The following is a 144,179-nucleotide window of genomic DNA, read 5'->3' on the forward strand; positions in this document are numbered from 1 at the left end:
ACCACTCAGGCTCCCTTGCTGGAATCTGTGCTAAACCAGTGCTATCCTGATAACATGGAATGGGATCATCCTGTGAGGACATATCCTCCGCAGCATATGACACAGTGTCCCTGGACATAGCTAAAGTAGACCACTAAACACTCCACACACACACAGGTGAGTTTCCCCCCTAAGAATGGCAAGAGAGACACAGAGATTGGAACCAATCCACACACAGCACTTTTACCAAAGGGAGACCACTTGTCAGCGCTGACTGTGCACCTTAATAGGATACACAGACGTATTGCAGTCTCCTCCCCCTTCTACAACCCCCTGGTACTGTTTACAGATAGCTAGAGTTGCTGTGGAGGGACCTTCTTTCCTGGTCAGTGCTGTGCAGGTAGGAAAATGGTGCTGAAACGCTGCTGGGTCAGCTCTGAAGAGAAGCTCCGCACCAAAATGGCGCTGTCTTCCCGCTCTTCTTCTGGTTATACTGGCCTTAGGATTTAGTGCTGGCTGAGATCCTGGGACCCTGACAGGCTTCTGGACCAGTGTAGGGTGTAGCACTGGCTCAGGGCACCCCTCACAGCGCCGCACCATGTACCTCTGAGCCATCCCCAGAGCGCAGTTAATACTGCGCTCCTACCCTGTTGCCGCCATCTTCACACTGACCCCCTGCTTGCTAGGGGGGATCGGTGTCTCACTCACCCCCGATTCTTCAGCTCTGCAAGGAGGTGGCGGCATGCTGCTGGGGTGAGCAGTCCCCTGTGGCGGAAAACTATCAGACCCCTCTGGAGCTCAATCTCCAGTCAGCGGAGACAGTGGCTCAGACCCCGTATAGCGGACACTGCTCCCCCCTTATCCCCTAGCTACAGGGAGGCTGTTGCCAGCAGCCTCCCTGTAAAACAAAAAACTCTAAAACAACATTTTACTAGGAAAACTCAGGAGAGCTCCCCTAGCTGTGACCGGCTCCTCCGGGCACATTTTCTAAGCTGAGTCTGGTAGGAAGGGCATAGAGGGAGGAGCCAGCCCACACTCTCAAACTCTTAAAGTGCCAATGGCTCCTAGTGGACCCGTCTATACCCCATGGTACTAATGTGGACCCCAGCATTCTCTAGGACGTAAGAGAAATTCATTTATTCCATTTTGGAATAAGGCTGTAACATAACAAAATGTGGAATAAGTGAAGTTCTGCGAATACTTTCCAGATGCACTGTATGTAATAAGTAACATAAAGGACAGCTATCACTATAAGAGTTGTCCTTTGCAATGTCGGGACTTCCGGGTTTCTGCCCCGGGAGTCCCTCTGCACATGTGCAATGAGACGCAGCTGTCGTGGGAGGTGCAGGGAGAGATGTGTTCGGATCCCTCTAGGGGCAGAATGCAGAAAGAGCCCCATAGGTAATACTAGACTCTCTGCATCGAAGCCTGGTATTCCTGGGCATAATACATATAGGAAATGCAATCAAAGCCTGAAAATGGGAGTTTTCGGGGTTTTGGCTGCATTTCCCTTTAGTACATCCCGTCCTAGGACAGAGATGTGCAAAAATGCGTCAACTTGCATCTGTACATGTGCTTTACACTACACCTCGCTATTGGCATGTTTGCAAAGTGATCCATCTGACTCCGAATTAGCCCCTTTTACTAAACAGGTCTCACCTCTTGAAACGTATTCAATATCCTTGGTGATTCTGTTGGCCTACATATTGCCTTCATGCTTGAACTCCACTTCTACCTGTAGTTGCACATAAAAAACTGTGGGCTGCATATTATTGCTCAGCCTCAAAATATAATTCCTGGAAAATGTACTAGTCCATATCTCATTCCATGGTTACAGAAGTTTAGGGATCTGTTGAACAAGCTGGGATAACCTTTCCTCCTGCCATTTGTCCAGAAAGAGGTTTTCCTACCACTTCTTAATTTAACTAACAGTAGACACAATCTGACTGGTAATATGAACTGTAATCTCTGACTTTAGTTCTTGTGAAATGTCAAGACACAGAAACATAAATGAGCAGCACTGCACACCTAAGAAGTCTGCATGCTTACTTCCTTCACAAACTCATTATGGACTCAACAGAGGCCACTGGAGAGCCATGATCTTCAACGACTACAAGAGTGGTCTGCAATAGCAGGAGAGTTTTGACCGATGGCTAGCTGCTTTTGGGGAAGACGCACCATCCCAAACCACTGTGTTTGAATGGGTTGCAGAATTTCAGCACGGGTAACAGTCCCTAGAAGATAAGAAGAACTGCAGCTGACCTGTGTCTGCCATCACCAAAGACAATGTTGTTGTCATGAGGATGACTGTGACCCAGTTAGAGAAGGACATAGGCATCTCATTGTGATCAATCCACTTGATACTCCACAAAAAATGTGGCCTGGGAGATCATCAATGCTGATGAATCCTGGATCTTCAGTTTCGACCCCGAGACCGAACAACAGTTAGCCCAGATGACCCCAGCTTTAGGTTAGTCGCCATAGAAGTTCTGAAGTGAGCGTAGTGTGGCCAAGCAGATGATGGCTGTTTTTGTGGCCAAGACTGCTCATGTACTGTAGCTACTGTACCACTCATGCAGCAATGCACCATTACTGGGGATTGGTTTGCCAACCAATGCATGCTGCAAGTGCTGGAAGCCATTTCCAGATGCCATTCAAGAACTCTCGCTTCTCCATCACAACAATGCACCTGCCAACAAGTCCAGGAAAATGGTGAATTTTCTGAATGCACCAGGCAGCTTCGTCATCTGCAGTACAGTCCAGACCTGACCCCATGCGACTTCTGTCTTTCCACAAATCAAGTGCAAGATGCATGTAGAAGACATACCTTCTTCGGACTGGTCTAACTGCTTCAACAATAATGCTAACTTTGTAAATATAATACTTTTTGCATCCAGAAACTTATTGCACCCCCATTATACAGTATCTCTATTATCTATTTTTCCACTGTTTAATGCTGCCTTCATAGCCCACTATGTGAACAGCAAAGCCAATTAATTTATGAATCTCCGGTTAGCATTATGCTTAACTTTACGGTTTCAAAAATCTGTTTGTGGCTTCAGTTGTACTGTGAATACGTTCTTTCTGTGGCTTGGGCATGAGCACTGCCCATGCATGCACAGCTTTACTGTCTGCACAGTCTGAAAACCTGAATGTGGTACTGTGCATGCACAGCCGAACCAACTAGCGCATGTGCAGCCTTACCAACTAGCGCATGCACAGCCTTACCAACTAGGGTATGCGCAGCCTTACATACTAGTGCAAGCGCAGACTTACCAACTAGTGCATGCACAGCCTTATCAACTAGCGCATACACAGCCTTACCAACTAGCACATACACAGCCTTACCAACTAGCGCATACACAGCCTTACCAACTAGCGCATGCACAGCCTTACCAACTATTGCATATGCAGCCTTACCAACCTTACCAACTAGTGCATGCTCAGTCTTACTAACCCTACCAACTAGCGAATGCACAGCCTTACCAACTACCGCATGCATAACCTCACCAACTATTGCATGTGCAGCCTTACCAACCTTACCAACTAGCGCATGCACAGCCTTACCAACTAGCACATGCACAGCCCTACCAACTAACGCATGCACAGCCTTACCAACTAGCGCATGCACAGCCTTACTAACTAGCGCATGCACAGCCTTACCAACTATTGCATGTGCAGCCTTAGCAACCTTACCAACTAGCGCATGCACAGCCTTACCAACTAGGGTATGCGCAGCCTTACATACTAGTGCAAGCGCAGACTTACCAACTAGTGCATGCACAGCCTTATCAACTAGCGCATACACAGCCTTACCAACTAGCACATACACAGCCTTACCAACTAGCGCATACACAGCCTTACCAACTAGCGCATGCACAGCCTTACCAACTATTGCATGTGCAGCCTTAGCAACCTTACCAACTAGTGCATGCACAGCCTTACCAACTAGGGTATGCGCAGCCTTACATACTAGTGCAAGCGCAGACTTACCAACTAGTGCATGCACAGCCTTATCAACTAGCGCATACACAGCCTTACCAACTAGCACATACACAGCCTTACCAACTAGCGCATACACAGCCTTACCAACTAGCGCATGCACAGCCTTACCAACTATTGCATATGCAGCCTTACCAACCTTACCAACTAGTGCATGCTCAGTCTTACTAACCCTACCAACTAGCGAATGCACAGCCTCACCAACTAGCGCATGCATAACTTTACCAACTATTGCATGTGCAGCCTTACCAACCTTACCAACTAGCGCATGCACAGCCTTACCAACTAGCACATGCACAGCTCTACCACTAGCGCATGCACAGCCTTACCAACTAGCGCATGCACAGCCTTACTAACTAGCGCATGCACAGACTTACCAACTATTGCATGTGCAGCCTTAGCAACCTTACCAACTAGTGCATGCGCAGCCTTACTAACCTTACTATCTAGCACATGCGCAGCCTTACTAATACCAACTAGGATATGCACAGCCTTACCAACTAGCACATGCACAGTCTTACCAACTAGCGCATGCACAGCCTTACTAACTAGTGCATGCACAGTCTTACCAACTAGCGCATGCACAGCCTTACTAACCTTACCATCTAGCACATGCGCAGCCTTACCAACTAGGATATGCACAGCCTTACCAACTAGCACATGCACAGCCTTACCAACTAGCGCATGCACAGCCTTACTAACTAGCGCATGCACAGCTTTACCAACTATTGCATGTGTAGCCTTACCAACCTTATCAACAAGCGCATGCACAGCTTTACCAACTAGGGCATGTAATATGTATAGCCTTACCAACTAGCCCATGCGCAGCCTTACCAACTAGATCATGCACAGCCTTACCAACTATTGCATGCGCAGCCTTACCAACCTTACCAACTAGCGCATGCACAGCCTTAGCAACTATTGCATGCGCAGCCTTACTAACCTCACCAACTAGCACATGCGCAATCTAAAAATCTCAAAATTGTTGAGTGCACATGCAAATCTTTACTCACTCACACAATACGTAATGGGGAACCCAGAGCATTGATTCAGCATTACTTTGATGCCGGGGGGGCTGAACCTGCATTAGGGTATAGGTAGGTTTACACAGGACCATCCTAGCAGGTTATAGGGCCTAATTAAGACCTGATCGCAGCAGCAAATATGTTCTCTAATGGGCAAAACCATGGGGGTCATTCTGACCTGATCGCACGCTAGGATTTTTTGCAGCGCTGCGATCAGGTCACTAGTGCACATGCATATGCACCGCAATGCGCAGGCGCGTTGTACGGGTACAAAGCGGATCATTGCTGAGAGATGGATTTAATAAAGAATCCATTCGCACCGCCGATTGCAAGGAGATTGACAGGAAGAGGGCGTTTGTGGGTGTCAACTGACCGTTTTCTGGGAGTGGTTGGAAAAACGCAGGCATGTCCAAGCGTTTGCAGGGCGGGTGTCTGATGTCAATTCAGGCTTAAGTGATCGCAGCAGCTGACTAAGTTCTGAGCTACTCAGAAACTGCACAAAACTATTTTGTACCGCTCGGCTGCACATGTGTTCGCACCCTAGGAAAGCAAACATACAATCCCCTAAAGGCGGCGACTATCTGTTCGCATCGCTGCAAAAAATAGCTAGCGAGCGATCAACTCGGAATGACCCCCTATGTGCACTGCAGGGGAGGCAGATATAACGTGCAGAGAGAGTTAGATTTGGGTGGGTTATATTGTTTCTGTGTAGGGTAAATACTGGCTGATTTATTTTTACACTGCAATTTAGATTTCAGTTTGAACACACCCCGCCCAAATCTAACTCTCTCTGCACATGTTATATCTGCCCCCACTGCCGTGCACATGGTTTTGCCCATCTGCTAACAAAATTCCTGCTGCAATCAACTTGGAATTACCCTCCATGTGCACTGCAGGGGGGGGGGGGGGGGGCAGATTTAACATGTGCAGAGAGAGTTAGATTTGGGTGGGGTGTGTTCAAACTGAAATCTAAATTGCAGTGTAAAAATAAAGCAGCCAGTATTTACCCTGGACAGAAACAAAATAACCCACCCATATCTAACTCTCTCTGCACATGTTATATCTGTCCCCCCTGTAGTGCAACATGGTTTTGCCCAACTGCTAACAAAATTCCTGCTGCGATCAACTCTGAATTAGGCCCATGGTTTTGCCCATTAGAGAACAAATTTGCTGCTGCAATCAGGTCTGAATTAGGCCCATAATTTATAATACTGGCTCTATCACATTCTGCATCACTGCAAAAAACAGCGAAAGTGTTTTAGCGCAGAGAAAAAATTCTACTTTAAAAAATATACACCTTAGTTTCTTATGCTGGATTTTTTATTGAAACAGACACAGTTATTTAACTTAAGTTTATTCTGCATCAGCAGTACGATCTCAAAATAAGAAAAGTAGGATGTACAGATTACATGGTATGGAGTAGTTGGAGAAGTAGGACATAAGTAGAGGTCAGCAATTAAAGACCTCAGATTAAAACCCATAATCATGTAAACAGTGGGGAATCTCATTATTGTTTCTGAGATTTGATTGTTATTTTATGGGTGATTAATAATTAAGTCAATGACAAAAATCAATAAATAAGCAATAATAAGCAAAAACCAATAAATAAGAGTTATCATAGGCAGCATCTCGGTTGACAAAATAGATCTGAACAGATTTTATACAGCGCAATCATAAAACAAAGATAGCATTTAATTTAATTTAATAGTGTCTACTATATGTGCTAAAAAATATATCTTATTTACAATATGCTTTTATTTTGGGAATAAATAAAACACATTAATTCATCATTGTCTCACTTGTGAAATCGGTGCCTGATGAATCATTAGGCATATTAGGCTGCAGTCCAGGGCTCCAGGACTTCAGGGGTGACATGCAATTGGCAGCTGGGGACTAAAATGAAGACATAGGGGGTCAGTCAGACCTGATCGTACGCTAGAATTTTTTCGCTGCGCTGCGATCGGGTCAGAACTGCGTATGTGTATGCACAGCAATGCGCAGGCAGATTGTACGGGTACAAAGTGGATTGTTGCTGGACGATGGATTGTATGAAGAATCCATTCGCACAGCCGATTACAAGGAGATTGAAAGGAAGAAGGCGTTTGTGGGTGTCAGCTGACTGTTTTCTGGGAGTGTTTGGAAAAACGCAGGCGTATCCAAGCCTTTTGCAGGGCGGGTGTCTGACGTCATTTCTGGTCCCGGACAGGCTGAAGTGATCGCAGCGGCTGAGTAAGTCCTGGGCTACGAAGAAACTGCAAAAGATCTTTTTGTATCGCTCGGCTACACATGCGTTCGCACACTTGCACAGCTAAAATACACTCCCCTGTAGGCGGCGACTATCTGATCGCAGCGCTGCAAAAAACTGCTAGCTAGCAATCAGGTCTGAATTAGGCCCATTATTCATTTCATGCCAGCTGTGGGTGCACTGCTTTATTAAAGAAGCTTGTTAGTTATACAGTCATCCAGAGGTGGTGTTGCGATAAGTTCTTAATGGGACTACAATATAGCTGTGGCCAGAGCAGTAGAGAGCCTGGCCGGGCCCAGGTACTTTTCAGGGGATGTGGCCTAATCATCGGAGGCATGGCCCTGCACACTTAGAAACAAATACAGAAAAAATAGAACTTTTAGTGCTTCCCTGGCCACACAGTGTGTGCTGGACTGAGGAGAAGAGCTGCAAGTTCTGCTGCCAGGTAAGTAGGAGGTGGACTTGGGCCCCAACAGCTGGCTGGGTCCATGTAAATAGTACCTGCCCCCCCATCCCCTGTCGTCACCACTGGCTGTGGTGACATCACCATGTAACTTACTGCTAAAATATGTACCTTATGTACGTTATTGTGTTACAGTGCCATCTGGGTAGCCTGAAGAGCTGCATGTGATTATCTTTAGCGTCTTATGGGCCCTACACATTGGCCGATCCGCCGCCGAGCTGCCCGACGGCGGATACGGCCGACCCGGCGGCGGAGGGGGGGGGCAGTGACGGGGGGAGTGAAGTTACTTCACTCCCCCCGTCACACGGCTCCATAGAACTGCAGGCAAATATGGACGAGATCGTCCATATTGGCCTGCATGCACAGCCGACGGGACACCAGCGATGAACGAGCGCGGGGCCGCGCATTGTTCATCGCTGGTGCCTCCACACTGCACGATATGACGTTATCTCGTTCATTAATGAACGAGATCGTTCACATCGTGCAGTGATGTCGGCCAGTGTGTAGGGCCTATAACTCGTATTCCCCAGAAGTCAAACTCTACTTTGCACACTATAAACACCATTAGATCTTTAGATGTCAAGATCAAAATTTCAGTTGTATAACCTTCATTACCTGCACATATCCAATATGAATACTGATTTCCTGCACATGCAAATGTACTGCTCTCTGTTTTTATCATCATTACAGGGGGCGCTACAAGAGTACCCAGTATCCAGAACCCTTTGTCAAGCCCTGAATAAAATGCCACTTATTATGCTATGTTATAATGAAATAAATTGCAAGTTGTTTGTAGTGTGTGGCACATTAAGCACACTTAGCAAAGCTCCTTATTTCATTCAGTGGAGCACAAATGTTGCAAAGCTCTTACTGGACTTTGCTCACGAATGATTCTGCATCTATAGAGCATCTTTTGTTTTGTTCTCTTCCTGTTAGAATTTATATAAGGATTATACTTAAACTGCCTATAGCCATTATACAATGCAGGACTAATATAGTAATCATACCATGCCCTCATAAACAGTTACACAGTACTAGGGTATGTAAATCTGAAAAAGATTAAATGTATTTATTCCTTCACTTAAAAAAACTTCCCATCCATTGCTAAGGTATTATTATCACAGTTAGGTTCTGTCTTTGTGCAGGCATAGCAAATCCTCCATCCAAAGAAGATACAATGTATCTGATGTAGCCTGAGGTATATGAAGGTTTAAACTGTTTAACGTAACCAGATCTTACAAATGGATGTGAACCAATTACCGAGTCATTCTTTTACCTTCAGTGGTGCAGTTTTAATTCCATCATTGTGTCTTTTTTTATTTAATTTGGCATGCTATTTTATGTTGTTTGTGTTGTGAAACCAACAGGCTTGGGCAAACGTGTCCCCCAACTTCCACCAACCATCCCTGGATTTAATAATTCCTCTGGGCTGGCATTCTCAGCACCTTCCTCTGTTGCTGTTCTTCCTCCACGAGCAGTCTCCTCTTGAACCTGGGTGACCTCTGTGTGTCCAGCATAAAAGCCAGCTACTGTGTTTGCAGCCTGCACTGCATGAACTTTGTTGCGTGCCCGCTTCTGGGTAAGCATGCACGTGAAGACTTGCTTGAATCTCTTCCGAAAGTGTTTGGAGATGAGAGCGTAAACAATGGGATTGAGGCAAGAGTTAGCATAGGACATACAATGGGACACCAAGCGGAAAGCATATGTGGCTCTGTTGAAGGGAAAGTGGCCAAACCAGAAGCAGAGAATCACCAGATGGTGAGGAAGCCAACAAATGCAAAAGAGCACAGCTACTATGACTATCATTTTGGTCACTTTATGTTTAGCTTTTCGGGATTCAGACACAGTTTTTACAGGATCCACTGAGGTCCACAGAAAGCATATGGTCCTAGCGTAGGAAAGTCCCAGAATAAGCACGGGCAGAAGGTAACCAAAAACAAAGGTCGAGACATCCATAATTTTCCTCCTGCGATCCTCCCAATTGGGAATACAGATGGGAACTTGATTGTAAAGGATGATGTGATAGTAACTCAGGTAAGGGCCAGCAAACAGAATAGATAGAGCCCATATAACCGCAATAGCTGCCAAGGCATTTCTAGATGTACGGAGGTCTCTTGATTTAAGTGGGTAGCGGATGGCAAGATATCTGCAGACACATGGAAAGAAGGGGAAAAGTCAGAAAAAGTACATTTCATTAAAAATAAAAACAATATAAGGAACGCTGATGTAATTTATGATATGATATAGTCATTTCGTACCTACCAGTAACCCAGTCATTGGTGGATTAAGCACAGTATTTTCCTAAAAGTGTTGGCACAGACAAGCAACAAAAACAATTTTTTTTTTGTCTATTTAAAAAAAAGAAAAGAAAAAAGAAACCCACAGTTTCTATAGTGTGCTATATTTATTATTCCCTTGCTGAAAGATAATATACTTAAAACTGTCCAGGGAACATACATTCTAGTATTTGGATCATACTGTGGAATCAGGGAAAATAGATGTAGTGGTGCATAGAAGCCTTATGCTTTATATATAGCAGTTATTAGCTTAACATATTAATATTTTATTAACTTTATTGCCACCAAGTGTCACTAGCGCTGTAGAGGGAGAATTACAATAATTTAAACAAACAATACTATAAAAAGGTTCAATTAAAAATTATCAGGGTAAAACTCAAACAGTGAAATAATGATACAACAAAACAAGAGACAATTATTAACAGCAGCATTCAACAACACTGTGCCTCTGGAAAAATTTGGACAGAAAGGAGCCGCAGACTGTGAGTTGGAGGGCATTGGAGAAAAGTAATTGCAGGGTGAGATTCAAAAGGGTGGAGTGCCCTGATCATAAGATCTTACAGACTAAGGAGTTGCGAGATAAAAATGGAAGTTGAACTGGGAAGAGATGAGGAGGGAGCACCGAGGATGTGTTTTAAGAGTGTGAGGAATTCATAAGTTTTAAAGAATAGGCGTATTTTCAGGGAACATATACATCTCTGCAGACTGGTAGATAGTCCGACAAGATGGTGGAATGAGTCTTGAAGAGGGTAGCAACACTGAAGAAGTTTTGAATGTTGGTGTGAAGGGTAGAGTTATGTAGCCTTTACACCAACAATCAATCAGCACAATTCTGCATTGTGCCGATGATTGTGTTGAAATAAACTGCTAAATGCAAGTTGGAAATCCTCAATTCACCAATTCCGATCCACAAATGATCAGAATTGATGTTGTATTCTGCCGTTCACCAGACATTCATGATCATCGGCGTTTGCCAGATCGACTATTGGTAAATTGGCTTGGCCATCAGTGAATTGGGGATTTGCCCAATTGATGTAAGGGCCACATAAGATGGTAGGGAAAGGGACCCTGAAGGTTTGGAAGACAATAAGCTCAGTCTTCAGCTGGCCATACACCAGAACAAATTTCATCCAGCATGTATGTCCAACTAAAATGGTGCTCCATACACCTAAACAACCTTTTCACCAGACTATCCAACATGCCAACTTTTTCTGTAGACCGGCCAACTTCTTTCAAACTTGTGAAGCCACCAAAGTACGCAGACAGTATTTGCCTACTTCAGCATGCTTTAAACAAATAAATATTTGTTTGCAAAAATGTGAATGTCTGTATGTGTGGTTATTACTTTTTGACTGTGACTATCTACCTGCTAGTCTACCTCACTACAAGTCCTGATCAGTCCTACTGAAATCAGAATGGTTGGGAGTGATGATAGCGGATATATACACAAATATCCAACCGGGGAATTGAAAATATCCTAATACTCCTACTTTTCTCAATAAATTATGTGTTACTAGCTTGTATAAAAAAGATATTAGGCTAAGGCTACATCAGCAAATCTGTCCTGTAACCTCTTAAAAATGACTTTAGGTTAAAACTGCATATGATTATACAAATACAGAGCACTCATCTATGGAGCTGCTAAATGGTGTATTTTGCAACAATCTGGCCCTCCAACTAGAGATGAGCGCCTGAAATTTTTCGGGTTTTGTGTTTTGGTTTTGGGTTCGGTTCCGCGGCCGTGTTTTGGGTTCGACCGCGTTTTGGCAAAACCTCACCGAATTTTTTTTGTCGGATTCGGGTGTGTTTTGGATTCGGGTGTTTTTTTCAAAAAAACCCTAAAAAACAGCTTAAATCATAGAATTTGGGGGTCATTTTGATCCCATATTATTATTAACCTCAAAAACCATAATTTCCACTCATTTTCAGTCTATTCTGAATACCTCACACCTCACAATATTATTTTTAGTCCTAAAATTTGCACCGAGGTCGCTGGATGACTAAGCTAAGCGACCCTAGTGGCCGACACAAACACCTGGCCCATCTAGGAGTGGCACTGCAGTGTCACGCAGGATGTCCCTTCCAAAAAACCCTCCCCAAACAGCACATGACGCAAAGAAAAAAAGAGGCGCAATGAGGTAGCTGACTGTGTGAGTAAGATAAGCGACCCTAGTGGCCGACACAAACACCGGGCCCATTTAGGAGTGGCACTGCAGTGTCACGCAGGATGTCCCTTCCAAAAAACCCTCCCCAAACAGCACATGACGCAAAGAAAAAAAGAGGCGCAATGAGGTAGCTGACTGTGTGAGTAAGATAAGCGACCCTAGTGGCCGACACAAACACCGGGCCCATTTAGGAGTGGCACTGCAGTGTCACGCAGGATGTCCCTTCCAAAAAACCCTCCCCAAACAGCACATGACGCAAAGAAAAAAAGAGGCGCAATGAGGTAGCTGACTGTGTGAGTAAGATAAGCGACCCTAGTGGCCGACACAAACACCGGGCCCATTTAGGAGTGGCACTGCAGTGTCACGCAGGATGTCCCTTCCAAAAAACCCTCCCCAAACAGCACATGACGCAAAGAAAAAAAGAGGCGCAATGAGGTAGCTGACTGTGTGAGTAAGATAAGCGACCCTAGTGGCCGACACAAACACCGGGCCCATTTAGGAGTGGCACTGCAGTGTCACGCAGGATGTCCCTTCCAAAAAACCCTCCCCAATCAGCACATGACGCAAAGAAAAAAAGAGGCGCAATGAGGTAGCTGTGTGAGTAAGATTAGCGACCCTAGTGGCCGACACAAACACCGGGCCCATTTAGGAGTGGCACTGCAGTGTCACGCAGGATGTCCCTTCCAAAAAACCCTCCCCAATCAGCACATGACGCAAAGAAAAAAAGAGGCGCAATGAGGTAGCTGTGTGAGTAAGATTAGCGACCCTAGTGGCCGACACAAACACCGGGCCCATTTAGGAGTGGCACTGCAGTGTCACGCAGGATGTCCCTTCCAAAAAACCCTCCCCAATCAGCACATGACGCAAAGAAAAAAAGAGGCGCAATGAGGTAGCTGTGTGACTAAGCTCAGCGACCCAAGTGGCCGACACAAACAACTGGCCCATCTAGGAGTGGCACTGCAGTGTCAGGCAGGATGGCCCTTCCAAAAAATACTCCCCAAACAGCACATGACGCAAAGAAAAAAAGAGGCGCAATGAGGTAGCTGTGTGAGTAAGATTAGCGACCCTAGTGGCCGACACAAACACCGGGCCCATTTAGGAGTGGCACTGCAGTGTCACGCAGGATGTCCCTTCCAAAAAACCCTCCCCAATCAGCACATGACGCAAAGAAAAAAAGAGGCGCAATGAGGTAGCTGTGTGAGTAAGATTAGCGACCCTAGTGGCCGACACAAACACCGGGCCCATTTAGGAGTGGCACTGCAGTGTCACGCAGGATGTCCCTTCCAAAAAACCCTCCCCAATCAGCACATGACGCAAAGAAAAATAAAAGAAAAAAGAGGTGCAAGATGGAATTGTCCTTGGGCCCTCCCACCCACCCTTATGTTGTATAAACAAAACAGGACATGCACACTTTAACCAACCCATCATTTCAGTGACAGGGTCTGCCACACGACTGTGACTGATATGACGGGTTGGTTTGGACCCCCCCCCAAAAAGAAGCAATTAATCTCTCCTTGCACAAACTGGCTCTACAGAGGCAAGATGTCCACCTCATCATCATCCTCCGATATATCACCGTGTACATCCCCCTCCTCACAGATTATCAATTCGTCCCCACTGGAATCCACCATCTCAGCTCCCTGTGTACTTTGTGGAGGCAATTGCTGCTGGTCAATGTCTCCGCGGAGGAATTGATTATAATTCATTTTAATGAACATCATCTTCTCCACATTTTCTGGATGTAACCTCGTACGCCGATTGCTGACAAGGTGAGCGGCGGCACTAAACACTCTTTCGGAGTACACACTTGTGGGAGGGCAACTTAGGTAGAATAAAGCCAGTTTGTGCAATGGCCTCCAAATTGCCTCTTTTTCCTGCCAGTATAAGTATGGACTGTGTGACGTGCCTACTTGGATGCGGTCACTCATATAATCCTCCACCATTCTTTCAATGGTGAGAGAATCATATGCAGTGACAGTAGACGACATGTCCGTAATCGTTGTCAGGTCCTTCAGTCCGGACCAGATGTCAGCATCAGCAGTCGCTCCAGACTGCCCTGCATCACCGCCAGCGGGTGGGCTCGGAATTCTGAGCCTTTTCCTCGCACCCCCAGTTGCGGGAGAATGTGAAGGAGGAGATGTTGACAGGTCGCGTTCCGCTTGACTTGACAATTTTCTCACCAGCAGGTCTTTCAACCCCAGCAGACTTGTGTCTGCCGGAAAGAGAGATCCAAGGTAGGCTTTAAATCTAGGATCGAGCACAGTGGCCAAAATGTAGTGCTCTGATTTTAACAGATTGACCACCCGTGAATCCTTGTTAAGCGAATTAAGGGCTCCATCCACAAGTCCCACATGCCTAGCGGAATCGCTCCGTGTTAGCTCCTCCTTCAATGTCTCCAGCTTCTTCTGCAAAAGCCTGATGAGGGGAATGACCTGACTCAGGCTGGCAGTGTCTGAACTGACTTCACGTGTGGCAAGTTCAAAGGGCATCAGAACCTTGCACAACGTTGAAATCATTCTCCACTGCGCTTGAGACAGGTGCATTCCACCTCCTATATCGTGCTCAATTGTATAGGCTTGAATGGCCTTTTGCTGCTCCTCCAACCTCTGAAGCATATAGAGGGTTGAATTCCACCTCGTTACCACTTCTTGCTTCAGATGATGGCAGGGCAGGTTCAGTAGTTTTTGGTGGTGCTCCAGTCTTCTGTACGTGGTGCCTGTACGCCGAAAGTGTCCCGCAATTCTTCTGGCCACCGACAGCATCTCTTGCACGCCCCTGTCGTTTTTTAAATAATTCTGCACCACCAAATTCAAGGTATGTGCAAAACATGGGACGTGCTGGAATTTGCCCATATTTAATGCACACACAATATTGCTGGCGTTGTCCGATGCCACAAATCCACAGGAGAGTCCAATTGGGGTAAGCCATTCCGCGATGATCTTCCTCAGTTGCTGTAAGAGGTTTTCAGCTGTGTGCGTATTCTGGAAACCGGTGATACAAAGCGTAGCCTGCCTAGGAAAGAGTTGGCGTTTGCGAGATGCTGCTACTGGTGCCGCCGCTGCTGTTCTTGCGGCGGGAGTCCATACATCTACCCAGTGGGCTGTCACAGTCATATAGTCCTGACCCTGCCCTGCTCCACTTGTCCACATGTCCGTGGTTAAGTGGACATTGGGTACAGCTGCATTTTTTAGGACACTGGTGACTCTTTTTCTGAGGTCTGTGTAAATTTTCGGTATCGCCTGCCTAGAGAAATGGAACCTAGATGGTATTTGGTAAAGGGGACACAGTACCTCCAACAAGTCTCTAGTTGGCTCTGCAGTAATGATGGATACCGGAACCACGGTTCTCACCACCCAGGATGCCAAGGCCTCAGTTATCCGCTTTGCAGTAGGATGACTGCTGTGATATTTCATCTTCCTCGCAAAGGACTGTTGGACAGTCAATTGCTTGGTGGAAGTAGTAAAAGTGGGCTTACGACTTCCCCTCTGGGATGACCATCGACTCCCAGCAGCAACAACAGCAGCGCCAGCAGCAGTAGGCGTTACACGCAAGGATGCATCGGAGGAATCCCAGGCAGGAGAGGAATCGTCAGAATTGCCAGTGACATGGCCTGCAGGACTATTGGCATTCCTGGGGAAGGAGGAAATTGACACTGAGGGAGTTGGTGGGGTGGTTTGCGTGAGCTTGGTTACAAGAGGAAGGGATTTACTGGTCAGTGGACTGCTTCCGCTGTCACCCAAAGTTTTTGAACTTGTCACTGACTTATGATGAATGCGCTGCAGGTGACGTATAAGGGAGGATGTTCCGAGGTGGTTAACGTCCTTACCCCTACTTATTACAGCTTGACAAAGGGAACACACGGCTTGACACCTGTTGTCCGCATTTCTGTTGAAATACCTCCACACCGAAGAGCTGATTTTTTTGGTATTTTCACCAGGCATGTCAACGGCCATATTCCTCCCACGGACAACAGGTGTCTCCCCGGGTGCCTGACTTAAACAAACCACCTCACCATCAGAATCCTCCTGGTCAATTTCCTCCCCAGCGCCAGCAACACCCATATCCTCCTCATCCTGGTGTACTTCAACACTGACATCTTCAATCTGACTATCAGGAACTGGACTGCGGGTGCTCCTTCCAGCACTTGCAGGGGGCGTGCAAATGGTGGAAGGCGCATGCTCTTCACGTCCAGTGTTGGGAAGGTCAGGCATCGCAACCGACACAATTGGACTCTCCTTGTGGATTTGTGATTTCGAAGAACGCACAGTTCTTTGCTGTGCTTTTGCCAGCTTGAGTCTTTTCATTTTTCTAGCGAGAGGCTGATTGCTTCCATCCTCATGTGAAGCTGAACCACTAGCCATGAACATAGGCCAGGGCCTCAGCCGTTCCTTGCCACTCCGTGTGGTAAATGGCATATTGGCAAGTTTACGCTTCTCCTCCGACAATTTTATTTTAGGTTTTGGAGTCCTTTTTTTACTGATATTTGGTGTTTTGGATTTGACATGCTCTGTACTATGACATTGGGCATCGGCCTTGGCAGACGACGTTGCTGGCATTTCATCGTCTCGGCCATGACTAGTGGCAGCAGCTTCAGCACGAGGTGGAAGTGGATCTTGATCTTTCCCTAATTTTGGAACCTCAACATTTTTGTTCTCCATATTTTAATAGGCACAACTAAAAGGCACCTCAGGTAAACAATGGAGATGGATGGATACTAGTATACAATTATGGACGGACTGCCGAGTGCCGACACAGAGGTAGCCACAGCCGTGAACTACCGTACTGTACTGTGTCTGCTGCTAATATAGACTGGTTGATAAAGAGATGTCGTAGTATGTATGTATAAAGAAGAAAGAAAAAAAACCCACGGTTAGGTGGTATACAATTATGGACGGACTGCCGAGTGCCGACACAGAGGTAGCCACAGCCGTGAACTACCGTACTGTACTGTGTCTGCTGCTAATATAGACTGGTTGATAAAGAGATGTCGTAGTATGTATGTATAAAGAAGAAAGAAAAAAAACCACGGTTAGGTGGTATACAATTATGGACGGACTGCCGAGTGCCGACACAGAGGTAGCCACAGCCGTGAACTACCGTACTGTACTGTGTCTGCTGCTAATATAGACTGGTTGATAAAGAGATGTCGTAGTATGTACGTATAAAGAAGAAAGAAAAAAAAACCACGGTTAGGTGGTATACAATTATGGATGGACTGCCGAGTGCCGACACAGAGGTAGCCACAGCCGTGAACTACCGTACTGTACTGTGTCTGCTGCTAATATAGACTGGTTGATAAAGAGATGTCGTAGTATGTATGTATTAAGAAGAAAGAAAAAAAAACCACGGTTAGGTGGTATACAATTATGGACGGACTGCCGAGTGCCGACACAGAGGTAGCCACAGCCGTGAACTACCGTACTGTACTTTGTCTGCTGCTAATATAGACTGGTTGATAAAGAGATGTCGTAGTATGTACGTATAAAGAAGAAAGAAAAAAAAACCACGGTTAGGTGGTATACAATTATGGACGGACTGCCGAGTGCCGACACAGAGGTAGCCACAGCCGTGAACTACCGTACTGTACTGTGTCTGCTGCTAATATAGACTGGTTGATAAAGAGATGTCGTAGTATGTATGTATAAAGAAGAAAGAAAAAAAAACCACGGTTAGGTGGTATACAATTATGGACGGACTGCCGAGTGCCGACACAGAGGTAGCCACAGCCGTGAACTACCGTACTGTACTGTGTCTGCTGCTAATATAGACTGGTTGATAAAGAGATGTCGTAGTATGTATGTATAAAGAAGAAAGAAAAAAAAACCACGGTTAGGTGGTATACAATTATGGACAGACTGCCGAGTGCCGACACAGAGGTAGCCACAGCCGTGAACTACCGTACTGTACTGTGTCTGCTGCTAATATAGACTGGTTGATAAAGAGATGTCGTAGTATGTATGTATAAAGAAGAAAGAAAAAAAAAACCACGGGTAGGTGGTATACAATTATGGACGGACTGCCGAGTGCCGACACAGAGGTGGCCACAGCCGTGAACTACCGTACTGTACTGTGTCTGCTGCTAATATAGACTGGTTGATAAAGAGATGTCGTAGTATGTATGTATAAAGAAGAAAGAAAAAAAAACCACGGTTAGGTGGTATACAATTATGGACGGACTGCTGAGTGCCGACACAGAGGTAGCTACAGCCGTGAACTACCGTACTGTGTCTGCTGCGACTGGATGATAAATAATGATATAAAAAATATATATATATCACTACTGCAGCCGGACAGGTATATATATTATATAATGACGGACCTGCTGGACACTGTCTGTCAGCAGAATGAGTTTTTTATAGAATAAAAAAAAAAACACCACACAAGTGAAGTCACACGACGAGTGTTTAACTTTTTCAGGCAATCACAATATAGTATACTACTAACTATACTGGTGGTCAGTGTGGTCAGGTCACTTGTCAGTCACACTGGCAGTGGCACTCCTGCAGCAAAAGTGTGCACTGTTTAATTTTAATATAATATGTACTCCTGGCTCCTGCTATAACCTATAACTGGCACTGCAGTGCTCCCCAGTCTCCCCCACAATTATAAGCTGTGTGAGCTGAGCACAGTCAGATATATAATATATACATAGATGATGCAGCACACTGGGCTGAGCAGTGCACACAGATATGGTATGTGACTGTCTTGTACTCCTGGCTCCTGCTATAACCTATAACTGGCACTGCAGTGCTCCCCAGTCTCCCCCACAATTATAAGCTGTGTGAGCTGAGCACAGTCAGATATATAATATATACATAGATGATGCAGCACACTGGGCTGAGCAGTGCACACAGATATGGTATGTGACTGAGTCACTGTGTGTATCGTTTTTTTCAGGCAGAGAACGGATATATTAAATAAAACTGCACTGTCTGGTGGTCACTGTGGTCAGTCACTAGTAAACTCTGCACTCTCTTCTACAGTACTCCTAAGCTCCAGTAAATCAGGTCAATCTCTCTCTCTCTCTCTCTCTCTCTCTCTCTCTCCTAATCTAAATCACTGTACTCCCTAACAGCTGCTCCCCGTCCCCAATCCTCCCCACAATTATAACTAAGTCACTCAGTCTTTACTCTTTTCTACTATAACGGAGAGGACGCCAGCCACGTCCTCTCCCTATCAATCTCAATGCACGTGTGAAAATGGCGGCGACGCGCGGCTCCTTATATAGAATCCGAGTCTCGCGAGAATCCGACAGCGTCATGATGACGTTCGGGCGCGCTCGGGTTAACCGAGCAAGGCGGGAAGATCCGAGTCGCTCGGACCCGTGAAAAAAAACATGAAGTTCGTGCGGGTTCGGATTCAGAGAAACCGAACCCGCTCATCTCTACCTCCAACTAAAAGCTCATATACTGTACATACTTCTAACATCTTCATTTAATATAAGGAATTGAATGCACTAGTGTGTATGGTGATATTCTCACATAGCTAATGTAGTGAACCATTGCAGCTGAAATGTCTATTAGCATCGGAGTCAATATAACAAACATCTTTTCTGTGATACTCACAGCTGATTCATCTTTGCTGTTGCACTTCTCACTTTGCGTTGCATTTACATTCTTCAATTTACATTCAGATGCTTTGTGACCTATTTTATGACATACATCAGCTGTACTTAAATTTTCTGGGCTTCTCAATCTTAGGAGGGGTTTCAAATAACCACAGTAATTTACTGTAGGCTTAAAACTCGGGTCTATTCACTTTTATTATAATTATAATTTTTCTCACCTGGTAAATTACTGTTAATTTATGGTTAATGCGTATTAACCCATAGAATCCAGGTTACATTCCCAGACCTACAGGTTAATGCATGATCACGGCACCCACAAACAGGCTATTTAACAGGACTGCTCAGGCTCAAAAATTAATCTCCATTAGCCTGCTGGCTGCCTTCAGGACTAATTGAATAGCCCCTCTGCTTCAATTAGCCCATGGTCAATTACCATGCCTAATTGAATTCCCCCGTTAGTATGTAATGTAGTATTCTCAGCTTTTAGCTCAACCAGCATATGGTCTGTAAACTGTAGCAGTTTGCTCCTGACAAGTACCGTAGTTAGCTGGCTGTACTTGGTTTTAATGCAACTACCAGTAAGTCATACTTAAGTGTTAAGTTCAGTAGCATTTCAGTGGCTATTTCCTCATCATCTACTTGTACTCCTGCAGACGTTAACTGCTTGGATCTGGACAGATGGAAGCCACTCCTTAGTAAAAAGCACATGGCAGCCCACCAGGAGTTTGCCAAAATACACCTGAAGGACTCTCAGACCGTGAGAAACAAAATTCTCTGGTCGACAAAGATTGAACTCTTTGGCATGAATGCCAGGCAGGGGCGTATTTACCCCTTGGACAGGATGGCACTCGCCAGGGGTGCCGGACGATGGGGGGCGCCGCCCAGCGGTGTCACCAGTGGTCAGGGGGTAAAATAAAAGTTGTATTACCTACAGAACAATCAGCACAAGCGGATGCCTAGGACCCGGTCCTCTGACGGGAATTGGCACCTGCCTGCTGCCATTAGTGCTGGATTGTAAAGAACTCTCTACGGTCAGAACGAAGTCCTGTGCCTTCCACCGCCTGCCAAGAACAACCAGAGAAGGGCATACTCACTGGGTTGTCTTGTCCCCTTCTCTGGAAGGACCTCCTTCACATCAAGTGCTGTTGGGAGCCGGGGGTGGGGTCACATGCATCGGCGCGACAGAAGTCGGAGACAGTGACAGATAGTAGTAGTAGTGGTGAGTTACTCCACAGGATGGAGTCAAAGGTGCTCTGGCCGTCCATGCTTTGTGTCCGGAGGGCGGGTGGTCATGGGAGCCCAGAGGCGATGTTGCTAGCACCTGTTGGCTCCCTGGCTGGCTGTATCTCACGTTTCCAGTAAGGGAGGAGGATGGGGTGCCTTGTGTGTTGTGCAAAGGGAGCAAAGTGTGCCCAGTAAAGGAGGGGGGAGTGCTAAGTGTGCCAATTAAGGGAGGGGTGGTTACTAACTGTGCCCAGTAAGTGAAGAGGAGGGAATGGGGGTGTAAATTTACCTGCCAAGGGAGGATGCTAGGTGAGCCCAGTATGGGGATGCGCTAAGTGTGTCCAGTAAGGGTGGGGGGGTGTTTACAGGTACCAAATATGCCCATTTGGTGGGGGTGTGCCCATTAAGATGGGTAAAGTTGCTGATGTTGTGTGCCCACTAAGGGGTGGGGTTTGCTAGTGCTGTGTGCCCAGTACAGGGTTGAGTTTGTTGGTGCTGTGTGCCCAGTAATTGGTGGGGTTTGCTTGTGTTATATGCCCAGCAAGGGGGGGTTTGCTGGTGCAAAGTGTGCCCCTGTAAGTGGGAGGAGGGGGCTTATTGCTACTAACTGTGCCAGTATGGGGGGGTAGCTAAGTGTGCCCAGTAGGTTACATTTTAGTATGTGTATCCATTAGGCACATACTGTACATTGGTATAACTCGCGCAGTAGGGGAATGGGTATATGACCATACACAATGGATGGTGGCACATGTTTAAATGTTTTTATTTGCACATATCAAAGTTAGAAGTACAGAGTGTAATTATTAATGGAGGGGGCACCATCCCCTTACTTTGCCAGGGGCGCTCGGACCCCTAGATACACCCCTGATGCCAGGCATAATTTTTGGAGGAAACCAGGCACCGCTCATAACCAGGCCGATACCATCCCTACAGTGAAGCATGGTGATGGCAGCATCATGCAGTGGGGATGTTTTTCAGTGGCAGGAGCTGGGAAACTAGTCAGGATAGAGGGAAAGATGAATGCAGCAATGTACAGAGACATCCTGGATGAAAACCTGCTCCATAGCACTATTGACCTCAGACTGGGGTGACGATTCATCTTTCAGCAGGACAATGACCCTAAGCACACAGCCAAGATATCAAAGGAGTGCCTTCATTACAACTCAATGAATGTCCTTGAGTAGCCCAGCCAGAGCCCAGACTTGAATCTGATTGAACATCTTTGGAGAGATCTGAAAATGGCTGTGCACCGACGCTTCCCATCCAACCTGATGGAGCTTGAGAGGTGCTGCAAAGAGGAATGGGCGAAACTGCACAAAGATAGGTGTGCCAAGCTTGTGGCATCATATTCACAAAGATTTGAGGCTGTAATTGCTGCCAAAGGTGCATCAACAAAGTATTGAGCAAAGGCTGTGAATACTTACGTACATGTGATTTCTTAGTTTTTTTTCTTTTTAATAAATTAGCAAAAATCCCCAAAAAACTTTTTTCACGTTGTCATTATGGGGTATTGTGTGTAGAATTTTGAGGGGAAAATGAATTTATTCCATTTTGGAATAAGGCTGTAACATAACAAAATGTGGAAAAAGTGAAGCGCTGTGAATACTTTCTGGATGCACTGTATACAAGCAGTAGTGGTGTGCCTTTATGACAGCTGTGCTCAGGATATCGCAGAGTCTCTTGGAGCTTAGTGGAATATGTCCATATTCTGCTGTGGCACTCTAACAGTGAAAAGATGGCGCCATGCATGTTCAGAAGACCAAACGGTGGCCATTTTGTTAAATAACGGATGCCTCCCTAAAGCTGTAGCACACTCCATAATTCAACAACACTTTTAAGGGGATCGGTATGCTTGACCGACGGTCAGGATGCCGGCAGTCATAATACCAACGGCGGCATCCCGATGGTCATAATCCCGACTGGGGTGTGGTGACTATTCTAACCCCCCCCCCCAACACTCCCGTCCAGCAGCCTAACTCTAACATCCCCTCTTAATGCCTAACCATAACCTCCACCCTTAGTGCCTAAACCTAACCCCCCTTTCTGCAACCTATCCCCCCCTTAGTGCCTAAACCTAACCCCCCCGATGGTGCCTAACCCCCGCTCCCTGCAGCCTAACCCTTACCCCCCGCAGCCTAAACCTACCCCCGAGTTGCGCCTATACCTAACCCCCCATTGCAGTCAAACCCTAACCTTCCCACTTATACTTACCTTCAGGATTCTGGCTGTCGGGATTCCGGTGTTGGAATGTTGACCTGTTTGGGTTTCTGGCATCACTGTTCTGATAGGTGTCGGGATTCTGGTACTGGGATTACGAGTGTCGGGATCCCGACAGGTGGTATCTTGACAGTATACCATTTTAAGCCACATCTCTATTTAGTCATGGGGCATTAGTATATATACTTGTGTCCTTGATGTATGTCTGGAGGAAATACTACTGTTTTTGAGTTGTACCTTCGAGATGCATCCAATTCAGCACACCTGTCTTTCTCTTGAACCAATGGAATTTTGCTGCAGGTCAGGTACCTTCTGTAGGTTTTATTTGATTTTTTTTTAATTGGGATTGCAGTCAACCATTCGGGTAAAATTGAAAGCTATATTTTTTCATCTATGTATTAAACATTTTTAATGGCCAATTATTTTAAAAGCTTATTGCTATTTCTAGCACTCACAACCCCTTGCAGGTTCTGTAAGGTCAACCAGTACTAGATGTTCCATTCATGGCACATGCAGTACTTTAACAGAAGCCAAAATATTCTGATTGTATATAAATCCCCAATCTATCAAACCTGCTGCAGATTAGATTCTGAAAGCATAATCCACTCCTTGATCCTATAACCTGACACTGCCTGGGACTAAGCGGGTTAGATACAGAGCAAAGGTCATTTATCCATTGAGAATCAGAGTGTTAAAGGTCCATTGAACATAAAAGACATATAAAAGGATTTATAACAACATTCACAAGTATAGCTAAAAGGTTGCTTGAGATAAAAGGGTTGATGCATAGTTAAATGCAACTCGGAGCCTGATTCAGAGATGTATACTAATGCAATCACAGCTGTGAATCTGTATGCAGTAGCTGTGTGAAAATATGCAAATGTTGCAGCAGCCGATTGAGTATCAAGACATCCACTGGCGCCATCGCAAATCCAAGCATTCGCATATAAAGACGTAGACGAATATCCTTTGGTAATCGGAGCATTACGCTGGAGCCATGTTATCTGCGTAAGACAGAGGTTCTCAAACTCGGTCCTCGGGGGCACACACAGTGCATGTTTTGCAGGTCTCCTCACAGAATCGCAAGTGAAATAATTAGCTCCACCTGTGGACCTTTTAAAATGTGTCAGTGAGTAATTAATACACCTGTGCACCTGCTGGGTTACCTGCAAAACATGCACCGTGTGGGTTCCCGAGGACCAAGTTTGAGAACCTCTGGCGTAAGAGATCACAGATGCAGGCTGCGACTTGCCCTGAAAACAGGCTCACGCTTGCATTTTTGCTACCCTGTTACCTACCTCAAATACTCCCTGACCATTCATAACACTGCAAATAAATCCTCTCTGTGACTCTCATGGCAAGACCATTGCAGGTCCTGCGCAGTGCGACTCAGAAGCATGCGCAGATCATAATAATCACTCAACTGCGTAAACATCAAAATAGCGCACATCTCTGAAGCAGGACCTAAAAGGAGTACAAATAACAAGAATTTTAGCACTCTTATTTTCATAAGAATGTAAAAAGAAATAATAAAAAAAACTTTAAATCACTTTAATGACTACAGCTGTGTGAATGAACTGCAGTTATGTAAACAAACCAATAATTATTTAATTGTTAAACCGTCTGGTTGCCAAACACAGTGTTGTGAATTGTTTATGGAGTATACGTACATTGGGGGTTATACCGAGTTGTTCGCTCGTTGCCGATTTTCGCAACGGAGCTATTAAGGCAAAAATGCGCATGCGCATGGTACGCAGTGCGCATGCGCTAAGTATTTTAGCACAAAACTTAGTAGATTTACTCACGTCCGAACGAAGAATTTTCATTGTTGAAGTGATCGGAGTGTGATTGACAGGAAGTGGGTGTTTCTGGGTGGAAACTGACCATTTTCTGGGAGTGTGCGAAAAAACGCAGGCGTGCCAGGATAAAACGCGGGAGTGTCTGGAGAAACGGGGGAGTGGCTGGCCGAACGCAGGGCGTGTTTGTGACCTCAAACCAGGAACTAAATGGGCTGAGCTGATCGCAGTGTAGGAGTAAGTCTCGAGCTACTCAGAAACTGCTAAGAATTTTCTATTCGCAATTCTGCTAATCTTTCGTTCGCAATTCTGCTAAGCTAAGGTACACTCCCAGAGGGCGGCGGCCTAGTGTGTGCAATGCTGCTAAAATCTGCTAGCGAGCAAACAACTCGGAATGAGGGCCATTCTGCGTATCACTTAATTGATTCGCTAGACAGTTAAGGTTGCACAGCATGTAGTGGGTCTTTATCACAAATACAGCTGCATCCATCCAATAAAAAAATGATCAGTTTTTTTTTACATTTAAGTTTTATATGGATTGCACTAAAAAAAGCATATAGGGGGTAATTCAGACCTGATCGCTCGATAGCGTTTTTTTCAGCGCTGCGATCAGGCCAGAACTGCGCATGTGTATGCACCGCAATGCGCAGGCATGTCGCATGGGTACAAAGCGGATCATTGCTGTGCGATGGGTATTACGAAGAATCCATTCGCACTGCCGATCGCAAGGAGATTGACAGGAAGAAGGTGTTTGTGGGTGGCAACTGACCGTTTTCAGGGAGTGATTGGAAAAACGCATGCGTGTCCAAGCATTTGCAAGGCGGGTGTCTGACGTCAATTCCGGCCCCAGACAGGCTGAAGTGATCGCAGTGGCTGAGTAAGTCCTGGGCTACTCAGAAACTGCACAAAGTTTTTTTGTACCGCTCGGCTGCACATGCGATCGCACACCTGCACAGCTAAAATACACACCCCGGTGGGCGGCGACTATGCGAGCGCAGTACTGCAAAAAACAGCTAGCGAGCGATCAGGTCTGAAATACCCCCATAGTCTTTGATGAAATGCTAATCATTATAAGGCTAATTTATATAACTATACCTTTTGAATGATCTAATAATACAGACGGTTTGATGTAACATTAAAAAAGACTGGATAATTTCCTTCATATAGATTTTTCCATGCATTATTTGGAATTCCTATGTGCTGTTGGGCATTTTACTTCTGAAAGTATGGCAAATCCTTGATTCAGATCTACAGTAATTGGATTCACCTGAGACATACGAAATTGTAATTTCTTAAGGCCAGCAAGAAATGTATAAACTGTATTCCAGAATCTGCTATGAAGCACTTGTCTTATGCTGGATTCAGTAACCTCACAATAATTGAATCTTAGGGGTCTGAGTAATCGTGTTACACTTATCTCATATTTGACTATATCACAATTGCTGTAGATCTACACTCCCCATTAGTAAATAGAGATGAGCGGGTTCGGTTTCTCTGAATCCGAACCCGCCCGAACTTCATGTTTTTTTACAAGGGTCCGAGCGACTCGGATCTTCCCGCCTTGCTCGGTTAACCCGAGCGCGCCCGAACGTCATCATCACGCTGTCGGATTCTCGCGAGGCTCGGATTCTATCGCGAGACTCGGATTCTATATAAGGAGCCGCGCGTCGCGGCCATTTTCACACGTGCATTGAGATTGATAGGGAGAGGACGTGGCTGGCGTCCTCTCCGTTTAGAAATTAAAATAGATAGGAGAGTGAGAGTGAGACACTTCATTTACTTACTGGAGCTTAGGAGGAGTTATACTAGTGACTGATGACCAGTGACCTGACCACCAGTGCAGTTTTATAATTTATTATTATTTAATAATCCGTTCTGTTCTTGTTCTCTGCCTGAAAAAAACGATACACAGTGACTCAGTCACACTCACATACCATATCTGTGCTCAGCCCAGTGTGCTGCATCATCTATGTATAATATCTGACTGTGCTCACACAGCTTAATTGTGGGGGAGACTGGGGAGCAGTTATAGGTTATAGCAGGAGCCAGGAGTACATATTAAACAGTGCACACTTTTGCTGCCAGAGTGCCACTGCCAGTGTGACTGACCACTGACCACTGTGACCAGTGACCTGACCACACTGACCACCAGTATAGTATATTGTGATTGAATGTCTGCCTGAAAAAGTACACTCGTCGTGTGACTTGTGTGGTGTTTTTTTATTCTATAAAAATTAAAAAACTCATTCTGCTGACAGACAGTGTCCAGCAGGTCCGTCATTATATAATATATACCTGTCCGGCTGCAGTAGTGATATATATATATTTTTTATATCATTATTTATCATCCAGTCTATACTAGCAGCAGACACAGTACGGTAGTTCACGGCTGTAGCTACCTCTGTGTCGGCACTCGGCAGTCCATCCATAATTGTATACCACCTACCCGTGGTTTTTTTTTTCTTTCTTCTTTATACATACTACATCTCATTATCATCCAGTCTATATTAGCAGCAGACACAGTACAGTACGGTAGTCCACGGCTGTAGCTACCTCTGTGTCGGCACTCGGCAGTCCATCCATAATTGTATACCACCTACCCGTGGTTTTTTTTTTCTTTCTTCTTTATACATACTACATCTCATTATCATCCAGTCTATATTAGCAGCAGACACAGTACAGTACGGTAGTCCATGGCTGTAGCTATCTCTGTGTCGGCACTCGGCAGTCCATCCATAATTGTATACCACCTACCCGTGGTTTTTTTTTTCTTTCTTCTTTATACATACTACATCTCATTATCAACCAGTCTATATTAGCAGCAGACACAGTACAGTACGGTAGTCCACGGCTGTAGCTACCTCTGTGTCGGCACTCGGCAGTCCATCCATAATTGTATACCACCTACCCGTGTGTTTTTTTTTCTTTCTTCTTTATACATACTACATCTCATTATCAACCAGTCTATATTAGCAGCAGACACAGTACGGTAGTTCACGGCTGTAGCTACCTCTGTGTCGGCACTCGGCAGTCCATCCATAATTGTATACCACCTACCCGTGGTTTTTTTTTCTTTCTTCTTTATACATACATACTACATCTCATTATCATCCAGTCTATATTAGCAGCAGACACAGTACAGTACGGTAGTCCACGGCTGTGGCTACCTCTGTGTCGGCACTCAGCAGTCCATCCATAATTGTATACCACCTACCCGTGGTTTTTTTTTTCTTTCTTCTTTATACATACTACATCTCATTATCATCCAGTCTATATTAGCAGCAGACACAGTACAGTACGGTAGTCCACGGCTGTAGCTACCTCTGTGTCGGCACTCGGCAGTCCATCCATAATTGTATACACCTACCCGTGGTTTTTTTTTTCTTTCTTCTTTATACATACTACATCTCATTATCAACCAGTCTATATTAGCAGCAGACACAGTACAGTACGGTAGTCCACGGCTGTAGCTACCTCTGTGTCGGCACTCAGCAGTCCATCCATAATTGTATACCACCTACCCGTGGTTTTTTTTTTCTTTCTTCTTTATACATACTACATCTCATTATCATCCAGTCTATATTAGCAGCAGACACAGTACAGTACGGTAGTCCACGGCTGTAGCTACCTCTGTGTCGGCACTCGGCAGTCCATCCATAATTGTATACTAGTATCCATCCATCTCCATTGTTTACCTGAGGTGCCTTTTAGTTGTGCCTATTAAAATATGGAGAACAAAAATGTTGAGGTTCCAAAATTAGGGAAAGATCAAGATCCACTTCCACCTCGTGCTGAAGCTGCTGCCACTAGTCATGGCCGAGACGATGAAATGCCATCAACGTCATCTGCCAAGGCCGATGCCCAATGTCATAGTACAGAGCATGTCAAATCCAAAACACCAAATATCAGTAAAAAAAGGACTCCAAAACCTAAAATAAAATTGTCGGAGGAGAAGCGTAAACTTGCCAATATGCCATTTACCACACGGAGTGGCAAGGAACGGCTGAGGCCCTGGCCTATGTTCATGGCTAGTGGTTCAGCTTCACATGAGGATGGAAGCACTCAGCCTCTCGCTAGAAAACTGAAAAGACTCAAGCTGGCAAAAGCACCGCAAAGAACTGTGCGTTCTTCGAAATCCCAAATCCACAAGGAGAGTCCAATTGTGTCGGTTGCGATGCCTGACCTTCCCAACACTGGACGTGAAGAGCATGCGCCTTCCACCATTTGCACGCCCCCTGCAAGTGCTGGAAGGAGCACCCGCAGTCCAGTTCCTGATAGTCAGATTGAAGATGTCAGTGTTGAAGTACACCAGGATGAGGAGGATATGGGTGTTGCTGGCGCTGGGGAGGAAATTGACCAGGAGGATTCTGATGGTGAGGTGGTTTGTTTAAGTCAGGCACCCGGGGAGACACCTGTTGTCCGTGGGAGGAATATGGCCGTTGACATGCCTGGTGAAAATACCAAAAAAATCAGCTCTTCAGTGTGGAGGTATTTCAACAGAAAAGCGGACAACATTTGTCAAGCCGTGTGTTGCCTTTGTCAAGCTGTAATAAGTAGGGGTAAGGACGTTAACCACCTCGGAACATCCTCCCTTATACGTCACCTGCAGCGCATTCATAATAAGTCAGTGACAAGTTCAAAAACTTTGGGCGACAGCGGAAGCAGTCCACTGACCAGTAAATCCCTTCCTCTTGTAACCAAGCTCACGCAAACCACCCCACCAACTCCCTCAGTGTCAATTTCCTCCTTCCCCAGGAATGCCAATAGTCCTGCAGGCCATGTCACTGGCAATTCTGACGAGTCCTCTCCTGCCTGGGATTCCTCCGATGCATCCTTGCGTGTAACGCCTACTGCTGCTGGCGCTGCTGTTGTTGCTGCTGGGAGTCGATGGTCATCCCAGAGGGGAAGTCGTAAGCCCACTTGTACTACTTCCAGTAAGCAATTGACTGTTCAACAGTCCTTTGCGAGGAAGATGAAATATCACAGCAGTCATCCTGCTGCAAAGCGGATAACTGAGGCCTTGACAACTATGTTGGTGTTAGACGTGCGTCCGGTATCCGCCGTTAGTTCACAGGGAACTAGACAATTTATTGAGGCAGTGTGCCCCCGTTACCAAATACCATCTAGGTTCCACTTCTCTAGGCAGGCGATACCGAGAATGTACACGGACGTCAGAAAAAGACTCACCAGTGTCCTAAAAAATGCAGTTGTACCCAATGTCCACTTAACCACGGACATGTGGACAAGTGGAGCAGGGCAGGGTCAGGACTATATGACTGTGACAGCCCACTGGGTAGATATATGGACTCCCGCCGCAAGAACAGCAGCGGCGGCACCAGTAGCAGCATCTCGCAAACGCCAACTCTTTCCTAGGCAGGCTACGCTTTGTATCACGGCTTTCCAGAATACGCACACAGCTGAAAACCTCTTACGGCAACTGAGGAAGATCATCGCGGAATGGCTTACCCCAATTGGACTCTCCTGTGGATTTGTGGCATCGGACAACGCCAGCAATATTGTGTGTGCATTAAATATGGGCAAATTCCAGCATGTCCCATGTTTTGCACATACCTTGAATTTGGTGGTGCAGAATTTTTTTAAAAACGACAGGGGCGTGCAAGAGATGCTGTCGGTGGCCAGAAGAATTGCGGGACACTTTCGGCGTACAGGCACCACGTACAGAAAACTGGAGCACCACCAAAAACTACTGAACCTGCCCTGCCATCATCTGAAGCAAGAAGTGGTAACGAGGTGGAATTCAACCCTCTATATGCTTCAGAGGTTGGAGGAGCAGCAAAAGGCCATTCAAGCCTATACAATTGAGCACGATATAGGAGGTGGAATGCACCTGTCTCAAGCGCAGTGGAGAATGATTTCAACGTTGTGCAAGGTTCTGATGCCCTTTGAACTTGCCACACGTGAAGTCAGTTCAGACACTGCCAGCCTGAGTCAGGTCATTCCCCTCATCAGGCTTTTGCAGAAGAAGCTGGAGACATTGAAGGAGGAGCTAACACGGAGCGATTCCGCTAGGCATGTGGGACTTGTGGATGGAGCCCTTAATTCGCTTAACCAGGATTCACGGGTGGTCAATCTGTTGAAATCAGAGCACTACATTTCGGCCACCGTGCTCGATCCTAGATTTAAAGCCTACCTTGGATCTCTCTTTCCGGCAGACACAAGTCTGCTGGGGTTGAAAGACCTGCTGGTGAGAAAATTTCAAGTCAAGCGGAACGCGACCTGTCAACATCTCCTCCTTCACATTCTCCCGCAACTGGGGGTGCGAGGAAAAGGCTCAGAATTCCGAGCCCACCCGCTGGCGGTGATGCAGGGCAGTCTGGAGCGACTGCTGATGCTGACATCTGGTCCGGACTGAAGGACCTGACAACGATTACGGACATGTCGTCTACTGTCACTGCATATGATTCTCTCAACATTGAAAGAATGGTGGAGGATTATATGAGTGACCGCATCCAAGTAGGCACGTCACACAGTCCGTACTTATACTGGCAGGAAAAAGAGGCAATTTGGAGGCCCTTGCACAAACTGGCTTTATTCTACCTAAGTTGCCCTCCCACAAGTGTGTACTCCGAAAGAGTGTTTAGTGCCGCCGCTCACCTTGTCAGCAATCGGCGTACGAGGTTACATCCAGAAAATGTGGAGAAGATGATGTTCATTAAAATGAATTATAATCAATTCCTCCGCGGAGACATTGACCAGCAGCAATTGCCTCCACAAAGTACACAGGGAGCTGAGATGGTGGATTCCAGTGGGGACGAATTGATAATCTGTGAGGAGGGGGATGTACACGGTGATATATCGGAGGATGATGATGAGGTGGACATCTTGCCTCTGTAGAGCCAGTTTGTGCAAGGAGAGATTAATTGCTTCTTTTTTGGTGGGGGTCCAAACCAACCCGTCATATCAGTCACAGTCGTGTGGCAGACCCTGTCACTGAAATGATGGGTTGGTTAAAGTGTGCATGTCCTGTTTATACAACATAAGGGTGGGTGGGAGGGCCCAAGGACAATTCCATCTTGCACCTCTTTTTTCTTTAATTTTTCTTTGCGTCATGTGCTGTTTGGGGAGGGTTTTTTGGAAGGGACATCCTGCGTGACACTCTAGTGACACTCCTAGATGGGCCCGGTGTTTGTGTCGGCCACTAGGGTCGCTTATCTTACTCACACAGCTACCACATTGCGCCTCTTTTTTTCTTTGCGTCATGTGCTGTTTGGGGAGGGTTTTTTGGAAGGGACATCCTGCGTGACACTGCAGTGCCACTCCTAGATGGGCCAGGTGTTTGTGTCGGCCACTAGGGTCGCTTAGCTTAGTCATCCAGCGACCTCGGTGCAAATTTTAGGACTAAAAATAATATTGTGAGGTGTGAGGTATTCAGAATAGACTGAAAATGAGTGGAAATGATGGTTTTTGAGGTTAATAATACTTTGGGATCAAAATGACCCCCAAATTCTATGATTTAAGCTGTTTTTTAGGTTTTTTGGAAAAAAACACCCGATTCCAAAACACACCCGAATCCGACAAAAAAAATTCGGTTAGGTTTTGCCAAAACGCGGTCGAACCCAAAACACGGCCGCGGAACCGAACCCAAAACCAAAACACAAAACCCGAAAAATTTCCGGCGCTCATCTCTATTAGTAAATGCAGGGTAGTTTCCAGTTGCCTAGGAAACCCCCTTCCCCAGCCAGTGGCTCAACTTATGGCCACAATAGCAGTAGTACAATTAACATACTTGCCTACCTGACCCTCTCCATGAGGGAGAAAATGCTCTGTTACTGGACTTTCCTGGTAATCAGTAGCGGATCTTGCCACGGGCAAGCAGGACTGTTGCCCGGGGCGCTGCCTTCCGGAGGGCGCAGGGCGCCATCCGGAGGGCGCCGCACCAGGGCAAGATCCGCTGCTGCTGTGTGCCCCCCGCTGCCCCCCTGCTGCCGCTGGCCGCTGCCCCCCCCCCCCCCCCGCTGCCGCTGTGAAGGGAAACTAGACGCGTACGCGTCTAGTTTCCCTTCGTGGAGAGGTCCTTTACTGTGCGGTGCATGGTGACGTCATCGCGCACCGCACAGCAAAGGTCCTCTCTACGAAGGGAACTAGCCGCTACGCGTCTAGTTTCCCTTCGTGGAGAGGACCTTTGCTGTGCGGTGCGCGATGCACCGCACATCATTTCAGTCTGTACAGGGGGAGTAAATGACTACGCCCCCTGTACGAAGCCACGCCCTATTGTCGCCCGGGGCGCACAGAGCGCCAGAACCGGCCCTGCTGGTAATGCATGATTGCCATCACCTGTGGTGAGCTAGTTAATTGATAAGAAAGGTGTTTCACCACAGGTGATGGCAATCATACATTACCAGAAAAGTCCAGGAACAGAGAATTTTCTCCCTCATGGAGAGGGTCAGGTAGGCAAGCATGGTACAGTATACGTATGGCCAGATGCATCATCGCTTGGGAAGTGATAAAATGGAGAGTGAAAAAGTACCAGCCAATTAGCTCCTAACTGCCATTTTTCAAGCACAGCCTGTGACATGGCAGTTAGGACCTGATTGGCTGGTACTTTTTCACTCTCCATTTTCTCACTTTCCAAGCGATGATACACCTACCCATCTGTATCATACGTATACTGTACTACAGATGTGGCCACAACATGCTGTATAAGGGGTAGAAAAGAGCTGCTGTGCATACCCAGTGGCAGCATCTCTTACTACCAAGTCTGTGTTTGTGAAACTGAGTGCTCTTTAGGTGCACAGACCAGAGAGCAGAGGCAGAACTCTGGGAGGCAACGGAGTCATCTGCCGCCGGGCTCCTGCTCTGAAGGGGGCACCTCTCCTCCCATTCTGTGACACCATTGAATTAAGTTAATTGATAGCTGCCGCTGTCTTTTCAGTGGCAGACTTCCTCACTGGTCCCTGCACCTTACAAATCACACCCTCTTTATTATACACATTTTACAAGTGTCACACCCAGGATTAGAAACCACAACCTATTACACTGGAAGCAGACACCTTACTGATGAAGCTGTTTGCTCCTGTATAGGAAATATCAGAATTTTAACTATATGAAGATCAGTAGCGGATCTTGCCACGGGCAAGCAGGACTTTTGCCCGGGGCGCCGCCTTCCGGAGTGCACCGGCGCCATCCGGAGGGCGCCGCACCATGGCAAGATCCGCTGCTGCTGTGCCCCCCGTGCCGCTGCCCGCTGTCCGCTGTGAAGGGAAACTAGACGCTACGCATCTAGTTTCCCTTCGTCGGCTGCCCGTTGTGAAGGGAAACTAGACGCTACGCGTCTAGTTTCCCTTCGTGGAGAGGACCTTTACTGTAATGATGTGCAGTGCGCGTTGACGTCATCGCACACCGCACAGCAAAGGTCCTCTCCACGTAGGGAACAAGACGATTAGCGTCTAGTTTTCCTTCGTGGAGAGGACCTTTGCTGTGCGGTGCGCGATGACGTCATCGCGCACCGCACATCCTACTACAGTACAGGAGGCGTAACTGACCACGCCCCCTGTATGAAGCCACGCCCCCTAATGCCGCCCGGGGCGCAAGAAGCCCCGGAACCGGCCCTGATGAAGATACTTCTCTGACAATTACACGTAACTTCATATAGTTAGCATTCTCATGCTTCCTCTACAGGAGCAAATAGCGCCATCAGTAAAGTGTCTACTGTTAGTGTAACAGGTCATGGGTTCTAATACTGGGTATGACTGCTAAGAAATGTGTGATTTAAAATAAAAGACAATTAAATGTATAAATACAGTATATACATTTTTTTCAGAACACTCCATACACACACACACACACACACACACACACACACACACACACACACACACACACACACACACACACACACACACACACACACACACACACATTTATCTTAATATAGGAAATAGGGGGCACCAATGTTTTTCTTGCCTCCGGGCAACTGGGACGAACTTACGCCACTGCCAGAGAGTGACTGCCAGTTAGAAGAGACAAGAAGCTAATTTCTGTCTCCTACTGGTTATATTATGTATGTATGTATATTATTTATTCTGCAATATTTAACATTTTCCTTTATATGCTATTTACAGTAGACAAGTTTGTCTGGCTTTTAGACTCTTCTCCCTACATCCTGTACGTCCATCTATAGTGTTACAGTAACCAGTAATACTGTATTATGGGGTCAGTGACACTCAGTGTGCCGGAAAGATCCCTGTGCCTGAAAAGGAGACATAGCCCTGCAGCTCGACCCCCATAATCATCACTCCAGGAGTATGGCCAGTATTCCCACAGATGCTGGGCTGCCCCCTGAGACTTTCCTGGCTGCACAGCCAACTCCTACATTGTGAAAGGAGCCAAGTGTAATGTAATGCAGCACCCGGTTTACTCTTACTAAGGAGTCAGCAATTTGGTGTCACCCCCCCCCCCCCCCCCACGGCTCGCCCCACTAGTGACGCCACCAGATCTATAGATTGTAATCTTATGAGGAGGACATTTTTCCGTTTACGTCTGTGGATTATTACTCAGTCTTGTTTTATTACTATTTATTCCCAATTTTAAAGAGCAATAGCACAAAAAGGAAAAGAGAAATAAAAGAAAGGTAGAAATCCATGGTATTCCATTAGTGGTGATGTGAGAACTTTCTGACCATTTTTCTTAAACTTTGTTGCCACCAACATTGCAGATTTGTCCTCTCACTTCATTGAGGTGCACATGTTGTTGTATCATAATGAGTGCTGCTGTGCACAACCGCACATTACATGTGCAATGACATCATCTGACAATCTGGTACATGCTGTATAAACCATGGCTTAACACAGTAATATCAGCACAATGTATCCTAATACCAATGGAACTGCACACCATCTATTTCAATCCCCTGAAGTGGATCCGACGCTCACAATACCTGCGGTGGGATCCTATGGAGGCTAAGTTTAGGCTGCTGTAGGGGACAGTTAGTGTTAGGCTGGGGTTGGAGGTGGGGGGACACAGGGTTAAGCTGCAGGAAGGGTGGGTTAGGGTTAGCCGCAGGCCCGCAGAATACTTAACAAAGATTGCAGGGATGTACACCGTCAGGATTCCTTTGCCAGCATTCTGACAGGTTTCTGACCACTAGGATTCCATACCTAACCCCCATGAAGTACTCATTCTCAACAGTACCAATTCTATAAGACAAATCTAGATACTGTACTTTCAGGATCCTGAGGATGCAGTCCTAGAGGTTTTAATCCATTTATGAACACTGCAGAACCAAATATGCAAAAAAAACAAACAAACAAACAAACAAACAAACAAACAAACACAAATCAACAACCTATAATAAACATCTGTAGAGATTCAAAGCTTCCAGTTCTAGATGTACTGCACTCATACACCTACTAATCACGAAGGATGTTCCAGTTTATATACCACTAGTTATAAGCCCGTCAAAATGATGGACACCATGGCTGGATTATAGAGGGGGTGATTGCTACTCACACAGGAGCTGTGTATCTGTATATATAATGATGCTGCACCATATACACAAGTACTGGCACGTGTAAGCTCACCAGTCCCTGCACAGCTCCCGGACAGTCTGGGGATAGAGGACATCAGGAGGCACCAGCAGCTGGCTGGTGGGGTCTGGGCATGACCCACCCCTCTGCCGGTGAGCAGTATCTATAAAGCAGTTGAGCCGATTATCTGCTTCCTCCTCACCCACATCAACTGCAGCCCCAGTGCCGACCCCTCCTCTTCCCAGTCATTGCACTGCTCACCCCCCCACAGGGTCTCATCCCTTCCTGCCAGACTGATTCACCTTCAACCCCCACCAGTAAGTTGACAGACCTGTCCCTGATGCCTCCGCTCTGATCACTGTGGCACCGTTTGGTGGTTCCTTCCGTTTCCTGGTTACTGCTACTAACTGTTGCCAAGTCCCAGGATGGCAAGTAACCTGGGGTTGCAGCATAGTATATGGAGAAGGGGGTGTACGTTATATATGGTGGGAGCAGTATATGGAGGAGAGAGGTGCCATGTATATAGGGGGCACTATATGGAGGGGTGTGGGGGTACAGTGTGTATATAGGTGCAGATTATGGTGGGGGTTGCAGTGTACATAGGCATACATCCCAACATGACCCTTTCCAGGAGGGACAGAATGCTCTACTCCTGGACTTCCCTCTTAATTTATGATTGGCCTCACCTGTGCTGAAACACCGTTCTTATCAATTAACCTGTTCAACATAGGTGATGGCAATCATAAATTAAGAAGAAAGTCCAGAAGCAGAGCATTGTGTCTCTCCTGGAGAGGGTCATGTTGTGAGGTATGCATAGGGTTGATGTGTGTGTCCTATTCCCAAATGGCACTCTGTTGGATGCCCTCCAGTGACCGCCGGTGGTACCACAGAGGTGAGGAGCAGCGTTTAACCGTAAGTGGAAATCAAACAAAAGGATTGAAAATCCAGTCAATTTTGAATATGAAAGGTTGTTATAAATGGAACAGCCACACCAATGAACTACCCCGACCTCCACACTCTGTCTCTCTCCAGCACCCTCTCTCCATATTCATCAAGTGTGAAACAGTCAGATCAGTGTTTTTAAGAAATTATCATCAGGCTGTAAAATCTCCCTGCATGAACACTTTCATTTTCATTTAGTCTGTGTGGCGGCCTCTAGTGGCCACCGGCGCACATAGCAGAGGTGAGGAGCAGCTGGCCTTTTATTATATAGGATAGGTACCATACTAATAATCACATTACTGCAAGTGGCTGACAAGGTTGGGGTAATGATTTTCACTAATTGTTTATTATTACCAGTTATTTAGTTAGCTCATAATTTATATTACACAGTACTTTACATAGAATATTTGTCCCTTCTCATCAGTCCCTTTCCCAGATTACACTCTATATACCTTAGCACATATACATATAGACACACACACACACACATACACACTAGGGCTGGGTTTTGTTAGGAGCCAATTATCCGACCAGTGTATTTTTGGAGCGTGGGCAGGGCTGCCGAGAGGGGCAGGGGTGGGTACTAATTACCTAAGCCCGGGTTTGCTAGATTGGCCCAGCAGGAGCCCAGGTACACAGCTGCGCCCCCTTCTCCCCTATTACCTGTTAGCAGCAGTCTCTCAGTCCAGCCCAGCACACACTACTGTATACTGGGCTGCAGTGGGGCCAGGGAGTCTGCTGCCGCTGCCACTGAGAAGCAGCAGCAGCAGCCTCCTCTACCTGTGTGTGTGTGTGTGGTGGGGGGAGGAAGCAATCGTACTGATCCTCCCCCCCACAGGATATTTGACCCTTGATGAGGGGCACATGGTGCTCCCCTGCTGAAAGGTATTTTTGATCACTATTTATAAGGGGCGTGACCACACCTCCACAAGTAGGCCACGCCCCCACAAAGTACTCGAGCCCTGCTCTCTATGGCTGTGGGTGTGGGAAGAAACCAGAGCACCTGGAGGAAGCCCATGCAAGCTGGGGGAGAACATACCAACTCCAAACAGACCTCATGGGAATTTAACCCATGACTTCAGTACTGTGAGGCAGTAATGCTAACCATTGCTGTCCTACTTTCTTTTTCTCTGACGTCCTAGTGGATGCTGGGACTCCGTAAGGACCATGGGGAATAGCGGCTCCGCAGGAGACAGGGCACAAGAATAAAAGCTTTAGGATCAGGTGGTGTGCACTGGCTCCTCCCCCTATGACCCTCCTCCAAGCCTCAGTTAGATTTTTGTGCCCGAACGAGAAGGGTGCAGGCTAGGTGGCTCTCCTGAGCTGCTTAGAATAAAAGTTTAATTTAAATTTTTTATTTTCAGTGAGTCCTGCTGGCAACAGGCTCACTGCATCGTGGGACTAAGGGGAGAAGAAGCGAACTCACCTGCGTGCAGAGTGGATTGGGCTTCTTAGGCTACTGGACATTAGCTCCAGAGGGACGATCACAGGTACAGCCTGGATGGGTCACCGGAGCCGCGCCGCCGTCCCCCTTACAGAGCCAGAAGAGACGAAGAGGTCCGGTGAAATCGGCGGCAGAAGACAATCCTGTCTTCAGACTAAGGTAGCGCACAGCACCGCAGCTGTGCGCCATTGCTCTCAGCACACTTCACACTCCGGTCACTGAGGGTGCAGGGCGCTAGGGGGGGAGCGCCCTGAGACGCAATATAAATGATAATACCTTAGGTGGCAAAAGAATACATCACATATAGCTCCTGGGCTATATGGATGTATTTTAACCCCTGCCATTTTTACACAAAAGAGCGGGAGATAAGGACGTCGTGAAGGGGCGGAGCCTATCTCCTCAGCACACAAGCGCCATTTTCCCTCACAGTTCCGCTGGAAGGACGGCTCCCTGACTCTCCCCTGCAGTCCTGCTTCAGAATCAGGGTAAAAAAGAGAAGGGGGGGCACTATTGGCAGCAAATGACAATATAAACAGCAGCTATAAGGGAATAACACTTATATAAGGTTATCCCTATATATATATATAGCGCTGGGTGTGTGCTGGCAGACTCTCCCTCTGTCTCTCCAAAGGGCTCGTGGGGTCCTGTCCTCTATCAGAGCATTCCCGGTGTGTGTGCTGTGTGTCGGTACGTGTGTGTCGACATGTATGAGGAGGAAAATGATGTGGAGGCGGAGCAATTGCCTGCGTTAGTGATGTCACCCCCTAGGGAGTCGACACCTGACTGGATGATCGTGTTCAAACAATTAAGAAGAACGTTATGGACGCGTCAGTGGTCAGGGGATGCGGATTCCAAACGACATATGGAAGTATTGCCGTATAAAGGGGAGGAGTTATTTGGGGCTGGTCTTTCGGACCTGGTGGCCACGGCAACGGCTGGAAAGTCCACCTTCTTACCCCAGGTCACTTCACATCAGCAGAAAAAGACACCGTCTTTTCAAACTCAGTCCTTTCGTTCCCATAAATACAAGCGAGCAAAAGGCCATTCCTTTCTGCCCCGGGGCAGAGGAAGGGGAAAAAGACTGCACCATGCAGCCGCTTCCCAGGATCAGAAGCCTTCCCCTGCTTCTGCCAAGTCTTCAGCATGACGCTGGGGCTTTACAAGCAGACTCAGACTTGGTGGGGGCCCGTCTCAAGAATTTCAACGCGCAGTGGGCTCACTCGCAAGTGGATCCCTGGATTCTACAGGTAGTATCGCAGGGGTACAAACTGGAATTCGAGGCGTTTCCCCCTCGCCGGTTCCTGAAGTCTGCTCTGCCAAAGTCTCCCTCCGACAGGGAGGCAGTTCTGGAAGCCATTCACAAGCTGTATTCCCAGCAGGTGATAATCAAGGTACCCCTCCTACAACAAGGAAAGGGGTATTATTCCACGCTGTTTGTGGTACCGAAGCCGGACGGCTCGGTGAGACCAATTTTAAATCTGAAATCCTTGAACACTTACATAAAAAGGTTCAAATTCAAGATGGAATCACTCAGAGCGGTGATAGCGAACCTGGAAGAAGGGGACTATATGGTGTCTCTGGACATCAAAGATGCTTATCTCCACGTCCCAATCTACCCTTCTCACCAAGGGTATCTCAGGTTTGTAGTACAAGACTGTCATTATCAGTTTCAGATGCTGCCGTTTGGGTTGTCCACGGCACCTCGGGTCTTTACCAAGGTAATGGCCGAAATGATGATTCTTCTTCGAAGAAAAGGCATCTTAATTATCCCTTACTTGGACGATCTCCTGATAAGGGCAAGGTCCAGGGAACAGTTAGAAGTCGGAGTAGCACTATCTCAGATAGTGTTACGTCAGCACGGGTGGATCCTAAATATTCCAAAATCGCAGCTGATTCCAACGACACGTCTTCTGTTCCTAGGAATGATTCTGGACACAGTCCAGAAGAAGGTGTTTCTCCCGGAGGAGAAGGCCAAGGAGTTATCCGAGCTAGTCAGGAACCTCCTAAAACCAGGCCAGGTGTCAGTGCATCAGTGCACGAGGGTCCTGGGAAAAATGGTGGCTTCTTACGAAGCAATTCCATTCGGAAGATTCCATGCAAGAACGTTTCAGTGGGATCTACTGGACAAATGGTCCGGATCGCATCTTCAGATGCAGCAGCGGATAACCCTGTCACCAAAGACAAGGGTGTCCCTCCTGTGGTGGTTGCAGAGTGCTCATCTTCTAGAGGGCCGCAGATTCGGCATTCAGGATTGGATCCTGGTGACCACGGATGCAAGCCTGAGAGGCTGGGGAGCAGTCACACAGGGAAGAAACTTCCAGGGCTTGTGGTCAAGCATGGAAACATCTCTTCATATAAACATTCTGGAACTACGGGCCATTTACAATGCCCTAAGTCAAGCGAAACCCCTGCTTCAGGGTCAGGCGGTATTGATCCAATCGGACAACATCACGTCAGTCGCCCACGTAAACAGACAGGGCGGCACGAGAAGCAGGAGGGCAATGGCAGAAGCTGCAAGGATTCTTCGCTGGGCGGAAAATCATGTGATAGCACTGTCAGCAGTGTTCATTCCGGGAGTGGACAACTGGGAAGCAGACTTCCTCAGCAGACACGACCTTCACCCGGGGGAGTGGGGACTTCATCCAGAAGTCTTCCACATGATTGTGAACCGTTGGGAAAAACCAAAGGTGGACATGATGGCGTCCCGTCTAAACAAAAAACTAGACAGATATTGCGCCAGGTCAAGGGACCCTCAGGCAATAGCGGTGGACGCTCTGGTAACACCGTGGGTGTACCAGTCGGTGTATGTGTTCCCTCCTCTGCCTCTCATACCAAAAGTACTGAGAATCATAAGAAGGAGAGGAGTAAGAACTATACTCGTGGTTCCGGATTGGCCGAGAAGGACTTGGTATCCGGAACTTCAGGAGATGCTCACGGACGAACCATGGCCTCTACCTCTAAGAAAGGACCTGCTCCAGCAGGGGCCTTGTCTGTTCCAAGACTTACCGCGGCTGCGTTTGACGGCGTGGCGGTTGAACGCCGGATCCTGAAGGAAAAAGGCATTCCAGATGAAGTCATCCCTACCCTGGTCAAGGCCAGAAAGGATGTAACCGCAAAACATTATCACCGCATTTGGCAAAAATATGTTGCGTGGTGTGAGGCCAGGAAGGCCCCTACAGAGGAATTTCAACTGGGTCGTTTCCTCCATTTCCTGCAAACAGGACTGTCTATGGGCCTAAAATTAGGGTCCATTAAGGTTCAAATTTCGGCCCTGTCGATTTTCTTCCAAAAGGAACTGGCTTCAGTACCTGAAGTTCAGACATTTGTAAAAGGGGTACTGCATATACAGCCTCCTTTTGTGCCCCCAGTGGCACCTTGGGATCTCAATGTTGTGTTGAGTTTCCTAAAGTCACATTGGTTTGAACCACTCACCACTGTGGACTTAAAATATCTCACATGGAAGGTGACGATGCTGTTAGCCCTGGCTTCAGCCAGGCGTGTGTCAGAATTGGCGGCTTTATCGTATAAAAGCCCTTACTTAATATTTCATTCTCACAGGGCAGAATTGAGGACTCGTCCTCAATTTCTACCTAAGGTGGTTTCTGCATTTCACATGAACCAACCTATTGTGGTACCTGCGGCTACTAAGGACTTGGAGGACTCCAAGTTGCTTGACGTGGTCAGGGCCCTGAAAATATATGTTTCCAGGACGGCTGGAGTCAGAAAATCTGACTCGCTGTTTATCCTGTATGCACCAAACAAATTAGGTGCTCCTGCTTCTAAGCAGACGATTGCTCGTTGGATTTGTAGTACAATTCAGCTTGCACATTCGGTGGCAGGCCTGCCACAGCCAAAATCGGTAAAAGCCCATTCCACAAGGAAAGTGGGTTCATCTTGGGCGGCTGCCCGAGGGGTCTCGGCTTTACAACTTTGCCGAGCAGCTACTTGGTCAGGGGCAAACACGTTTGCAAAATTCTACAAATTCGATACCCTGGCTGAGGAGGACCTGGAGTTCTCTCATTCGGTGCTGCAGAGTCATCCGCACTCTCCCGCCCGTTTGGGAGCTTTGGTATAATCCCCATGGTCCTTACGGAGTCCCAGCATCCACTAGGACGTCAGAGAAAATAAGATTTTACTTACCGATAAATCTATTTCTCGTAGTCCGTAGTGGATGCTGGGCGCCCATCCCAAGTGCGGATTGTCTGCAATACTTGTATATAGTTATTGTTACAAAAATTCGGGTTATTATTTGTTGGGAGCCATCTTTCAGAGGCTCTTTTTCGTTCTATCATACTGTTAACTGGGTTCAGATCACGAGTTGTACGGTGTGATTGGTGTGGCTGGTATGAGTCTTACCCGGGATTCAATATCCTTCCTTATTATGTACGCTCGTCCGGGCACAGTATCCTAACTGAGGCTTGGAGGAGGGTCATAGGGGGAGGAGCCAGTGCACACCACCTGATCCTAAAGCTTTTATTCTTGTGCCCTGTCTCCTGCGGAGCCGCTATTCCCCATGGTCCTTACGGAGTCCCAGCATCCACTACGGACTACGAGAAATAGATTTATCGGTAAGTAAAATCTTATTTTCTTCATTAAATAATATTCTTTATCAATGTTTAGAAAACAACATTTGTGGTTATTTACATTTTTTTGTAAACCAAATGTACAGTTGATGCAATTATATGTATGTAAATATCAAACTAATGTAGGGAATTGATATGTACTGAATACACTGACATTCTTACAGTGTTTCTCATTAACAGACAGTGGGCAGAGGTGGACACAATTTTGATTTCGTCACATCTAGCCAATGGTTTCAGTTCTGCGCATGTGTCCAGTGATGGCGGTCACAGTGTGGCTTTGGATGTTTGGGGGAGGTAACAGGGAGTGTCCTTTAAAACACAGGTGTGTCATGTTTGTTTTAGGGGCATGTTGCAGATGGTGAATGCACCTTTCAACGGAGTGCTCTTGGCCCTGGAGTCTCAGTTGCCATGGACAGTCTGGGCAACCACAGGGTAGTTCTGAGGTCTGATGGTGCGACCAATATTCCCAATGTGCAATCAGTGCTGGGTCTTTGGATGCAAGCGGCAGAACCCACCAGTGAGTGTCTCTTTACAAAAGAAATAATTGCGCTGTCCATTCTCAGTGTATACAAATTTTAATATTTAATAAAATATAAACCAATCTTATAAAAAAACACTTTAAATTATTCTTACTTTCCAATAGCTTGTTGGTTTTATCACTTCAAAACAATTATATATACCAGTTGCACAAGAAACATGCTGAACCAGCTGTAATTGATGTGGGATTGCTATAATAGCAACACAAATACTTGCAGTCCATTTTCACAAATAGTCACTAAGCAACAAATGAAGCCGTATCTTCAAGCAGCACCATATGTTGCATTAATAGCCTTAATTGGTTAGTGTAGTCGGCTGTATGTAGTAAGTAGTTAATGTTAGTTTATACAGTATATACACTGCTCAAAAAAATAAAGGGAACACTAAAATAACACATCCTAGATCTGAATGAATGAATGAATGAATGAATGAATGAATGAATGAATGAAATATTCTTATTAAATACTTTGTTCTTTACATAGTTGAATGTGCTGACAACAAAATCACACAAAAATTATCAATGGAAATCAAATTTATTAACCCATGGAGGTCTGGATTTGGAGTCACACTCAAAATTAAAGTGGAAAAACACACTACAGGCTGATCCAACTTTGATGTAATGTCCTTAAAACAAGTCAAAATGAGGCTCAGTAGTGTGTGTGGCCTCCGCGTGCCTGTCTGACCTCCCTACAACGCCTGGGCATGCTCCTGATGAGGTGGCGGATAGTCTCCTGAGGGATCTCCTCCCAGACCTGGACTAAAGCATCTGCCAACTCCTGGACAGTCTGTGGTGCAACGTGGCGTTGGTGGATGGAGTGAGACATGATGTCCCAGATGTGCTCAATTGGATTCAGATCTGGGGAACGGACGGGCCAGTTCATAGCATCAATGTCTTCATCTTTCAGGAACTGCTGACACACTCCAGCCACATGAGGTCTAGCATTGTCTTGCATTAGGAGGAACCCAGGGCCAATCGCACCAGCATATGGTCTCACAAGGGGTCTGAGGATCTCATCTCAGTACCTAATGGCAGTCAGGCTACCTCTATCGAGCACATGGAGGGCTGTGCGGCCCCCCAAAGAAATTCCACCCCACACCATTACTGACCCACTGCCAAACCGGTCATGTTGGAGGATGTTGCAGGCAGCAGAACGTTCTCCTTGGCGTCTCCAGACTCTGTCACGTCTGTCACATGTGCTCAGTGAGAACCTGCTTTCATCTGTGAAGAGCACAGGGTGCCAGTGGCGAATTTGCCAATCTTGGTGTTCTCTGGCAAATGCCAAACGTCCTGCACAGTGTTGGGCTGTAAGCACAACCCCCACCTGTGGATGTCGGGCCCTCATAACACCCTCATGGAGTCTGCCAGTGCTCCTCCTGTTCCTCCTTGCACAAAGGCGGAGGTAGCGGTCCTGCTGCTGGGTTGCTGCCCTCCTACGGCCTCTTCCACGTCTCCTGATGTACTGGCCTGTCTCCTGGTAGCACCTCCATGTTCTGAACACTACGCTGACAGACACAGCAAACCTTCTTGCCACAGCTCGCATTGATGTGCCATCTTGGATGAGCTGCACTACCTGAGCTACTTGTGTGGGTTCAGGTTGTAGACTCCGTCTCATGCTACCACTAGAGTGAAAGCACCGCCAGCTTTCAAAAGTGACCAAAACATCAGCCAGAAAGCATAGGAGCTTAGAAGTGGTCTGTGGTCACCCCCTGCAGAACAACTCCTTAATTGAGGGTGTCTTGCTAATTGCCTATAATTTCCACCTGTTGTCTATTCCATTTGCACAACAGCATGTGAAATTGATTGTCAATCAGTGTTGCTTCCTAAGTGGACAGTTTGATTTCACAGATGTGTGATTGACTTGGAGTTACATTGTGTTGTTTAAGTGTTCCCTTTATTTTTTTGAGCAATGTATTTTGTAGCTGTCAGCAGTTGTTAACAGCAAGGGTCCGCCTTCATCTGTGACATCAGCGGCATTCACTGTGCTTGACACCAGCTGGGTGTACCAACTAAGCACCACGCCAGCCATGATACCCCTGTATCAATGTGTACTGCAGCTGGCCGGCAATAAGTAATCAGCAGGTACTCTCCATCGAGGAGATAAGCGGCATGGACTGAGAGAGCTGCTGGGAGGTCATCGGCACACAGCCAGGAGCCAGAACCGGATTAAGACTCCGGGGGGCCTGGGTCACTTAAGATAAGGGGGCCCCTATTGACTCAAATAAAGAATCTGTATATATAAAATGCAATTTGCAACGACAGCCACTCCATTCATATACAGCAGCTGCCTAGACCTTGTGGCACCCAGGGTGAACGTTTCCCCCCCCCCCCCATTGAAAATAGGGCCAGTGCGCTGGCATCGAGCGGTAAAAATATAGGGGTGTTGCTTCATGGGGGATGGGGCGTGGCCACAGAATAGTACCAATTCACATCACACCGTACAGTAGTGTCCATTAGTCACATTACACCGCACAGTAGTGTCTATCAGTCATATTACACCATGCAGTAGTACCCCTTATACACACTATGCCATGTTAGAGCATCTTACACGGATTACACCACAGTAGAGCAGAGCCCATTATACACGTTATGCCAGGTAGAGCCTCTTACACATGTTACGCCAGATAGAGCACCTTACACATGTTGCACCACCAGGTAGAGCCACTTAATATTTTTCAACAGAGGAACATTTGCAGTACTATTATATAACTGTCTACACAGCAACCAGAGACCCAGCAGTTCAGCTAGGTAGCATTTACATCACATATTGTAGCATACAGCATGCCATTGTACAGGATAACTATCAGGGTTTTTTTTTTATATATATATATATATATATATATATATACCTACATGTAGACATACATTGTAATTACTTTATTTCAGTTGCTTAAAAAAAAAATGTTCACTGCTGTACCTTACTTTTCCTGCTGAGAAATCCCTATGATGCTTGCAAACTGTGACAGAGAAGAGCTGCACTGCACTGACCGCAGCACGATCCTCTCCCTTCACTAGTTCATCCTCCATGTGCAGCTGCTGCATGTGCCCTCCTGTCCTCCCACCTCCTCTTTCACTGCAGCCTGCACGTCATCCAGTCACTGAGCCGCAGGCTGCAGATTCACTTTGCATTGGACAGCCGCCGGCAGCCTAGCACTGTTCTGCGGCTCTGGCTGCAGTCTGTCAGTGTGTGTGGGTGCTGTTGCAGGCTACTCCGCTGTGGATCACATCGGTAATAAAGATCCGATCCGCTGCGGGTGGCTTTGCTAGATATGGGGGTGGGGGCACGGATACTTGCCGTAACTAGGCATTTTAGCGCTGTGTGCAAGAAATGGCATTGGCGTTTTGACTCATTACATGCCGCTGGCAGTTGCACCCTCAGGGTAACTGCGCTGTGTGCAAGGCACACCTGGCACACACGTAATTACGGCCCTGCCCCTTAATCCGGCTCTGGCTGCTTGAAGATATGGCTTCATTTGTTGCTTATTGACTATTTGTTAAAAAAACTGTAAGTATTTGTGTTGATATTATAGCAATCCCAGCTGGTATAGCATGTTTCTTGTATAACTGGTATATATAATTGTTTTGAAGTTATACAACCAACAAGCTAATGTAAGAATATTTGAAAGTCTATTTTAGAAGATTGGTATATATTTTATTAAATATTAAACTTTTTATACACTAAGATTGGACAGCGCTTCCTTCCAACAATTATTTCTTTCTGAGTTTTCTTTTTTGAGGGTCACCTCCTCAATATTTAAGGAGCGGTACTCCTATATCAGAGTTTAGGGTATCATAAAAGATGATTATAGAAATACCAACAGCGCCAACAACTCTCTGGTGTTTCTCTTTACAAAAGACAGCTCTTCAGCATCAAACTGATTTGTGTCCATATCGGAATCAGGCCTCAGCAGTTATAATATGATTATATACAGTACATGGCAATATAACCATACACTGTATGTGCATAGTCACATTACCTGAGTCTGATTTGATTGCAGTGATCCAATATGATTGCAGTTCAATGACCATTACTGCTGTCTGGGTTGGTGGATGGTACACGTAAAAAGCCCACCCTATCATCTGCGTCAATCAATGATACAGGTGGCACTAGTGTTGCTGATGAGCTGCAGCCACCTACTCCTTCCTCAGGTCCTGGTGCCTCCATGGTCCTCTTCCAAGAGTTCCACCACCTCACCAGGACCACTTTAAGCCCTGGGCTTACCTGATGTTCAATCTTGCAGGTTCAAATCCAATACACAGTTGTTTGTTGCAGTAAGATTTTTTTTTGTTTATGTTAAAACAATTCTTGATAACCTCAGCATACAATCGTATATTTTTATTTTATTTTAAATGAGAAATTAAATATTAGGATGTTCTTGAATTTATCTCCTTTATCAAGCTGGAGCACCTCACTATTGGGTACATATCATGTTATTGCTGTAAAATCAATGATCCATATTGCCTCTATTCTTCTAGCCTGAAAGAAATTTGTCCCACATACAGTAATGTAGCTTGCCATGTTCGGTCTGTTTTATATGCATAAAAAGTAATGCTTTCAGGAATCAATAATGTGCAAAGTATACTTAAATACAATGTACAGCAAATATGGAAATATGGAAACATGCACGGTATAGCAACAACTATAATGTGTTTATCATATATAGCCCAATAACCAACATTTACAGTACATCTGCAAACTCAACTATAAAACGGTATAATACCACCATAAAGCTGTGTTATCATTGGATGTGAAAAGTTAGGGTGAAACCAATGACAAACCATCTTTGTAGGATCAGCACTTTGTGATCTTTTCCTGGATAATGACCTTGTGATTAAGATTCATCACCAGGTGACTGTGTGAATGACTGAGGTGCTCTTTTATTATTATTACATTTATAAATGGTTAAGTATTCTTCAGTGACAGTTTGAGAATTGGTTAGCTAAATAGAATTTCAATCTTATGCAGTTGCGCATACATAGGTAGAATATGGGGGGGGTCATTCAGATCTGATCGCTGGGCAGCGATTTTTGCAGTCCTGCGATAAGATAGTCCCCACCTACAGGAGGAGTGTTTTTTCGTTGTACAAGTGTGCGATCGCATGTGTAGCAGAGCTGCACAAACTGATTTTGTACAGTCTCCACTCAGCCCAGGACTTTCTCTTCCTGTGCGATAGATTCCTGCTGATCGGGACCAGAGCTGACGTCAGACATCCTCCCTGAAAATGCCTGAGCCCGCCTGCGTTTTCCAGACACTATCTGAAAACGGTCAGTTGCCACCCACAAACGGCCTCTTTCTGTCAATCTCCTTGCAAACGCCCGTGCGAATGGATTCTTTGCACCATCCCGTCGCAGGGCGCCGATGCCTGTTGCAGCCGTGTAACACGCCAGCACAGTGCGGTGCATATGCATGCGCAGTTCGGATCTGATCACCCGCTGTGCGAAAACGTACAGCAGCAATCAGATCTGAATGACCCCCATGGTTAGGTCTCAACAACTGCATGGATGGAAATTGGCATTTACAGAACCATAACTGTAAATTATGTTTACTATTATTAAAATTTGTTTCAAGAAAATCCACCGATCAGCTATAACATTAAAGTCTGTCAAATATTGTGTAGGTGCCCCTCGTGCTGCCAAAACAGTATGGACTTCACAAGACCTCTGAAGGTGTCCAATGGTATCTGATATCAAGAGATTAGCAGCAGATTCTTTAGATCCTGTAAGAAATGAGGTGAGGCCTCCATGGCTCTGACCTGTTTTTCCAAAACATCTCATAGAGGCTCGATTGGTTGAGAGCTGGGGAATTTGGGGGCCAATTGACACTTGTCATGCTCTTCAAACCATTCCTAAACAATTTTCAACAGGTGTAACACCTAACTGCGCTCAGCCACTGGGTGTTGTATGCTTCAAAATGATTTAGTTGAATGGTCTGATATGATTGGTACCTCTGTATATGCAGAAATGAAGTTTACTAGTATGATGACTTGACAATTTATTATGGTACGCAAATAAATTTTGGACAAATGGAATGATTGTCCGTAGATCAACAATTTCACAAACAATGCAGTGGGGACATATGGTTTTGTCCTTTGCTGTTATAAAACCATGTTCGGTTACCTATCCATTGCAAAAAACGTATCCTGGTTTGGTAATAAAATAACCTAATAGTCCTTCAGCTAGTAATTCTGTATTGATACTTCAGATGGAAGAGTCCTTGTCCCAACGGAATTAGTGTTGACGTTTCTGTGGTAGCTAACCTGGGCAGAGAACGGCGTCCCGTATCTCTGTACGTTGTTAGTCAATTGCAGACGTCCGTGCACTTAATGTTGTGGCTGTATACCTGAGAAGTACGGATTGGGCGTCAAGATCCTGCAGGGGCTCCGGACTGACTTATCACAAACGTTTGTGCCTGCTTCCTCGGTTCGTCCTGGTCCGGATCTCCCTGGGACCCTGCTCCATCTGCCGGGCTGGTCGTTGTCTGGGGAGAGGGTGTTCCGCCGCAGGGTCTGTAGAGAACCTGTGATAGCGCACACCGCTCCACTACGGAGACTCACCTGAGGTGTCCCTCTTCCTGCTCGTCCGTCTGTCTCACTGTGGGAGTGCTGGCGCAACCCACTCCACCCCCCACTGCCGTTCCGGAACCTTCATCCCCCACTGCTGCCCGCTGCAGTAGCAGGCGCGCCCACGTGCTGTGGCGCGTCATCACTGGGCGATACGGCAGGCCAATGAGGACCTGCCGCGTCACCCATCCCAGAGGTCCGTGCGGAGGGGCTTTTAAACGCCCGCACGCGGTGGGAAGGAGAGATAGTTGGACGGCGAGCGGACGGAGGACATCGGCACGCTGGACTGCGAGTGGACGGAGGACATTGGCGCGGTCAGCGGAGGCGGACCTGCGGAGGATTCGGGATCGGATGTCCGGACGTCGGTGGACCAGGTAAGCCCTCAGTGAGGCCCCTTTTTCTCCCATAGGCTCCACCGTGTCTTCTCCTACTGCACCACCAACGCCGGCGCTAGGCCCCATTGTCTTTGAGCAGCAGCGGGCACTAGGCCCCATTGTCCCTCACAGTTAGGCAGGCCAAGGCCTGAGCAGCCACGGGCGCTAAGCCCCATTGTCCCCCACAGTTAGGCAGGCCAAGGCCTGAGCAGCCACGGGCACTAGGCCCCATTGTCCCCCACAGTTAGGCAGCCCAAGGCCTGAGCAGCAGCGGGCGCTAGGCCCCATTGCCCCCCACAGTTAGGCAGGCCAAGGCCTGAGCAGCAGCGGGTGCTAGCCCCCCCATTGTGCACCCACCATTAGGCAGGCCAAGGCCTGAGCAGCAGCGGGCGCTAGGCCCCCCATTGTTTCCGTTAGGCAGGCCCTGAGTTGCAGAGGGCGCTAGGCCCACCAGTCTTTCCTGGGGTGTTCATCGCACCCATTGTAGCACACTGTTTGCTATTGTACCACCGTGTTTGTGATCGTTGTACACTGTTCACCTTTCCATACACTGTCCACATCATCTTGCTTACGCGCTAACATCGAACGCTGTCGCGTACTATTTACATTGCGAGGTGTATTACCCGTGACTGCTCGAGGGCCCTCCACCGGTAGGTCCCTATTGAAAGTATGGTACCATTTGCTGTTGTTGTTGTGGTTCGAAGTTTGTTCCAGGTGCCGAGACCAAGACATCTGACGATCAAGGGGACAAGCATATACCCGACGGAAGGGCAGCCGTCAGGGAGCGAGAGATCCGGGATCGTCACCGACCCGAAGGTAAGAGTCAACGGCGGGCATGAGGTGAGTAACTGTACTTGCGCAGCATCGTCAGCCCCAGCCCCCCACCCGCCAGGACTCTTACATTTGGCGTAACCGGCAGGATCTGGACATGATGGACCCAGCGCCAGTCCCAGCTCCGGGCCCAGTGCTGGACCCGGCGGCGGATTGGCCCAGTCTGCCCCTCGGGACGGCCATCCATTTTCTGTCTAGGTACGATGGTTGGAATATGCCCCTCGAGGAGTGGAAGCATCAGCTGGATTTGGCCATCCGGATCCAGCTGATGCACGTGGATCTGGCCCTACAGTTCCTCCAAGGAGAAGCCAGGGAGACCGTGAGGCTGAGGCCGGATGAGCAGAAAACGGACCTCGACTGGGTATACAAGATCCTCAAGGGCGTCTACCGGGAGAGGTCCACTGCTGATGGCCTTTGGAGGCGCCTCTTCATGTGATTCCAGACGGAGGATGAAACTATCTCCCAGTTTGCCAACGCCTTACAGAGATGCGCGCAGAAGATCAAGGGTCGTCCTGATGAGAAGTGGATGACCGGGACGCGGACTCCGGCCTCTGAGACCGTTTTGTGGCCGGGTTGAGGAATAAACAATTACGACACCACCTCCTGGACAAGATCGAGGCTCAGCCTACCATGACCTTCCCCAAAGTGCTGGAGAGGGCCTTGACCAAAAACCAGGATGCAGAATTTGGGTCCTGCGTCATAGCTCTCCAGCATGCCCAGCCGCTGGTGCCAACCCAGCCACCAGCGCCGTCCCCCAAGCCTGAGGTCAGTCCCCTGGAAGGTTGCGTCAAGGACCTGACCAATGCCCTCCTACTAGTCCAGGAAGAGATGTCCAAACTAAAGTGACGGGTGGAGCAATCGGAAAGCCGTAATGTAACTGCGGGAGGCAGTGCAGGGGACGCCGAGGAGGAGGTGGAAGACTCCTTTCAACGACTGCGCCGGCGGGAGGAGCCGCGTAGATGAGCGGAAGACCCCCGGCGGAGGGGACCCCGGGAGATAACGTATTGGGAGTGTGGACGCCCTGGACACTTTCCACGGGAGTGGCCAGAGGCCCGACGCCACCGAGGCGATCGCAGGAGGGCTTTAAACTAACATCCCTTGCAGTTGCGGGCAAAACTGCGAGGCACAGGGATGACTTTGTGGATATCGCCCATTCATCGGATCTAATTGGAGAATGCCCCACCGTGATAGCGCGGCTAGATGGTCAGAGCCAACGCTGGCTGCTGGACACCGGTTCTCCGGTATCCACCATGGGGGTCATTCCGAGTAGTTCGCTCAGTATTTTTTTCTCGCAACGGAGCGATTAGTCGCGAATGCGCATGCGCAATGTCCGCAGTGCGACTGCGCCAAGTAAATTTGCTATGCAGTTAGGAATTTTACTCACGGCATTACAAGGTTTTTTCTTCGTTCTGGTTATCGTAATGTGATTGACAGGAAGTGGGTGTTTCTGGGCGGAAACTGGACGTTTTATGGGAGTGTGTGAAAAAACGCTACCGTTTCTGGGAAAAACGCGGGAGTGGCTGGAGAAACGGAGGAGTGTCTGGGCGAACGCTGGGTGTGTTTGTGATGTCAAACCAGGAACGACAAGCACTGAACTGATCGCACTGGCAGAGTAAGTCTCGAGCTACTCAGAAACTGCACAGAGAAGTATTTTCGCAATATTGCGAATCTTTCGTTCGCAATTTTGATAAGCTAAGATTCACTCCCAGTAGGCGGCGGCTTAGCGTGTGCAAAGCTGCTAAAAGCAGCTTGCGAGCGAACAACTCGGAATGACCCCCCATGTCCGAGAGATGCTTCCAACAGGACTACAGCCACTTGAAAAGAACGGGCGTGGGAGACTGGATAACCCTCACAGCCGCCAACAACTTGCCCCTCCCAATCCTGGGCGTTGTGTGGCTCGAGGTAGAACTGTATGGCCAATCCATTGGAAAAAAAGGGATAATGGTAGTCGCCAGGGATGAGTTAAGACATGGGCCCATCATCCTGGGGACCAACATATTGCAAGACTTGGATCAAGCCCTTGCCCAGGACAAAGGCCCCCGATATTGGAAGTACCTGGGGATACAGAAGCCCGTACAACAGGCTCTACAGAGAGTGGTCCAGCTGGGCGACGGATTGCTGTCTGCCCAAGGCCTGGGCCCCTTGGGGCGGATCAAGACCCGCCACAATCAAAGGGTGAAGATACCAGCCCGACAGGAAGTAGTGTTGGACCTCCCCGTATGGACGCAGCACCGACTGGAAGGTAAGGCGGTACTGATCGAGCCATGCTGGTTCAGCCAGTCCGGTGCAGGGCTCGTGGTGGCCCGGGTCCTGGCGGTGGTCCGGAACGGCATGGTCCCCATCCGGATTTGTAACCTGGGGGACCCCCCCCCCCCAAATCCCCCCCCCCCCCCCGGACCATCCTCGCACAGGTGGACGCGATCCCAGCAGAAAGCGTGGAGACAGGATGAGGCCTAGTCCTGGATCTGGATGGGCGGAATCCTTGGACACTGGCCATGAGTCTGGAAGAATCGGAGGAACCCACTGCCAGCTGAAATGGCCCAACCATACTGGCCCAGATGGACGTCTCTCTGGAGCAGGCCACCCCCTCCGACATCAAAAGACTAGAACAGATGCTATGGAAAAGGCAAAAGGCGTTCTCGCGGCACGAGGAAAACTGTCTACACCCGGGAGTTGGAGCACGAGATCAACACGGGGGACAACGCCCCTATCCGGGAGCGATAAGGGCCGATCCCGCCCAAACTGTACCAGGAAGTAAAAAGCATGATCCGCCAGATGCTGGACAACCAGGTTATTTGGGAGAGCAAGAGCCCCTGGGCGGCCCCTATTGTACTGGTGAAGGAAAAGGATGGCGCACTATGCTTCTGCATGGACTACCGGAAGCTTAACCACTGCACTGTGCGGAACGCATACCCGCTGCCACGGATCGAGGAGTCTTTGGCAGCCCTAGGTAAATCCTATTTTTCAACATTGGATCTGGCCAGTGGGTACTGGCAGGTGCCAGTAGCCGAAAAGGACCAGGCCAAAACCGCCTTCATCACCCCCATGGGTCTGTTCCATTTTTGCCGAATGCCCTTCGGACTCTCCAACGCCCCCGCCACGTTCCAACGCCTCATGGAACGTTGCCTGGGGGACTTGAACTTCGACGCGATTCTGATCTACCTCGACGACATCATCTTGTTCGCCCCAACGTTGGAGGAACACTTGCGGAGACTGGACTTGGTCCTGCAAAGTAGGCGCACGGTACCAGTGATGTTGATAAAAACACAATTTATTAACATAAAACCAATAACAAACTGATTAAAAGACACAACACTACACAGAGCATATAACTGAGGTATTATACCTTATAGTTCACACATAAAGTGTATAAATAAGTGAAAGGGACACTAATATGCAGGAGAACCCGTCTCTGTAAAATAGGGTTAATCTCTCACATTAATTCCATATCAGACAGTTTAAATGAAAAGGAAGTCCTGTAAACTGATGTAATTAGCGTTTGTGACCATAAAGGTGTCCAGATTTAAATAGTGTTTCCTTGGAGCAAAATAAACCAGCCGATTAATGTTACTCACTGAGACGTAATGATCTCTTGCTGTACGGGATAAATGGTTAAGAAACCGCTTGTTATCACCCTGTGCATGGGTGAGACATCCGTCAGCGGTATATTCAGATGAAAGCCACTTCTTTCTGTGCAGCACCAGTTGCCTGTATTAGATCACCATACAGATCCTCCAGCTTGCTGAGCGACGCCCGGCCGGGCAGGAGGTAACAATGTTCCAAATGCAAGGAGAGTTAGAGTGGAGTGATTGAATCACAGGCTGGATCATTCACCGGTAACTTGTAACAAACGGCTGAAAGTGATGGATGTCGTGCTCCGTGGGACACTTAATGGTCAAGTGTGGCCCTTACTTCTGTACCCTCAACGCGTTTCTCTGCACCTCAGGCGGCTTCACTCTGCCTCTTGAAGAAGCCGCCTGAGGTGCGGAGAAACGCGTTGAGGGTACAGAAGTAAGGGCCACACTTGACCATTAAGTGTCCCACGGAGCACGACATCCATCACTTTCAGCCGTTTGTTACAAGTTACCGGTGAATGATCCAGCCTGTGATTCAATCACGCCACTCTAACTCTCCTTGCATTTGGAACATTGTTACCTCCTGCCCGGCCGGGCGTCGCTCAGCAAGCTGGAGGATCTGTATGGTGATCTAATACAGGCAACTGGTGCTGCACAGAAAGAAGTGGCTTTCATCTGAATATACCGCTGACGGATGTCTCACCCATGTACAGGGTGATAACAAGCGGTTTCTTAACCATTTATCCCGTACAGCAAGAGATCATTACGTCTCAGTGAGTAACATTAATCGGCTGGTTTATTTTGCTCCAAGGAAACACTATTTAAATCTGGACACCTTTATGGTCACAAACGCTAATTACATCAGTTTACAGGACTTCCTTTTCATTTAAACTGTCTGATATGGAATTAATGTGAGAGATTAACCCTATCTTACAGAGACGGGTTCTCCTGCATATTAGTGTCCCTTTCACTTATTTATACACTTTATGTGTGAACTATAAGGTATAATACCTCAGTTATATGCTCTGTGTAGTGTTGTGTCTTTTAATCAGTTTGTTATTGGTTTTATGTTAATAAATTGTGTTTTTATCAACATCACTGGTACCGTGCGCCTACTTGGTGATTTTGTTTTAGTTGTTTCACTTTCAGGAGGCCGGCTACCTCCTTACCAAGTGGCTGCCATTACCAGTGCTATATTTGCACGACCCTGTTCAGCGCCTAAAAACCTTTTTTCTGTTTGGTCCTGCAAAGGCTGGAGTGGTTTGGACTCAAACTAAAGCCAAGAAAATGCCATCTCCTCAAGCCCAGCTTTGAACATTTGGGGCATGTGGTCTCCCAGCAGGGAGTACAGCCAACCCCCGACAAACTCGCAGCAATCCGCGGATGGAAATTCCCAACCACCATGACAGAGGTGAGGGCCTTCTTGGGACTGGTGGGGTACTACCGACGATTCATCAAGGGCTTTGCCAAGATTGCCGGTCCCTTACATGAACTACTTCGAGGGGAGTTCAAGACGACGCGTTCAACCAGCTGGAAGACGCCCTCATGCGGGCCCCGGTCTTGGCCTATGCGGATTTTGACAAACCATTCTTAGTCTATACCGACGGGAGCCACCATGGGTTGGGGGCAGTGCTCTCCCAAGTACAGGACGGCCAGGAGAGGGTGATCGCCTATGGAAGCCGGAGTTTATGGGACTCCGAACGGAACCTTGATAACTACAGCTCGTTCAAGCTTGAGTTGCTGGCGCTGGTGTGGGCGGTGACAGAAAGGTTTGCAGAGTACTTGACGGGCGTGGACTTCGAGGTCGTAACCGACAACAATCCCCTGGCCCATCTCGGCACGGCCAAACTAGGGGCATTGGAGCAATGCTGGGTTGCCCGACTGGCGAAGTTCCCCTACAAGATCAAGTATCGTCCAGGGAAGGACAATGCCAACGCAGACAACCTGTCTTGGTTTCCAGTAGAAGGCCCCACTGGCCCCACGGACGAAGAGCAAGAGGGACTAGATATCCCAGACCTCACCAGAGTCGGACCAACCCCCCAGTACAGGCAGGCAACCAGCTGCGGCCTCCTCCTGCAAAAGACCCCAAGGATTGGGCCATGCAACAGCAACAGGACCTGGACCTGAGAGTCATATGCGTCTCGAAGGGGGAAGGGCACTGGCCCTCCAACCGAGAGAGGGAACAGCTTAGAGCTTCCGGGCAGAAAATGCTACACCAGTGGGATCGGCTGGCGGTCCATGAGGGTGTATTATGTCTGCGCACCTACCTGGAGCAGGAACTTCGCTACGTGTTGCAGATCGTCCTCCCCGAAGCTACAGCCCGGGCCTTGGTGGCCAAGGCCCATGAGGAAGGGGCCCATTTCGGGGTGGCCAAGACACTCCAGTGGATCCGCCGACAGTACTTCCTGCTGGGACTCAAGGGGGTGGTGGAGGACGTATGCCGAACGTGCGAGAGGTGTGGGGTCACCAAGCCCAGTGAACAACAGGCCCCCGTCCAAACCATAAAGACGAGTAGGCCCCTGGAGCTACTGATGGTGGACTATGTCTCGCTAGGTGAATCGGCGGCCGGATACCAGTATGCCTTGGTGATGACGGATCACTTCACCAAGTTCACCGTGGTGGCCCCCACCCGGGATCAGACAGCAGAGGGGGCTGCCAAAGCCATCGTGGAGCAGTTCATCCGGAAGTATGGTTGCCCCGAGCGCATCCACTCGGACCAGGGGGCATGTTTCCAAGGCCGAGTGATGGAGCGACTCTGCCAGACCTATGGCATGCAAAAATCCCGGACCACCCCCTATCACCCTCAGGGGAATGGGGCCTGCGATAGATTTAATCGGACCCTCTTACAAATGCTGCGAACGCTAGCACCCGAGAAGAGAAGGCGTTGGCCCGACTTCGTACAGGAGTGCGTATGGGCATACAACAACAGAGTACACAGGACCACAGACATTTCCCCCTACTTCATGTTGTTTGGCCGGCCGGGGCGGGAGCTGCAGGACCTTGATTTGATGTTACCAATGGGGGAGGACCAATGGACCGAAGGCGGATGGGTTGAGGAGCAGAGACGTCGCCTAAGGACTGTGGCGGAGATGGCAGAGTCCCACAGCAGCCCTGGCGAACACCCCAACCTCCCCAGGCTCAGAGGGAACCCCTCGAGGTGGGTCAATGGGTCAGAGTCCGAGAGAAACGGCCCAAGAACAAACTGAGCGAAAGGTGGGAAGTAGTGCCCTATGTGGTGCAGCGGCAGGTAACTCCCGGCAGTCCAGTCTACCAGGTGCGAGCCGTGGATGACAGCGGTTGTACCCACACCCTACATTGAGACATGCTGCGCCCTTGCGAACCACAGGCCACAAGGGGCAAAGCAGAGGAGCCAGTGCTATGTGACCCCCCAGTAGCCAGGGTGGCCCCAGGGGGACCAGCCGCCACCCTGGGGCCAATACTCTTCGACTTATGGGTACCCCCCCAACTCCAGCGCCACCGGTCGGCCTGCCCGCAGGGGGGACAACCACGGAAACCAGCCCCACATCTACAGAGGAGCCGACAACTGACTCGTCCCCAGCAAGGCAGGGAGGGGCGCCAAGGGAAAACACACCACCCCCCCTGCCCCCAGCCGCACCGGTCCGGAGATCGGCCCGTTCCACCATGGGAGAACCCCCACCACGCTTCGCAGACCCCGACTTCGAGTGGTCGCACAACCCAGTCTTTGTGGGGACCACAAAGGAAAAGGAGGGGGGAAGTGTGGGAATGCTGGCGCAACCCACTCCACCCCCCACTGCCATTCGGGAGCCTTCACCCCCCACTGCCACCCGCTGCAGTAGCAGGCGCGCCCACGTGCTGTGGCGCGTCATCACTGGGCGACGCTGCGGGCCAATGAGGACCTGCCGCGTCACCCATCCCAGAGGGCTGCGCGGCGGGGCTTTTAAATGCCCGCCTGCGGTGGGAAGGAGAGAGAGTTTGACGGCGAGCGGATGGAGGAAATCAGCGCGCTGGACGGCGAGCAGACGGAGGACATCGGCGCGGTCAGCGGAGGCGGCAATGCGGAGGATTCTGGATCGGATGTCCGGACGTCGGTGGACCAGGTAAGCCCTCAGTGAGGCCCCTTTTTCTCCCATAGGCTCCACCGTGTCTTCTCCTACTGCACCACCAACGCCGGCGCTAGGCCCCATTGTCTTTGAGCAGCAGCAGGCGCTAGGCCCCATTGTCCTCCACAGTTAGGCAGGCCAAGGCCTGTGCAGCCACGGGCGCTAAGCCCCATTGTCCCCCACAGTTAGGCAGGCCAAGGCCTGAGCAGCCGCGGGCGCTAGGCCCCATTGTCCCCCACAGATAGGCAGGCCAAGGCCTGAGCAGCCGCGGGCGCTAGGCCCTATTGTCCCCCACAGTTAGGCAGGCCAAGGCCTGAGCAGCAGCGGGCGCTAGGCCCCATTGCCCCCCACAGTTAGGCAGGCCAAGACCTGAGCAGCAGCAGGCGCTAGCCCCCCCCCATTGTGCACCCACCGTTAGGCAGGCCAAGGCCTGAGCAGCAGCGGGCGCTAGGCCCCCCATCGTTCCCATTAGGCAGGCCCTGTGCCTGAGTTGCAGAGGGCGCTAGGCCCACCATTCTTTCCTGGGGTGTGCGTCGCACCCGTTGTAGCACACTATTTACTATTGTACCTCCGTGTTTGTTATCGTTGTACACTGTTCACCTTTCCATACACTGTCCACATCGTCTTGCTTACGCGCTAACATCGAGTGCTGTCGCGTACTATTTACATTGCGAGGTGTATTACCCGTGACTGCTCGCGGGCCCTCCACTGGTAGGTCCCTATTGAAAGTAAGGTACCATTTGTTGTTGTTGTTGTTGTTGTGGTTCGAAGTTTGTTCCAGGTGCCGAGACCAAGACATCTGACGATCAAGGGGACAAGCATATACCCGACGGAAGGGCAGCCGTCAGGGAGTGAGAGATCCGGGATCGTCACAGACCCGAAGGTAAGAGTCAACGGCGGGCGCGAGGTGAGTAACTGTACTTGCGCAGCATCGTCAGCCCCAGCCCCCCACCCGTCAGGTCTCTTACATCACTTCCCGATGTTGTTATGCTGCTGTGCAACTAGCGCCAGAGCTCCGAAGTTGTTTTTTACCCCATTTTCTGCTGTCCACTTGTGGCAGGTGTGTGTCTCCTTGTAAACCTCCAACGCGTTTCAACCAGTTTTGGTTTTCCTCTGCATTGTTTGTGAAATTGTTGATCTACGGACAATCATTCCATTTGTCCAAAATTCATTTGCATACCATAATAAATTGTCAAGTCGTTATACTAGTAAACTTCATTTCTGTATATACAGAGGCGCCAATCATATCAGACCATTCAACTAAATCCCTTTGAAGCATACAACACCCAGGGGTTGAGCGCAGCTAGATGTTACACCTGTTTAATATTTGTTCATCTAGCAAGGGGGATTGGAAACCCCTGTAACTAGCAGCACACCCCTAATACTCACACTTTTACACCACAGTGCGCAGATTATCCATCCTGTATGGACATTCCTAAACAATATTTGCAGTGTGGCAGGGTAAATTATTCTGCTGAAAGAGGCCACTGTCATCATTGAATACTGTTGTCATGAAGAGGAATAATTGGTTGGCAACAATGTTTAAGAGGGGTGTGCAATAAGTTTCTTTATGTGCAGTGAATAGGTTGAGTAGACACAATCTGATTGGATATGAACTGTAACCTCTGACTAAAGTTCTTGTGAAATGTCTAGGCACAGAACAGTATATAAGCAGCTGTCGAAGTCGAAAAATATTGCAGTACACACATCACGTACAAACTACACACAGATGGCCTCCGTGCGCGTACTTGTTGTACCGTGCATGCGCATATTCGCAATTTGCGTATGGTCGCTCCCGTGGTCCTGCACATTAGCGCGTGGTATGAGTATTTACGGTGGTGTTTGTAGTCGTATGGAAAAGCCATAAAAACACATTATATATTTAATCCAAACAGTGCACAATGTACACATAGTTTCCCTGCATCACACCAGCAAGTTACAACAGTTTAAATGGTATCAGAACAAAGGGATTCACCTTTACAGGATAGGAGGGGACAGAACAAGGTTAAAAGGTGGTGTTTGGTATCCAGCTGTAGGGTATTTCAAGGGCAATGGGGGTCATTCCGAGTTGTTCGCTCGTTGCCGATTTTCGCAACGGAGCGATTAAGGCAAAAATGCGCATGCGCATGGTTCGCAGTGCGCATGCGGTTAGTATTTTAACACAAAACTTAGTAGATTTACTCACGCCCGAACGAAGATTTTTCATCGTTGAAGTGATCGTAGTGTGATTGACAGGAAGTAGGTATTTCTGGGCGGAAACTGGCCGTGTTCTGGGAGTGTGCGGAAAAACGCAGGCGTGCCAGGGAAAAACGCGGGAGTGTCTGGAGAAACGGGGGAGTGGCTGGCCGAACGCTGGGCGTGTGTGTGATGTCAAACCAGGAACGAAACTGACTGAACTGATTGCTATTTGTGAGTAAGTCTTAAGCTACTCAGAAACTGCTAAGAATTATTTATTCGCAATTCTGCTAATCTTTCGTTCGCAATTCTGCTAAGCTAAGATACACTCCCAGAGGGTGGCGGCTTAGCATGTGCAATGCTGCTAAAAGCAGCTAGCGAGCGAACAACTTGGAATCACCCCCAATATTCCGGTGTTGGTTTGCAGAAGATCGCACGCTCCTGCGAATAGTTGTGCGCAGGAGCAGAATATAAATTTAAACTGTATTTACTGTACATTTGTTATGCGGCGGGAACCCAGAGGAGACCACCTGCAAGTGCACCTGGAACAGACATCGCCAACCTATTCAAACCATCCTATGACCTCTCCTGTACTGTAAATGACCATCCCTGTGTCCAATGGACAAAGAGATTACAGTATCCATTGTGTTAGGTTTTGGAAGATTGAATAAAAGAGCCAGCTGCATGCCTGGTCACACACAGACTCTTAAGGTCATCTACCCTGATGACTGAGGACCAGACTGGGAAGCGCAGGCGAAACTAAACAAGTATGTACCATTGACTGTAGCCATTATTCTATTGTATTGTATTGTTTATATTGTTACCCCCTGCAAGTAAAGAACCGTTGGTTGGTTAGACTCCAACCTAGTTTTGAATTACAATTGGTGTCGTGTTCCATTTCCTTGCTAAGGTTTAAAGTGTATTTACAGCCACTCGGGCTGCTGCATTGTGCTAACAGCATATAGGCCTGTGTACGCAAACTGTATAGTCCCTACGCCTTTCGGCGTACATACGCAGAGTGCGTACACTGTGCGACCTTGTGTACGTAAGGTTTGCAAATAATATAAAGGTGAAAGGTTAATTACTGCAGCCGCAGCGGCTCAATAGTGAAGTGTATCAAGTGTGTTTAAGGTATATGCTTTTTAGTCCTGTAAGTAAATCAGCGTTTACAATTGGGGGCATCGTCCGGTTTTCACATGCTCACAGCCTAACAGGTCATAGCAGACTTAATCTATCAGCACAGGGCGGAAAGTTATCCTACGTAACCTTTTCCTGGTCGATGGATGTGCTGAAAACCCTATTTGTGTGCTGTTAGATTGCGTCTGCTCTGTCTGGTCTGCAGAGGTGCTGATAGAACCCGTAAAACAGAAAAAAAAGCTATTTAAAAATCTGTGAATTTTTTTTTGCCGCCAAAAGCGTACACAAAGGGCACCGATACTTTGCCTACCCTCTCACATTGTTGCAGCAAGATTCATATTGCTAGAGTCATTTAGATCTGTGTGAAATCGGATACATTTTGTTGCTATATAGTTACAAATTGAAATAACAGTGTTTAAGGAAATAAATCTAAAGCACAACACGCAGGTCTGGCCTTGTCGTTAAAGGTTACACAGAACAAGCGGTTGTGCTTGTGAGCGATTATAGTTCGTATTGCTCACATTTATAGAGTTGTGTGATTTGTTTTATTGCGGACGCACGGTTTTGTACACGTGTCTCAGACAAAGTACAGGACTGCGCACGCAGCGTAAAAGACACGCACGGTCGCATGTTTACGCAAAGTGCGTAAGAGTGCGGATGATAAGTACAAATTACACAATAGTTTTTGTTCAGTTAAAAGGTGGGACAGTAGCCATGCTACAATAGCACATAACTATCCGGTTTCTAAAGCAGATTAGTATAAAACTTTTGTTTAAACTGTATTGCCTCTGGGGGTAAAGCTGCCAATCAGAACGCGTGAAAATTTTTATGTACAGAAAAACAAAGCATATTTGAGTGAGTGAAAGTAAGAGTGAACGTATTGAACCCCAGGAATTTGGGATCCCGTCGTGTGGTACACCAAGTAAGTGGAGGCTTGGCGGCGTGAGGCGGCTGACTCATGTTAGTGTAGATTGGAATACGTAAGTCGTGAGGAGACTTACACAGTAGCTTGGTAGGGAATTGTGAACTTTGTGACCCATATAGTTTTTTGATACGCTCCGGCTGAGGTTTCGCAGCTTGAGATTCGATTCCAGTGGTGGTAGGGCGGATAGGTAACAAGTACCTATACGCTGTGCGATTGGACCGCGCATTTGTGGGTGCGATATATAGCGCAACTTGATACCACTTTTACGATCTTTTGCGTAAAATCGCGGTATCATTAGCGCCGTGTAGAGCATACGCAAGCGTGATTTGTGTATAAAAAGTGCATAGGAAGTTTTCACTGGTCTCTCTCAGGAAAATCTCCAATGACAGATATTTACTGGAAAGGGTAAGTTACTCCTAAAAACTTCCAGTACATATTGGTCAATTAGGGGCCCTAAATTGGATACATCGCCTTCGCTATCGACAGTGTATGGTAGTAGCGGCCAACGTGGGCGAGAGTGGATGGAAGCGCTCGGAGAACTTTCACCGTCGCCTTATATTGAGTATTTTGGTATTTGTGGGAATAGCCGAGAAGGCAAGACCCACAAATTATGGGAGCCAGTTGCTCAACTAAGGGACGTATGGTAGCCAGGGTTCAGGCAGAAGAGTTGGGACTGAGAAGGTCAGAATTGCGGCCGAGAGGGTCAGCAAGGTTTATTATGTGTGGAAAATATGGTCCACAAGCTGAAGTTTACTGTGACGAATGGGTACATATGACTGACAACGATAGAGTATAATTCCCTAAGGTGGGCAGCTTTGAGCCAGAGGTATTACAGAACCTAAGGATAAGGATATGTCTGATAAAATCCAGAAAACAAAGGATTAGACATACAGATTGTTTAAATTTATGGCAGCAAGAGGGGGATGTGCAAAGGGAATTAGCTCGCGAAGCAGGTTCCAAACCTAGCAGAAATGAGGACACAAACACACCATTTTCGACACAGGTCGAGAGGGAAGAGATGGCTACAGTCAATGGTATATCTAGGAATGATAGTAGAATGCAAGAGCAATGTATTAACCCTAATTTTTGCAAGATGTATCCTGTTTTGAAGTCTTTTCAAGGTTATAGGTCACAGGAAGATGAAGGACCCAGCCAAATCGCAGCTCTCATTCAGGCAGTCGCCTTGCAGGAAACTCAGGTGGGGCCTATCCATCCAGTTAGAGCAGTAACAGTATTCCCCACTGAAAGAACTGGTGAGGTCACAGCTACCGGTAAGTGTGAGATGGGTCATTGCACAGAGACAACAACACCTTACAGCAAACAGATTAGGAATGGAATGGTAGGATTACATCCTGTCTTGGAAATAGTAACTGCCAATGGGGAAACCGATAGTCAGGGAGTAATCCTCACCAGGAATAATGCAATGTATTGCCCGTGGTCCAGAGCTGAGCTGCGGTCAATCATTTCAGAATTCCCCGATCCCCAGAAGCATTTAGCCAGATGTCAGAAGTTTATCAGAGATCTGGGTAATGCTCATGAACCAGCTAACAAAGAATGGCGGATATTTTTGAAAGCGTGCCTACCCTCTAATATTGACACCCAAAAATGTATCACTGATTGCAGATTCTGAATATTTCCTTCGGGCCCTGCAAATAATGGATAGATACATTGGGATATCAGATACAGGGAACGATGCGAATTACAGGGAGGTGGCTGTCTCTGTGCTAATGGACGGACTCAATAAGACAGTAAGGGACCAGGTACAAACATCTTTGCCTAATTGGAGAGGGGCCACAGTAGCTTGTCTTAGAGAGTGCGCAATTGAACACCACAAGAATATTGCTATGTGCAGAAAACAACAGGAGAAGCTGATGACAATAAGTCTACAGGCTCTTGCAGAAAAGCCTCATCAGCCTAAACCCCAAAACCCTGGTAGTTGGAAAAGACCGAGAATATGTTACATTTGTAAAAATGAAGGGCATTTTGCCAGAGATTGTAGGTATAGTAGAACACATAGTCAATATAGACCCCTAGACAGAGAAAACAAGCCACATTATTAAACACATAGACGGGATCAAGGGACATATAGTAAGGAATCACGAGCCAAATAGAAAACACAGATTCGGTTAATGGGGAGAACGGAATAAATGCAACTTTACCCTTTTGACAAAACTTGCTGGGGTTAAGATGAGGCCTCTAAACTTTTGCTTCTTTCTCTAGCAGAAATGGCCCCTGATTAACTTAACAGGAGTTTTGTTAGAGATGGTATACATATAGCGTGCTCCCGCCCAGGAAGCACAAAGTATGTTGGATACCCATGAAGACTAATGTTGCATTTCACGGTTCTAGATTCATGTCCATCACAGGTAGAGGAAATTATCTCACAGATACCGGGTTCCGTACGAGCTTAGGATGGACAGGGCACAGGATTGATGGCTGGGATAGTCCCAGTAGAGATATGACACATAGATTTTTTTGGGGGGTATAGACAGTAGAGAATCACTTCCCCATAGTGCCCAATCCAGTTGTCAAATTTTATAAAATCCTCCTTGCCTCGACAAACTTATCTGTTACTAACCTCTATGTGATTTTTCTTCAAAGTTTCCTCCTCATCTCTTACGTTCACCAACAGGAGGGTACAATGCATGGACCCGATTACAGTTCAAACGCCACACGCCTACTCGGTCCTTCAGAGTTCTGCCCAAATCCAGTATATCTCACCAGCATAAGGACACCAGTATTTATGCAGTGTGCCTGGTCAGGCACAAAGGGTGGAGAATAAGAATACTGGTGAAGGGAGACTGTGCACAGACACTGATATGCATGATGGTGTGACAGCCTGTTGGTGAATGCCAAACCTGACATTTTCTTTTTTTTAATTTTACTATTTCTCCCCTCTCTTCTCTCATCCAGAGATGGTTTACTTCACACAACTGATAACACACGATAGTAAATTAAAATGCAAAACTTGTGTTCCCTAAGGGAAAAGGCAGTCTGGAGGGCAAAGGGGTATGACCATTAGTCATCAGGACTTTGGACAGGTGTACACGGTAAGCCAGTGGCCCCCAGAGCATATCTTCCAAGTCTAGCTGAGGCAGCACACGGTCTGACTCATCTGGGCAAAGAGGGTATGTGCAAGTTGGTAAGAGCCTACTGGTGTGCGCCAGGATTCTCTTCTCATGCAGGTAAGAGAGCAATTACATGTTTTACTTGCTTGAGGAAGAATATTGGAAAGACAATACCAACAGAGCCATCCCATATCCCTCCGACAGACGGACCTTTTCAGGTAATACAAATCGACTTCATACAGTTACCACCCTGTAGGAATTTGAAATATGTGTTAGTTTGTATTGATGTATTTTCCAATTGGGTAGAAGCGTTCATTGCTGCCACAAATACTGCTACGTTCACTGCAAAGAAAATTGTGCAGGAATTTGTGTGTAGATATGGTATCCCTAGAGTAATTGAAAGTGATAGGGGTACCCATTTTACAGGTGAAGTCTTTCAGGTCATGTACAAACTGATGGGAACAAGCTGAGCAAATTAATGGCTGAAACTGGATTGTTGTGGCCAGAAGCTTTGCCACTAGTGTTGTACAGCATCAGAACCACTCCCAGGTCTCCACTTAACTTATCACCCTTTGAAATTCTTTTTGGTCGACAACCTCATGTAATGATAGACCCCCAGGATGATTTGAAATGTAATAATGAAGTGACTGTGAAATATTTGGTTGGGATGAGCCAGCAGCTGAGATATCAACAAAGAAATCTAAAGCTGGTGATTCCTGACCAACCGAACAGTAATTGTCATGACATTGAGCCTGGGGATTATGTGATGATTCGAAATTTCTTACGCTCAGGTTGCCTCATAGACAGGTGGGAAGGACCATATCAAGTCTTGTTAACCAGCACGACAGCATTGAAGGTCGCCGAAAGAGAGACTTGGGTCCACTCGTTCCACTGCAAGAAGGTCGCTGACCTGGAAAGAACTTGTGACAAAGAGCAGAGTGTAGAGAACCTCGTATCACTGGAGTGTTTGTTCCAGGAAAGTTGAGAGGCAGGACTGTTGAAAGGCACCTGAGCACGGAGAGCAACAAGATCTAGGACGGTTGTCGCAACATTTTCTTTTTTCACCTCCCCCTGCATTTTCCTTTCTTTTCTCCTTCTTATTTTCCTTCTTTCCCCTTACGAAATGGATCTATCACAAGAGACTGCGTTTCGAGTTCTACTAGTAATTCTGTTTTTGATCAGGACAATTTGTATTGGTGAGGGTCCCAGAGAGGTCGAGCAGGGATCTGGAATGGGTTCTGATGGCGAGTACGAATTTGTAGGATCTCAGGAGCAGCACATCACTCGAGTAAAGGCTGGTATCAGTAAGCGCTCTGGTAGTCATGGAGCTCGGAGGCACTGTGAAGGGTTATTGTCTGATGAATATTGTATTTGTAGGAATTGTGAGAATATAGTAGAGGATGGGTGCATCCAGAGATGTCAGTCCAACCTTAATATCGACATGGACCACCATCCGTTGAGTGATTACCACTCACTAGTGGATAAGGTCTTAAACCAGACAGAATGCTGGGTGTGCTCACAGGTACCTCAAGGCCAGAGTAAGTCAGGATTAGTACCATACCCTTTAGCAATAGATGAGGTACTCGAATTACGGGGTGGGAGACCAGTGGACAAGAAATTCAATATCTCTAGGCCCCCTAGTTTGAAGCTCCACCAGTATCATGTAGACAGGTCCTTATTGTGTTTTAATATTTCCAATTACCGAAAACCAGGAAATTGGGAAGTGACGTGGAATAACCAGACAATGACCTTTTCACACAGAGCTGATAGGATACTCATAGACTCTGAACTTGAACGGCAAATAGCCAACAGTGGGAGGTATTTTCGGTATAGGTATACCCGTGGAAGCAAGACCATGTGGGTTGGAAAAGTATCCTCAGGGTATTGTGCTCATATCATCCAGCCCGATACTTGTACTGAGCAGATGAGAGAACTAGGGATTGGTTTCTTTACTTGGAAAGTTTGCAATATGGTGATGTTACATTTTGTCCCCTATGTTCTCCCAGATGATGCCTATTTCATATGTGGGAGGAAGGCGTACAAGTGGCTTGCCCCGAGCTCAGAGGGATTGTGTTATATTGGGAGAGTACTACCGGAGGTCATGACCATAACCCATGATAAAATGAAAGATGTTCACCGCAGTGCTCAGGCTCCTTATACTCATACTCACTATGAACACATCATCAAGAGACACCTCATAGGGCAGAGCACGCAGCCTCTGATTTGATCCACGAATCCACCGGGATTCAGTTCCTTTTCGCATTAGACATCACCCGTACTGCCAGAGGAACTATAAATTATATCCATGCGCTAGCGAACTTGATAGATAATATCACTGAGATGTATGATGACACCTTCAGGTATACGGGAAGGGAGTTACAAGCCTACAAGAAGGAACTGATCCAGCACAGGATGGTCCTTAAATATGTCACAGCCGTGACAGGTGGGTACTGTGTTACTCTGGCAACTCAATATGGTGTGAAGTGCTGTACATATATTACGAACAGCACTGACGACCCAACGGAGATCATCGATCAGAAGATGGACGAGATCTTGCAGTTGAAGTGGGAGTTCAGGAGGAAGCACAACCTTACCTTAGCGACTGTGAGTAATTAACTGACCGGCTGGGTCTCATGGTTGAACCCACGCAAATGGTTCTCAGGTTTAGGAGCGTGGGCTAAAAATTTCATTATGAGTGTGGGGAAGTTTCTCCTTTGTATCCTGGGAGTCATCATAATTATTGGTTTGATATTTAGGTGTGTTCAAATTCTAACGCAGCGCAAGCACGGCACAAATTTGATGAGTCTGAGGAGCGAGGGCGCTGTTACAGCAGCAGATTTAATTTATGATCCATCCATAGAGACAGCGTTATGATAAGGATTGCAAATGAATTTCATGGCCTGTTTCTTTCACCTGTTTTTCTTTGTCTCCCCCTCTGCCCAGATACATCCAACCGGAAAAGACGTCTGCCCTACCCAAAATGTTTATGTGAATGTATTTTTATATATGTGTCTTATCTTCATCTCTTCAACCTCCAGTTAATGGCACACATAGTCGACAGGTGATATCCACATATACTAGCACTCACATATGTTACCCCTCCATGTGTCATCAACTGAATGTGCACCCCATTTGTTAAAACAAGAAGCTGAAAAGAGCTCAGTAGTGTTTGTTGGCCCATTTACAGACCCTTAATACGGGATGAGAAGGATTTTATGTATACTTCGCAATACCTCGAAGCTTATTTAGAAAATATAAGTCACGATGATACATGCCCCTCAGACATGGCTTCATACATACATGCTTTTTACTATCCCACTAAGTCATACATTTCCCACCTACAACTCTCCCCCGACCATCCAAGCTTCTGTATATATTGTATAGATATTTTTCTGTTTATTGATTAGGTAGTGGCAGTTATTGGTGACTGCCAAAGGGTGGACTATCGAAGTCGAAAAATACTGCAGTACACACATCACGTACAAACTGCACACAGATGGCCTCCATGCGCGTACTTGTTCTACCGTGCGTGCGCATATTCGCAATTTGCGTATGGTCGCTCCCGCGGTCCTGCGCATTAGCGCGTGGTATGAGTATTTACGGTTGTGTTTGTAGTCACATGGAAAAGCCATAAAAACACATTACATATTTAATCCAAATAGTGCACATTGTACACATAGTCTCCCTGCATCACACCAGCAAGTTACAACAGTTTAAATGGTATCAGAACAAAGGGATTCACCTTTACAGGATAGGAGGGGACAGAACAAGGTTATAAGGTGGTATCCAGCTGTAGGGTATTTTAAGGGCAATATTCCGGTGTTGGTTTGCAGAAGATCGCACGCTCCTGCGAATAGTTATGCGCATGAGCAGAATATAAATATAAACTGTATTTACTGTACATTTGTTATGCAGCGGGAACCCAGAGGAGACCACCTGCAAGTGGACCTGGAACAGACATCGCCCACCTATTCAAACCAACCTATGACCTTTCCTGTACTGTAAATGACCATCCCTGTGTCCAATGGACAAAGAGATTACAGTATCCATTGTGTTAGGTTTTGGAAGATTGAATAAAAGAGCCAGCTGCATGCCTGGTCACACACAGACTCTTAAGGTCATCTACCCTGATTACTGAGGACCAGACTGGGAAGCGCAGGCGAAACTAAACAAGTATGTACCATTGACTGTAGCCATTATTCTATTGTATTGTATTGTTTATATTGTTACCCCCTGCAAGTAAAGAACCGTTGGTGGGTTAGACCCCAACCTAGTTTTGAATTACAATTGGTGTCGTGTTCCATTTCCTTGCTAAGGTTTAAAGTGTATTTACAGCCACTCGGGCTGCTGCATTGTGCTAACAGCATATAGGCCTGTGTACGCAAACTGTGTAGTCCCTGCGCCCTTTCGGCATACATATGCAGAGTGCATACACTGTGTGACCTTGTGTACATAAGGTTTGCAAATAATATAAAGGTGAAAGGTTAATTACTGCGGCCGCAGCGGCTCAATAGTAAAGTGTATCAAGTGTGTTTAAGGTATATGCTTTTTAGTCCTGTAAGTAAATCAGCGTTTACACAGCACTGCACACCGAATTCAGTATGTTCATTTCCTTCACAGACTCTTTATGGATCTCAACAGAGGGGACTGGAGAGCATGATCTTATAGGACTATAAGGGGGAGATTCAAATGTTTGAAAAGTCGGTTGGGTGTCTGTTTTTTCCTGTCTATTAGATGGTCTGCGACATCGGGAAGGTTTTGACCACTAATGGGCAGGAAGCACCATCCTGAACTACTGTGTGGTTTCCAGAATTTCAGCATGGGAAAAGGTCACTTAAAGACGAGGCTTGCTGCAGCTGCCATCACAGAGGTCAACATTATTGCCATGCAGGACATAGTTGAGGTGGACGCCAGGTTGACCATGGGCCATGAAGAAGGAGATAGGCACCTCATCGGTATCCATCCACCATGACAAACTGGGCCTGGGAAAGGTTTCTGCATGCTGGGTGCCCCATCAACTGACTCAAGAGTAGAAGGAGGATGACTTGTTGCCACAACATGCAATGAATACTGGATCTACAGTTTCAACCCCAAAATAAAACAACAGTTGGCCCAATGGAGCCCAGTTGTAGATGCGCCAGCACAAATGTTCTGACGTGAGTGCATCGTAGCCAAGCAGATGGTAGCTTTTTTGTGGTAAAGACTGGTTATGTAGCTACTTACCGGCGCGCTGGTGTGCAGGCATCTGGAGGTCACAGCCCCAGTTTGTGGGTGCGTGAATGCTCTGTCCATGGGTGCGGTGCCCATTGTCATTGTGTACCCCTGAAGTCCATCTAGTGTGTACCCACCATCTGTGCGGCATGGGCGCTGCCATGACACTTGCGGTCAGCTGACCTGTAACACCCAATCCAGCGCTGTTTCTGCACACATGATTCAAGCATCCAATGCCTGCTGACCAGGGGGTATAAATCCAGAACATCGGCTCAGTCTCATTGCCTTGAACAACATGTCACATCCAGTGTACAGCGTCTCCTGGCTCCAGTCTTCTGTCTCCAGTGATTTCCTTGCTCCAGTGTCTCCTTGGAACTACAGGCTCCAGCCATCCAGCTCTGCTACAACTCCTTCCACAGTCAGCTTCCACCTCTGCATGCAGTAAGAGACTCTCTCCAGGTGCTACTTACCATTCTCACCTGTGTGTTGTTATCTGCGTTCAGCACTGTGCTATTTCATCTGGCACTTAAAACAACCAGCTTGCAATTACAAACTGTCTCCTGCTTTGGCCTTACTTGTTTTTGTGGACTGGTGCATATATACAGTGTTATGAACCACAGGTAGTGGTTCATTCCTATTTTATGTTTATAGTTCTCTTGCAGGCCAGGATTTCCCTTTGCTCTGGTTTAGAGGGTTCTTGTTTGCTGCCGGTGGTGAGTCTGTGTAATTGCAGCCTGTTTCCATGTGTTTGGCCTCACCTGTCTGCTAATTGCATCTTGTCAGTTTGGAGTCGTGCAACAGGGCAGCTGCACGACATAATTAATTAGGGCTCTCTGTTATATTCTGGCTCAGTGCAATACACAGACACTGGTGATAGTTCTTGAGTTCTGAGCTAGTTCCTGCCATTTCCTGAGTGTCGGTTTCAGTGTCGGTTCCAGTGTCGGTTCCAGTGTCGGTTCCAAGTGTCGGTTCCAGTGTCGGTTCCAAGTGGCTGATCCAGTGTCTGTTCCAAGTGTCTGATCCCATGTCCTGCCGTGAAGCGTTCCTGTCCAGAAGTCCTGTGGCTTTGTCTGTTCCTGGTCGAGTATCTGGCTTCTTGGTGTCCACCGGTCTGTCGTTTGGGATTCTGCCTGTCCTCCGGTTCTGAGAGCCTGTGTCGGCTACATTGGGGGTTCCAGTCCATTTGCCAGTATTTGTACCGGTTCCGTGAGTAGCTGCTTTGCCGCGTCCGTCGGCCTAGGCCGCTGAATTCCTTGGTTATATCTGTTACTGGTGTTTTGCAGAGGGTTCTGCATATGCTGTACACAACAGTATAGTGTCGGCGTGTGGACAGCATTTCCTTTGTTGTTCTTTTCCTTTGGCGGCGTGCCGCACATGTATTTAGTTTTAGGGTTGTTAGTAGCCCCTAGCCTTCTGTTTGCTTTAGTTAGAGGTCCCCTTGTTATTATCCTGTCTCGGTTCACGCCTTGTCTCACTCTAAGACCTGGGGGCATCGGAGTTGGGCAGACCTAATCCGACCTTCAAACGCGGCTGCCGTGGGCCCAAGAAACCATAGTCACGCAGGCGTGAACTGACCACACGGGTGAAACAATGGAGGTAGGCTGCTAGTGGCTATTTCCTTACAACACCTTATTTCAGCGTCACGTTCTGGTGCTCTGGACTCACTACGCAACATCTCTCTTGTTCTGAGCACCAGGAACCTAACATACAGACTGTGTGAACCTAATGCTGTTGGTTTCCAGACCAATCTCGGGCGATATTTTTGCCTGTGTTCACTGTCATCAGTTGCATTAATATCATCTGCATATTTGATCCTGTTGCCATCGGCTTCCAGGCCGGTCATCAATTTTATTATTTTCACTGGTTTACAGATCATCACCTGTGAATGTTGTTATATCTCCATCAGCTTCTTTGCTCATACCATCAGTATTGTATTGTGCTTCAGTGACTGTTCATATCCCTGTGTGCTAAATAAATATCATTGCGCACATGCGCAGGAGTCTTCTACAGCCTCCTCATTTCCTCCACCGCACCACCACTGACCCACTAGTGCCCCCTCTGGGAACAGACACAATTACAGACCTGACAGAACTGGTATGCCAACCAATGCCGCAATTACTGGAAGCCATTTCTAGGTGCTGTCCAAGAACTCATGCTCATGGTGCCCTTCTCCATCACGACAATGCACCTGCCCACAAGTCCAGGAAAGTGGTGGATTTTCTGGCCTGTGAATGCATCTAGGAACTTAGTACAGTTCCAGGCCCCTTGCGACTTCTTCGTGTTTCCACAAATCAATTGCAAGATGCATGAGATTAGTTTTGAGTCACCAGAAGCTGCACTGAAGACCTTCATCCAGCATGTAGAAGACATACCTGCTTCAAAATGGTCCGGCTGCTTCACCAAGTGGTTTGCACGCACGCAAATTTGCATAGACTCCTCTGGTGAATACTTTGAAAAAATGTAATGTTCACTTTGTAAATGTAATACTTTTTGTGCATCCAGAAACTTGCCCACCCCTAATGGGGTAGATGGTATGGCTCAAAGTTCCATCCACATGGGCCCAAGGTTTATCATTAGTAATCTGTCCAGAACATCACAATGACTCTCCTGGCTTGCCTTCTTCCCTTCTTCTTAGTGAATCCTGGTGCACTGACAAATGAAAGGCCCGGAGCGGAAATTTATGAAGGACCTACAGTATAGTGTGTCAACGCAGGGTATTCATGTAACCAGTGCTGTGGAGGTGTGACTAGTGATGTGGAAGTGTAGCTCTTTCACTGCCACCTTCCTCCTTATCTCCCCGATTCTTACTGCTCATCCCACAGCTAAATCAGCATCACAGGCAGCTTTCACTACCTCATCATACCTCACTTCTCATCACAGAGCTCACTCCCACCACACCTCATGCTGCTCACCTCACACCATTCCCTTCACACTGCTCCCCCACCCCTTAAACTGTTCCCATTACACCTCAATCTGCTTCCTTCATGCCTGCTCTCTCTATTATCTTGACTTTACCCAGTACCCCAATTCATGTCTCCCACTACCCTAAATTCTCCCAGCACCTCAATTCCATCACCCATTTACACAATTACCCTAATTCTACCCCAGCAATCACACACAGAGGCTTACATGCAAGTCAGACACACACACACACACACACACACACACACACACACACACACACACACACACACTCACATGGCAGCAGCACTGCTTAGTCCTGTAGTCTAGCCACCATGATCAGGCTTCACCCTCCTCCCTCCTGATCCTCTGGATCATTTGCTTTTAGTAATGGCCATTGACGGCTAACTGATAATTGTAATCTAGCCCAGTCCTGGTCTCTTTCTTAAATAAACGGCGCATATGCATTATGTAGTTAATTCACATGATGTAAATGAAAACGTGATTAATTCATGAGACCAGGCCGCCTTCTTCCATTGCTCCATGGTCCAGTTTAGATGCTCAGGTGCTCATTGTAGGCACTTACTGTAATGGACAGGGGTCAGCATGGGCACTCTGTGCGGTCTGCGGCTATGCAGCCCAAGACGTGGTAAGCTGTGATGCACTTGCCTTCGCTCCTCAAGTGGATCAATGAATCTTGGGCACCCTTGACCCTGTCACTGGTTCACCGGTTGTCCTTTCTTGGACCGCTTTTGGTAGGTACTAATCACAGAAATACTGGGAACACACCACAAGTGCTTGATTCAGAAGTGGCCGCAAGTGGTTTCAGTGCTGTATCTTCAGCAGCAGTGGAGCAGAGAAGTTTTGGTAAAGCTGAAGGTGGCACCTTGTGTAATGAGATGCCCACCTCTGGCTTCTCTGATCTGCTGTTTGTGTCCGGAGATGCAGCATTGGCTCACCATTGGGAACAATGCTGCAAACATCGGACATCTGAACAATCAATAGATTTTAGATGTAGGTGCAGCCTGTCAATCAGGCTATGGCTGCCCCACACTTCAAAAAGGGCAGCAGCAGTATCATGCCACATGCCCACTGTGACTAGTTTGGGTTTTCCTGCTATCAAACACATCAACTTCAAGAACTGAGTGTTCACTAGCTGCTGAAAATACCACCATCTCCCCCATCCCCCTTGACAGGTGCCATTGTAAAGAGATACTCGTGGTTATTCATTTCACCTGTCAGTGGGTTTAATGTTATGGCTGATGATGTATGTGATTAAAAAAATAAGTAATTCTTCTGTCACAGATGATTGGAATGCTAACTACTATATGAAGATAAAAGTTTGTCTATTGGAAATGTACTTTTCAGTGTGATGGGAATGTGATGAGACTGACGGCGCCTGGACTATTCTGACAAGTGAACAGATTAATTTACAAAAGTGAATTTAAAGAGAAAAAATGATTTGGTAAAATGCTGCTATTACACAGTTAGAAATGATATGAATATGATATTTTAGAAGCAAGAAATAAACTAATTCATGTACTCAATCTGGAAAGAGGGATATCCAGGGCCAGCGATACCACTAGGCAGCTTTAGGCAGCTGCCTATTGGTGGAGGCCATTGGAGGGCGGTACCTCATGCTGCCGAAAAATGCTTGCCTTAGCTGCTGAGCTCCTCTTCCTTTACCAGGAGAGCAGGGATGCCGCGGCCGCCCGGAAGCACTGAAGGTGCTCGCGTAAAGTAAGTTTTGTGAAGTACAAATATACATCCCGCCCTGGCACTGCTCCCACCGCGACAACATCCGACCTTCCCGCACCGCACCACACCACAGCAACAGAGTGCCGTAATGTCTCCCTGCATGATACATTCCCACTGTTAGCATGTTATCCTCTCTGAACACCCCCCCCCCCCCCCCCCCCCCCGTGATTACAACCCGCACACACAGTATCCTCTAGCCCCACCCGTGATTGCATCCCGCACATATAGTATTACATTCTCTCCCCCCCCCTCCCCCCCGCGATCGCATCCCGCACATATAGTATTACTTCCTCTCCCCCCTCCCCCCCCGCGATTGCATCACGCACATATAGTATTACATCCTCTCCCCCCCCCCCCGCGATTGCATCCCGCACATATAGTATTACATCCTCTCCCCCCCCCCGCGATTGCATATCACAACACCACCCCCACCCCCGACACTCCGCGACCCCCCTCCAAATCCCCCCCCCCCATCCCACGCACAATACTTCCCGCCCACCCTGTGATCGCATGCCCCGCAGGAAGGGGGAAAGAGTGTACTGTAATATATATATATATATATATATATATATATGAAATATATATATATATCTTGCTGCTGTGCCCTCCTAGGACTTGTAGAGGTCCAATATATGTTGAAAGAAAATCAGGCAGCACTCCACTGACTTACAATGTATAATATTTATATATATATATATATATATATATATATATATATATAATATATGTGTGTATATATATATATACACATACACACACACACACACACACACACACACACACACACACACACACACACACACACACAGTATGTATGTGTGTGTGTGTGTGTGTGTGTGTGTGTGTATATATATATATATTATGCACTGTAAGAATGAAGGATGCTGATTACTTTGTAAGTCTGTGGAGTGCTGCCAGATTTTTTTTTTTTTTTACATATATTGGACCTCTACAAGTCCTAGGGGGGCACACCAGCTCCGTTGCCTTCCAGGAGTTAAAAACCCTTGACATGTGAACAAGTTGGCGGCACTCAGAGACTTTAATTTTAAAGTGCGGCCTTGTTGGCTGGACATTCTGTGATGACATCATGGCAGGGACGGAGCAGCGTTCCCGCTGCACGGACTGGTTGATGCCAGCGCCAGGGGGAGGAAGCCCAGCTGTGGCCGATCAGGTAATCATCTGTATGTATGTGCGGGTATATATATATATACAGTGGTCGAAGTGGGGCGATATACGGCGGTATGGTATACCGCCACTTCTTCCACTGACCCGGAAACGAGGAATTGAAAGTGCAGCAGGAGGCGAGGGAAGTGGCCATCCTGCTGCACATGTTGCTCCCCGTCCCTGCGCGGCTGCCGGCGACTGTGTAGAGCACTGCACTAGCTCACAGCCGCTCGCCAGCCACCCGCCGCCAGCCACCCACCCACCGTACGCCGCTCACCACCAGCCACCGCTCACCGCCGCCAGCAGCCCACCGCTCACCGCCGCCAGCAGCCCACCGCTCACCGCCGCCAGCAACAAATGAGGTAATGTTCCACTGCTGTCTACTCTCTCCCTGTCATTACCGTCCCTACTGTCACTCTTTCTCTCCCTGCTGTCACTGTCGTCACTCTCTCTCTCCCTGCTGTCACTGTTGTCACTCTCTCTCCCTGTCGTTACCGTCCCTACTGTCACTCTCTCTCTCCCTGCTGTCACTGTCGTCACTCTCTCTCTCCCTGCTGTCACTCTCTCTCCCTGTCGTCACTCTCTCTCCCTGTCATCACTCTCTCTCCCTGTCGTCACTGTCATCACTCTCTCTCCCTGTCGTCACTGTCATCACTCTCTCTCCCTGTCGTCACTCTCTCTCCCTGTCGTCACTCTCTCTCCCTGTCGCACTCTTTTTCCCTGTCGTCACTGTCGTCACTCTCTCTCCCTGTCATCACTCTCTCTCCCTGTTGTTACTGTCGTCTCTCCCTGTCATTACTGTCGTCTCTCCCTGTCGTTACTGTCGTCACTCTCTCTCCCTGTCGTCACTCTCTCTCCCTGTCGTCACTGTCGTCACTCTCTCTCTCTGTCGTCACTCTCTCTCCCTGTCGTTACTGTCATCTCTCCCTGTCGTCACTCTCTCTCCCTGTCATCACTCTCTCTCTCTCCCTGTCATCACTCTCTCTCTCTCCCTGTCGTCACTCTCTCTCCCTGTCGTCACTCTCTCTCTCTCCCTGTCGTCACTCTCTCTCTCTCCCTGTCGTCACTCTGGCTGTCCCTGCTGTCACAATTTAAGCTCATTCAGTGTGCTACAATGTGAATTTTGGCTCATTCAGTGTGCTACAATGTGAATTTTGGCTCATTCAGTGTGCTACAATGTGAACTTTGGATCATTCAGTGTGCTATAATGTGAATTTCTGCTCATTCAGTGTGCTACAATGTGAATTTCGGCTCATTCAGTGTGCTACAATGTGAATTTCAGCTCATTCAGTGTGCTATAATGTGAATTTTGGATCATTCAGTGTGCTATAATGTGAATTTCGGCTCATTCAGTGTGCTACAATGTGAATTTTGGCTCATTCAGTGTGCTACAATGTGAATTTCGGCTCATTCAGTGTGCTACAATGTGAATTTCGGCTCATTCAGTGTGCTACAATGTGAATTTCGGCTCATTCAGTGTGCTACAATGTGAATTTTGGCTCATTCAGTGTGCTACAATGTGAATTTTGGCTCATTCAGTGTGCTACAATGTGAATTTCGGCTCATTCAGTGTGCTACGATGTGAATTTTGGATCATTCAGTGTGCTACAATGTGAATTTCGGCTCATTCAGTGTGCTACAATGTGAATTTCGGCTCATTTCAGCTCATTCAGTGTGCTATAATGTGAATTTTGGATCATTCAGTGTGCTATAATGTGAATTTCGGCTCATTCAGTGTGCTACAATGTGAATTTCGGCTCATTCAGTGTGCTACAATGTGAATTTCGGCTCATTCAGTGTGCTACAATGTGAATTTCGGCTCATTTAGTGTGCTACAATGTGAATTTCGGCTCATTCAGTGTGCTACAATGTGAATTTCGGCTCATTCAGTGTGCTACAATGTGAATTTCGGCTCATTCAGTGTGCTACAATGTGAATTTCGGCTCATTCAGTGTGCTACAATGTGAATTTCGGCTCATTCAGTGTGCTACAATGTGAATTTCGGCTCATTCAGTGTGCTACAATGTGAATTTTGGATCATTCAGTGTGCAACAATGTGAATTTCGGCTCATTCAGTGTGCTACAATGTGAATTTCGGCTCATACCGTGTGCTATAAGGTGAAAGGGGCACCAGTACTAGATAGTATAAGGGGTTCTACTACACTGGTCATGCCCCCTTTTTGGGTGACCACACCCCATTTTTGGGTGACGACGCTTCCTTTTCTGGAGCGCATAATTACGTCCTTGACTTTTGCATTCCCCCACTTCAAAATTTCCATTTCAACCACCGTGTGTGTATATATATATAAATATATATATATATATATATATATATATATATATAGCCGTTTGTGGTGCCACCGCTAGACAGCTGTAGTAGAGGCCAGCTACTTGTCAGAGTTGTATGGCGTGGTATACGGGCTGCGCTGCAACTTCCTGTCTGTACGCTCCGCCCCTCTCGGCATGCAAAAGTAGGCAGACACTACACTGTCCGCCTACTTCTGTGACAATGCAAGTTGTTATTATTATTATTATTATTAACAACAACAACAACAGTTTCTTATATTCTGTTGCACTTTACAAACAGTGATAGAACAAAGCTGGGTAATTACAGACAAAGCAGTAGGAACAGGGTCGGCTCTATCATTAGGCAGCTGCCTAGGACGCTATGATCTGGGGGGTCTGCTTATCATAAAATTAAGGATAACTGTGAGAGATGTATCCTTGTTTAACTTAATGCAGACTATGGCGTTTGAACTTCTAAGATGTCACCTCCAGACTTTCACCCGAGGGGCTGGATAGTAGGTACTGGTGTGTGATTTGGGAATGAAGGAGGGGGCAGCATGCTGAAGTTTTGCCTAGGGCGTCGAGAAACCTTGCACCGGCCGTGGGGATATCAGTTAAACAATAGGACGAATTGATTATCCGCCAAGTACTAGCTACATTAGAATAACATGTATGTTCTGTATATTGCTATTTTAATTTAGATTGTAAGCTTGTTTGGGCAAGGCGATCCTTCCTCCTTCATGTCTTTGCATGTCATTTTTTTGTATATGTTAGTACTTTATACAGTATATATTTTTGTAATACTTCATTGTTTTTCAGGTGTGCTACCATTCTTCATAACGACAGACATTAAGTATTACATTATCACAACAAAAGCATAGTTATATAAGCATCAATACATATAATGCCAGGCAGACAGCAGGGAGAGGTGAGTGATTTCATTATCTGTGAGGAGAGATTGGGGGATAGAGCTCTACACAGAATATATTCCCCAAAAAATTCAGCTGGATCTCAACAAGCACAATAGTACGTGATTACTTAATGTATTCATGGTAATACATCACCTCTGGGAGCGAGCGCAGGAGAATAAAGAACAGAAAAAAGAGAATGAACTATTTAAGGAAAAAGACAAGCAGTGGCAAAAGAATGGATAGTGAAGCGGGGAGAAAAGGAGAGGGGGGGTTAGTGCACTGTTCATTTACTGTATGTGTCCAGGAGGACAGGCATGATTAATTGATCGATCAAGCCATTGAGCCACCTTTAACAGACATGCATAACCAACAAGATATTCTTAACATGCACAAGACTGGAGAGGTGTCTGCAGATGATAAAATATTGCAGAAAGATGGAAATAAAGGAGAACAAAATCAGATGCTGAGGCCAGTGATGCAGTTGAACAGATGCTGAAACCAGTGATGCAGTTAGAAAGATCCTGGAAACAGAATATTAGACAGATGCTGACAAGGCTGAGACAGTCCACATGAGACTTACAGAATGATCCGGTTGCAGGGAAATGTTGGTCGTGAAATAACATGGACAACTGGAGAAACATTAAAAGTAAATTATCAATTTACCTGTCAACTGAGACTGCAGCCAACGTGAAACTGCTGGCATACATGGACAGGTAGATAGAGAAGTGCACAGCTTTGCAGAGGAAAGCTCCAAATAGCCAGCCATCCAGAGTGTAAATGGTTGCCTGGAAGGGGACACATAGTAGTATGAAGCACAGGTCAGCCACCCCCAGGTTGAGAATAAATAGATTGGTAGTGTTGTATTTGGTTTGCCCGTTCCTGAGAAGCACAACCAAGACTAGACCATTGCCCACTGTGCCCAGAGCAAATATCAAGGAGAAGACCACAGGCACTATAATTCCTCCGGGTGGCAGCTCTGATGAGACTGAGCCATTCCATGCCTGAGACATTTCTCTGCCACATTCACCAGCCCTGCAGAGAAAAGAAGAGCATGGAACAGAATATTAGTTGTTTTTTTTTTTAACATAAATATTTCCTTATCTTTAAGCAGTACATTTAAAGTTGCCTACAATGTCTACAGATCCTTCTGTGATTCTTAAATATCAGTATGTCTAAAAGCTGTGTAATGCACTCTAACTACACATTATGATGCAAAGAACTGGACAGCAGCATGACATACCTGGCTCAATAGTTCCTGCCAGGACTGGATGCGATTGGCTCACATCTTACCCTAGGATGGCAAGGCCTGCTGTTGCCCTCCAGTTCCCATACCACAGACATCAATTCATATATCTAGCAGGGTAGGTGACCCTGTTGGTGGATTGACACACACCTTACACAGACTTCATGAACGGAAAAAAAAAAGAATTCTAAAAAACGAATTATACATCAGGCACAAAACAAGATCTTATACAAGAGGAAACTCATTTCAAGATAATACATAAACTTTTAAAACAAATTTGTCAATTTGTCAATTAATTCAAAACTGTATTTCAGTCACGCCAATTAATTAAAAAACAAATAGAAAATGAGTCAACCAATCATCTGTATGCAAACAAATATAGATCTACTGTATTTAAATAACAAATAATCAACAAACCTCTTGAATATTTATTACTGCAGTAAAGTCCTGCAGTTGATCATTCCTAGCTATTGTGCATGTATAAATATATAGTCATAAAAACATACACATCTAAGCACCCATAGTTACAATGTCTGTCATCTATAATAAACTATACATGTACATGTTATACTGTAAATGAACATATTCAGACACATAAAATAAATGTATGCCTTCAGTATACAACAGGTAATTATTGCAACACATGCACAATTTGCCATTTGGGTCATATCAAAGTACAATTTTTTTAAAAATACCAATACAAAAGACCCCAATGTAACTATGCAGTGGAACCCAACACAACTGTATTGCACATACCTTTACATCACTATTCAGTTGCACACATTTTCTGTTTGTAGCAACAGCAAATAAGCAAACTACACAATTATCACCACAACATTATGACTTCAAACTCAACAAAACATACATTCTTATATACAAACAGGAATCTTTACAATGTAATCCTACACATGCCCTGTATACAAAATATTTGTACTGTATATGAATATGAATCACAACAGGTGCAGATTCAGTGTCCATGAAGGTCTGGTACTTTGAATAATGTAGGTTATATCTCTCAGAGTTTGCTCTTCTGTTTCTCACACTCAGTTATATGTCTTCCGAAAATGTCAATAGTAGGCGGCTATTGATACTGTACAGTGTTACTGAGTCTCAGCTTGATGCACAGATGTGTGCCCCTAGATTTCTCCCTAGTTATAGATTTCTGGCTACGCACATGACTGCAGGCACAGTATACAGTGTGTATGGAAGTATTATTGTACGTAAAGGTATGGGGTGTGCAGGTGATGTGTCTATATAGTGTTTTATTGACTACAATGCATATATAAAGGATATTTTCTCCTTACCTCCTGCCTAAGCTGCTGTACTTGTTTCATCTCCCCTCTCTTTATTCAGCTCTCTCTCTTCTGATTCCTCCTCCTCTCACACTCACTCTATCCCTCCCTTTTTCACAGTCCCTTTCCCCCCTTTCTTCATTTTTAAAAGAGCTGGCTTGGTGCATTTAGACACATCATACGATTTGTGTCTTGTTCCTGTCACACTAGATTTTTGTATCTTTATTTTTGTGCGTATTAACAGTTTTTTTTATGTTCACATTTTCTTTTGCATAATCTGTTTTAGCAACACCTAAAGGAATCTGAGAAATGTAAGAGGCAGTTGTATTCCATTTTTTCATCACATTTTACTCTGTCGTATAGCTCGCTTGGCGTCTCTCAAACTGTCTTCTTTAGCTATAGCATGTGATATTTTTTTTATTGTTAAAGTCTAATACATATGTATCCTCATACACTATTGTTGCAGTGGTGCCAGACATACCTTCTTGGTGCGTCAGCTCCCGTGTGACCCAACTTTTGCTGAGTGTCTTTTATGCGCAAATACTGTAAGCATCTTAATTGCAATGCAATACAACAAAACCACTTCACGAGACTGCACTGATTCATTTTATATGCAACATTTGTATATCTGTGTGCGACTGAGTCAGAAACTGTATACAAAGTGCTGCGATGCAGTGCCTGCTGCTTCTTTTCACGCCAAGTTCCGTTGCCAAGTTCCGTTGTGTTCACACTAATTCACACACAAATATATGTGTCGCATATCAAATGAATCAATGCAGTCTCGTGAAGCTGTTTTGTCACGTCACATTGCCAATAAGATGCACATATAGAACCTACACTGGTCCGAGCAGGTTTTCTCAGGTCACCTCTCGATTTAATCCACCTGGGAATCTTGCACTAGATTTGTGTATTGTTTCCCATTTTACCTATATCAGTTCAATAGATTTAATATGTGGAGAGAAGTTTTTAAATGGTGTATATGACAAAACAGAACATTGGGATGTGCCCATGCTACTCTGTGAGTTCTCAACAGTATTTCTCTGGGGACAGAACACCCTCTCTGAGGAAGTATGTACAGGGGTTAAAGTGAGCCGGAACGGGGCGGGACTGCGTTCCGTCAGTTCCACTTGGAGACGGAACGCAGTTCCGCCTCCTCTGGCTCACCTCACCCCATGTGTCCCCGGCGCCGCAGGGAGATGCCGGGCACCTGCTGAGATTGTGTTACCGGTGGGCGCCCGTCTCCCTGCACAGAGCAGCCGGAGGCAGAAGCTCAGTACTGAGCTTCGGCTTCCAGCTCTGTCAGTGCGCGCTATGGGAGAGACGTCATGACGTCTCTCCCATAGTGCCGAGGAGTGGGCGCTCAGATGACTGCAGCGCCCGGACATGGAGCGGGACTTGGTAAGTATGGTGTGTTGTGTTTGGTTTTTTACATTTGTGTAGCGGCACATCTACTGGGGGCAAACTACTGGGGGGGCATTACTACTGGGGGGCATCTACTGGGGGCAAACTACTGGGGGGCATCTGCTGGGGGCAAACTACTGGGGGGCATCTACTGGGGGCAAACTACTGGGGGCAAACTACTGGGGGGCATCTGCTGGGGGCAAACTACTGGGGGCATCTACTGGGGGCAAACTACAAGGGGGCAAACTACTGGGGGACATCTACTGGGTGCAAACTACTGGGGGCATCTACTGGGGTCAAACAACTGGGGGCAATCTACTGGGGGCAAACTACAAGGGGGCTAACTACTGGGGGCAAACTACAGGAGGGCATTACTACTGGGGGAATAACTACAGGGGCATTACTACTGGGGGCGTAACTACAGGGGCATTACTACTGGGGGCATAACTACAGGGGCTAAACTACTTGGGGGCATTACTACTTGGGGGCATTACTACTTGGAGGCATTACTACTGGGGACATTACTACTGGGGGGCATTACTACTTGAGGCATTACTACTGGGGCTAAACTACAAGGGGCATAACTACAGGGGCTAAATGACTGGGGGCATTACTACAGGCAACATTACTACTGGGGGCAATATTAAACAGGGGCATTACCATTAAGGGCATTACTACTGGGGGCACTACTAATGAGGGCAAGTGGGCACTTCATAAGGGGCATCACTCCTGGGGACATAAGGGGCACATAAGGGGCACTACTATTGCGGGCACTGCATAAGGGGCACCACTACTATGGGCTCTATATAAGGGGCACTACCATTGTGGGCACTACCACTACAGTGGACATTGCATAAGGAGCACTACTACTGTGGGCATTGTATAAGAGGCGCTACTGCTGTGGGCATTTTGTGAATTATGGGGTGCTACTACTGTGGGCATTATTACTATTGTGTAACACGCCCCTTTCTTTTGAGACCATGCCCCTTTTTGATGTGCGCGCAATACCTTTGTTACATTGGCGCCATGGGGAGGGGGGTGAGCTCCACCACCTCTCTAGGACCACTTTAAGCACTGTGTATGTATTAAGCAGGCTTTGAACTGTGAAAGTAATACAGAGAAAATACTGTAGTTATCTGACATCAAAAGCAAAGATGAAGATTGACACAATGAAAAAAAACTAATTTTCTCTTTGGAAAAAAGATTACATTGGTTTGTTGTCAACGAAAACACAAAGATGCAGCAGGCATATAGCTGTCATCTTTGCCTCCCAAGCCAGTTTTGCTGAATTCTTCTCCACAAATCTCCCCTCATGCTATACAATATACTCAGACCAGATCAATAGATCAATCAGCTGTGATATATATATATATATATATATATATATATATAAACACACACACAATCACACATAATTAGAGGCCTAATTATTGGACTAAAAATTGTGTTCAATAATGGTTGTCTCTGGGGGCTGCAAAAAAAGCCCTAAAATCAATCAAGCTCTGAAATTCTTAGCTGTTCAGAGCTTGGTTCTTTAGTTAATCCCATGTTTAAATAGCAAAAAAAATTTTTTTACAGAAAAGGATCTGAAGGATCCTTCTTTGGTAATCCCCAGTGGTGCAGGTGCAATAGCTGAGTTGGGTACGAACCCAGAAGTAAGGTGATCATGGTATCCGGTCTATAGATCTACACAAAAAAGGTCTACAATCAATAGGTAGACCACTAATGTTCAACATGCATTAGGTCCACGGGGTCAAAAGGTCAACATGTAAAAGGTAGACAGTTCAAAGCCTGACAGGTTTAAAAGGTTGACATGACAATGGGCAACACACATATGGTCGACACAAGTTTTTTCACAATAATTTTTTCAACTTTTTCATACTTTACCATCCACATGAACTATGATTGGGAATAGTAACCTGTGCAGAGTACAGTGGTAGCGAAGTGAGGCACCTTGCCCTGAAGCATGGTGAGTTAAGCGAGCCACGCAAGGAAACGTGGTACACTACTGGTACTTTTCTTGTGGCAGAAAAGTGACAAAACACCCCCCAAAAAGAATTGTGTTGACCTTTTTTGTGTCGACCATTTCCATGTTGACCTTTTGACCATGTCGACCTTTACTACTGTCTACCTATTCCATGTGGACCTTTTGAACATGTTGAACCATTAGTGGTCAACCTGTTGACTGTAGACCTTTTTAGTGTAGATCTAATGATCCACACACGGTGATCATGTAAGTCTTCGTTGGAACGGGCTCTTTTTAGAGCCTGTGCCCCGCATGTCAGCAATGGGCAGCCGTATGGCATAGTGGTTAGAATATTGATGCCTCCCTGTTTGTAGCAGGGGCAGAACTATCAGCAATGCAGCCTGTGCATTGTGACAAGGCCCGCTTTAATGAAGGGCCCCTCAGCCAGTGCTGTTTCTTGGGCTGGATGAGCCGCGTGATTGCACGGGGCGCCACGGCATCTGCATGTTACAGTATTCCGTCTGGAATGCTATTAAAAATGTCCCTCCCAAAATGGCTGCTAGAGGAGGTGATGACCATTTTGAGAAGGTCATTTTAAATACTTTGAACTGGGGCAGGCGTGAACAGTGTTCCCCACTGAGACTGCAGACAGTGGCGGCAGGGGCTGGGGGGGATCTCCTGACAATGAGTAGAACCCCTTGACAATGAGCAGGCACTGTGAGTATGGTATTACAGTTGGGGCATAATATGCTGACAGGGGCATGTGGGGGCATAATAAGGTGTCAGCGGCATTACAGTGGGAGTTTAATATGGTGACAGGCATGTGGGGGCATAATATGGTGTCGGGCATTACAGTGGGAGCATAATATGCTGACAGGGGCATAACTGTGGATGCTTAATATGATGACAGGGGCATTACAGTGGGGTCATAATATGGAGAGAGGGACATAACTGTGGGTGCTTAATATGGTGACGGGGCATTACTGTGGTGGCTTAATATGGTACAATGGGCATTACTGTGTGGGGCATACTATAGTGTAAGGGACACTATGTTAGTAAAAAGTAGCCTTTTCCTGCAAGGCCATATCCATTTCATAAAAGCCACATATTTATATTTGGGGATGACGACGGACGGGACACATTTTTTTTTAGAGTTCTCACTGGGAGCCAAATTGTCTAGAAATTACCCTGACCTCAGCATTATAATAATAATAATAATAATAATCATAAATAGGATTTTAATACCTACCGGTAAATCCTTTTCTCTTAGTCGGTAGAGGATGCTGGGGATGCTTCAAGAACCATGGGGTATAGACGGGATCCGCAGGAGAAATGGGCACTTTAAGACTTTAAAACGGGTGTGAACTGGCTCCTCCCTCTATGCCCCTTCCTCCAGACTCCAGTTATAGGAACTGTGCCCAGGGAGACGGACATTTTGAGGAAAAGGATTTATTTAATTATTTTAGAACTAAGGTGAGATACATACCAGCTCACACCTCAAACACGCCGTACAACAGGGCATTCAACAACAACGCATGCAACGGCATGACCAACATCAGTCACAGCCTGACTGAACTCACATGAGAGTAACTATAACCAAACTGCAGATACAGCCTGCACTGGGACGGGCGCCCAGCATCCTCTACGGACTAAGAGAAAAGGATTTACCGGTAGGTATTAAAATCCTATTTTCTCATACGTCCTAGAGGATGCTGGGGATGCTTCAAGAACAATGGGGTTTATACCAAAGCTCTAGAACGGGTGGGAGAGTGCTGGTGACTCTGCAGCACCGATTGACCAAACAAGAGGTCCTCCTCAGCCAAGGTATCAAACTTGTCAAACTTCGCAAAGGTGTTTGATCCCGACCAAGTAGCGACTTGACATAGCTGTAATGCCGAGACCCCTCGGGCAGCCGCCCAGGATGAGCCCACCTTTCTGGTAGAATGGGCCTTCACCGATTTTGGTAACGGCAATCCTGCCGTAGAATGAGCCTGCTGAATTGTATTACAGATCCAGCACGCAATAGTCTGCTTAGAAGCAGGAGCCCCAATCTTGTTGGGAGCCCACAGGACAAACAGAGCCTCTGTTTTCCTAATCTGAGCCGTTCTGGCGACATATATTTTCAAAGCTCTGACCACATCGAGAGACTTCGATTCCGCCAAGGCGTCTGTAGCCACTGGCACCACAATAGGCTGGTTCACGTAAAATTATGAAACCACTTTTGGCAGAAATTGCTGACGAGTTCTCAACTCTGCTCTATCAGCATGAAAGATTAAATAGGGGCTTTTGTGAGACCAAGCCGCCAATTCAGATACGCGCCTTGCAGATGCCAAGGCCAACAACATGACTACTTTCCAAGTAAGGAATTTTAACTCAACCTTATGCAAAGGTTCAAACCAATGAGATTGCAGGAACTGCAATACCACATTAAGGTCCCACGGTGCCACAGGGGGCACAAATGGAGGTTGGATGTGCAGCACGCCTTTCATGAAGGTTTGAACTTCTGGAAGGGAGGCCAATTCTTTCTGAAAGAAGATTGATAAGGCAGAAATTTGTACTTTAATGGAACCCAACTTTAGGCCCGCATCCACATCTGTTTGCAAAAAATGGAGCAAACGCCCCAGCTGAAAATCCTCCGTAGGAGCCTTCTTGGATTCACACCAAGAGACATATTTCCTCCAAATACAGTGGTAATGCTTTTCCATTACTTCTTTTCTAGCCTGAAGACGTGTGGTAATGACTTCACTGGGAATACCCTTTCGGGCTAGGATTTGGCGTTCAACCGCCATGCCGTCAAACGCAGCCGCGGTAAGTCTTGAAACACGCACGGTCCTTGTCGCAACAGGTCCTTCCATAGAGGAAGAAGCCAGGGATCTTCTATGAGCAACTCCTGAAGATCTGGATACCAGGCCCTCTTTGGCCAGTCTGGAACAATGAGTATCGCCTGAACCCTTGTTCTTCTTATAATCTTTATCACCTTTGGAATGAGTGGAAGTGGAGGGAACACATAGACCGACGGAAACACCCACGGTGTCACTAGGGCGTCCACCGCTATTGCTCGAGGGTACCTCGACCTGGAACAATATCTCAGAAGCTTCTTGTTGAGGCGAGACGCCATCATGTCTATTTGAGGAATTCCCCAACGACTTGTCACTTCAGCAAAGACCTCTTCATGAAGACCCCACTCTCCTGGATGGAGATAGTGTCTGCTGAGGAAGTCTACTTCCCAGTTGTCCACTCCTGGAATGAAGACTGCTGACAGAGCGCTTGCATTTCTCTCCGCCCAACGAAGAACTTTCGTGGCCTCTGCCATCGCCGGTCTGCTCTTTGTTCCGCCCTGGCGGTTTATGTATGCCACTGCTGTCATGTTTTCTGACTGAATCAAGATGGGCAGACCGCGAAGAAGATGTTCCGCTTGCAGAATGCCGTTGTAAATGGCCCTTAATTCCAGAATGTTTATGTGCAGATAAGCTTCCTGGCTTGACCATTTTCCCTGAAAATTTCTCCCCTGTGTGACTACTCCCCAGCCTCGGAGACTTGCATCCGTGGTCACTAGGATCCAATCCTGAATTCCGAACCTGCGTCCCTCCAGGAGGTGAGAACCGTGCAGCCACCACAGAAGGGAGATTCTGGTCCTGGAAGATAGGATAGGATAGGATTTCCAGTGCATGTCCAGATGAGACCCGGACCACTTGTCCAACAGGTCCCAGTGAAATACTCTGGCATGGAACCTGCCGAACTGTATGGCCTCGTAGGCCGCCACCATCATCCCTAACAACCGAGTGCATTGAAGAATCGACACTTGCCGGTTTCAGAATTTGTTTTACCATGTTCTGTATTTCCAGAGCTTTTTCCTCTGGAAGAAAAACTCTTTGCAATTTTGTATCCAGAATCATACCCAGGAACGACAACCGTGTTATCGGAACCAGCTGTGATTTTGGCAAGTTTAGGAGCCAACCATGTTGTTGCAGAATCTTCAGTGAGAGCGCAACATTTTTCAGCAATTGCTCCTTGGATCTCGCCTTTATGAGGAGATCGTCCAAGTACGGGATAATTGTGAGACCCTGCTTGCGTAGGAGAACCATCATTTCTGCCATAACCTTGGTGAAAATTCTCGGAGCCGTGGACAGACCAAACGGCAACGTCTGAAATTGGTAATGACAATCCTGAACCGCAAACCTCAGGTAAGCCTGATGTGGAGGATATATGGGGACGTGTAAGTAGGCATCCTTTATGTCGACCGACACCATAAAATCCCCCTCCTCCAGACTGGAGATCGGAGAGATTCCATCTTGAATTTGAATTTTTTTAGATAGAAATTGAGGGATTTTAGGTTCAGAATCGGTCTGACTGAGCCATCCGGCTTCGGGACCACGAACAGGCTCGAATAAAAGCCTTCCCCCTGTTGTGACGGGGGCACCATGACAATGATTTGATTTTGACACAACTTTAGTATTGCAGCGCATACTACCTCCCTTTCTGGAAGAGAAACTGGCAAGGCCGATTTGAAAAATCGGTGAGGGGGCATGTCTTGAAACTCTAACTTGTACCCTTGGGTTACTATTTCTAATATCCAAGGATCCAGGGCCGAGTGAGCCCAGACCTGACTGAATAGTTTGAGACGTGCCCCCACCAGTGTGGACTCCCTCAGAGAAGCCCCAGCGTCATGCGGTGGATTTGGTAGAAGCCAGACAGGACTTCTGTTCTTGGGAACTTGCCACAGCCTGTGACCTTTTTCCCCTTCCTCTTCCTCTCGTAGCAAGGAAGGAGGACCCACGTCCTTTTTTGTGTTTATTGGGTCAAAAGGACTGCATCTGATAGTGGGGCGTTTTCTTTTGTTGTGCAGGAACATAAGGTAAAAATGAAGACTTACCCGCGGTAGCCGTAGATACCAGGTCAATGAGGCCGTCACCAAACAAGACACTACCGTTAAACGGTAGAGACTCCATAGTCTTCTTAGAGTCAGCATCAGTATTCCATTGATGAATCCACAATGCCTTCCTAGCCGAGACTGCCATGGCAGTGGCCCTTGAACCCAAAAGCCCAATATCCCTTGCAGCTTCTTTTAAATAAGCTGCAGCATCCCTGATATGACCCAGAGTCAAAAGCGCGCTATCCCTGTCCACGTTTCAATAGCGCTACTCACCCATGCCGAAGCAACGGCAGGCCTGAGTAGCGAACCTGTAGGGACATAAATGGATTTTACTGTATTTTCCTGCCTACGATCTGCAGGATCTTTTAGGGCTGCCGTGTCAGGAGACGGAAGCGCTACCTTTTTGGACAGACATGAGAGAGCTTTGTCCACCATGGGTGTCGACTCCCACTTTTCCCTGTCCCCAGAGGGGAACGGATATGCCACCGGAATTCTTTTGGGAACCTGTACCTTCTTGTCAGGATTTTCTCAAGCCTTTTCACAAAGAGCGTTCAGTTCACGAGAGGGAGGAAACGTTACCTCAGGTTTCTTTCCTTTAAACATACAGACCCTTGTATCAGGAACAGCAGGGACCTCCGTGATATGTAATACGTCTTTTATCACCACAATCATGTACCGAATGCTCTTAGCCAGTTTAGGATTCAATCTGGCATCACTATAGTCGACACTGGAATCAGAGTCCGTGTCGGTATCTGTATCTACTATCTGGGTAAATGCACATTTCTGAGACCCCGAAGGGGTCTGAGTTTGTGACAATGCATCCTCCATGAATTTTTTCCATGTCTGGTTCCTAGACTCAGATTTATCTACTCTCTTAGTCAACCGAGCCACATTTGCATTCAAAACACTCAACATATTTAACCAATCAGCCGTCGGCAGTGCCGATACAGTCACTCCCACAGTCTTTTCTGTCCCCACTCCAGGCTCCTCCTGGGAAGAGCACTCAGCCTCAGACATGTCGACAAACGCGTACCGACACCCACAACCACACTGGGGCTATAGGAGACAGACCCACAGCAATGTCTGTTAGAGAAACACAGAGGGAGTTCTGCCAGCTCACAACCCAGCGCCTGTTCCGGTTCTGAAGCAAGTAATATACTGCCCAGACCTGTTAGCGCTTTTAATATCAACAAAATAGCACCAAATCTCTTGTGCCCCCCTGTTTTGCACCCTGTTACTTGTACAGTAGTGTGGGAGGCCAGGCTCAGCGTCTCTGCAGCTTCTGTGAAGAGAAAATGGCGCTGGTCAGAGCTGTGAGGGCTAAGCCACACCCCCTTAATGGCGCGCTTAAGTCCCGCTTAATTTTACATATTTATACTGGCGGGGGTCTGCAATTAGTGCCCAGGCACTGTATACACTCTTGAAAGTTGCTATTTGAAGATTTATGCTGCCCAGGGTGCCCACCCTGCACCCTGCAGTGCCGTTCTGTTTGTGGGAGCATGGCGCGCAGTGCAGCCGCTGCGCGGTACCTCAAAAGCCGTCTTCTGACGTCACTGAAGTCTTCTGATCTTCTGTTACTCACCCGGCTTCTGACTTCTGGCTCTGTAAGGGGGTTGACGGCACGGCTTCGGGAACGACCATCTAGGCGTACCTAGTGATCTGACCCCTTGGAGCTAATGGTGTCCAGTAGCCTAAGAAGCAGAGCCTTGCAACTCACAGAAGTAGGTCTGCTTCTTTCCCCTCAGTCCCATGATGCAGGGAGCCTGTTGCCAGCAGGTCTCCCTGAAAATAATAAACCTAACATAAGTCTTTTTCTGAGAAACTCTGAAGAGACTCTCAGTGTGCATCTAACTGGAGTCTGGAGGAGGGGCATAGAGGGAGGAGCCAGTTCACACCCTTTTAAAGTCTTAAAGTGCCCATGTCTCCTGCGGATCCCGTCTATACCCCATGGTTCTTGAAGCATCCCCAGCATCCTCTAGGACGTATGAGAAATAATAATAATAATAATAATAATAATAATAAGAAGTAGACTCATTATATTACATCGCCACTGCCAGCGCAGGGGACATGACACTATGGGGGTCATTCTGAGTTGTTCGCTCGCTAGCTGCTTTTAGCAGCATTGCACACGCTAGGCCGCCGCCCTCTGGGAGTGTATCTTAGCTTAGCAGAATAGCGAACGAAAAATTTGCAAAACTGCTACTAAATAATTCTTAGCAGTTTCTGAGTAGCTCTTGACCTACTCACAGATTGCGATCAGCTCAGTCCGTTTAGTTCCTGGTTTGATGTCACAAACACACCCTGCGTTTGGCCAGCCACTCCCCCATTTCTACAGACACTCCCGCGTTTTTCCCTGACACGCCTGCGTTTTTTTGCAAACGCCGAGAAAACGCTGAGTTGACGCCCAGAAACGCCCCTTTCCTGTCAATCATTTACCGAACAGCAGTGCGACTGAAAAGCGCTGCAGAAGCCACAGCAAAACTGCTACATTTTGTGTTAAATAACGAAGTGCATGCGCCCTGCTTGCCTTGCGCATGTGCAATTTGCAACAAATCGCAGCATAGCAAAAATCGGCACTGAGCGAACAACTCGGAATGACCCCCAATGTTCTTGTGACCATTCTCAGCATGAATTCCCAAAGAGGAGAGAAGGAGCTGCCATCCACATGTTGCAGTTACAGTTCTACTGTGGGCCCTGGTAAATAAAATATAATGTGTGTAATATATTTGACACTCTCAGCCTCTACCCATCACTAACAGCATCTCCCCACCCTCTGCCTCTCCATTTCACCCACTCTCCATCATCCTCTCCCTGTCTCTCCATTACCCACAGCTTCTCCCTGTCACCCTCTGACTCTCCCTGCCACCCTCTGTCTCTCCCTGTCACCCTTTGCCTCTCTCCATCACCCACAGCTTTTTCCTGGGTTGAACGTTCATTGCCAGTTGCCGGGATCCCAGTGGTCAGCATACCGACCCCAGGATCCTGGCAGCAGAATGCTGGTGGGGTGGGGATGGAGGGGAAGTGAGCACAACAAAGCCTCTTGCCGTCTCACTGCACTTGCCACACAGCGTGCTCGGTGGTTCGCTACACTTGCCACAAGTTCTATTCCCACTCTATGTGTGTCGTAGACACCCACGAGTGGGAATAGACCCTGTGGGTAGGCATTCTGACTGCTGGCATTTTGAACGCTTTGGATTCCGGCGTTGGCATGGTGACTGGCGGGATCCCAAGCACCAGTCACATGACCACATGCCCTTTTGCCTATCTATGTAACCGTCTTTCTGTCACCCTCTTCCTCTTCATGTCACCCACTGCCTCTCCATCACCCTCCTCTTCTCCCTGTCACCCTCTGTCTCTCCTTGTTACCCTCTCACTGTCACTCAATGCCTCTCCCTGTCACCCACTACTTTTCCTTGTCAATCTATCCATGTCTCCCACTGTCTTTCACTGTCACCCCCTGCCTATACCCATCAATCACTGACATTTCCTAGCATCCTCTACTTTTCCCTGCAACCTACTGCCATGTAGCATATTCTGAACTTGGAATGGGGCACAGGAGGGGGCCCAAAGCATGTTTTTGCACATGAGGCCTCCACTCAAATTTCTGCCACTGGCACATACTGTAGATAATAGGTACAGTTCTCAACCATCTGTGTGGAGTGCTCCGGTTTCCTCCCACACTCCAAAAACATACTTTTAATTTGCTTCTGACAAAAATAGTAACTCTATTGCATAGGTATAAGGGATGAATTAAGAGAGGACGGGGCCCATGTGTAGGCTCCTTGCGGGCCCTGTCCTCTCTGTCAGCGGCTGAAATGCTATAGATTCTAGTTTTGTGCCACTACTGCACATGCGCAGGTGTCTGGGAAAAAGGCACCCAAGTTATATTCCAAGGGAGATTTCACCGCATGCATAAATCACTGTGAATATGGCAGCAGTGCCATTTTCCCGTTAATTTACAGTATATCACCAGTGCCAGCTGTGATGTTAGTGTATTAGAATGCTTAATATTTGTAGACACTCCCATACTAATATGTGTAAGCCTGAATCTTCAGTGATGGTCCCTAGGACCAGGGGGATGCTGGGAAGTGGGTGGTCCAGTGTGCAGTGTGTCTGGAGTTGGTGATGGAATAAAACAGTACAACAGTGAACTCACATGGCTCTGTGTCCTTATGACTGGATTTCCAAACATATGAACAAAACATGGTGTCAGAAGAAGTTTAACTTGGACTGCTAGTGCTCTCAGAGTGTGAAAGATTCCTGCAGCAGTCTGTAAGGCTGTGATACTCGGTGTCTGCAAAGCCTGCAGTGTGCTCCTATCTTCAAACAGTGAGTAACCATGGATAAACTAGCTCCTCCAACCGGCATGCTGATGTATGGTAACTTGTCTAAAAATGGAAAAGATTTAAGCAAAGGTTTAATATATATCTTGCTGCATGTGGAGCTGATACAGAGGCTGACAAAACTAGGGCATCCATTTTCCTCCATGTGATAGGAGAGGATGTGCTGGACATTTATAATAGTTTTCAGTTTGATGAGGGGCAGAATATGGTGCTATCTTCTATAATGCAAAAGTTTGAAGATTACTTTGTGCCAAGGAAAAATGTGACATATGAAAGATATAAGTTTTTCACATGTGATCAGAACTCTGGAGATGGATTTGATCAGTGTGTTACAGAGCTGCAATCACTCAGTAAAACCTGTGAGTTTGGTGATTTAAAGGATTCACTGATTAGAGGTCGTATTGTCTGTGGAATACCTGATAATGGACTCTGAGAGAGATTGCTGAGAGAGCAAGACCTAACACTAGATAAGGCAGTGACTATGTGCAGATCTGCAGAAATAACTAGATTTCAACCCAAAACGTTACACAAGGAAGTTGATGCTGCTGTACACGTAGTGCAGAAAACAGAGCCAAGCAAACCTCCATTCTCAAGAATGAAGCAGTCTAAGCCACAGTCTAATAAGGAAATTTGTAGTAGATGTGGAAATGCTCACAATCCTAAAATGTGCCCTGCTTATGGTAAAACCTGCATGAAATGTGGTAGACTTAATCACTTTGCCAAATGCTGTAAAATGAAAAGTGAAACAACCAATGTGCATGCTGTCAAACAAACAGAGTAGTTCTTTGTGGATTGCATTGAACTTTGCAGTGCAGATAAGAAAGAATGGATTGTCCCTTTAACTGTGAACAAGATTGTCATTCCCTTTAAGCTTGATACTGGTGCGCAGGTGAATTTAATATAGTTTCAAGACTATAAGACTTTTAGGGTAAAACCTAAAATTCATCCAGCCAAAGTGAAAGTTACAGGGTACACTGGGGAGGAAATTTCTGTGAAAGGTACATGCTTAGTGACACTGAAATATAATGGACAACAGTTTAAAACATCTCTACTGATTGTGGATAAAAATGTGCAACCGATTCTAGGATTAAGTTCCTGTGAGAAACTAAGCTTGCTAAAGAAAGTTTTTATGGTGACATCACAAGTAGAAGATGACTGCAAATCGATGTTTACAGAATACAGAGACTTGTTTGAAGATCTAGGTTGCTTGCCTGGAGAGCATAAAATAAATATAGACACGCAAGTTTCTTCAGTGATACACCCCTGTAGAAAAGTACCGTTTGCGCTGAGAGAAAAACTGAAACAAGAGTTAAATTGCATGGAAGCCTTGGGTGTGATACAGAAAGTTGATGAGCCTACTGAATGGGTAAGCTCCTTAGTAATTGTTGAAAAGAAAAATGGACAACTCAGAATATGTCTAGACCCCAGAGATTTAAATAAAGCTATTAAACGAGAACATTTCAAACTACCAACTAGAGATGAAATCATGTCGCAATTTGCGGGAGCAAAATGGTTCTTTAAATTGGATGCATCTTCAGGATTCTGGCAAATGAAGTTAGATGAGGCCAGCTCAAAGCTTTGTACATTTAATACACCAGAAGGTCGATACAGATTTCTTCAACTACCATATGGAATTTTGTCTGCTCCAGAAGTATATCACAAAAAGATACACATGATTTTTGAACAAATTCCAGGTGTTGAAACAATGATTGATGACATTATTGTCTGGGGATCTACAAAGGATGAACATGATTCTAGATTGAGACAAGTAATGGAACTTGTCAAGAAAGTGAATCTAAAGCTAAACAAGGACAAATGTGAATTTGACGTGAAAACACTTACCTTTATGGGCGACGTGGTCTCGGATCAAGGTGTAAAACCAGACCCAAGGAAAATATCAGCCATAGTGAACATGGAACATTCTAACAACAAAGACGACATCAGAAGACTCCTAGGATTGATTACTTACTTAGGAAAGTTTATTTCTCAACTCTCTGAACGAACAGCCTCTCTTAGATGGTTGTTGGACAAAGATAACGAGTGGATGTGGTCACATGAACAAGAAGAAAGTTGTCAAAACTTGAAACAGATCATTACAGAGCAACCAGTGCTAAAATTCTTTGATCCTGCGAAAAGAATAAGAATTTCAGCAGATGCTTCGCAATTTGGCCTAGGGTCAGTGTTACAAGAACATGAGGATACATGGCAACCAGTAATCTATGCATCAAGAGCACTGACAAGTGCTGAAACAAGGTATGCTCAGATAGAAAAATAACTTCTAGCGATCACATATGCATGTGAGCGATTTCATCAATTTGTGTATGGTCAAACATTTACAGTGGAAACTGACCACAAGCCATTGGTAGCTATCATGACTAAATCATTACATGACTGTCCCATGAGAATTCAACGAATGCTTATCAGACTACAGAAATATGATGTACACTTGCTGTACTGTCCTGGTAAATACATGTACATTGCTGATACACTTTCTCATGCTGTGGACAAAAGTGAAGGTTCCAAAAGGCTGATGGATGAAGAGATAGAAGCCTATGTTAATTTGATCGTAGCTTCTCTACCAGTGTCTCTTGCAAGACAAGAACAGATCAGGAAAGAAACTGAGACAGATGACACAATGAAAGTGTTGAAAGATATCATTCTGAAAGGTTTGCCAGCAGAAAAAAAATGCGTAACCGCTGTCTATTCATGATTATTGGATGTACCACAGTGACCTTACAGTTGTCGATTGTATTATTTACAAAGGCAATAGGTTTGTATACCTGCACGACTAAGAAAAACTATGCTGTGCAAGATACATGAAGGCCACTTAGGAGAAGAAAAATGTAAGCGGAGAGCGCGTGAAGTTATGTATTGGCCAAGAATGAACCAAGACATAGCACAGACTACAGCTACATGTGAATTATGTCTTATGTATAGACCGAAACAACAAGTCGAGCCACTGAGTCCTCATGCAGTGCCAGAGAGACCGTACTAGAAAGTTGGCGCAGATTTGTTTGATTGTAATGGGAAAATGTACATTGTCGTGACTGATTATTACTCTAACTACCCTAAGGTGAAGACAATACATACAACTACTAGTAAAGCCATAATCAATTGCATGAAGTCAATCTTTGCAAGGCATGGTGTTCCTATGGAAGTGTTCACTGACAATGGTCCTCAGTTTTCCAGTGCTGAATTTAGACAATTTGCTGATGAGTGGGAATTTGTCCATACTACGTCAAGTGCCCACTATCCACGCTCAAATGGGTTGGTGGAAAGTTCAGTAAAAACTGTAAAGAGTCTCATGAAAAAAGCTCAAGAAGGTAAAGAAGATTTCTACAAAAGTCTTTTAATCTACCGCAGTACACCTTTACAGAATGGACTTTCTCCTGCACAAATGCTGATGGGAAGGAGGATTAAAGCAAATCTCCCGATACATGATGAACTGCTTAATACACATAACGCATCGTTGGTCAGACTGAGTAAGGAACGTCAACAGGCGAAACAGAAACTGTTCCATGACAGGCAAACAAAAAGCTTATCTGATCTAAAATCGGGTGACCAAGTCCGTCTCAGAGATCACGAGAAAGGTATTTGGGTGCAGAAAAGTATTGTGCAAGCACAAGTAGCATGCGTGGAACGGAAGTAAGAAGAAATCGGGTGGATTTAAGATCTCAACCTAACCATAATGAAGACAACATGACTGAAGAATACCCTTCATCTGACATGTATGATGATCCTGATAATGGTGAACCAACCACGATTCTAGAAAGGTCCAACATGGTCGATGAAACACAGACTGTGTATGAAAGACTCAAAAGGGAAATACGCAGACCTCAGAGACTCATTGAAACGTATTAGATGATGTTCTTAATATGACGTTGTTAATTGTTGCTTTGAAGAGTACAGGTGTTATCTTTAAAGAAAAGAGGATGTGAAGTTAGTGTATTAGAATGCTTAATATTTGTAGACACTCCCTTACTAATATGTGTAAGCCTGAATCTTCAGTGATGGTCCCTAGGACCAGGGGGATGTTGGGAAGTGGGTGGTCCAGTGTGCAGTGTGTCTGGAGTTGGTGATGGAATAAAACAGCATAGCAGTGAACTCACATGTCTCTGTGTCCTGATGACTGGATTTCCAAACATATGAACAAAACACCAGCCAACGTGGAACTTTGGAGGGGAATGTATAATTATTAGAGATGTGCGGCGAGCACTTTTCGGGTTTTGTGTTTTAGTTTTGGATCTGGATCCCCGCTCGTGTTTTGGATCTGGATTGATTTTTCCAAAACCACCCTTTCGGGTTTTGGTTTAGGATCTGGATGATTTTTGAAAAAACATAAAGACAGCTAAAATCACAGAATTTGGGGGTAATTTTTATTGTATGGTATTACTAACCTCAATAACATTCATTTCCACTCATTTCCAGTCTTTTCTGAACACCTCACAATATTGTTTTTAGGTCAAAAGGTTGCACCGAGGTTGCTGGATGTCTAAGCTAAGTGACGCAAGTGGGCGACACAAACACCTGGCCCATCTAGGAGTGGCACTGCAGTGTCAGACAGGATGGCACTTTTAAAAATTAGGCCTCAAAGAGCACATAATGCAAAGTAAAAAAAGAGGTGCAATATGGAATTGTCCTTGGGCCCTCCAACCCACCCTTATGTTGTATAAACAGGACATGCACAGTTTAACAAACCAATAATTTCAGCGACAGGGTCTGCCACATGACTGTGGCTGAAATGATTGGTTTGTTTGGGCCCCAACCAAAAAAGTAGCAATCAATCTCTCCTTGCACAAACTGGCTCTACAGTGACAAGATGTTCTCATTTTCACAGAGAAATAATATTCAAACAAACAAAACCATATCATTTAGGTGTCAGTGGACTGCTTACGCTATTACCCAAAGTTTCTGAACTTGACAATGACATGATGAATGCGCTGCAGGTGACGTAATAGGGAGGATGTTCCAAGGTGGTTAACGTCCTGGCGTGACACCTGTTGTCCGGATTTGTGTCGAAATAATTCTACACCGAAGAGGTGGCTTTTTTTTGGTATTTTGCCCAGGCATGATGTGGCACCCCACTATCCTGTGGTGTCCCACTGCAGCACAGGCCTGTGCATACTGATGCCTTGCAATGCAGCACTGCATAGGTTAACTATTCCCTAAACTTTAGTGATGTCAGCAGGAGCTGACATGGAGGGCACTAGGACCCAGGGGAGTGAAGCCTAGAATCAGAGGAGCCCACCTGTCACAGCCAGAGAGCAGGGAGAAAAGTACCCTGCGATTGGCTGCCCACTTGACATTTAAAGAGCAGGAAGGAACAGGCCTTTGGATGGCCGTATGGAGAGCGGGAAGCTTAGGAGGTGGGGTGACTGCTCTGAGGAGAGTGTGTGAGGCTGCAGCGTGGAGAGTCGTCGTCCAGAGAGCCCTGAAGGGGTGGCCAATGGTGAAGGGTGAGCGGTCGCATGTGAAGCCGCCTGCGCACGACAGTGGAGTGAGACGCCAGGGATGAAAGTGTTGCAGCCACTGAGAGAGAAGCGCTGACAGGAATCAGGTTAGCGTGCAAGCCACAAGTGAAGCAGCAGGGTGTCCCTGTCATCACAGCTGGGAAGCACTGAAGAGGCTACCCGACAGTGAGAGGGTGGAGTTCAGCTGCGGGGAACAGTGAGTAACCTTGCGCCTTCACATTGTATCCGTGACAGTGCCTCAGCACAACCAGCCATAACCCAGTGACAGCCAGGACCCCTTTTTGTGTCATCCTCCAGTCAGCCCTGTTTAAGTCTATCAGCACAGCCTCAGACCCCTGTCACCCATCACCTGAGACTGCCAGGGTCAGACAGACACTTGGAGGTGATGTCAGTCAGTGAGGCCACTTCAGCAGCAGCTCAGCTTGGCAGCCAGCCAACCCATGCCAACTCAGCCAGGTGCTGCCCTCATGCAGTAATAACTCCCCCTTGTTAATACAGACAGAGAGGGGAAGAGACTTTCTCCACTGTGAGCCCTGAGTTATATGACACCTGTAAGCCAGCCAGTACAGCAGCAGCACAGCCTTGCCCGACAGGCAGAGCCCAGGGAGAGGATTTGATGCTTTTAGTCTGTGCAAGGTCACCCGGGGATAGTGACAGTGTTGCGTTCAAGGAACAAGGAAAAGATGTTACTGCCTATTAGGAGTTACCTAAAAGAGGGTGATATTAGTCAGCACTAGTACCGACAGAACTAGCCCATGTGAAAAGTACTGATCCCCCCTTACCCTTGATAGTGGCTATCTGACAGAATTGCATCCAGCTATCTCAGTCCCTATTTACCTCAGGATTTGTACTGAAAGCCTTCCTATAGGATATCTGAGACAATACACAAAATCCAGTTACTAGTCACTGCCAGATTGTACTCCTGCACCCTCTAGTGGACACTTGAGATACTGTAAGGAACACTATGGTTAATAGTAATTCTACAGCCATTGGGGGTAATTCCAAGTTGATCGCAGCAGGAATTTTTTTTAGCAATTGGGCAAAACCATGTGCACTGCAGGGGGGGGGGGGGGGCAGATATAACATTTGCAGAGAGAGTTAGATTTAGGTGGGTTATTTTGTTTCTGTGCAGGGTAAATACTGGCTGCTTTATTTTTACACTGCAATTTAGATTGCAGATTGAACACACCCCACCCAAATCTAACTCTCTCTGCACATGTTAAATCTGCCCCCCCCTGCACTGCACATGGTTTTGCCCAACTGCTAAAAAATGTCCTGCTGCGATCAACTTGGAATTACCCTCATCGTGTGGACATTTGGGACATTAGTTTGAACACCGTTCCTGGTTACTTGATGCCAGTCAATTGGTAGACATTAAAGATTATGGTCAATAAGTGACATAATAGTACACGATAAATAATTTGTGAGAAGTTCGTTTACAACGAGTGTATTGAAGAAATACTTGTAATTGTGAGTTCTCCTAAAAGCCGTGAACTTGTTATACAGTATGTAACTAAAATGTTTAATGCTTGACTATATTGCCTGTGATACCATATGATCTCGAACTGCTGATCTTCTGCATATTGATCTATTCTTATATATGGTGGCATGGCTTAATTTCAATCCTACCCTATTAACCCGACGGCAGTGACACCTTATTGGTGATAATAAAATACCAGTCACTGTCCAAACGTGTTGTGACTTGTTTGTCTGGGGGTCTGTTCGGGTGTCCTCATCCTTCTGTCGGGTGTCCAGAGGTGACAAGAAAGCAGAGTCCAAGATGACTGGGACCGACATCATCAAGGGAAATTAAGGTACGAAACACCGCCACTTCACCACCCGGTGGCTTGTGACAATGACAATGGGCTTTTTCTTCCCATGGACAACAACTGTCTCCACGATGCCATATTCAAACAAACCACATCACCATCAGAATCCTCATTGTCAACTTCCTCCGCAGCGCCAGCTACACCCATATCCTCCTCATCTTGGTGTACTTCTACAGTGACATCCTCAATCTCAATATCAGCAACTGGACTGGCAGTGCTCCTCCCAGCACTTGTAGGGGGCATGTAAATGGTGGTAGGAGCCTCCTCTTCCCATACAGTTTTGTGAAGGTCAGGCCTAGACATCGCAACTACAGACAGTGCCAGCATCCCTGTATTTTCACAACACCCCTGTAATTTCACAGCATACAAGACAGTGCCAGTGTACATTGATTTTCACTGCACCCTAGAATAATTACAGCATACAAGACAGGGACAGTGTACATTGATTTTCACTGCACCCTAGAATAATTACAACATACAAGACAGGGCCAGTGTACATTGATTTTCACTGCACCCCTGAACTTTTACAACATACAGGGCCAGTGTAATGTTATTTGAACAGCAACATTGCTGTATTTTACAGCATACTGCAGTGTGCTTTTAACAACTGCACCTCTGAATTTCTCATACGTCCCAGAGGATGCTGGGGTCCACTTCAGTACCATGGGGTATAGACGGTACCGCAGGAGCCATGGGCACTTTAAGACTTCTTCAGTGTGAACTGGCTCCTCCCTCTATGCCCCTCCTCCAGACCTCAGTTTAGAAAATGTGCCCAGGCAGACTGGTTGCACTCTAGTGGAGCTCTACTGAGTTTCACTAAAAGACTTTATGTTAGGTTTTTGTCAGAGACTGGGTGAATGTCAGAGACTTGGTCCAGAATCTGGAACGTGGGGTCAGGTACCAAGTAGTTGACATTACCCAGAACAGAGGCGTGGAGTCTAACACGCCGGGAGGTTTTCACCAGGGAACCCCGCAAGGGGATATGGGCTTTGCGGCTCCCGAAGTGCAGGTCGCGGTCCCCTGTCTGGGTCACTTGATACCTGAACTGGACTAGAATTAAGGGGGTCATTCCGAGTTGTTCGCTCGTTATTTTTTTCTCGCAACGGAGCGATTAGTCGCTAATGCGCATGCGCAATGTCCGCAGTGCGACTGCGCCAAGTAAATTTGCTATGCAGTTAGGTATTTTACTCACGGCATTACGAGGTTTTTTCTTCCTTCTGGTGATCGGAGTGTGATTGACAGGAAGTGGGTGTTTCTGGGCGGAAACTGGCCGTTTTATGGGTGTGTGCGAAAAAAACGCTACCGTTTCTGGGAAAAACACGGGAGTGGCTGGAGAAACGGAGGAGTGTCTGGGCGAACGCTGGGTGTGTTTGTGACGTCAAACCAGGAACGAAACTGACTGAACTGATCGCAGATGCCGAGTAAGTCTGGAGCTACTCAGAAACTGCTAAGAAGTGTCTATTCGCAATTCTGCTAATCTTTCGTTCGCAATTTTGATAAGCTAAGATTCACTCCCAGTAGGCGGCGGCTTAGCGTGTGCAAAGCTGCTAAAAGCAGCTTGTGAGCGAACAACTCGGAATGACCCCCTATGTCAGAGTTGTTGTATGATAGTCCAGATGTATGTGACAAACCGCAGGGGTACGCAGGAACAAGCAGGAACTGGACAAGGTGGCAGGGTGCACACAGCCAGATGGTATACTGGGGTCGTGGAGATGGGACAACAGCAGGAACTCTAGGAGAGACACAGGAGGTAGCGGTACATGAACGGACTGGGATGCAGACCCTTGGAGACAGGGTAACGGTAGTCAGCAGACTAAGTTCGTCAGCAAGATGGTGAAGCTGGAATTCAATGCAGGAACAAGGCAAAACCCATTGGACAGATATCTGGAACCAGAGACATGAACCATGGAGCTGAACGCAGGAAGCATGAGCTATAACTGGCAATTCATCTTAGGATTTAGAGGCTTAAAAGAACAAGCTGGACCAATTAGCTGAGAGCACCAGACAGGCCCCCCAGTAATTGATATATTATGCAGCTGCAGTGCACACTGAGCAGGCTGACAGACTGAATAGTAGGATTCAGGTACCCAGCTGTAATTACAGAATGCAGACACCTGTGGAGTCAGTTGCTGAATGCAGGAGGCAGTGGGAGAGAACTATGCAGGACCTAGCTGTGACCTGTAGTTCCAAAAACTGAAGCAGAGGTAAACTCCTAAGAATAACCAGCAAAACATGAGTAATACTAGTTAATGAGTTACTCCACATAAGCTGTGCAGCTAGTATCCTAATTACCAGGAGCAACCTGAAATACAAAGAAGAGAGAGCAGCAGCTGCATCCAGGTGCTTGTTCAATGCTGAAAGCTGAACTGACAGATTTGCTGATGCTGCACATGACAGTACCCCCCTCCCCCTTCAGGGGTGTACTCCGGACACCCTACCTTGACCAAGGGGAACTGAAAACAACAAGAACATGGATAGCAAGACAACCTAATGTCTCAGACGAGATTTCTTCTTCTTCTTTTTCCCAGGTTGGTTAGGTCTGAATACAGTAATTCCAAATATGTTATCCGAATTTAAGGTACCTTCAACCAGAGGGATTTCATCTGTTTCAGAATCATAATCTGACTTAGAGTCCGCATGTAATGGAAGGATTATGGTTTTCTCCTTTGGAATAGATGGTACGGAAGAAGTAGCATGGCAAGATTTAGCATATACAGGACTCATGACTGACTGGATGGACACTGGATATTGTGGGTCATGCTTATTCATAACTTCACAGGACGGAGACAGAGAGGCATAGCCAGCAGTTAATATCTGGACTTGTGGTTTAGGTGAAGATGGCACTGAGCTGTGAACAACCTGAGACCGACAATCCTTAGACACTTGGTTCTTAGAATCTTGATTTTTCTTGTTAGAACCTGAATCCTTGCTCAAAGACCTAGAACTCTCAGGGGATTCAGAAGGTACTAACTCAGGACCACCAAACTTCCTGATCACCGCCCGGCTGAAGGCATCCATGTTCTGCAGAACAGGATCACTGGACCTTATTAACTGGTTAGCCCATTTTCTTGCCTTCCCTCTGAAAGACATAAGAATTAGTAACACAATCTCTGCCGGAGAGGTACAGAGTGGAGCAGTCTCCATAATCTGTAGCATTAATTTGTGATACTGTTCCAGTTTTCCATAGAAGAGAGCTGGATCTGGATCTTGGTCTTTAGGAGGAGTCTGTGAATTTTGTGGTTGGGGTTTCTTCACAGATTTTACAGGGTTGGAAGCAAGATCAGAATTTTTTTCAGAAGTCCTCTCTAAGGACAAAGCATGAACCACCCCTCCTGGTGTCACGGTTGGAATTCTCCATTCAAGGGACTTGACAACATTAACTCCTCCCAGGGTCCTGACTGAAATGCCTCCCTCTGGAGTCACAACAGGAATTTCCTCTCCTGAAATCTCAATAGGACTTTCCTCTTCAAGGCTCTCAACTGGAATTCTCTCTTCCGAAATCTTGGCTGGAATTATTCATTCAGAAGAATCAACTTGAATCTCCCCTGCATGGGTCATGACAGGAATTAACTTTTTAAGGGTTACTACTTGAATCCTCTTTTCAGAGTTCTGGACAGATAATTCCCCTTCGAAGGTCTCAGCTGGAATCACCACTTTTGAGGTCTCGGATGAAATTTCCCCTGCTGAGGTCATGACAGGAGCTACTTCTTCAAGGGTCACGACTAGAATCCTCTTTTCAGAGGCCTCAACTGGAGTCACCCTTTCAGGGATCTTGGTTGGAACGCCCTCCTTCAGAAGAACCTTCCTTTCAACGGGTTTCAGGTAGATCTGATGCACTCTCAGGAACTGATGAATCCAATGCTCCTTCTAGGACTATGCAATCATATGACCCCTCAGGGGCTCCAGGCTTGGATGCTCCTTCTGGAGTCCTAACATCATACCCCATGCCTGAGGTCAGTAGAGTGGACTCTTTTCTTGGGGTCCATACATGAGATTCCTATCCTGGAGTCGGCACCTGGCACAACTTTTCTGGAGTCTGGACATCACATATCCCCTCTGGAGTCCTAACATTGGACTTCCCTTCCGGAGTCAAAATATCGGCTACCCCTCCTAGGGTCAAGCCATAAGCAGAAACATCGAGCACTTCTCCTAAGGCCTGGATATCGACTTCCCCTCCAGGGATCAAATCATGGATCATGAAGTTGGATGCCTCACTTGAGGATAAAGAAAAGGGTTCATCTTCTGAGGCAGGAACATAGCTCTCCCCATCTGGGGTCTGAACATCGGACGGGACATCAGATACTTCCTCTAGGGCTGGACACTCGGAGCCCCCTCCTGGGGCTGGACACTCGGAGCCCCCTCCTGGGGCTGGAGTGTTGGATGTACTTCCTAGGACTGAAGAACAGGGTTTACCCTGGAATAGAAGGATTCACAAACACTCAATTGGTTCCCAAGTCTTAACTTGGGGCTTTGGATCAAAGGACCCCAGTTGTAGGCTGGACTCTCTTTTAGGGAACCTTTGGCACCTTTATTGGAAGTTAGGGAGTCTGAGTTGACTGTTTGAGATGACTTATCGGCCTGGACCTTAAATAATTGAGAGTTGTCACTTTTCCCTGACCTGCGGAGGGAGCAGTCCTTTATGAAGTGACTTGTGTTCCTGCAATATAAGCAAAGCAGGAGCTCCTTTCGTCGCTGGCGCTCAGCCTCTGAAAGTTTTGGGCACCGAAAACTCTGGAATCTCCTTTCCATCTCCTCTGGAGTAGTCACCCCGCAACTAGGGGAACCAGAGTTGGAAGCCTCCTCTGCTTCTTTAAGAACGGAAGCGACTCTCACGGCATCCGAAGAACTTCCAATCATTTCTGAAAGTAAACCGTTAATTTCAGTACATGGTTTAAACAACTGCTGTAAAAGAGACTGCAACATCCTCAGTTGTTCAGGACTCACACTGCTGGCAAACTGAGGAAACAATGAACAGTCATCTTGAGAGGTGCCCTTTACTCCTTGTCCACATGACTGACAAAGATTGGAGTTGATAGAATTTTTTTTGGTTGCAGGAATCTGTTGCTGCAGAGCATCTACACGAATTGAGAGCCCTAGAAAGGCTTGTGACAAAAGGTTAAGCATGTCTTCACAGACTTTCACTTTGCTGTGCAGAATCTGACCAGATTTAATTTCTGGATTCTGACTTGAAGTGGAAAACTGGACTGGATTAGACATGGCTGGATTTGGCTGGATCCCTCTTGCTATTCAGTAATTGGCCAGTTATAATGTCAGAGACTGGGTGAATGTCAGAGACTTGGTGCAGAATCTGGAAGTTGGGATCAATGTCAGGGACTGGTTGAATGTCAGAGACTTGGTGCAGAATCTGGAACGTGGGGTCAGGTACCAAGTAGTTGACGTTACCCAGAACAGAGGCGCAGAGTCTAACACGCCAGGAGGTTTTCACCAGGGAACCCCGCAAGGGGATATGGGCTTCACGGCTCCCGATGTGCAGGTTGCGGCCCCCTGTCTGGGTCACTTGATACCTGAACTGGACTAGAATTATGTCAGAGTTGTTGTATGATAGTCCAGATGTATGTGACAAACCGCAGGGGTACGCAGGAACAAGCAGGAACTGGAGAAGGTGGCAAGGTGCACACATCCAGATGGTATACTGGGGTCGTGGAGATGGGACAACAGCAGGAACTCTAGGAGAGACACAGGCGGTAGCGGTACACAGACGGACTGGGGTGCAGACCCTTGGAGACAGGGTAAATGGTAGTTGGCAGACTAAGTTCGTCAGCAAGATGGTGAAGCTGGAATTCAATGCAGGAACAAGGCAAAACCCATTGGACAGATATCTGGAACCAGAGACATGAACCATGGAGCTGAACGCAGGAAGCATGAGCTATAACTGGCATTTCATTTTAGGATTGAGAGGTTTAAAAGAACAAGCTGGACCAATTAGCTGAGAGCACCAGACAGGCCCCCCAGTAATTGATATATTATGCAGCTGCAGTGCACACTGAGCAGGCTGACAGACTGAATAGTAGGATTCAGATACCCATCTGTAATTACAGAATGCAGACACCTGTGGAGTCAGTTGCTGAATGCAGGAGGCAGTGGGAGAGAACTATGCAGGACCTAGCTGTGACCTGTAGTTCCACAAACTGAAGCAGAGGTAAGTCATAAGAATAACCAGCAAAACATGAGTAATACTAGTTAATGAGTTACTCGACATAAGCTGTGCAGCTAGTATCCTAATTACCAGGAACAACCTGAAATACAAAGAAGAGAGAGCAGCAGCTGAATTCAGGTGCTTGATCCATGCTGAAAGCTGAACCAGGGCCGAAACTAGGGGGGGGCTAGGGGGGCAGGCGACCTGGGCGCCAGATTGGAGGGGGCGCCGAGACCCCCTAACACCCGCCGCGGTACATACTTTTAAACCCCCTTCTCCCAAGTGCCCAGCTCGGGGGGCGGGGTTTCGCGGAATGACGCGATTGCGTCGTGACGTCACGGCGCAAACGCGTCATTCCACGAAACCCCGCCGGAGGAGGGAGAAGGGGGAGCCCGGAGCCGCGCAGACGAGGAGGGAGAGGCGGCTGAAGAGCGGCGAGAACCGCTTCAAATGTAAGTCAGCCCCTCTCCCTTCCTCTCTCTCTCTCTCCCTCCACCACCTGCCGCAATGTGTAAAATGGGGACCTGTGCCTGCCGCTATGTGTAAAATGGGGACCTGTGCCTGCCGCTATGTGTAAAATGGGGACCTGTGCCTGCCGCTATGTGTAAAATGGGGACACTTGCCAGCGTACTGTGTAAAATGGGGACCTGTGCCTGCCGCTATGTGTAAAATGGGGACACTTGCCAGCGTACTGTGTAAAATGGGGACCTGTGCCTGCCGCAATGTGTAAAATGGGGACACTTGCCAGCGTACTGTGTAAAATGGGGACCTGTGCCTGCCGCTATGTGTAAAATGGGGACACTTGCCAGCGTACTGTGTAAAATGGGGACCTGTGCCTGCCGCTATGTGTAAAATGGGGACACTTGCCAGCGTACTGTGTAAAATGGGGACCTGTGCCTGCCGCTATGTGTAAAATGGGGACACTTGCCAGCGTACTGTGTAAAATGGGGACCTGTGCCTGCCGCAATGTGTAAAATGGGGACACTTGCCAGCGTACTGTGTAAAATGGGGACCTGCCTGCCGCTATGTGTAAAATGGGGACACTTGCCAGCGTACTGTGTAAAATGGGGACCTGTGCCTGCCGCTATGTGTAAAATGGGGACACTTGCCAGCGTACTGTGTAAAATGGGGACCTGTGCCTGCCGCAATGTGTAAAATGGGGACCTGTGCCTGCCGCAATGTGTAAAATGGGGACACTTGCCAGCGTACTGTGTAAAATCGGGACCTGTGCCTGCCGCTATGTGTAAAATGGGGACACTTGCCAGCGTACTGTGTAAAATGGGGACCTGTGCCTGCCGCAATGTGTAAAATGGGGACACTTGCCAGCGTACTGTGTAAAATGGGGACCTGTGCCTGCCGCTATGTGTAAAATGGGGACACTTGCCAGCGTACTGTGTAAAATGGGGACCTGTGCCTGCCGCTATGTGTAAAATGGGGACACTTGCCAGCGTACTGTGTAAAATGGGGACCTGTGCCTGCCGCAATGTGTAAAATGGGGACACTTGCCAGCGTACTGTGTAAAATGGGGACCTGTGCCTGCCGCTATGTGTAAAATGGGGACACTTGCCAGCGTACTGTGTAAAATGGGGACCTGTGCCTGCCGCTATGTGTAAAATGGGGACACTTGCCAGCGTACTGTGTAAAATGGGGACCTGTGCCTGCCGCAATGTGTAAAATGGGGACACTTTTTCCTGCCGCAATGTGTAAAATGGGGACACTTTTTCCTGCCGCAATGTGTAAAATGGGGACACCTGTCTGCCGCAATGTGTAAAATGGGGAATGGGGACACTTGCCTGTCGTACTGTGTAAAATGGGGACACTTTTTCCTGGATATGAAATGTATGTTAGAAAAGGCAGTTTCTCAGGTAAAAAAGTTCTGAAAGATATATATATATATACATATATATATATAATATTTTTATTCATTTATTTTTGTTATTTTATTTTATTATTTTTATTTATTTATTGTAAAATATTTTATTTTTTTTTGCGGGGGGGGGGGGGGGGGGTGGGGGGGGGTTGGTGTCAAATGACTACCTTGCCCCGGGTGACAAAAATCCTAGTTTCGGCCCTGGCTGAACTGACAGATTTGCTGATGCTGCACATGACAGTTTTTTATTTTCAGGGAGACTGCTGGCAACAGCCTCCCTGCTTTGTGGGACTTAGGGGTAGAAGTAGGAACCAACTTCCTGAATAGTTTCATAGCTCTGCTTCTGGCTGACAGGACACCATTAGCTCCTGAAGGGAACTGAACATTAGCTGCGGCTATGCGCTCACTCCCACAGCACGCCGTCACCCCCCCTAACAGAGCCAGAAGTCAGAAGTAGAGATGTGCACCGGAAATTTTTCGGGTTTTGTGTTTTGGTTTTGGGTTCGGTTCCGTGGCCGTGTTTTGGGTTCGAACGCGTTTTGGCAAAACCTCACCGAATTTTTTTTGTCGGATTCGGGTGTGTTTTGGATTCGGGTGTTTTTTTCAAAAAACCCTAAAAAACAGCTTAAATCATAGAATTTGGGGGTCATTTTGATCCAAAAGTATTATTAACCTCAATAACCATAATTTCCACTCATTTTCAGTCTATTCTGAACACCTCACACCTTACAATATTATTTTTAGTCCTGAAATTTGCACCGAGGTCGCTGGATGACTAAGCTCAGCGACCCAAGTGGCCGACACAAACACCTGGCCCATCTAGGAGTGGCACTGCAGTGTCACGCAGGATGGCCCTTCCAAAAAACACTCCCCAAACAGCACATGACGCAAAGAAAAAAAAAGGCGCAATGAGGTAGCTGTGTGAGTAAGCTAAGCGACCCTAGTGGCCGACACAAACACCTGGCCCATCTAGGAGTGGCACTGCAGTGTCAGGCCGGATGGCCCTTCCAAAAAATACTCCCCAAACAGCACATGACGCAAAGAAGAAAAAAAAGAGGCGCAATGAGGTAGCTGTGTGACTAAGATAAGTGACCCTAGTGGCCGACACAAACACCTGGCCCATCTAGGAGTGGCACTGCAGTGTCACGCAGGATGGCCCTTCCAAAAAATACTCCCCAAACAGCACATGACGCAAAGAAGAAAAAAAAGAGGCGCAATGAGGTAGCTGTGTGACTAAGATAAGCGACCCTAGTGGCCGACACAAACACCTGGCCCATCTAGGAGTGTCACTGCAGTGTCACGCAGGATGGCCCTTCCAAAAAACACTCCCCAAACAGCACATGACGCAAAGAAAAATGAAAGAAAAAAGAGGTGCAAGATGGAATTGTCCTTGGGCCCTCCCACCCACCCTTATGTTGTATAAACAGGACATGCACACTTTAACCAACCCATCATTTCAGTGACAGGGTCTGCCACACGACTGTGACTGAACTGACGGGTTGGTTTGGACCCCCATCAAAAAAGAAGGAAATTAATCTCTCCTTGCACAAACTGGCTCTACAGAGGCAAGATGTCCACCTCATCATCATCCTCCGATTCATCACCGTGTACATCCCCCTCCTCACAGATTATCAATTCGTCCCCACTGGAATCCACCATCACAGCTCCCTGTGTACTTTGTGGAGGCAATTGCTGCTGGTGAATGTCTCCATGGAGGAATTGATTATAATTCATTTTAATGAACATCATCTTCTCCACATTTTCTGGAAGTAACCTCGTACGCCGATTGCTGACAAGGTGAGCGGCGGCACTAAACACTCTTTCGGAGTACACACTTGTGGGAGGGCAACTTAGGTAGAATAAAGCCAGTTTGTGCAAGGGCCTCCAAATTGCCTCTTTTTCCTGCCAGTATACGTACAGACTGTCTGACGTGCCTACTTGGATGCGGTCACTCATATAATCCTCCACCATTCTTTCAATGGTGAGAGAATCATATGCAGTGACAGTAGACGACATGTCCGTAATCGTTGGCAGGTCCTTCAGTCCGGACCAGATGTCAGCATCAGCAGTCGCTCCAGACTGCCCTGCATCACCGCCAGCGGGTGGGCTCGGAATTCTGAGCCTTTTCCTCGCACCCCCAGTTGCGGGAGAATGTGAAGGAGGAGATGTTGACAGGTCGCGTTCCGCTTGACTTGACAATTTTCTCACCAGCAGTTCTTTGAACCCCTGCAGACTTGTGTCTGCCGGAAAGAGAGATACAACGTAGGTTTTAAATCTAGGATCGAGCACGGTGGCCAAAATGTAGTGCTCTGATTTCAACAGATTGACCACCCGTGAATCCTTGTTAAGCGAATTAAGGGCTCCATCCACAAGTCCCACATGCCTAGCGGAATCGGTCAGTGTTAGCTCCTCCTTCAATGTCTCCAGCTTCTTCTGCAAAAGCCTGATGAGGGGAATGACCTGACTCAGGCTGGCAGTGTCTGAACTGACTTCACGTGTGGCAAGTTCAAAAGGTTGCAGAACCTTGCACAACGTTGAAATCATTCTCCACTGCGCTTGAGACAGGTGCATTCCACCTCCTATATCGTGGTCAGTTGTATAGGCTTGAATGGCCTTTTGCTGCTCCTCCAACCTCTGAAGCATATAGAGGGTTGAATTCCACCTCGTTACCACTTCTTGCTTCAGATGATGGCAGGGCAGGTTCAGGCGTTTTTGGTGTTGCTCCAGTCTTCTGTACGTGGTGCCTGTACGCCGAAAGTGTCCCGCAATTCTTCTGGCCACCGACAGCATCTCTTGCATGCCCCTGTCGTTTTTTAAATAATTCTGCACCACCAAATTCAAGGTATGTGCAAAACATGGGACGTGCTGGAATTTGCCCAGATTTAATGCACACACAATATTGCTGGCGTTGTCCGATGCCACAAATCCACAGGAGAGTCCAATTGGGGTAAGCCATTCTGCGATGATCTTCCTCAGTTGCCGTAAGAGGTTTTCAGCTGTGTGCGTATTCTGGAAAGCGGTGATACAAAGCGTAGCCTGCCTAGGAAAGAGTTGGCGTTTGCGAGATGCTGCTACTGGTGCCGCCGCTGCTGTTCTTGCGGCGGGAGTCAATACATCTACCCAGTGGGCTGTCACAGTCATATAGTCCTGAGTCTGCCCTGCTCCACTTGTCCACATGTCCGTGGTTAAGTGGACATTGGGTACAACTGCATTTTTTAGGACACTGGTGAGTCTTTTTCTGAGGTCTGTGTACATTTTCGGTATCGCCTGCCTAGAGAAATGGAACCTAGATGGTATTTGGTACCGGGGACACAGTACCTCAAACAAGTCTATAGTTGGCTCTGCAGTAATGATGGATACCGGAACCACGTTTCTCACCGCCCAGGATGCCAAGGCCTCAGTTATCCGCTTTGCAGCAGGATGACTGCTGTGATATTTCATCTTCCTCGCAAAGGACTGTTGGACAGTCAATTGCTTGGTGGAAGTAGTAAAAGTGGTCTTACGACTTCCCCTCTGGGATGACCATCGACTCCCAGCAGCAACAACAGCAGCGCCAGCAGCAGTAGGCGTTACACTCTAGGATGCATCGGAGGAATCCCAGGCAGGAGAGGACTCGTCAGAATTGCCAGTGACATGGCCTGCAGGACTATTGGCATTCCTGGGGAAGGAGGAAATTGACACTGAGGGAGTTGGTGGGGTGGTTTGCGTGAGCTTGGTTACAAGAGGAAGGGATTTACTGGTCAGTGGACTGCTTCCGCTGTCGCCCAAAGTTTTTGAACTTGTCACTGACTTATGATGAATGCGCTGCAGGTGACGTATAAGGGAGGATGTTCCGAGGTGGTTAACGTCCTTACCCCTACTTATTACTAGAGATGTGCACTTGAAATTTTTCGGGTTTTGTGTTTTGGTTTTGGGTTCGGTTCCGCGGCCGTGTTTTGGGTTCGACCGCATTTTGGCAAAACCTCACCGAATTTTTTTTGTCGGATTCGGGTGTGTTTTGGATTCGGGTGTTTTTTTCAAAAAACACTAAAAAACAGCTTAAATCATAGAATTTGGGGGTCATTTTGATCCCAAAGTATTATTAACCTCAAAAACCATAATTTCCACTCATTTTCAGTCTATTCTGAATACCTCACACCTCACAATATTATTTTTAGTCCTAAAATTTGCACCGAGGTCGCTGGATGACTAAGCTAAGCGACCCTAGTGGCCGACACAAACACCTGGCCCATCTAGGAGTGGCACTGCAGTGTCACGCAGGATGGCCCTTCCAAAAACACTCCCCAAACAGCACATGACGCAAAGAAAAAAAGAGGCGCAATGAGGTAGCTGTGTGAGTAAGCTAAGCGACCCTAGTGGCCGACACAAACACCTGGCCCATCTAGGAGTGGCACTGCAGTGTCACGCAGGATGGCCCTTCCAAAAAACACTCCCCAAACAGCACATGACGCAAAGAAAAAAAAAAAGGCGCAATGAGGTAGCTGTGTGAGTAAGCTAAGCGACCCTAGTGGCCGACACAAACACCTGGCCCATCTAGGAGTGGCACTGCAGTGTCACGCAGGATGGCCCTTCCAAAAAACACTCCCCAAACAGCACATGACGCAAAGAAAAAAAGAGGCGCAATGAGGTAGCTGTGTGAGTAAGATAAGCGACCCTAGTGGCCGACACAAACACCTGGCCCATCTAGGAGTGGCACTGCAGTGTCACGCAGGATGGCCCTTCCAAAAAAACACTCCCCAAACAGCACATGACGCAAAGAAAAATTAAAGAAAAAAGAGGTGCAAGATGGAATTGTCTTTGGGCCCTCCCACCCACCCTTATGTTGTATAAACAGGACATGCACACTTTAACCAACCCATCATTTCAGTGACAGGGTCTGCCACACGAATGTGACTGAAATGACGGGTTGGTTTGGACCCCCACCAAAAAAGAAGCAATTAATCTCTCCTTGCACAAACTGGCTCTACAGAGGCAAGATGTCCACCTCATCATCATCCTCCGATATATCACCGTGTACATCCCCCTCCTCACAGATTATCAATTCGTCCCCACTGGAATCCACCATCTCAGCTCCCTGTGTACTTTGTGGAGGCAATTGCTGCTGGTCATTGTCTCCACGGAGGAATTGATTATAATTCATTTTAATGAACATCATCTTCTCCACATTTTCTGGAAGTAACCTCGTACGCCGATTGCTGACAAGGTGAGCGGCGGCACTAAACACTCTTTCGGAGTACACACTTGTGGGAGGGCAACTTAGGTAGAATAAAGCCAGTTTGTGCAAGGGCCTCCAAATTGCCTCTTTTTCCTGCCAGTATAAGTACGGACTGTCTGACGTGCCTACTTGGATGCGGTCACTCATATAATCCTCCACCATTCTTTCAATGGGGAGAGAATCATATGCAGTGACAGTAGACGACATGTCCGTAATCGTTGTCAGGTCCTTCAGTCCGGACCAGATGTCAGCATCAGCAGTCGCTCCAGACTGCCCTGCATCACCGCCAGCAGGTGGGCTCGGAATTCTGAGCCTTTTCCTCGCACCCCCAGTTGCGGGAGAATGTGAAGGAGAAGATGTTGACAGGTCGCGTTCCGCTTGACTTGACAATTTTCTCACCAGCAGGTCTTTGAACCCCAGCAGACTTGTGTCTGCCGGAAAGAGAGATCCAAGGTAGGTTTTAAATCTAGGATCGAGCACGGTGGCCAAAATGTAGTGATCTGATTTCAACAGATTGACCACCCGTGAATCCTTGTTAAGCGAATTAAGGGCTCCATCCACAAGTCCCACATGCCTAGCGGAATCGCTCCGTGTTAGCTCCTCCTTCAATGTCTCCAGCTTCTTCTGCAAAAGCCTGATGAGGGGAATGACCTGACTCAGGCTGGCAGTGTCTGAACTGACTTCACGTGTGGCAAGTTCAAAGGGCAGCAGAACCTTGCACAACGTTGAAATCATTCTCCACTGCGCTTGAGACAGGTGCATTCCACCTCCTATATCGTGCTCAATTGTATAGGCTTGAATGGCCTTTTGCTGCTCCTCCAACCTCTGAAGCATATATAGGGTTGAATTCCACCTCGTTACCACTTCTTGCTTCAGATGATGGCAGGGCAGGTTCAAGCGTTTTTGGTGTTGCTCCAGTCTTCTGTACGTGGTGCCTGTACGCCGAAAGTGTCCCGCAATTCTTCTGGCCACCGACAGCATCTCTTGCACGCCCCTGTCGTTTTTTAAAAAATTCTGCACCACCAAATTCAAGGTATGTGCAAAACATGGGACGTGCTGGAATTTGCCCATATTTAATGCACACACAATATTGCTGGCGTTGTCCGATGCCACAAATCCACAGGAGAGTCCAATTGGGGTAAGCCATTCCGCGATGATCTTCCTCAGTTGCCGTAAGAGGTTTTCAGCTGTGTGCGTATTCTGGAAACCGGTGATACAAAGCGTAGCCTGCCTAGGAAAGAGTTGGCGTTTGCGAGATGCTGCTACTGGTGCCGCCGCTGCTGTTCTTGCGGCGGGAGTCCATACATCTACCCAGTGGGCTGTCACAGTCATATAGTCCTGACCCTGCCCTGCTCCACTTGTCCACATGTCCGTGGTTAAGTGGACATTGGGTACAACTGCATTTTTTAGGACACTGGTGAGTCTTTTTCTGACGTCCGTGTACATTTTCGGTATCGCCTGCCTAGAGAAGTGGAACCTAGATGGTATTTGGTAACGGGGGCACACTACCTCATGAAATTGTCTAGTTCCCTGTGAACTAACGGCGGATACCGGACGCACGTCTAACACCAACATAGTTGTCAAGGCCTCAGTTATCCGCTTTGCAACAGGATGACTGCTGTGATATTTCATCTTCCTCGCAAAGGACTGTTGGACAGTCAATTGCTTGGTGGAAGTAGTAAAAGTGGGCTTACGACTTCCCCTCTGGGATGACCATCGACTCCCAGCAGCAACAACAGCAGCGCCAGCAGCAGTAGGCGTTACACGCAAGGATGCATCAGAGGAATCCCAGGCAGGAGAGGACTCGTCAGAATTGCCAGTGACATGGCCTGCAGGACTATTGGCATTCCTGGGGAAGGAGGAAATTGACACTGAGGGAGTTGGTGGGGTGGTTTGCGTGAGCTTGGTTACAAGAGGAAGGGATTTACTGGTCAGTGGACTGCTTCCGCTGTCGCCCAAAGTTTTTGAACTTGTCACTGACTTATTATGAATGCGCTGCAGGTGACGTATAAGGGAGGATGTTCCGAGGTGGTTAACGTCCTTACCCCTACTTATTACAGCTTGACAAAGGCAACACACGGCTTGACAAATGTTGTCCGCATTTCTGGTGAAATACTTCCACACCGAAGAGCTGATTTTTTTGGTATTTTCACCAGGCATGTCAACGGCCATATTCCTCCCACGGACAACAGGTGTCTCCCCGGGTGCCTGACTTAAACAAACCACCTCACCATCAGAAACCTCCTTGTCAATTTCCTCCCCAGCGCCAGCAACACCCATATCCTCCTCATCCTGGTGTACTTCAACACTGACATCTTCAATCTGACTATCAGGAACTGGACTGCGGGTGCTCCTTCCAGCACTTGCAGGGGGCGTGCAAATGGTGGAAGGTGCATGCTCTTCACGTCCAGTGTTGGGAAGGTCAGGCATCGCAACCGACACAATTGGACTCTCCTTGTGGATTTGTGATTTCGAAGAACGCACAGTTCTTTGCGGTGCTTTTGCCAGCTTGAGTCTTTTCATTTTTCTAGCGAGAGGCTGAGTGCTTCCATCCTCATGTGAAGCTGAACCACTAGCTATGAACATAGGCCAGGGCCTCAGCCGTTCCTTGCCACTCCGTGTGGTAAATGGCATATTGGCAAGTTTACGCTTCTCCTCCGACAATTTTATTTTAGATTTTTGAGTCCTTTTTTTACTGATATTTGGTGTTTTGGATTTTACATGCTCTGTACTATGACATTGAGCATCGGCCTTGGCAGACGACGTTGCTGGCATTTCATCGTCTCGGCCATGACTAGTGGCAGCAGCTTCAGCACGAGGTGGAAGTGGATCTTGATCTTTCCCTAATTTTGGAACCTCAACATTTTTGTTCTCCATATTTTAATAGGCACAACTAAAAGGCACCTCAGGTAAACAATGGAGATGGATGGATACTAGTATACTTATGGATGACGAGCGACTGCCGACACAGAGGTAGCTACAGCCGTGGACTACCGTACTGTGTCTGCTGCTAATATAGACTGGATGATAATGAGATGAAATTAATATATATATATATAATATCACTAGTACTGCAGCCGGACAGGTATATATATTTATTATGTAATGACTGATGACGGATCTGCTGGACACTGTCAGCTCAGCAGCACCGCAGACTGCTACAGTAAGCTACTATAGTAGTATGTATCAAGAAGAAAGAAAAAAAAAAACACGGGTAGGTGGTATACAATTATGGATGGACGAGCGACTGCTGACACAGAGGTAGCTACAGCCGTGGACTACCGTACTGTGTCTGCTGCTAATATAGACTGGATGATAATGAGATGAAATTAATATATATATATATAATATCACTAATACTGCAGCCGGAGAGGTATATATATTTATTATGTAATGACTGATGACGGACCTGCTGGACACTGTCAGCTCAGCAGCACCGCAGACTGCTACAGTAAGCTACTATAGTAGTATGTATCAAGAAGAAAGAAAAAAAAAACCACGGGTAGGTGGTATACAATTATGGATGGACGAGCGACTGCCGACACAGAGGTAGCTACAGCAGTGGACTACCGTACTGTGTCTGCTGCTAATATAGACTGGATGATAATGAGATGAAATTAATATATATATATATAATATCACTAGTACTGCAGCCGGACAGGTATATATATTTATTATGTAATGACTGATGACGGACCTGCTGGACACTGTCAGCTCAGCAGCACCGCAGACTGCTACAGTAAGCTACTATAGTAGTATGTATCAAGAAGAAAGAAAAAAAAAACCACGGGTAGGTGGTATACAATTATGGATGGACGAGCGACTGCCGACACAGAGGTAGCTACAGCCGTGGACTACCGTACTGTGTCTGCTGCTAATATAGACTGGATGATAATGAGATGAAATTAATATATATATATATATATATATATATAATATCACTAGTACTGCAGCCGGACAGGTATATATATTTATTATGTAATGACTGATGACGGACCTGCTGGACACTGTCAGCTCAGCAGCACCGCAGACTGCTACAGTAAGCTACTATAGTAGTATGTATCAAGAAGAAAGAAAAAAAAAACCACGGGTAGGTGGTATACAATTATGGATGGACGAGCGACTGCCGACACAGAGGTAGCTACAGCCGTGGACTACCGTACTGTGTCTGCTGCTAATATAGACTGGATGATAATGAGATGAAATTAATATATATATATATATATATATAATATCACTAGTACTGCAGCCGGACAGGTATATATATTTATTATGTAATGACTGATGACGGACCTGCTGGACACTGTCAGCTCAGCAGCACCGCAGACTGCTACAGTAAGCTACTATAGTAGTATGTATCAAGAAGAAAGAAAAAAAAAAACACGGGTAGGTGGTATACAATTATGGATGGACGAGCGACTGCCGACACAGAGGTAGCTACAGCCGTGGACTACCGTACTGTGTCTGCTGCTAATATAGACTGGATGATAATGAGATGAAATTAATATATATATATATATAATATCACTAGTACTGCAGCCGGACAGGTATATATATTTATTATGTAATGACTGATGACGAACCTGCTGGACACTGTCAGCTCAGCAGCACCGCAGACTGCTACAGTAAGCTACTATAGTAGTATGTATCAAGAAGAAAGAAAAAAAAAACCACGGGTAGGTGGTATACAATTATGGATGGACGAGCGACTGCCGACACAGAGGTAGCTACAGCCGTGGACTACCGTACTGTGTCTGCTGCTAATATAGACTGGATGATAATGAGATGAAATTAATATATATATATATATAATATCACTAGTACTGCAGCCGGACAGGTATATATATTTATTATGTAATGACTGATGACGGACCTGCTGGACACTGTCAGCTCAGCAGCACCGCAGACTGCTACAGTAAGCTACTATAGTAGTATGTATCAAGAAGAAAGGAAGAAAAAAAAAACCACGGGTAGGTGGTATACAATTATGGATGGACGAGCGACTGCCAACACAGAGGTAGCTACAGCCGTGGACTACCGTACTGTGTCTGCTGCTAATATAGACTGGATGATAATGAGATGAAATTAATATATATATATATATATATATATAATATCACTAGTACTGCAGCCGGACAGGTATATATATTTATTATGTAATGACTGATGACGGACCTGCTGGACACTCTCAGATCAGCAGCACCGCAGACTGCTACAGTAAGCTACTATAGTAGTATGTATCAAGAAGAAAGAAAAAAAAAAAACACGGGTAGGTGGTATACAATTATGGATGGACGAGCGACTGCCGACACAGAGGTAGCTACAGCCGTGGACTACCGTACTGTGTCTGCTGCTAATATAGACTGGATGATAATGAGATGAAATTAATATATATATATATATATATAATATCACTAGTACTGCAGCCGGACAGGTATATATATTTATTATGTAATGACTGATGACGAACCTGCTGGACACTGTCAGCTCAGCAGCACCGCAGACTGCTACAGTAAGCTACTATAGTAGTATGTATCAAGAAGAAAGAAAAAAAAAACCACGGGTAGGTGGTATACAATTATGGATGGACGAGCGACTGCCGACACAGAGGTAGCTACAGCCGTGGACTACCGTACTGTGTCTGCTGCTAATATAGACTGGATGATAATGAGATGAAATTAATATATATATATATATATAATATCACTAGTACTGCAGCCGGACAGGTATATATATTTATTATGTAATGACTGATGACGGACCTGCTGGACACTGTCAGCTCAGCAGCACCGCAGACTGCTACAGTAAGCTACTATAGTAGTATGCATCAAGAAGAAAGGAAGAAAAAAAAAACCACGGGTAGGTGGTATACAATTATGGATGGACGAGCGACTGCCGACACAGAGGTAGCTACAGCCGTGGATTACCGTACTGTGGCCCTCATTCCGAGTTGTTCGCTCGTTCTTTTTCATCGCATCGCAGTGAAAATCCGCTTAGTACGCATGCGCAAAGTTCGCACTGCGAATGCGCCAAGTAACTTTACTATGAAGAAAGTATTTTTACTCACGGCTTTTTCTTCTCTCCGGCGATCGTAATGTGATTGACAGGAAATGGGTGTTACTGGGCGGAAACACGGCGTTTCAGGGGCGTGTGGCTGAAAACGCTACCGTTTCCGGAAAAAACGCAGGAGTGGCCGGAGAAACGGTGGGAGTGCCTGGGCGAACGCTGGGTGTGTTTGTGACGTCAACCAGGAACGACAAGCACTGAAATGATCGCACAGGCAGAGTAAGTCTGGAGCTACTCAGAAACTGCTAAGTAGTTAGTAATCGCAATATTGCGAATACATCGGTCGCAATTTTAAGAAGCTAAGATTCACTCCCAGTAGGCGGCGGCTTAGCGTGTGTAACTCTGCTAAATTCGCCTTGCGACCGATCAACTCGGAATGAGGGCCTGTGTCTGCTGCTAATATAGACTGGATGATAATGAGATGAAATTAATATATATATATATATATATATAATATCACTAGTACTGCAGCCGGACAGGTATATATATTTATTATGTAATGACTGATGACGGACCTGCTGGACACTGTCAGCTCAGCAGCACCGCAGACTGCTACAGTAAGCTACTATAGTAGTATGTATCAAGAAGAAAAAAAAAAACCACGGGTAAGTGGTATACAATTATGGATGGACGAGCGACTGACGACACAGAGGTAGCTACAGCCGTGGACTACCGTACTGTGTCTGCTGCTATTATAGACTGGATGATAATGAGATGAAATTAATATATATATATAATATCACTAGTACTGCAGCCGGACAGGTATATATATTTATTATGTAATGACTGATGACGGACCTGCTGGACACTGTCAGCTCAGCACCGCAGACTGCTACAGTAAGCTACTATAGTATGTATCAAGAAGAAAGAAAAAAAAAAAAAAACACGGGTAGGTGGTATACAATTATATATATATATATACAATTATATATATATATATATATATATATTAAACTGGTGGAGATTAATTAAACTGGTGGTCAGGTCACTGGTCACACTATCAGCAACTTGCAAGTAGTACTCCTAAGCAGACAATCACAATATACTGGTGGTCAGTGTGGTCACAATGGCAGTGTGGCACTCTGGCAGCAAAAGTGTGCACTGTACGTTAAAATATGTACTCCTGCTCTCAGACTCTAACTGCTCCCCACTGTCTCCCCCACAAGTCAGATATACAGTCACACTATCACTTCAGCAAGTAGTAGTACTCCTCCTAATGCTCCCCAAAATTACTAAAGTAAATACTGTGTCTCTCTCTACTCTAGTCTCACTCTCTTCTCTATAAACGGAGAGGACGCCAGCCACGTCCTCTCCCTATCAATCTCAATGCACGTGTGAAAATGGCGGCGACGCGCGGCTCCTTATATAGAATCCGAGTCTCGCGATAGAATCCGAGCCTCGCGAGAATCCGACAGCGGGATGATGACGTTCGGGCGCGCTCGGGTTAACCGAGCAAGGCGGGAAGATCCGAGTCGCTCGGCCCCGTGTAAAAAAAACTGAAGTTCGGGCGGGTTCGGATTCCGAGGAACCGAACCCGCTCATCTCTACTTATTACAGCTTGACAAAGGCAACACACGGCTTGACACCTGTTGTCCGCATTTCTGTTGAAATACTTCCACACCGAAGAGCTGATTTTTTTGGTATTTTCACCAGGCATGTCAATGGCCATATTCCTCCCATGGACAACAGGTGTCTCCCCGGGTGCCTGACTTAAACAAACCACCTCACCATCAGAATCCTCATTGTCAATTTCCTCCCCAGCGCCAGCAACACCCATATCCTCCTCATCCTGGTGTACTTCAACACTGACATCTTCAATCTGACTATCAGGAACTGGACTGCGGGTGCTCCTTCCAGCACTTGCAGGGGGCGTGCAAATGGTGGAAGGCGCATGCTCTTCACGTCCAGTGTTGGGAAGGTCAGGCATCGCAACCGACACAATTGGACTCTCCTTGTGGATTTGTGATTTCGAAGAACGCACAGTTCTTTGCTGTGCTTTTGCCAGCTTAAGTCTTTTCATTTTTCTAGCGAGAGGCTGAGTGCTTCCATCCTCATGTGAAGCTGAACCACTAGCCATGAACATAGGCCAGGGCCTCAGCCGTTCCTTGCCACTCCGTGTGGTAAATGGCATATTGGCAAGTTTACGCTTCTCCAACGACGATTTTATTTTAGATTTTTGAGTCCTTTTTTTACTGATATTTTGTGTTTTGGATTTTACATGCTCTGTACTATGACATTGGGCATCGGCCTTGGCAGACGACGTTGCTGGCATTTCATCGTCTCGGCCATGACTAGTGGCAGCAGCTTCAGCACGAGGTGGAAGTGGATCTTGATCTTTCCCTATTTTTGGAACCTCAACATTTTTGTTCTCCATATTTTAATAGGCACAACTAAAAGGCACCTCAGGTAAACAATGGAGATGGCTGGATACTAGTATACTTATGGATGACGAGTGACTGACGACACAGAGGTAGCTACAGCCATGGACTACCGTACTGCGTCTGCTAGTATAGAGATGATAATGATATAAAAAATATATATATATCACTACTGCAGGTATATATAATATAATGACGGACCTGCTGGACACTGTCAGCAGACTCCTAAACTACTAGTATGAAGAAGATAGAAAAAAAAACCCCACCACAGGTAGGTATATAATTATGGACGAGCACTGACGACACAGAGGTAGCTACAGCCGTGGACTACCGTACTGCGTCTGCTAGTATAGAGACGATAATGATATAAAAAATATATATATCACTACTGCAGGTATATATAATATAATGACGGACCTGCTGGACACTGTCAGCAGACTCCTAAACTACTAGTATGAAGAAGATAGAAAAAAAAACCCCACCACAGGTAGGTATACAATTATGGACGAGCACTGACGACACAGAGGTAGCTACAGCCGTGGACTACCGTACTGCGTCTGCTAGTATAGAGATGATAATGATATAAAAAATATATATATATATCACTACTGCAGGTATATATAATATAATGACGGACCTGCTGGACACTGTCAGCAGACTCCTAAACTACTAGTATGAAGAAGATAGAAAAAAAAACCCCACCACAGGTAGGTATACAATTATGGACGAGCACTGACGACACAGAGGTAGCTACAGCCGTGGACTACCGTACAGCGTCTGCTAGTATAGAGATGATAATGATATAAAAAATATATATATATCACTACTGCAGGTATATATAATATAATGACGGACCTGCTGGACACTGTCAGCAGACTCCTAAACTACTAATATGAAGAAGATAGAAAAAAAAACCCCACCACAGGTAGGTATACAATTATGGACGAGCACTGACGACACAGAGGTAGCCACAGCCGTGGACTACCGTACTGCGTCTGCTAATATAGAGATGATAAAGATGATAGAGATGAACAAAAAAAAATATAACACTACTGCAGGTAAATATTTATATAATATAATGAATGACGGACCTGCTGGACACTGTCAGCAGAATGCGTTTACAGAATAAAAAAAAAAAACACCACAGGAGTGTTTAACTTTTTCAGGCAGACAATATACTGGTGGTCACTGGTCAGTCACACTGGCAGCAAAAGTGTGCACTGTACTCCTGCTATAACTGCACCCCAGTCTCCCCCACAATTCAGCTGTGTGAGCAGTGAGCACTCAGCACAGTCAGATATACATAGATGATATTATCATGCAGCACACTGAGGCTGAGCCAGGGCCGGTGCAAGGTTTCTCGGCACCCTAGGCAAAATTTCTGCCTACACCCCCCCCCCCCCCGTCCTCCCGGCCCTCCCCTTCCCCTGTTGCTTGGACAGCGGAGTGATCACGTTATCTAGAGGCTGTGTTGACAGTATGTTGATCCTCCTGAAGCAGCCAAATAACAGCAAAAGAAAACCTGACAAATATTATATTAAATACACACAAGTTAAAAAGCATCCAGCCCCACATCCATATATAGTATAATACCACAGTCTGTTGTTTTATACAGTATTATAGATAGGCACCAGGGTTGTAACTAGAACTTTGTGGCAGTGACGTGCGGTGACGTCATTGGCTGGGGAGGCACTGAGATTTTATATATATATATATATATATATATATATATATATATATATATATATATATATATACACACACACGCATACATATACAGTGGTCGAAGTGGACATTTTGAAGTGGTGGTATGAAAAAGTGAAGGTTGCACTCAAATGGGGGCGTGTCCTTCAGTGTAGTAGGACCCCTTATACTATCTAGAAATTCTTATACTATCTAGAAATTCACATTACAGCACACGGTATGAGCCAAAATTCACATTACAGCACATGGTATGAGCCAAAATTCACATTATAGCACACTGTATGAGCCGAAATTCACATTACAGCACATCGTATGATCCAAAATTCACATTACAGAACACGGTATGAGCCAAAATTCACACTACAGCACACGGGATGAGCCAAAATTCACATTACAGCACACCGTATGATCCGAAATTCATATTTTACCACACAGTATGAGCCGAAATTCACATTACAGCACATGGTATGACCCACAATTCAGGGACAGGGAGAGAAAGTGACAGCAGGGACTGAGAGAGTGACAGCAGGGACTGAGAGCGTGACAGCAGAGACATAGGGTAACATTACCTGATATGTGCAGCAGAGGTGCGGAAGGGACTGTGGTTGTCGGTGGCGTATGAGCCCATGGTCTGCGGGGGATGCGGTGGTACTAAGCTGTCCTTCGTCGCTGCGGCGTTGATGTCCCTCTGACCACCGCCAGTTGTGGTCTGCGGTGGTCAGCTTTTAATGGCGGTGCAGCGTGCAGCAGTGAGCGCTGGTCAGTGGTGGGCGGCGGGCAGCTGTGATACAAATATATAATTTTTTTTACATTTATTTTTCCCTGTCCCTGCGTCCAAGTGATCTGGGGGTGAGCTGCAGTCCAAGTAATCTTGCCCAGAGCACTTGGACTGCAGCTCACCCCCAGATCACTTGGACTGCAGCTCACCCCCAGATCACTTGGACTGCAGCTCACCCCCAGATCACTTGGACTGCAGCTCACCCCCAGATCACTTGGACTGCAGCTCACCCCCAGATCACAAGGGGAGAGCTGCAGTCCAAGTGATCTGGGGGGGAGCTGCCCAGACACTTACCACCAAGCACAAACCCCCCCCCCCCCCCTGTAGGCAACTCCAACATCAGGTCCCGCCGCTGCCCCCCCTCCGCGCTCCTGAAGTGGCAGGCAGCTCCACTGTAGTGTCGGGTCCCGCCGCAGCTTGACCTCAATGCCTATGGGTGATTGGACAGCGGATCCGCCGTCCAATCACATCTGCCTCGCTGACAGGGGCAGGTTTTCCCTGTCAATGACGCACTGGCATATGTGCCGCTTCCCCCGCAGTTTTTTAATGGGCTTTTACAACCCTGTGCCTGGCCCCGCCCCCCTTTCTCTCCCATTCCAATTGTTAACGGGAGGCACTGCTATCTGTGCCTCCCAAAGTGATTTAAAGATTTAAAATGCTTATCATAATATAAAGAGATTACTTATGACACAGAATATGTGTCATAAGTATCTTCTTTATATTATTTTAATCATTAATGGCAGGGGAGGCACTGCCTCCTACCTCCCCTGCCTCCCGACTACACGTCCCTGCTTTGTGGGCCCCCGTAGTAGGATCTTGAAAGGACAGCATCGAGAGGATAGGGAGACGCGGAGCTGCAGGGAGGGGATAGGGAGACGCTGGGCGGCAGGGAGGGGATAGGGAGACGCAGGGCGGCAGGGAGGGGATAGGGAGACGCAGGGCGGCAGGGAGGGGATAGGGAGACGCGGGGCTGCAGGGAGGGGATAGGGAGACGCGGGGCTGCAGGGAGGGGATAGGGAGACGCAGGGCTGCAGGGAGGGGATAGGGAGACGCAGGGCTGCAGAGAGTGGATAGGGAGACGCGGGGCTGCAGGAAGGGGATAGGGAGACGCGGGGCGGCAGGGTGGGGATAGGGAGACGCGGAGCTGCAGGGAGGGGATAGGGAGACGCGGGGCTGCAGGGAGGGGATAGGGAGACGCGGGGCTGCAGGGAGGGGATAGGGAGACGCGGGGCTGCAGGGAGGGGATAGGGAGACGCGGGCGGCAGGGAGGGGATAGGGAGACGTGGAGCTGTAGGGAGGGGATAGGGAGACGCGGGGCGGCAGGGTGGGGATAGGGAGACGCGGAGCTGCAGGGAGGGGATAGGGAGACGCGGGCGGCAGGGAGGGGATAGGGAGACGCGGAGCTGTAGGGAGGGGATAGGGAGACGCGGGGCGGCAGGGAGGGGATAGGGAGACGCGGGGCGGCAGGGAGGAAGGGGATAGGGCGACGCGGGGTAGGAGGGAGGGGATAGGGAGACGCGGGGCGGCAGGGAGGGAGGGGATAGGGAGGCGCGGGACAGTAGGGAGGGAGGGGATAGGGAGACGCGGGGCGGCAGGGATGGAGGGGATAGGGAGGCGCGGGACGGCAGGGAGGGAGGGGATAGGGAGGCGCGGGACGGCAGGGAGCGAGGGGATAGGGAGACACGGGGCGGCAGAGAGGGAGGGGATAGGGAGGCGCGAGACGGCAGGGAGCGAGGGGATAGGGAGACACGGGGCGGCAGAGAGGGAGGGGATAGGGAGGCGCGGGACGGCAGGGAGTGAGGGGATAGGGAGACACGGGGCGGCAGAGAGGGAGGGGATAGGGAGGCGTGGGGCGGCAGGGAGGGAGGGGATAGGGAGACTTCTCTTGCCTTTCAGATGCAGTAGACATCACCATCCGCAGCGTCTCCCCTCTGCCCATTCTTCCTGGGGCTTCCGGCTGCAGTACTGACGATAATGTTAGGGGGAGGGCTCGTCGATGGCAGTCAGAGGGGAGAACTTGAAGTGCTGTCTCCTCCGCATAATGCGACAGCCCTGCCCCTGCTCCTCCTCTCTAAAAATTAAATTTTGCTAGTTAAACGGTAAACAAACGGGGCGGCCGCGGCGAGGGTCTAGCCTGCCACAGCCGTCAGTCACCTCACCAACGCTAGTGTATTGCTTTCCCCTGCTCCCTGTCTCTAACAGAAATTGACTTTGCTGCGCGTATGAGATAGTAGGTCAGGAGACAGGCGCCGCACAAGCGCACAGACAGCATGTCAGTGCTGACGGCGCCTGGGACGAGTGTTAGGCTGTCAGTGGGCGGCGCCCGTCTCCTGACCTGCTCTCTCATACGCGCAGCAAAGTCAATTTCTGTTAGAGACAGGGAGCAGGGAAAGCAATACACTAGCGTTGGTGAGGTGACTGACGGCTGTGGCAGGCTAGACCCTCGCCGCGGCCGCCCCTGTCTGGGCTTACTTATCAAAATATATATTTTTTTTTTGGTAAAATAGATTTAAGTGGAGCCTGCCGCCCTCCAGTGGCCAGCGCCCATAGGCAGCTGCCTAAAGCTGCCTAATGGTAGCGCCGGCCCTGGGCTGAGCACAGATATGGTATGGTGACTGTGTATCGTTTTTTTTCAGGCAGAGAACGGATTATATTAAATAATAAATAAAACTGGTGGTGGTCACTAGTAACTATCAGCAAAACTCTGCACTCTGAGTACTCCTAATGCTCCCCAAAATTACTAAGTTAGTAGTAAATCAACTCAAGTGTCTCTATCTATTCTAACGGAGAGGACGCCAGCCACGTCCTCTCCCTATCAATCTCAATGCACGTGTGAAAATGGCGGCAACGCGCGGCTCCTTATATAGAATCCAAGTCTCGCGATAAAATCCGAGCCTCGCGAGAATCCGACAGCGGGATGATGACGTTCGGGCGCGCTCGGGTTAACCGAGCAAGGCGGGAAGATCCGAGTCTGCCTGAAGTTCGGGGGGGTTCGGGGGGGGTTCGGATTCCGAGGAACCGAACCCGCTCATCTCTAGTCAGAAGACAGGTAAGTGTATTACCGGAGGCCTGCAAAAAGGTACCGCGCAGCGGGCGGGAACACTGCGCGAGCATGCTAGCCATAACACAGGCACAGCAGGGTGCAGGGAGCGTGGGTGTGTGTGTGTGTGTGTGGGGGTGGGGTGGGGTGGTAGCGCCCTATGATGCCGAGGCACAGTCCTACGCCCCCGCCACTTTAGAAATATTGAGAAAAATTCTGAGGAGAAATGCGCCATTACAGGGGTCGGGGCTTCCTCCTCAGTCAGCCAGCACACTGCTCAGCGCCATTTTCTGCAGGCAGGGGAAGACACGCTTGTCCTCCTCCACTTCTGAAACAAGTATCAGGGTGAAAAAGGGGGGGGGGGGCAGAGTGTATTGGTGCTCAGTTTATACAATTTGGTAGTGTAATAAGTGCTAAAGGTCTCTGTAGACATTTTACATGCACAGGGATTTTAGTCACTGGCGCTGAGTTGTGAACTGGCAAGTCCTTCTGTGTCCTTCAGACAGATTTTACTGTGGGTCTGTCCCCTATAAGCCCCGGAGTGTCTGTGGTGTGTTGGTGCACGTGTGTGACATGTCTGAGGCAGGGAGCTCTTCCCCTGAGGGAGCCATTTTAGGGACACAGAGTTGTAATGTGGTGGCGCTGCCGGCTCACCATGAGCCTGAATGGGTGAAAGAATTACGTGATAGTGTGAATCATATCAGTAAGAGATTGGATAAGTCTGAGTCTCATGCAGAAACCTGGAGAAAATCCGTGGAAGATGTGATTTTTAGTGGTTCTGTTTTCTCATCCACAGGGGATCCCTCTGGGTCACATAAAAGGTCATTTGCACAAATCGTACATACAGATACCGACACGGACTCTGATTCCCATGTCGACACTAGTGATTCCAGGGGAATAGATCCAAAATTAGCAAAAAACATTCAATACATGATTGTAGCTATAAAGGAGGTCTTAGAAGTTACGGGGCCCCCCCTTTACCACAGGAGAAGGCTTACTTTTATAAAGAAAATAAACTTAATGTAATGTTTCCTCCATCTCGTGAACTGAACAGTTTATTTGAGGGAGTCTGGACAAACCCTGAAAAGAAGTTTCAGATTCCAAAAAGAATTCAGATAGCGTATCCTTTCCCTGCAGAGGACAGGAAAAGGTGGGAGTCACCCCCTGTTTTTTGTTTTTTTTTTGATCCTGTGTAACTTTGTGTATAATCTGTTTTTATTCAAGAAAATATAAGGATTACATCACGTTCAGACACAAAAGCAACAAAGCGTATGATTAGGGTTAAGTACATTTTAGCCAAAGGAAGCAGAGTAGTGGGCCACCCCAGACACTGGGGGTCGGTATAGGTACAGGCATCGGTATGTTATCCTATAGCGTCAATGTGGTATCCACTTGCTCTCTGTCTATACAGTGACTACAATCGTGATATCTTAGGTAAACATAGTAGGATAGTTATAGAAAGAGCGAAGTATGAAATAAAGAAAAGAAGAGGGAAAGAACAAAGAGTGACCAGAACTGGGGACCCTCGAACTGAGGGATAGGTGTAATGCAGTCTCTTTAATCGATCAACTGCGAAGTTAAGTCATTTGGTAGTATAGACGTAATCTTTGTAGTCTTTGGAGGACGTATATTCTACCCATGGTAGCCAGGTGGTCATGAACTCTAGGAGTTTATCTCTGGAAACCAGGAGGATGTTCTCCATATTCATATAATAATTAATTCTAGTGAACCATAGTTTTCTTGTGGGCGGGGTTGGGGATCTCCAGAGAGTGGGGATAACTGCCCGTGCTGCATTAGATAGGTGGCGGAGTAATGATATTCTGTGCTGGGCCAGCGAAATTGAGGAGTGGGAAAGCAACCAGAAGGCTGGGTCAATAGGAACAGAGGCTTGGAGTATGTCTTGAGAAATGGAAATGATGTCAGCCCAGAAAGGGCGGAGTAGGGGGCAGTTCCACCAGATGTGCATTAGGGAGCCGGTGGCGTTAAGACATCTCCAACATCTGTCAGTCACTCCAGGATACATGAAGTGAAGGAGGGAAGGGTGTCTGTACCATCTCATTAAAAGTTTATATTGGGTTTCCCTAACTTGTATACACACTGAACTTTTATGAGATTTGAGGAATATCATCCGCCAGTCTTTATCTGTTAGTTGAATCCCAAGGTCCCTCTCCCAGGCCACCTGGAAGGGTGTAGGTGTCTGAGCATCGGAGCTCTGTAACAGTTTGTAAAGTGCGGAGACAGTATGCTGGGGGGTACACTTGGAAATGCACAGCCTCTCAAACTGTGTTAGTTCCCGTGAGGCCTGGAGATATCTGTGCTTGGAATGCAAAAAATGTCTAAGCTGTAGATATTTCCAGAAGTCATGTTGTGGGATTTCCCATTTTGATCGTACTTCTGAAAACTGCCTAACTCCTGAGGGAGTCGCCAACTGGCCTACCCTAAAGAGACCCTCAAGGGCCCGGTCACTAAAGTGGGAGGGTGTTAAGCCGGGTAGAAAGTCGGGGTTAGCTAGAAAAGAGGTCAACGGGCCGAAAGCGGAAGAGAGGGAGGGCCAACTGCGCGCTTTTTTCCAGAAGGAGAGGGTCGCGGTGATAGTTGGGTGAGGGGATGGGGGCCTGGGTAGGGAAGGAAGCCAAGGGAAGATCTCTGGGAATTGCTGCATATAAAGCCCCTCCAAAGCCACCCACTGCTTGGTATCTCGACTCCTCGTCCAATCCAGAACCCTATTAAGCAAAATTGCTCTATAATAGCCTCTGACATCAGGTAATGTTATGCACACCAGTGCCTGCAGGAAAGTACTAGTGTCAGAACTGTTATGCACTCCAGTGTCTGCAGGAATGTACTGGTGTTTGAACTGTTATGCAAAACAAATGGACTCACAGACAAACTGGGGAATATGACATAACGTACACAGAAGGTGATAGGGTAACAAAATACACACACAGTGAACAGAGAAGCCCAGAGGCTAAGGAACTGGGTATCTCCCTTGTATTAGAACTGCTCAGATGTAAAAAGCAAGATGTTGTGTTTTAATACGTAGAGAACCCGATATGCTGTTGCTAAGGGCAACAGCAAAACCCTAAAGGGTTACCAACGGGTGTGGCAGTAAACTCCTTGGTCAGAGATGGAATGATAGACACAAGGAGAGCCTCCACAATCCTGATTCTCACTTGCAGTGCACAGGTTTAAGCTTACTGCCACTAAACTGACCCCTGACACCTAGCACAGTGAGACAGGATTAGACAGGCAAGTGTTAGAATACAGCCGCAAACTTGCTAAGTTCACAGAGTAATAACAGAACCCCAGCAAGCTAAACGACTGACTCCAGTCTTACTGCTAGGTCTGGATTGGCAGAGTGTAATACCAAATCCCCAGGCCTATTTGCAGTAAGCAACAAACAAATACAAAGCTACACAGTACTGGCTAACTTTCATGAACTGACTAACCAACAGAGATTCAGCAGCATCTGCTTACCCTGAAAAGAGGCCTTATAAAGCAGGTGCTGTCCACGCCCCACTCAGACCTCACAGACTGTGAGCACAAAAACCAGCACCGGATCCCCTGCCGTGCACAGAGCCTATAACCACTGCACAGCAAAAGACCCGAACCGGAGTATCAGCTGCGCTCAGGTTACTCCACTAGCACTTGTCTCCCGGTTGCCATGACGACGTGGCAGCACAGGGCAGGAGACCCTAACAGTACCCCCCCTCTGACGAGGGGTCAAAGAACCCCTACCACCGGGTTTATCGGGGAACTGCGAGAAGAAAGAGCGTATCAGTCTGGGGGCATGAAGATCACAACTGCGCACCCACGACCGCTCCTCCGGGCCATACCCCTTCCAGTGCACCAAAAATGACAGCCGACCCCGAACCACCTTGGAGTCAAGAATCCTTTCAACAACAAACTCCCTCTGGCCACGTATCAGAAGAGGGGAAGGTCTTCCACTGGAAGAAGGATTACTAATCGCCCGTTTTAAAAGGGAACAATGAAATGTTTTATTGATACCCAAAGAACGGGGCAGATATAACTGAAATGCCACCGGATTGATAACCCTGGTGATCTTATAAGGGCCGATGAACCGGGGCCCTAACTTATGAGATGGCTGTCTCAACTTCAAATTCTTGGTAGACAACCAGACGAAGTCTCCTAATTTGAAGCTGCAGGGTCTTTTCCGCTTATCAAAAACCCTTTTGGTCACTAATGACACAGACACAAGGGCTTTCTTCACTTTCCGCCAAATACCTCTAAGGACCGAAACCACAGAGGAACCACCAGGCGTGGAGTCCAGGGGGTCAAAAGAATTGGCCTTAGGATGATGCCCATACACACAAAGGAAGGGAGAGATCCCTGTAGCAGAGTGAGCCGCGTTGTTATAGGCAAACTCCGCCATGGACAGATGAGCAACCCAGTCAGTCTGACACTTGGAGACATAACACCTGAGGAACTGCTCCAAGGACTGGTTCACCCTTTCAGTCTGCCCATTAGACTGCGGATGGTAGCCTGACGACAAGCTGACAGAAATCTGGAGATCGGAACAAAATGCCCTCCAGAATTTGGCCACAAACTGGGATCCGCGGTCAGAGACCACATCAAGTGGCAACCCGTGGAGACGCACAACATGCAGCATAAATAATTCAGACAGGCGTCTGGCTGATGGCAGCCCAACCAGTGGAACGAAGTGCGCCATCTTCGAAAACCTGTCAACGACAACCCAGATGGCTGTCATCCCCGAGGATTTGGGCAAGTCCACCACAAAATCCATTGAAATGTGGGTCCATGGCTTAGATGGGATAGAGAGTGGATGTAATGGGCCAACAGGAACCCCTCTAGGAGTCTTATTTCGGGCACAGATGTCACATGCCCGGACCCACTGATCCACATCCTTAGCCACCGAGGGCCACCACACCGCCCTAGATAGCAACTCCCGAGTTCTGGCAATACCCGGGTGACCTGCCGACTTCTTGGCATGGAATTCCAGGAACACTCGCTGTCTTAACCTAGGAGGCACAAACAAAAGACCTACCGGAAGGTCTGGAGGAGCCTGCTCCTGTGCTCTAAGGACTAATGATAAGAGGTCCTGGGTAATGCCCACTTTAATACATGATGGGGAAACAATGGGCAACGGCTCCTCGGTGGTCTCCTGGATTGGAGCAAAACTCCGCGAGAGCGCATCAGCCTTGATGTTTTTTGACCCAGGGCGATATGTTATCAAAAAATTAAAGCGAGCAAAAAACAAAGCCCATCGTGCCTGCCTGGCATTGAGACGCTTCGCTGACTCTAAATATGCCAGATTCTTATGGTCAGTGAGAATTGAGACCACAAACTTAGCCCCCTCAAGCCAGTGTCTCCACTCCTCGAGTGCATCCTTAATAGCCAACAATTCCCGGTTACCCACGTCATAATTCATCTCGGCAGGCGAAAATTTACGGGAAAAGTAAGCACAGGGATGAAGGCGATTATCAGACACTCCCATCTGAGAAAGCACTGCCCCAATACCCATCTCAGAGGCATCCACCTCCACCACAAAAGGACGCTCTGGATCTGGGTGTCGCAGCACCTTGGCCGAAACAAATGCCCTTTTGAGACGGGCAAAAGCCGCTTTAGCCTCACAAGACCAGTGAGCAACATCCGCCCCTTTCTTAGTGAGTGCCACCAAGGGCGCCACTATAGACGAAAATCCAGCGATAAATCGTCTATAAAAATTCGCAAAGCCCAGGAAACGCTGAAGCGCCTTCAAACTAGTGGGCTGCACCCAATCCAGGACTGCCTGTACCTTGGAACCCTCCATTTGGAAACCTTCTGGGGAGATAATATATCCTAGAAATGCGATTTGCTGAACTTCAAATTCGCACTTCTCCAGCTTCGCCCCAAGCCGGTGGTCTCTGAGTTTCTGGAGGACTAAGCGTACATGCTTCCGATGTTCCTCCAGGGAATGGGAGAAGATTAGGATGTCATCTAAGTATACAACTAAGAATCTATCCAAATATTCCCTGAGCACATCATTCATGAAATCCTGGAAGACTGCCGGGGCATTACAGAGCCCAAAAGGCATCACCAAATATTCATAATGCCCTGAGTGGGTATTAAAGGCAGTCTTCCATTCATCCCCCTCTCTTATTCGGATTAGATTGTACGCACCGCGTAGGTCAATCTTAGAAAAAATGGTGGCAGTACGAAGCTGGTCAAACAAGACCGAAATGAGAGGCAGTGGGTATGAGTTTTTAATCGTGATACGGTTCAATTCCCTGAAGTCGATGCAGGGTCGCAACGAACCGTCCTTTTTACCCACGAAGAAGAACCCCGACCCAACTGGAGACTGTGAAGGTCTGATAAATCCCTTAGCCAAGTTCTCCTGAATGTACTCTGCCATAGCCTGAGTCTCAGGACGTGACAGGGAGTACAACCTGCTCTTGGGAAGCTTAGCATTTGGCAACAAATCAATGGCACAGTCATAGGGGCGATGGGGAGGTAGTACCTCTGCAACTTTTTTGGAGAACACGTCCGCAAAATCTGCATAACACCCTGGCAATCCTGGCAAACTTAGCTGCGAGAGCCTGACTGGAAGGCTCAAGCAACTCCTGAAACAATCAGTACCCCAACTAAGAATCTCCCCAGAGACCCAGTCAAATTGAGGATTGTGGGCCATTAACCAGGGTAACCCCAACACCAATGGGGCAAAAGTACAGACAGTCACATAAAAGGACAATTTTTCAGAGTGTGTGGCTCCAATAAACAAAGAAATCTGGCTAGTGCAAGAGGTAATTTTACCTTGGGATAATGGTTCCCCGTTTAACCCACAAATCTTAATTTCCGATGCCAAGGGTACTAAGGGAACAGAGTGTTTTAGGGCGAATTGGCGGTCCATAAAAACCCCGTCGGCCCCACTGTCCACAAAGGCCTCAGTCTTGACAGTTTGACCGAGGATCTTCAAGGTCACCGGAATGATAAAAGTCTTCTTGGGAAATTCTGACTTCTGGCCTGACAGGATATTTCCCATCACCCTCAGGCCCTGAAGTTTTCCGGCTTTTCTGGGCATGATACTACCACATGACCTTTATTCCCACAGTACAAACACAACCCCTGCTGTCTCCTCCGCGTCTTCTCACGCGAGGAGAGGCGGGTAGCCCCAATCTGCATAGGCTCCTCAGAAAATTCCTCAGAGTCTGAGGTTCCCTTGGGAAGGAAGGAAATCTCAGTCTCCCTTTCAAGCCTACGCTCTCTCAGCCGTCTATCCACCCGGATGGATAACTGCATGAGCTGATCCAAGCTATCAGGCAAGGGATGTTGTACCAGTTGGTCCTTTATCTGGTTAGAAAGACCTCTTCGGTACTGGTGTCTCAGGGCTGGGTCATTCCACTGGGTATCATGGGCCAACCTCCGAAACTCCGTACAGTAAACCTCAACTGGCCTTCGCCCTTGCTTAAGGATCGAAATCTGAGCCTCGGCTGAGGCCGTCTTGTCAGGGTCATCATACAACATGCCCAGTGCCGTAAAAAAAGCATCAACACTTTTAAGCGACGGACAGTCAGGCTGCAACCCATATGCCCAGACCTGTGGGTCTCCTTGTAGCAAGGAAATCACTATGCCCACCCGCTGAATCTCCGACCCAGAAGACTGAGGCCTAAGCCGGAAGTATAGCTTGCAGCTCTCCTTGAAACAAAAGAACTGCGAGCGATCTCCAGAAAAACGATCCGGGAGATTTACTTTCGGCTCCTTAACCCCTGCAGGTGCTGCTGCTGCGGGAGCTCCGCCAGCAGCCTGGGAGGTGTGCATTTTAATGGACAAATCATTAAATTGCCGAGTCAGGACCTGCACCTGATCGACCACCTGTTGCAACGTATTTTGAGGGGTATGCTCCATATTCACACAAAATTTCAACAGGAGTATTGGGCTGCTGAATATGTTATGCACACCAGTGCCTGCAGGAAAGTACTAGTGTCAGAACTGTTATGCACTCCAGTGTCTGCAGGAATGTACTGGTGTTTGAACTGTTATGCAAAACAAATGGACTCACAGACAAACTGGGGAATATGACATAACGTACACAGAAGGTGATAGGGTAACAAAATACACACACAGTGAACAGAGAAGCCCAGAGGCTAAGGAACTGGGTATCTCCCTTGTATTAGAACTGCTCAGATGTAAAAAGCAAGATGTTGTGTTTTAATACGTAGAGAACCCGAAATGCTGTTGCTAAGGGCAACAGCAAAACCCTAAAGGGTTACCAACGGGTGTGGCAGTAAACTCCTTGGTCAGAGATGGAATGATAGACACAAGGAGAGCCTCCACAATCCTGATTCTCACTTGCAGTGCACAGGTTTAAGCTTACTGCCACTAAACTGACCCCTGACACCTAGCACAGTGAGACAGGATTAGACAGGCAAGTGTTAGAATACAGCCGCAAACTTGCTAAGTTCACAGAGTAATAACAGAACCCCAGCAAGCTAAACGACTGACTCCAGTCTTACTGCTAGGTCTGGATTGGCAGAGTGTAATACCAAATCCCCAGGCCTATTTGCAGTAAGCAACAAACAAATACAAAGCTACACAGTACTGGCTAACTTTCATGAACTGACTAACCAACAGAGATTCAGCAGCATCTGCTTACCCTGAAAAGAGGCCTTATAAAGCAGGTGCTGTCCACGCCCCACTCAGACCTCACAGACTGTGAGCACAAAAACCAGCACCGGATCCCCTGCCGTGCACAGAGCCTATAACCACTGCACAGCAAAAGACCCGAACCGGAGTATCAGCTGCGCTCAGGTTACTCCACTAGCACTTGTCTCCCGGTTGCCATGACGACGTGGCAGCACAGGGCAGGAGACCCTAACAGGTAATTGGAAACCACCACTTCGGGTGGAACGAATCATAGTGGATCGACTAATTCTAGGCCGTCTCCGAGACCATATAAATTGTTGTATCAAGAGTTGTATGGACTTGAACCAGGAGTCTGGGATCCATATGGGGAGGGCCTGTAATTTGTAGAGTGCTTGGGGAGAGTATTCATTTTCACAACATTCACCTTCCCCAGCCAAGAGAGTGGTTTGAGATACCATCTGCTATAATCAGCTCTGAGTGTTCGGAGAAGGGGCGCAAAATTCAAAGTGAACAAACAGGACAAATCACTCGGCAGCTGTATTCCCAGATAGGATAAGTGAGAGGTGTTCCAAGTGAAGGGGAAGGATCGTTTAAGTTTGGCCACTGTGTCGGGGGGTGTAGAGATGTTCAGGGCACAGGATTTGGAAATGTTGATCTTAAAGTTGGAGAGTAGCCCAAAATGGGATAGCTCCTGCATGAGATGAGGAAGGGAGGAGACCGGATGTGTTATTGTAGCTAATAAGTCATCAGCAAACAGGGAGAGTTTGTGATCTGTATCACCAACCCTCAGGCCAGTGATGCAATCATTGGCCCTAATAGCTCTCGCGAAGGCTTCGATACAGAGGACAAAAAGTAAAGGGGATAGTGGGCAGCCCTGTCGTGTCCCGTTACTTATAAAAAAGGGGTCGGATAAGGATCCGTTGACTCGGTTTCGAGCTGTGGGTGATCTATAAAGTCCCATAATTCTGCCAAGCGCTAGGGGACCCAGTCCGATGTGCCCCAATACAGACCTCATAAAACCCCAACTGACTCTATTGAAAGCCTTCTCGGCATCGGTAGATAGCAGCACGGTGGGGGGGACCACCCTGGGATGCTATATGGATTAGGCTCAGTACCTTAGTGGTATTGTCCTTAGCTTCGCGGTTCGGGACAAAACCCACCTGATCATTGTGGATTAGGGAAGGCAGGAATGCATTTAGTCTATTTGCCATTAGTTTTGCGAAAAGCTTGACATCGACATTTAGAAGAGATATGGGCCTATAGCTGGAGCACAGCGAGGGTGTCCATGCCGGGCTTAGGCAAAACGAAAATGTGGGCCTCCAGGGATTGGCTTGAGAAATGGGTATCTGCAGAGATGGAATTAAAGGCCTGGAGAAGATAAGAGGAGACGAGGTCTTTGAATTGTTTATAGTAGGTGAGCGCGAAGCCATCCGGCCCCGGGCTCTTGCCAGAGGGTGTCGAGGCCAGGGCGTTTTCCAGCTCTAGCTGGGTAAAAGGTAGTTCCAGTGCTTCCCTGTCCGAAGGTGATAGGACGGGATAGGACACCTTTTCTAAATATGCCTTCGTCTGTAGGAAGTCGTAAGGGGTGGCTCTGCCATCGGGTCGGTTCTCTAGATTATATAGAAGGGAGTAATATTGTTTGAAGCACGCAGCAATTTCAGGGGTTTTGAATCGGAGAGCATCCCCGGGGTCTTTTACGTTGTTAATATACAAAGAAGAGCGTTGAGCTCTAAGAGCTTGGGCTAGGAGGCGGCCAGGTTTATTACCCCACTGGTAGTATTTGGAGTTGCATTTACGGACTGAAAGCTGAATACTATCAGTGAGGGTTTTCTTTAGTTGGGCACGTGTGTCAAGTAGTTCTAGGTAGTCAGTCTCTGAAAGGGACGTTTTGTGTGAGGACTCGAGGTGGTGGAGTCGTTCTAATAGTTTGGTGATTAGTGCTGACCTCTGTTTCTTCATAAATGTCCCCAACTGTATGAGCTTACCCCTTATGGTGCATTTATGTGCTTCCCACAGGATAATCTTGGAAACATCATCGGTATCATTTATGGAGAAGAATTCAGTCACGGCCTTATCTATTTCACCCTTGCAATATTGGTCCTGTAGTAATGACTCATTAAGGCGCCAAGTCCATTGGCCCGGGGCAGCTTGGGGGGTTGAAAGAGTCATATGTACAGGGGCATGGTCAGACCAGGTTATCGAGCCTATGGAGGAGTCTATTAGTAAAGGGAGATGTCTATGACTCAGAAATAAATAATCGAGACGAGAGTAAGCATTATGTGGGGGCGAGTAAAAGGATTAGTCTCAATCAGAGGGATGGAGAACCCTCCAGGAGTCAGCCAGCTGAAGGTCATGGAATACTCGTCTAACCTGTTGGTATTGACGTTGGGAGGTCCGGGGGGTGCCGGAAGATGAGTCCAGTGATGGATCCATTATCCAATTCAGGTCTCCCCCAGAACCACAACCCCTGAAAGGAGTGGTTCCATTTGGGTAAGGGCGGAGCGGAAAAATGGGATCTGGTCCTTATTTGGGGCATAAAGTGCAACAAATGTGTATGGGCACATACATATTTTACAGCTTACTATCAAGAGGCGACCCGGGATCGGCTTGTGGACTGATATGTCTGACAGTTGGAGAGTCCTAGAGAATATTATCGCCACACCCTTTGATTTAGCGTCTGGGTTGTTGTTATAAAAGGCCTGAGGATAACGGTAGTTAGTCAAGGGAGGGTTCTTGGCGGAAATTTTAAAATGTGACTCCTGGACTAGCGCAACATCCACTCTATCAGCCCAGAGGGACCGCAAAAGGGATGCTCTTTTCTCCGGCACGTTAAGGCCTTTCGCGTTGATCGATGTTACTTTAACTCTACCAGGGGATACCATGAGAGGCATAGGTCGTGATGGATGGCTGTGAGCCCAGAATGGTCAATGAAAGAAAAGAGGGAGGAATAGGAGAGAGTGAGAAAGGGACAGAGCATGGAGAGAAAACAACAATAACATTCAAAAAACCCGCAGTGAGGTTACCGATCCATCTAAGGATTGGGAACCCAAGAGGCAAAACAGCCAGAGGCAGGTGTGGGACGGATAAGAGAATCACCGCCGCAGGCAACTTGACAGTAAGAAAAAGTAGAGCAAAAATCATTAAACATGCATAGTATTAGCTATTCGTAAACTGTAAACCTCGTTAACATGGGAAAATCTTCGGATGATTGGATACAAGAAATCTCGTGATCAGGAAACAGGAGTTACCAATCAACAGTTCGAGACATGTTAGGGGGGGAGGGTGGAGCCTCAGCGACAGCGAGATATCGGATGAAGGTTCATTAGTGGTGAGAAATGGTATCACGCAGTAACCTAAGAAACCGTGTCTCACTGCGACCCATCGATCAGGTAACACGTGAGTCCTTGTCAGGGGGGGGGGGGGGGGTCCGCTGGAGCTTCTTCTCCCAGCCCTCCGCACCTCCTTCCAGGGTGCTCCGGTACGCAGGGGTTGGAAAGATGGTAGCTCTGGAGTGGGGAAGTCCCAATCGCGCAAGTCAAGTTTCGGTATGCCCAGACCTGTACAGAATTCCGGGAAGTCCGAGTAGGAGTTGAGGGTGTGGGTTTTCCCCGACAAGGAGACTTGGAGATTAAAGGGAAAGCCCCAGCGGTATTTCAATTGGTGCTTACGGAGTTCATCCGTTAGGGGCTTGAGGGCCTTCCGCTGTTGGAGTGTATGCCAGGACAAGTCTTGGTAGATCTGGATCGTTGAACTGTTGAAATCAACTCCGTCGAGTTGGCGAACTTTGCGCATTATATCATCCTTTTGGGAGAAATAATGTAATCTGCAGATTACGTCACGTGGTCTGTCTGCGGAGAGACCTCTTGGTTTCAGAGCTCGGTGAGCAGTATCGAAAGTGATGGCATCGTTGGGATCGTTACCCAGGATCTCGTTGAAGATTTTCGTGAGAGCGTCGATCAGGCCTGTCTGAGGGACATCTTCCGGCAAACCCCGCACACGGATATTGTTTCTCCTCCCTCTGTTGTCCAAATCTGTTAACCGTGTTTGGAGGGAGCGGATCTCCGAGGACTGGGCATCTATGATGGTTGTCAATGACTTTAGGAATGTGTCGGAAGAGTCCTGGTGATCCTCCAGGTTCGTCACCCAGTCAGAAATGTGGGAGATATCTTGTCTCATGGCTGCCAGCTCACGTCTCACTGTATCTTGCAGATCTTGCTTGGTGGGTAGGTTTTTCATATAGGCTAAGATATCTTGTAGATCCCTACTTCCTGGGGAGCAGGCGTGTGGTGCTTCCGCACCTGGAGGGGATGGGTGAGGGATCTGTGGGGGAGTGGGGGGGTCTGCAGCAGAAGGGCTATCAGCTAAGGCGGGTGGGGTGGGTTGTAGAAAGGATCTCATAGTGGACTGTGACATGTTTCCCCGCGGAGTTGATGTGTCAGTCTTTTTAGAAGGTCTCTTGTTCCTGGTCATCACTCAATCAGCAGCGGGAGGTTTAGATTCCTTGAAATCAAATCAACGAGGTGGAATTTAGTTGCATAGCTTGCATAAGAATGCCTTCAGCGGAGTGGCTCCCTCTGGGTTGGCATCAACAGTGCATTACGGTATCAGTAGCAACGACAGCCAGGTGCAGCACATGTCTGGTAGCACTATATACTCAGAGAGGTAAAGAAACATTCATATGGTTTCCCTTAGATGGGCTTAAATACACTTATTTGGTGAATTATCCTGAGGTGGCCACCAGGGGGAGTTTTCTGTGTGAGCGACGGCTCAGGGTCTGTGGCAGGGTCTTTCTTAGAGCCTGCCGGATGTAGTGGATAATTGAGTCCCCGGCTTCAGGAAAGGAGTTAGGCCGCAACCCGCAGGGGGGTTTTAAGGCCCCCCCCCTTCCCCCCGGCTCCGCAAACCCAACTCCTGTGGCCCAGATAATATCCTTGCACCGATAGGGTTTGAGTGGACACTGGGATGGAGGGAATGAGCCTCTATGGAGGTGTTAATAGGCCTGTTGAATCAGCTATCTCGTGTAGCAC

General features: G+C 47.2%; 1 protein-coding gene across 1 annotated transcript; it reads right to left on the reverse strand.

Annotated features, from left to right (window-relative positions):
• Nucleotides 1-6,333: 6,333 nt before the first annotated feature.
• On the reverse strand, nucleotides 6,334-83,550 carry GALR3 (galanin receptor 3). Its single transcript, XM_063940584.1, has 3 exons — nucleotides 83,476-83,550; nucleotides 81,592-81,960; nucleotides 6,334-9,860 (listed from the first exon to the last, which is right to left on the reverse strand). The coding sequence occupies exons 2-3, from the start codon at nucleotides 81,936-81,938 to the stop codon at nucleotides 9,053-9,055; spliced, it is 1,155 nt and encodes a 384-aa protein (XP_063796654.1). The 5' UTR covers nucleotides 81,939-81,960; nucleotides 83,476-83,550; the 3' UTR covers nucleotides 6,334-9,052.
• Nucleotides 83,551-144,179: the final 60,629 nt, after the last annotated feature.

Source organism: Pseudophryne corroboree, chromosome 9, assembly GCF_028390025.1.
Source record: "Pseudophryne corroboree isolate aPseCor3 chromosome 9, aPseCor3.hap2, whole genome shotgun sequence".
NCBI lineage: Eukaryota > Metazoa > Chordata > Amphibia > Anura > Myobatrachidae > Pseudophryne > Pseudophryne corroboree.

Coding starts and splice junctions, on each gene's coding strand:
- GALR3 (XM_063940584.1), bottom strand. CDS start 81,938: ATGTCTCAGGCATGGAATGGCTCAGTCTCATCAGAGCTGCCACCCGGA. Junction 9,861..81,591: donor GCTGCAGTCTCAGTTGACAG/GTAAATTGATAA, acceptor ATGTGTCTGCAG/ATATCTTGCCATCCGCTACC.